At 37.6% G+C, this 130,115-nt stretch overlaps 11 protein-coding genes and 3 long non-coding RNA genes across 23 annotated transcripts; 7 read left to right on the top strand and 7 right to left on the bottom strand.

Annotated features, from left to right (window-relative positions):
* Positions 1 to 8,439: 8,439 nt before the first annotated feature.
* Positions 8,440 to 12,014, top strand: LOC120481448 (uncharacterized). 2 transcript variants are annotated; one of them, XM_039675110.2, is made up of 7 exons: positions 8,440 to 8,540; positions 8,921 to 9,124; positions 9,793 to 9,909; positions 10,021 to 10,077; positions 10,186 to 10,425; positions 11,683 to 11,802; positions 11,912 to 12,014. In XM_039675110.2, exons 2-7 carry the CDS (start codon positions 8,951 to 8,953, stop codon positions 11,975 to 11,977), a joined length of 774 nt encoding a protein of 257 aa, XP_039531044.2. In that variant the 5' UTR covers positions 8,440 to 8,540; positions 8,921 to 8,950; the 3' UTR covers positions 11,978 to 12,014. The 2 variants fall into 2 exon arrangements, with proteins under 2 accessions (XP_039531044.2, XP_039531045.2); XM_039675111.2 differs by having other exon boundaries at positions 8,443 to 8,540; positions 8,910 to 9,124.
* A 6,067-nt stretch (positions 12,015 to 18,081) lies between these two features.
* On the top strand, positions 18,082 to 21,558 carry tmem176l.3a (transmembrane protein 176l.3a). Its single transcript, XM_089118007.1, has 8 exons — positions 18,082 to 18,303; positions 18,727 to 18,822; positions 19,253 to 19,294; positions 19,400 to 19,480; positions 20,241 to 20,297; positions 20,379 to 20,549; positions 20,633 to 20,749; positions 20,871 to 21,558. Exons 1-8 carry the CDS (start codon positions 18,205 to 18,207, stop codon positions 20,931 to 20,933), a joined length of 726 nt encoding a protein of 241 aa, XP_088974133.1. The 5' UTR covers positions 18,082 to 18,204; the 3' UTR covers positions 20,934 to 21,558.
* A 1,644-nt stretch (positions 21,559 to 23,202) lies between these two features.
* LOC120481450 (transmembrane protein 176A) lies at positions 23,203 to 26,019 on the top strand. The gene is made up of 7 exons (XM_039675112.2): positions 23,203 to 23,362; positions 24,227 to 24,442; positions 24,543 to 24,656; positions 24,807 to 24,863; positions 24,973 to 25,176; positions 25,461 to 25,580; positions 25,675 to 26,019. The coding sequence occupies exons 2-7, from the start codon at positions 24,269 to 24,271 to the stop codon at positions 25,738 to 25,740; spliced, it is 735 nt and encodes a 244-aa protein (XP_039531046.2). The 5' UTR covers positions 23,203 to 23,362; positions 24,227 to 24,268; the 3' UTR covers positions 25,741 to 26,019.
* A 1,128-nt stretch (positions 26,020 to 27,147) lies between these two features.
* LOC148977059 (uncharacterized) lies at positions 27,148 to 31,172 on the top strand. Its single transcript, XR_016145803.1, has 4 exons — positions 27,148 to 27,388; positions 27,736 to 27,827; positions 28,353 to 28,411; positions 28,826 to 31,172. It is a non-coding gene; the product is annotated as an uncharacterized LOC148977059 (long non-coding RNA).
* On the bottom strand, positions 30,740 to 40,949 carry rpz4 (rapunzel 4). Of its 2 annotated transcripts, none has more exons than XM_039675100.2 (3): positions 40,868 to 40,949; positions 34,028 to 34,088; positions 30,740 to 33,527 (listed from the first exon to the last, which is right to left on the bottom strand). In XM_039675100.2, exon 3 carries the CDS (start codon positions 33,499 to 33,501, stop codon positions 32,326 to 32,328), a length of 1,176 nt encoding a protein of 391 aa, XP_039531034.2. In that variant the 5' UTR covers positions 33,502 to 33,527; positions 34,028 to 34,088; positions 40,868 to 40,949; the 3' UTR covers positions 30,740 to 32,325. The 2 variants fall into 2 exon arrangements, with proteins under 2 accessions (XP_039531034.2, XP_039531033.2); XM_039675099.2 differs by lacking the exon at positions 40,868 to 40,949 and adding an exon at positions 36,904 to 37,074.
* LOC148977057 (uncharacterized) lies at positions 35,873 to 55,669 on the top strand. The gene is made up of 3 exons (XR_016145804.1): positions 35,873 to 36,011; positions 36,343 to 36,417; positions 53,937 to 55,669. It is a non-coding gene; the product is annotated as an uncharacterized LOC148977057 (long non-coding RNA).
* On the bottom strand, positions 37,587 to 41,001 carry rpz5 (rapunzel 5). 2 transcript variants are annotated; one of them, XM_039675098.2, is made up of 3 exons: positions 40,868 to 40,919; positions 40,236 to 40,339; positions 37,587 to 39,276 (listed from the first exon to the last, which is right to left on the bottom strand). In XM_039675098.2, the coding sequence occupies exon 3, from the start codon at positions 39,230 to 39,232 to the stop codon at positions 38,051 to 38,053; it is 1,182 nt and encodes a 393-aa protein (XP_039531032.2). In that variant the 5' UTR covers positions 39,233 to 39,276; positions 40,236 to 40,339; positions 40,868 to 40,919; the 3' UTR covers positions 37,587 to 38,050. The 2 variants fall into 2 exon arrangements, with proteins under 2 accessions (XP_039531032.2, XP_039531031.2); XM_039675097.2 differs by lacking the exon at positions 40,236 to 40,339 and having other exon boundaries at positions 40,868 to 41,001.
* Positions 49,320 to 53,754, bottom strand: rpz3 (rapunzel 3). 2 transcript variants are annotated; one of them, XM_039675103.2, is made up of 2 exons: positions 53,607 to 53,754; positions 49,320 to 52,842 (listed from the first exon to the last, which is right to left on the bottom strand). In XM_039675103.2, the coding sequence occupies exon 2, from the start codon at positions 52,838 to 52,840 to the stop codon at positions 51,659 to 51,661; it is 1,182 nt and encodes a 393-aa protein (XP_039531037.2). In that variant the 5' UTR covers positions 52,841 to 52,842; positions 53,607 to 53,754; the 3' UTR covers positions 49,320 to 51,658. The 2 variants fall into 2 exon arrangements, with proteins under 2 accessions (XP_039531037.2, XP_088974132.1); XM_089118006.1 differs by lacking the exon at positions 53,607 to 53,754 and adding an exon at positions 53,480 to 53,549.
* Positions 55,670 to 56,258: 589 nt separating the features above from the next.
* Positions 56,259 to 57,288, bottom strand: LOC120481445 (protein rapunzel). The gene has a single exon (XM_039675108.2). The coding sequence runs from the start codon at positions 57,286 to 57,288 to the stop codon at positions 56,608 to 56,610; it is 681 nt and encodes a 226-aa protein (XP_039531042.1). The 3' UTR covers positions 56,259 to 56,607.
* A 36-nt stretch (positions 57,289 to 57,324) lies between these two features.
* On the top strand, positions 57,325 to 85,281 carry LOC120481446 (uncharacterized). 4 transcript variants are annotated; one of them, XR_016145798.1, is made up of 7 exons: positions 57,325 to 57,483; positions 59,215 to 59,338; positions 59,569 to 59,692; positions 66,292 to 69,279; positions 70,024 to 70,131; positions 80,344 to 80,380; positions 82,770 to 85,281. It is a non-coding gene; the product is annotated as an uncharacterized LOC120481446 (long non-coding RNA). The 4 variants fall into 4 exon arrangements; XR_016145800.1 differs by lacking the exon at positions 57,325 to 57,483 and having other exon boundaries at positions 58,898 to 59,338; positions 66,292 to 69,071; positions 69,193 to 69,279; XR_016145799.1 differs by lacking the exon at positions 57,325 to 57,483 and having other exon boundaries at positions 58,899 to 59,338; positions 66,292 to 69,071; positions 69,161 to 69,279.
* Positions 62,233 to 69,121, bottom strand: rpz6 (rapunzel 6). 2 transcript variants are annotated; one of them, XM_039675095.2, is made up of 2 exons: positions 68,857 to 69,121; positions 62,233 to 67,429 (listed from the first exon to the last, which is right to left on the bottom strand). In XM_039675095.2, the coding sequence occupies exons 1-2, from the start codon at positions 69,119 to 69,121 to the stop codon at positions 66,240 to 66,242; spliced, it is 1,455 nt and encodes a 484-aa protein (XP_039531029.2). In that variant the 3' UTR covers positions 62,233 to 66,239. The 2 variants fall into 2 exon arrangements, with proteins under 2 accessions (XP_039531029.2, XP_039531030.2); XM_039675096.2 differs by lacking the exon at positions 68,857 to 69,121 and adding an exon at positions 68,759 to 68,848.
* rpz (rapunzel) lies at positions 71,344 to 83,225 on the bottom strand. The gene is made up of 3 exons (XM_039675107.2): positions 83,163 to 83,225; positions 79,520 to 79,584; positions 71,344 to 73,023 (listed from the first exon to the last, which is right to left on the bottom strand). Exon 3 carries the CDS (start codon positions 72,981 to 72,983, stop codon positions 72,306 to 72,308), a length of 678 nt encoding a protein of 225 aa, XP_039531041.1. The 5' UTR covers positions 72,984 to 73,023; positions 79,520 to 79,584; positions 83,163 to 83,225; the 3' UTR covers positions 71,344 to 72,305.
* On the bottom strand, positions 74,663 to 83,215 carry rpz2 (rapunzel 2). Of its 2 annotated transcripts, XM_039675106.2 has the most exons (3): positions 83,163 to 83,215; positions 79,520 to 79,584; positions 74,663 to 76,901 (listed from the first exon to the last, which is right to left on the bottom strand). In XM_039675106.2, the coding sequence occupies exon 3, from the start codon at positions 76,844 to 76,846 to the stop codon at positions 76,166 to 76,168; it is 681 nt and encodes a 226-aa protein (XP_039531040.1). In that variant the 5' UTR covers positions 76,847 to 76,901; positions 79,520 to 79,584; positions 83,163 to 83,215; the 3' UTR covers positions 74,663 to 76,165. The 2 variants fall into 2 exon arrangements, with proteins under 2 accessions (XP_039531040.1, XP_039531038.1); XM_039675104.2 differs by lacking the exons at positions 79,520 to 79,584; positions 83,163 to 83,215 and adding an exon at positions 78,656 to 78,801.
* A 16,120-nt stretch (positions 85,282 to 101,401) lies between the features above and the next one.
* LOC148977055 (uncharacterized) lies at positions 101,402 to 102,477 on the top strand. Its single transcript, XM_089118183.1, is given in 2 exon segments — positions 101,402 to 101,597; positions 101,599 to 102,477. Coding segments are annotated over 2 exon segments (498 nt in total). The 5' UTR covers positions 101,402 to 101,492; the 3' UTR covers positions 101,992 to 102,477.
* The last annotated feature ends 27,638 nt before the right edge of the window (positions 102,478 to 130,115 follow it).

Here is a 130,115-nt window from a genome sequence, read left to right as displayed (position 1 = left end):
TCGTCCTGCTCCGCCCTGGCCTCTGCCTCGTCCTGCTCCGCCCTGGCCTCTGCCTCGTCCTGCTCCGCCCTGGCCTCTGCCTCGTCCTGCTCCGCTCTGGCCTCTGCCTCGTCCTGCTCCGCCCTGGCCTCCGCCTCGTCCTGCTCCGCCTTGGTCTCCGGCCCAGTCTGGTATGCCCATGCTCTGCGGCCCAGGCCCGCCTTGGCTACCTCCTGGTCCTGTTCCCCTGCACGGGCCTGGCCCTCCGTCCCTCCCCCAAGACTGTCTCCGCTTCACCGCCCTCCTGAACTTTTTTTTGTTTGTATGGGCGTCGGGAGCCGCCCATAGGGGGGAGGCTATGTCACGAAGTGATTGTGTGTGTTTTCGTTATTAGTTATTGCCCGTCCATTATTTATCCCAGGTGTTTCTCATTTCTCACGCCCCCTTGTTATCTTGTCTAGCTCGTTTGTCATTGATTATTTAAGCCCTGTGTTTCTGCCCTGTCTTTGTGGGTTGTTGAATTTATGTGTGTTGCGTTGGTGCTCTCAAGTTTCTTGCTTCTAGTGTCTTGTTTTAAGTTTCTTTAATAAAGCTACACTGCGTTTGGACCCAGCCTCAGCTCTGTTTCTCCGCACAGCGTCACAGTTATGTTATTTCAGTAACAACAATTATTTGTTGTCTTTTGGGTTTGAACAACATTAGCATGAGTTTTTGTGTTAGCATTGTAATTTGTGTTTTTTGTTGGTTTCATGTGTTTGATGTCATGATGTCATGCATTTTATTTTCAACAAATGTTTTAATATAATTACTGTAATAAAATTTAAAGTGCTAGCAAAGACAAATATAGTTTTTGAATGTTTATTTTTTTCAAATGTATTTTTCAAATATACCCCAAGTAATATGTATTATGAATAATGATAATAATAATAATAATTTCCATTTGGACTCAACATGAAGTAACTCCTGTTAGAAAGATTCAAATTATATGAGGTTTGACCTTGATAAAATCATGAGGGGTCGTCTCAGTGAAAGCTATATTTCATATGATTTGTGGTTTTCTTGTCACAACATGGTTACAGTTTTCATGATGAAGACAAAATGTTAATAACTGCATTACTGAGTTACAACTGAGAATGGTCTGGTTTTAACCTGGCTACAGTCTCACCTCAATTCGGTGACAGTTTGGCACGATCCCTCCACCCATTCTCCACTCTTCTAGTCCTAACCATGTACATGGTGGGAGTCCTCTAGGTTCGGGCCGAGCTCGGAGCCCTCCCCCTGGTCAGCTCGCAAAATATGCATTAAACTTTATTCCCTCTAATTGTATGTAAGTGTGAACTCTTTAAATGCTGATAAAAGAACATTTGTGTATGTTATCTGAACACGTTCAACGGCATTTCTGTCTAGTGATATGCTCATTTTTGCATGTCATATCTTGGAGAGCAGACGTTTGGTCAGCTAAGTTTTTATCCTGACCATACCTCAAAAAATACACAAAAAGTTAAAATGTCAAATTAAATTAATTGCATGAAAACTATTAAACGCACGTAAAATGTATTAAAATTATTTCAATTTAGTCTTTAAATCATATGATTTGTGCTGTCATTGATGGAAAATCAGTTTGCTTATAGGACTTATAACAGTAAAGGAAGAACACAAAGTAACCCTAATTATTTACTAAATGCATTTTAGTTGTCCAAAAGCATTTTTGGAGTTCAAGAAAAGATGAATGTACTTTAAAGTATTCAATATACTTGTTTCTGCTAAAGTGGAATTAGCAGAAATGCTTTGAAATGCAGAATTCACTCAGTAAAAACTTGATGGATTTTGGTGACATTACAATGTCAAATCAATTACAGTAGAGTGTTGAACATACATTAATATTATACTGCAAAACACATTGCAATGGCATTTCAAGTACACTTAAAGTGTGCTAATGGTATCATTATCGTGTGCTTCAAAAGGGCTATAATAAAGTAATCAATTTTTTTTATAAATAATGGCACTGCCATTAATAAAACCACATGCCCCGGTATACCAATAACTAGCTTATCAAGAGAACATCAGTGAGACAATGGGAACATATATACTGTATGTCCATTGAATGTACTTTAAAAAAAATATTGTTGGTTTAACTTAAAAAAGTAAGTAACCTGGGTTGCCTTAAAATTTTAAGTTGGTTGAACTGGAAAAAGTGAGTTAATACAATGAAGGAGATTGATTTAATCATCAGAAACTCAAAATAATAAGTTATCTCAACTAAATAAATTAATATAAAGTTGATTTGACAAAAGAAAATATGTTGTGATAACAAATCTTGAAAATATTTTTTTTACAGTGCATAGGAAGCACAAACCCCGGGTCACTGCAACATGAGCTCTATCTATTTCACAGTTGCGCCACCACTGACATTCATCACACAAAAACTATTTGTTCCAATTTAACAGACTTTAAAAAGACCAATTTATAGAGTACCACACATACATTTAGTCATAGTAAATAAAATACACATAAATTATGCTATACTATTTTTTCACTTTAGGGAAGAAAGTATCAAAATACTTTTTGTCTTCATTATAAATAGTATGTCTATTGTTTATAAAACCTTACAAACTTAGTTTTATGTATAATAGTTTGATTGTGAAGCCTATGCTCTTTAAAATAAATTTCTTGTTAAATGATGCAAAGACAACAATACAATTTTAAGTGTTGCTTAAATGTCCAAATGTATTGGTCATTTTACTGCATATGCAAATACCTATAAACCAGTAGCCAATCACATGATATCAATGAGTTCTTAAAGCTCACAGACAGAACTCTACCTGTAAAGGCTGCTGTGATCGGCACTGGTTTCTGGAGGTCCATCAGGAAGTGTGAGGTATTATTCTTTTTACTATCTTTTTTCATGAATCAGTAACAATTCTTTAAATAAGTTAAAAACATTTAAAGCCATGACAAATATTGAAATAACTTAAATGTAAAATGTTTTTATTTTATCTGTCAAAAAACTTTAATTTAAATTCAGTTTTTTATTTTTTTATTCTGTTTGAAACTTAGACAATGAAGAATATGGGAGTTCCTGGGAAAATTCTGTTCATCCTGATGCTGATGTGAGTATGAAATAACAATTTAATGTGTTTTATTTTATTTTTATTTGCTAAAATTGGTGGGTTATTATTGGATAATTTAAAAAGAAAACCATGATCGTCAAAGGACTGATTCATGAAATTAATATAAATCCATAGGTCTCATCTACGGAAGCGTATTGCATTCCCCTGAGTAAAAAAAAAAATCTACTCTGTTTTCTGAATCAACGAGTTAATTATTTCAGAATTACGAGATAATTTTTCATTTTCAAAAAAAAAAAATGTTTGTCAAGAAAAAAATAAATCTCATAATTCTGAGATAATTAACTCGTTAATTCAGAAAAACAGAGCAAAAACTTTTTTCCATGAAAAATGATCTTGTAATTCAAGATCAAAAAAGAGTAGATTTTTTTTCCCTCAAGGGAATGCATTATGCTTATACCTATCCTTGTTTTGTGCATTATTTTTTTCTCTTTGATATAAATCTTTTGAAAAAAAGGGAAAGTACAAAGAATTGTACGGATTTTATTTTTTGGTGGCTTGTATTGAGTTTCATCGACTAAACATGACGCACGTATAAATTCTTCTCCCCCTTCACATCGGTCACAATAATTTTCATTTATACTTTACCTTTGCAGTTTATATAAACCACAACATCTCACATATTTAAACAGGATATCTTGCTTTATTGTTATTTATTATGAATTTCTTAAATAACCAAACTTTAACAAGATTAGGGCAGATCCTTTGAGCGCAATGGTCATACCTTATGACCCTCGAGTGATCAATTATTCAAATGTATAAAAAAATAAATAAAAAAAAAATAAAAAAAAACAAGTAGGCCTATAAAAAAGCTGAAACGCAAGGAAAGGAAGCGAGGAAAGGAAACGAGGATGCACAAATAAGATTTGAGAAGCACCCTTTGTCGCATCCTGTTACAGTAAACTGGCCTGTCAATCATCTTGTCAGAAGATAAAATCCTCCACATTTCATTGTATTTAATTTCCAACCAGGAGAGAAATGCTGTTGATCTGCAGTCGCAGGTCTTTCATGCGGAGACTCTCCTCCTCATATGAATGATACATTAAAAATTAAAATGGCCAAACGGATCTTTATAAAAGTCCACATTGTTGTTGCAGATGAAATTTAACACGGATAACATTAAATATGTTAGGTAGGCCTATATATTTCAGGTTAAACCTTGATTAGTCACTCAAACCTTTATCTAAACCGCTCGCCGTCGATATCCGTCATGTTTTGTAGTTTTCTGAACGTTTTTTACTCGTGTTTGTAGTTCTATACCGGATCTTCCTCCAAAGTGCAATGGGTTGTGAGCAATATTAGCTGTTAGTGTGACCACACATCCATACTTCGAAAATCCACCGAAGACCATGCAGGCACTTCTGGCATAGGCCTGCTATTTTCGGCATACAAGGCTTTGGGACACACACTTATGGACGCAGGGTTTTTGCCATCATGGACTTTTTATTTATTTTCACCCGTTTCCTGTCTTCCTTTGTTCAGTTTTCCCCTCTATAGTTGTTGTGGCAATGTATATGATTAGTTTTCAGTTTAGCTGTGTCATTAATTACCCCTTTTAAAGGACAACTCCGGCGCAAAATGAACCTTTGGTCTAATAACACATTGGTGCCTAGCCTAGTCAACCATTCTCTGAGTTTTGTTTTCATGATAATCAAATGCAAAGTGTTTTATCTGACTTGACATTATATTCTGATTTTCTTCCCCAGACTGCACAGGAGTAGTCAACAAGTGTTTAATGATGAGAAAACACTCATTCTCCCTAAAAATTATCAAATTGGCTGGATGGCAAATTTGAATGATGAAAAGTTAGTTACTGAGCTCACTATTCCTGGTACACATGACTCCTTGGCTCTTCATGGAGGACCGGCAGCAGAATGTCAGGCATGGTCACTAGAGGACCAGCTAAAGGCCGGGATACGCTACTTCGACTTGTCTGGGGACAATCTGAAAGTTGTGCATGGACCGATTTCCCAACATATAACATTCGACCAAGTTTTAAACGGAATAAATAATTTTTTATCTTTACACCCAACTGAGACAGTGCTGGTTAGAGTTAAGCATAATAAAGTAGCCTATTTCCATATCATGTTATAACCAAACTTGAACAGAATACTAATAGTTGGGTTAAAAACACAACAGTGTTGTAGTCGAGACCACCTCACTCGAGTCCGAGTCGACACCGAGACCAGAGAGAGTCGAGTCCGAGTCAAGACCGAGTTCATGGAGAGTCGAGTCCGAGTCGAGTCCGAGACCAGAGACGGCCGAGTCCGAGTCGAGACCGAGACCAGTGAGGGTTGATTACCTAATTTACTTTTATTTACTTAGAGAAATCCTTTTTTTTTTTTTTTTTTTTTTACTGAATTTACTTAGAGTTTAAAAAATATGATCAGTTTAGGGTAAAAAGGCCACATAGTAGGTGGTGTTAAAAGTAATTTTATTACAATTTGTCATGCGCAGTTGCGCACTAGAAAATCACCAATCACTGGGCGTGTCAATCAATTTAAAGAAATATTTTATTAATATACATTAATAATCATGAAAAATATTTTTAATTGAACTCGAGTGGACTCGGGAATAAGTCCGAGTCCTAAAAAAAAAATGTTCGAGTACGAGTCAATTCCGAGTCCAAATGCACACGAGTCTATGACAAGACCAAGACCATTAAAATATGGTCTCGAGACCGAGTCCGACTCCCGAGTACTACAACACTGAAACACAATACCAAAAATTAAAGAAGTAAGAGGGAAAATTGTTTTCGTTCAGAAAAAGACCTTTACACTAGGTCTTCCTTTACATGAAACTGATAAAAAAGGGTGACTATAAAGTTAAAAATATTGAAAAAAAGGAAGAAACAATTTTTGCCCATCTGAATGAGGCTTTAGAAAAGTGTAAACATGAGACTGCTGTTTTGAACTATTCAAGCGGCACAGGCTGGCCTTTATTGAAGCTAGACAAAACCCCTAAAAATGTGGCAAAGAAAATCAACCCGTGGCTATATAACTATCTCAACGGTGCTTTTGAAAAGAATTTGAAGAGTTGTTTTGGGATTATAGCCATGGATTTCCCAGGCTTTGATTTGATACAAATGGTCATCAATTTTAATAAGTAGGTATTTAAGTCTGTCAGTTTTACATTTAGGCCTACATTTTGTACTTTAGCATACAATAGTAGTAGCATACAGCCTATTCTGTGGGACAATAGTTGGACAGCCTATTCTGTTGTCAAAGACAAAGCATTTTAATCACAGCCTTATATTTTCTGATCTTTTTTTTCTGGTTGGGGAGCTTTTTTCTTCTTGCTTTTAAACCATGTATTGACAATGCAGCTCAGCTGAATAAAATTGAAAAATGAAAAACAGAAAAATTTCTGTTCAAAACTGATTTATTGAGTTATGTGAAATACAACACTATCCATATTTCCACAGTCAGACAAAGATTTTAATATTAAGAGGCGTACTTCATTTCCAATTATGCGCAACTGCCAGCAAACTCTGACCATGCCATGCGCACAAACATTTTGGAGACGGAGCAGTTTGGCGACACCGATGTCGAGCTGAGGGATTGGCGTCAGATGAAGGAAAACCACTTTACGTGTACAAGTGATCAGTTCCATACAGCAAAATATCAATAAATATAACCAACAGTGTGAACCGAGGTCAGCAAAAGTTAGGGTTTCCCCTATCACCCCTCTCTCCTCCATCTGAAGAACAGGTGATATCCCAACTATATGTGACTAAAGATTGTGAGCACCCAAAAAAGGGGCATGCTTTACGATGCTATAAAGTACCCAAAACCATACAGTATAGAATGCAGCATCCCTAATGAACCTCCTCTTCAGGTTAAGGGCACGTTGTTCTGCAATCCTGTGATTGTTTGGCGTGTTCAGGCTTCTGTTCTTCAAAAGTAACGCATTACTGTAATGACCATCAACAAGCTTCACAGTCTTATTATTAGCCATTTCCAGAAACTTATTCTTCTCTTGACAGCTCTGTCTGTTCCTGACTGCATTCTGGAAAGTGAACAGATGTTTCCAGAGCTCTTCTAATGTAACAGAGATATTCTGTTTATGGTAACAAACTGACATTCGCGTTCATCACAATATTCTTCACCGAGTGGCACATTAACAATCTTGATGGCATATGGTCCTTCATCCATACCCCGGATGACTTCCAGTGGTTCTAATGTTCTTGGAACATTTATATATTTAGATCATTTTATGTAGTTAATCAATCACACGAAGAGTGACATTTCAGTTTTTCTCCTCCAAAAATCAGCAGGATTAAAACTACAACAGTTTAATAAACAATAATTTACAAACTACAAAATATTGCAGAATAATGTAATATATATATATATATATATATATATATATATATATATATATGAATGAATATTAGCCTATAAAGAACCTTATTTGTCATATAGAATCTTTTTAGTTTCATATATAGAACTCCAATGAACCCTTTTTTTCTAAGAGTGTGTTCAAAGGATCAGATGAAAGCAAGGTAGTGAATCGCCATCAAATATTTGGATGTCGCAGGTAATGATGAGAAGCCATAGGTTGCTTCACCAGCATTTAAGTTAGCTCATTTTGTTTCTCCATTATAGATAACAGTGGATTGTGTCATTGCTGCCATCCACAGTGATGAGATACTGTCTTGAGGGGCTACTGCTGGCGCTGTGTGTTCTCATTAGCTCTGAGGCCCCCTGGTGGAGATGGAGGAGAGAGGGGGTGATGGGGGAAAGCCTAACTTTTGCTGACAAATATAGGCGTCTATCTGAAACTAAAACCTTGAAGTAGACGCCAAGAGGCTGAACAGGGAAAAAAGCTGTCTGTCAGACTTTATCTATTAAAACATTAAAGAAAAGATGCATATAGCCTATTAATGAATATGAAAAAAGCATCTTAACCCGTAAATAGATATAATTTGTAATGTAGTAGTAATTTGTAAATTTAAGCTATTTTGACCTCCTGGAAACGTCACGTCGTGAAACCCCAGTCTCGCAATAGGCTACTACGTAATATCTCTGTTGTTACTTGAAGTTTGTCAATAAAAATAAATAAATAAAAAAATAGGTAATACCAATACATAGCAGATAGATGGCGCTGTTTGAATGTATACAATAATCAATTATTTACAGTGCATTTCAAATTCGTCATAAAACCATGAAATCTCTCTTTTATATGATTCAACATTGTGGAGTGATGGTAAGATTGGTTACTATTAGCAATAAAAACATTGCTTACATCTCCAATATTAAACAATAATTCAGCTTACCATGAACAAGAACAATCCTGTTATACATGTTTGAAGGCTATGAGGAAGTCACTTAGCCTACGGGAAAAAACAACAACTCCGCCTTAAAAACCCCAACAGAGTCGTGCCATTTTTATTCTGGACTGAGACTCGCATAGACGTGCCATTAAAGCAAGGTGAGTTTGAGTTAACACTGTGTTAATAATGTGATGTAATATAATGAGTTTAAAAACAACAAGACAATAATTGTAATATTAATTAACAAAATGTGAATGGTTAAACAGCCTGCAGCACCACAACTTTCTTATACAGAAAACATAAGTAGATGGATTAACTCCTAACTTGATTCAGGTCTAAATTTGTTTCGATAATTAAACATAGTCATCTTTTGTATTTACATAGGCTACTATCATTTTTTATAATTAAAAGGATTTTTAAAGTGTTAAATGTCTATGCTTTGTATCCTCCACACCTGATATTATGAATGTATGTACTTACAAAAATGATGACCAGTAATCATTTGTTGTCCTTATTGTTTTATGCAGTAAACAAACAGGAGGATCAGCTATTGTTACCTGTGGAAAGCATGTCTCTGACAGTGTCTCAGGGAGAGGGTTTGACGGTCATCACCGTCTCCTCAAACCCAAAGAGCAAATGGCCCGTACTGTGTCAGATCCTGAGACTTCTGTGCTGCAGTCCAGTGTGTTCTGTATCTCAGAATATGAAAGGAATGCTGACAAACATTCACACAGCTCTTGGGGTGAGTCAGCCACTTGATTTTCAGGCCTTGTCATTTTGGATAGATTTATACCTCAGTTTCACAGACATAGGCATAAATTAAGCCAGGAAGGATTAAGCCTTAGTTCATCTGGGCATTTAAGTAGCTTTTATAAACATGCCTTAGAAAAAAACAAATTTCTAGTGAAACAATGGCACTAATACTGTATATTTTAGGTCAGTGAAATTTTCTTTCAGTTAAAACAACTCAAACATGCATTGTAGTCTGGGATTTGTTTAAACATTCTCTCTGACACCGGGTAAGATACATACAAGATTTAAGATTCTTAAAAATGTTTTGCGACATTTTAAATTTGGTTACAGTTGGTTTTATCAGTACAATGTATTAGACACATTTTTAAAAACACCTAATCAAACGAAAATATAACATGCCGTTTTCGGATTAGTCAACATTATTAGTACCTAGCTGCAACTTTTAGAAAAGTTATATTTCTGCTGTATATATTTATGCAATAATTCAATTTATTCAAACAAAATACAAGAAGTCATGAAGTAATTGTCCACAGTGAAAGCAAAAATTTGATTAGTTGGCTTACAATGTCATTGTGCAAAATAAGAATACACCTAATATTCTTATTTTAAGGTTCTTGATAGCTGGTGGCATAAAAATATTGTTCTGTTTTTCCATAGATTGTACAGATGATAGTTGGTGTCCTTAATATTGTGGTGGGGATCATATTTGTGTGCGTTGGCTTATACTGGAACATGGCAATAATGGCCATGGGACCCTTTTGGCTCGGCAGTATGGTAAGACTTGGGTCTCATTTTGTAACATTCTTTTGATTTATCCAAAATATAAAGCAAATTTAAAAAAAAAAAATGCACAGATGTTTTTGTTTGTTTGCTTTTGTCTATTAGTTCTTTGTAGCTGGAATCGTGTGTATTCTTGCAGGCAAGTTTCCCAGTTCTTGTCTGGTAAGTTTCTGTCAATGGAATCTGTGTTTTTGACAGTTTCAGTTTTGCAAGTTTATATATATATATATATATATATACTATACTGTATATATTGTTTGTGTTTTACAGCTGGTCATCGGAATGATTCTGAATATAGTCTGTGCTGCACTGGCTATCACAGGTGTTGCGCTGTATTCAGTGGACTTTACGAATAATCATGCTGGATACTACTATGAGTCTTCTTGTCCCGAACTCTACAATTCTTATTCAGACTATTCTGGCTATAGTAGTTATGAGCGTTACCGAACGCCTACCCCTGAAGAGAGAAGTAGAACAGAGACCTGTCTGTACTACAAGAATCTCATTGAGGTAATGATTCTTTAGATGGCGGTAAGGCAAGTTACTGCTCATCAAATCTTCATCACTTCATACTCAGTTTACGGATTAGTTCTTTTCCAAAAACGCAAAAGGTCTCTTTCTTTCCATGTAATGCCAAGCACCAAAATGACAAAAAGCACCATAGTGGTTCATAAATGATGCACTATATTCCAGATCTCCTGAATAGGGATTTAAATTACAGGCTTTATGGATGATTTTCCTTTTAATAAGTTGACACTAAAAAGTTCAAAGTCCCTTTCAAGGAAAATACGTTTACTCAGCAGCCATTTTTGCAATGTCTCTGGGCAACTATAGAGTGCAACAACAAAGCCTGTCCACTTTTTCAGCACCAGTGGTTCCAGAAGTATTTTGATTTTTATTGATTTTTAAAAAGTATTTGTTAAAGAGCAATAAAGCCATGAACCAAGTCAAACAGCTACGAGGTGAATCATAACATAATACAAACTTTGATTTGAAGCAAAAAAGTATTTGAAAAGCAGACAAACGGTACAAGACTGTTGTTAACGTCTTTAATGAGGGAAAGAATTACAATTCTTAGAAGCATTGTGAACAGTATAATCAAATTATATTATAAATTTTAAATTGTAGTATAATCAAAAATGGAGAAAATATAAAACTACTAATTTAAGATTGTATAAAAATAATTTATTTTAAGTTTATAGCAAAATATGCAGATATACACATATTTAAGTATTTTTTAGAGCGTAGGGAGACCGACTCGGTTTAGTCATTCGAAGTGTTTCATGGGAGTGGGCGGAGCTAAAGAGCTGTTTTGGAGCATTTTGTCTGTTTCAACTCTCTGATTGGTCAAAGGTAATGTAGTTTTTCACCACGGATTCGTCCGTTAAAAATGATTACTTTCAAAATAAGATGCAATAATGTGTGGGCTGACCGCACCAACAGAAGCAAATACCATCGATTAACAACCTTGTAGCTCATAGTAGGTGTAACTTTAAAGGTTTATAATTTACCATTGAAAATCAGTTTCCCCGCATGGAAAAAATGTATGGAGTTTTTCTTTCTATTTCGGGAATCCAAGATAAAGTCTTATTTAGATAAATCTATTGAAATCTCTTAAAACCACTCGTAACACTCGCTTTTAAAAATCATTTTTCAAATTAGATGGCAATTGACTCTTAGATTAGCAACTGGCAATTTCTCCCATTCATAAATAATATGAGTGCACCGTTTTCTGTATCTAAAATCTTTATATTTACCCACGGCTAGATGGCCTTCAGAGGAGTGGATATCATGATGATAGTGTTGTCAGTCCTTCAACTCTGTGTGAACATCAGTTTCTGTGTTTTGACTGGGAAAGCTTTGCGCAAGAAGAATGAAGATGCAAAGGTACTGTATCATCATCATCATCATCAACAACACTATCAGTCAAATCCACTGTGATAATGACGGATTCTGAGAGCTGCATGTGTGTTCATGTGTGTTTGTGTTTTTGCAGTCGGTGGAGGATCCAGAACTTCACAAGCCGCTCCTGGAAGACGTCACTGTTGCTCCTGCATGTTAAAAAGAATAACACACATGCAATAAACAGTTATTAATATGATTATTTTTTGTTGTTGTAATGGAATGGCATTAGATGTCTCAATATTGTAGTGAAATGATTTAAAAACAGATTCTGTACTATCTGCAACACTACTCATTAAATTACATGTTTAGTTAGACTTATATTTTCCCCTTTAAAAAGTTGATCTCTCTCTATACATATTAATGGGTGTGACCTTTTATTGACATTTTCAATTTTGTTGCGATCTTTGGGCTGTTCTTTTTTTTTTTTAAATAAATGATTGGAACACTTTGGCATCAAACCTTTTTGTGTATTTATACAACCTCCCTATATCTTTCACTTTGTAGAACAATTAAAAAACGTATACGTATTTATTTCACAGATTGCTTTTATCTAAATCAGTAGTTTGTAAATTGTCAGGCAATTCAAAAAGTCCCTTTCGAAGTTATCTAAAGTCTGTAGTACCTCCTTTAATAAAACCAAAGAAACCAAAGGACTTGAGCACAGAATTAAAAGGATGGTTCACCCAAAAATGTCAAACTGAGCTTACGTCATACAGTAGTAAATCTTTTAGTAGCTGAGCTAAGACAAATCTGAATAACCCAATTCCTCAAAAACGTTGAAATATTTTGTCCCGTTGCTTTAATGGACTCTCTATGGGCTTCTCCCTCGACTTTATGCCTCCATGTCCCCCCAATTGCCTCATAGACAGTAAAAGATTTCCTGCGAGCTTCTCCTCCTGTCTATACGGTAATGTCTCTATTGTGCGACAGAAAGTTGCGTGCTTATGACTTTAGCCAATTTTTACAAAAACTTCTTCTACAGGCCCGTAACATAAGTGTCACGATTCCTGTCTTGTATTTTCCTTGTCTTGTGTGGACGTTAGTTATTTCCTGTTCTGTGCCATGTTTTGTAGTCCTTTGTAGTTTTTGATTAGTTCCCCCAGGTGTTTCTGATTTGCCACGCCCCCTTGTTCCCTTGTTTAGCTTGTTTGTCTGTGTATTTAGTTGTTGGGTGTCGGTCGTTGTTTAAATGTTTGCTGTTTCTAAGTTCCTGTTCTGAGTTCCTGTTCTTGTTTTTCCCTGGATTCCCTGTTAGTTTTGTAATTATTTAAAGTGCTTGCATTTGGAACTATTCTCTGCTTCATTCCTGCCTGCAGCATAACAGTAAGATACAAAGTAAATAATGGACAGATTAATTCTTTGGATGCCTCAGATGTAAAGTTATTCACTGTCAAAGTGACGCCAAAATGAATGGCAGTCAATGGGATGCTAACAGCAGGTGAAGTTCTGCTACAATGGCGGCTCCCGCAAGGCTTCAATTTCTGGTTTACCCCCTTGGAAATGACGACACTTAATGCTCATTGGATTAAAAAAAAAAACAATGATAAAAAATGTATTGTTCTCTTAAAAATGTTTCATTTTAAAACTCTGTTTTATGTGTATACATCATGTGTGAATATTGGGATGGGTTGCGATGGGTTATGCAATGTAATTTTTATGTAGATAAAAAAAATGCAAAAAAAAAACATATATATATATATATATATATATATATATACAGTATATATATAAAAGGAATATATATTTGAGTGCTTTCTCTCATAAAACTATTACATCCCCCGCCCTGATTAGCATTGAATCATCATTTTTCAAGCACCACCCAAGCCCCCGCCCCCATCTCATATTTTTTTCACCCATCATATCCCAATATATAATAATATAACAATATATATAAAAGGGGGCTCTGTAAAATCCATAGACTGTAAAGGTAAAATCCCAATCAACAGTCCAAAAATGACCCACAAAGTAGATCAATTATAATATAGTTTTTAAAAAACTTTTTGCAAATAAAAGAGTGCAAGTAGCCAGTGTTTCCCAACCCTGTTCCTGGCGGCACACCAACACTGCGTGTTTTCTTTGTCTCCCTAATCAAACACACCCGATTCAACCCATCAGCTCATTAACCCACCTGATTATGAGCTGATGGGTTGAATCAGGTGTGTTTGATAAGGGAGACAAAGAATACACGCAGTGTTGGTGTGCCGCCAGGAACAGGGTTGGGAAACACTGCTATAGTGTATGATATACCTGTACCACACACACATTCATTCATTTTACAGCATGAACTGATTTAGAAACATTAAAAAACTTACCATATTGCTGGCCCACCCAAAAGTCATATAAAAGATGAAGCCAATACATCCCAATACCAAATTCATGACTGCAACTACTCTCTGTATAATCTATGAAACAAGAGAACAATATTTGTGCTAGTTGATGGACCTCCAGCTTTTAATCTATGCCAAACCAAATACATACAGGAACATTGTTAAGCATCTTAAATCTTTTTTCTTTTTTTTTAAGATTTCAGTCAGTGCAAGTTTCTCACTCACCCCAAAAGTTCTCTGGGTGTCTGTCAGCTTTTCTTTCATATCCTCAGATACAAAACTCACTGGACTGCAGAACAGAGAAACCAGAATCTGACAAAGTCCGGGACATTTGCTCTTTGGGTTTGAGGTGATAGTGATGACCGTCATTCCCTCAACCTGAGACACTGTCAGAGACATGATGCGCAGATGAAAGCGATTCTTCCACCTGCCCACGACAAGGTAAAGACAAGAGAAACAAGTCGGTCATGCACAACCACCCAAATTAAAATTTTATTATGATAGTTATGTGAATTCATAACATTTAATTTCACATTCTCAACTGGAATATTCATAATTATTCAAAAGCTTTGTTGAATGTAGGTTTCTCGTCGACTGCATCAACGTGCTTATTTTTTTTAACAAGGAAGTGAACTTTCACCTGCGAATGTTTGCTATTAAAAAAAGTTGTTCAGATTCAAGTCACTGTTAACTATTTACATAGTACTTTTTTTAAGTAGCTAGTGTGCATTTCACAGATTTTAAGAAACACACGCACAAAAAAACAAAACAAAAAAAAAAACAAAAAAAAAACACCTTAACTCATGTTTCCCAACCCTGTTCCTGGTGGCACACCAACACTGCGTGTATTCTTTGTCTCCCTTATCAAACACACCTGATTCAACCCATCAGCTCATAATCAGGTGGGTTAATGAACTGATGGGTTGAATCGGGTGTGTTTGATTATGGGTTGAATCCAATATTATGAAGCTGCAGACTCGGAGCCTGCATCTACAGTCCCCCAACGAGAGTCCCGCATTCTCAGACCCCTCGTTTTTCGAACACAGCGCCTCCTGCTGTTCAAAAGATTGAATAACACCCGCACACAGAGTACAGCGCATTATCCAAATGCAATTAAAAACAATAGGATGCAATATTACGGTCTTCAAATAAATTATCCAATAAATATTTGTGTTCCCTGCTTAATGCATGTGTCAAAAAAAAAAACCTAATTGTTACTGATGGAAGGGATACAATTACAGATTTAACTATCTTCAGAAAAATAGTAGGCTATATTATATTGCTACAATGTTTTTTTTTTATTATATTTTTTTATTCAAATTCCAATTTTTCTTTCAGTTAAACCTATAATGGTCTAATTAACATTACCATGCTAACATTACAATATCTGTTTTTTTGATATTTTGAATGCGAAGCAAAACAAATCAAAATAGACAAAACACCAATAATAAACAATTCTGTACTTTATTTAATAATCACCTAAACATCATCTTGCTGTAAAGAAAAAAGGAAGAAAAAACAGTGTTTTTGACTTTACTTTTCGTCTTCAATTGCATTAAAAAAACTCATTTATAAGTCCCTTTGCATAATCATAAAATGATATGTTGCTGGATTCGGCAGGGGCAACTCCATGGGACCGATAGCACATGTCTTATGATGTTTCAAAAAGAAAGAAAGAAAAAAAAGAAAAAATGTTTGCAAATGTTAGTTACCATGTTTCACTGCTCTGTTGAAGTGTCCCTTGAGATGTTTTTGAACTTTGGACAACTTTGTGGGTTTGAAATATATGGGGGCACAAAATGGGCAGTGAAAATAACTGCAGCATTTAAGACATTTCTACAAAAAGTCCAAGGTTAAAGGCTAACGTAAACATAAGCTATCTAAATATTTTCAGGGGGAAGAGGGCGAAAAAACATACATTAACGGCTCAAATCTTGTTTCAAACTATCTTTACAAATATTAAATGGACTATTCATATGTTGTATCGATGAGCTAAATTAGTTTTATTAACAAAATAAATCAAACGAGTCTACTACGAATCGCTAAATAAAATTGAAGATTTTATTTATCTACTCATGTTTTGGCTTAAGTTCTTCACATGTTCTTCACATGTTTATCCGATACAATTTGATAGGAGGCGCTGTCTCGAAAAACGAGGGGTCTGAGAATGCGGGACTCTGGGTGCAGGGGGACTGTAAATGCAGGTCTCCGAGTCTGCAGCTTCATACTACTCGTTGAATCGGGTGTGTTTGACACGCAGTGTTGGTGTGCCGCCAGGAACAGGGTTGGGAAACACTGCACTATAGGAACAACAAAATGTTCCCACAAAGATGGGAATATCCGAAATCCTTGTCTTTGTGGAGACATTTTTTGTTCCCTTTGAGGAAAACAGCTTATAAATCATATTAAATTATGTATTTTGTTTGTGAAAATGTAAAAAAAAAAAATCATAAAGTTTTCTGTGATGTGTAAGTTTAGTGAGGGGACAGAATAAACAATTTAAATCGCGCCTTGTGTTTGATTCACTGATTAATTACAACGTTTAACCATCATAAAGTGAATATTTATAATTTGCATACGTGTGTTTTGTCTCGCCAGCGCAAAAAAAGAATGAAAAATAACTCGATTCAGTGTGCGCGCTCTGGTTTCTCTGCACACAGCCGCAAACTAGGGGTCGAACCACTTCAGATATTTTTAAGTCGACATTCATGATTAAAGTCGAGTCGACTAGTCGCTGTTGATGTCATTAATAAACAAATAAGCCTGAACCTCGAGCTAAGACTCTAAGGCGGGTTGTGTTGGACACAGTTATGGTATATGATTCTGGCTCAAGGCTGTTGCTCATACATAAGTTCTTTCGTCTTTGGGTTGTTATATTTCTCCATAGACATATACACTAGACCTCACCTTGGATACAGCAGTTCATTGGAACGAATGCGTCAATAGAGCCGCCATCTTGAAACAGGGGAGCCCCTCCACTTTAATGCATCAGCATATTTGCGCTAGACACAGGTCTAGCGCAAATAAAATCACCATAAATCATCATGAATGCGATTTTTCTTGTTTTTTTGGTTTGCTCCAACGGTCAGACATGTATTTATCATTGATTCCAGAAAGAATTATTATTATTATTATTATTTTTTAAACATTCTTCCTAGATCAGATTTCATCCGTGAACATCATACGCTGCACAAAAGTCCGCCACCATCAATGAATTCGAAGTAAAGGCAGAGATAGCAGCTTTACCTAGCTACCTCCTATGACAAGACCCCTGTTCCAAGATGGCGGCGGTTTTGACGCATGCTTAGAACCCCCAGGTGAGGTCTAGTGTATATGTCTATGATATTTCTCACAGATTTCTGCTCTTTCTAAATCATACACAGATAAAGTGGCACAGTAAAGATTGCATTTATATGAATGCATTAGTGAGAGAGCAAATGAGTGTGAATTAATTCTACCTGGCAGTGTCTCTGTATTAATATAGCCTAGTGAAGCTGTGGGTTTTAATTACTAAGAAATTGATGCTAAAACTTTTCAGTTTCTAAGCTATTTTATTGATAAATCACTGAACAGTGTTGACTAAGTTTCTGAATGTTTCTGTGTGCGTGCGATCTGGACGTAATATGCGAGCTACTTTATTTAACTATATTGTGTTTATCAATACTTATAATTAGTTAATTTGCTGATCTGAAAAATAATCCGTGACTCACCGTAATATGATCTGAACCGTGAGTTTTGTGATCTGTTGAACCACTTGGCGTATATTCATTACTGAATAACAACCTAATTTTTTGTCTGTTAGTAGGATTTATGATACTTTATTCTTTCTAAATTTCAGATTTTGACAGCACCCGGCCATCTCCTTTACTTTGCTTAAAACTGTATTAAATTCCACACTGAAAGAAATAGTCACAGGTGTTTGTAATGACCATGTTATTGTTTAAATTCACATTTTTGCCTTGATTAGAGCTAGTGTTCATACTGTATTTTAATTGGTTCTCTTTTAATGATTTTACACACTGATCTTTTTCTCTAGGGGTCCTTCGGAGGACTAAATATGACAGTGATGGTGTTGGCGATTCTTCAGCTCTGCGTGGCTGTCAGTTTCTTGGTTCTGACTTTAAAATCTTTGTTCAAGAGGGGTGGGAGTGCAAAGGTACAGTATCATCTCCACAATTAAAGCCTGTTCAAACCGAGCACAATAACTATGACGATAACTATAAAATGTATTGATCATTCTAAATCTATGAGAATGGGAAAGTCTAAAGTCACAGCTGGACAAATAGCAACACAGAGGAACAAACAGTGATACTGATGTAGAGTATGACTCCACTTAGAGGGACTTTGTGCTTTGTAACTTAACTTTGCAGAGCCTCATGCTCAAACTGCAACATTACACACTACAGAAAGATGAAAATGTAAAAAAGCTTGAAAATTTAAAGCAGCAGAAGACATGCCACTGCACACGCTTATGATAGTCTGTTGGTGTGGACGCTGTATGGTTATCTTTATATCATTATCATTTCTCCACAGTTTCAAAGGGCTGCTTGTGTGTTCATTTTTGTTTATGGTTTCACAGTTGGTGGAGAACAAAACTTCCGAATCCAGAAATGGAATATGCCAATATCCATTTCCATTTGTTCACAGCTGTAACATGACTCTTACAGTGTTTCAGGTGAGCGGCTGACATCATTACCCAACCCGGTCTCATCCCAAATCGTCATATAACTGACGTTTTGGGACGTCTTTTGACCATACGTCAATATTCGCCTTTTTAGGGCCCCCTTAAACGTCGGTAGATGAGGTTATGGGATCCTAACTCTACCCCATACCTAAACTTAACCCTAAACCTAACCCGTCACCTAACTGACGTTAAAGGTAAAGCGTCAGTTGTATGACGGCCCGGGATCGCCATCTACCGACGTTTAAGGGGGCCCTAAAAAGGCGGATATTGACGTATGGTCAAAATACGTCCCAAAACGTCAGTTATATGACGATTTGGGATGAGACTGTGTTACATTACCTCAAACCCAAAGAGCAAATGGCCCATACTGTGTCAGATTCTTTGTACTTTTTGCTACGGTCCAATGAATTCTGTATTTCAGGATATTACAGAGAAGCTGGCGGACACACACAAAGCGCTTGGAGTGAGTTAGATATTTTTTTTTATATGATCAGATTTACAAAACCCTTCATACTAGGTGTTTTGTCATGTGTACAACTGTTACAAACATTGTTCTCTTGTTCCATAGATGCCACAGATAATAATCGGTGTCATGAATATCACAATGGGTTGTTTTGGCTTTGTTTCTTCTTTTTGGATCGGTGGTGTGGTGAGACAGATTTTTCATTCTGACCATTTTTTTGTTTCTAAATGATTGAGCAAGTAAATTACTGTACATATAACATTGATCTTAGTTAAAGGGATACTCCACCTCTGGAAAGATGATTGTGTATTCAAAATGGGTCATTTATGTAGAAGAAATGTGACTGAGAAAAGCCAGAAAATGTATTTTTGGCTTATGTGGATGAAAGACAACAACTCCCAGAATGCACTTGCTTCGCTGCCCTAGGAGGCCACGCCTACCGGTAACAGAGCGCAGTAGTTAAACAACAAGTCTAGGCTACTAGTGAGTCTCGTGATGAGTCTGCCCGAAAATGTGTTTCGAGATCGCCCAAAATGCCCTGGATTCGGCTTTTGCGTTCTACAGCCGTCATTCGTTATGTTTACTGTGGTGAGCGGGACGAGTGAGGGCCGCGAGAGAATGGCGCGAGAACTAGTGCTTGCAGTCTTTACAGAAATCCCCCCTCTTACACTTCCACCTACAATGATGTAAAATGACGGTCAATAAGGGATCTCTCTCGTCTCGTTGCACGAATAATAGGATGACTGGATTTCTAACAATGGAAATGGGTGGAGTGTCCCTTTAAGGACATGTGGCTTTCAGAATGCCCTACATTTATTTCTTTATTTTTGCATTTATTTTTTATGATATTTACTAGAATGAAGTTTCATAATTCAAAATTGACATTTTGATCATTTCAAATCAAGCATGTTTGGATTGACCAGACATTGTTTGCTTTGCCTTTTAGTTCATTGTTGTTGGAGTCATGTGTGTTCTTGCAGTCAAGTTTCCTAGTCCTAGGCTGGTAAGTGTGAATCAAGAGTTTTTTTTTTTTTTTTTTTTTTTTTACCGAACATCAGTCATTTCTATTGTTTGTGTTTTATAGCTTGTATTTCTAATGATTCTGAACATCATCAGTGCTGCACTGGCTATCACTGTTGTTGTGCTGTATTCAATGGACCTGCCAATGGAAAACAGTTTAGACTGTCCTTATCCTCATTATTATTCTTATCGGCGTGACTTTGAGACCTGTTTGTACTACCGAGATCTCAAACAGGTAATGATTTGATTTATTTATCTTTTTCACATGGTGTAAAAATTATATATTTTTTTTAATAATACACTGTTGTTCTCCTCTAGATAATCGTCGGAGGAGTGGATATCATGATGATAGTGTTGTCGGTCCTTCAGCTCCGTGTGACCATCAGTCTCTGTGTTTTGACTGGGAAAGCTTTTTGCAATAATGATGATGCAAAGGTACTGTATCATCATCATCATCATCATCATCATCATCATCATCATCATCATCATCATCATCATCATCATCATCAACACTATCAGGCTGCATGTGTGTTTATGTGTGTTTGTGTTTTTGCAGTCGGTGGATGATCCAGAACTTCACAAGCCTCTCCTGGAAGACGTCACTGTCGCTCCTGCATGACATGAGTGATAAAGACAAACGCATCATTTTTATTTGAACACATTTTCTTTGTTTTTGAAAATGAAATGATTCATGTTGCACCATCTGCACCATAGACATGAAGATACATATTTTAGTATTTTCACAAATAAATTTGGTTATTTTTGAAAGAAAAGGGCAGCTTTTTAAAATTAAAGGATATTTTGAATACATTATTTTTTTATTTAGATCAAACCTTCCTGCTCTTTGTAGAACATTTAAAATTGTCCAAGGAGATTTGCCACATGTAAATTCATCAAGTGACCAGAAAGTATCCAAAGAATGTAATAGTGTTCTTTTAAAGTGTGCTTCTGCTCTTTAAAATAAATTTAACTAATGACACTTTTGTGTGGTGATGGTGCAGTGGATAAGACGCATGCCTTTGGTGTGAGAGACCTGGGTTCGAATCCACTGTGAGACACCAATGTGTCCCTGAGCAAGACACTTAACCCCTAGTTGCTCCAGAGGCGTGCGGCCTCTGACATATATAGCAATTGTAAGTCGCTTTGGATAAAAGCGTCAGCTAAATATGTAAATGACAGACAATTTTACAATTTATGCAAAGATTACTTTTTTAATAACTGGAAATAAACTGATTTATTAAGTATTGGAAACGTGGTTTACATATGTTGCCGGGTGATTGGTTTGTGTTCATACTGAAAATTATGATTAATTATTGTGCATTTGTTTTCATCAGCAATGTTTGTCTTTTGTGACATCAGACTATAAATTTGGTTTCTTTAAATTTCAAGAACAGCAACATTCCAATTGAACTATCGAAACTTGAGCATTATAAGAATCACTGTCAGATCCGCCTTCAACAATCCAGGAGAGAGTTAAAGGGATAGTTCACTTTGAAATGAATTGTTGATATGTTTTAGCTTACCTCAAGGGCATCCAAGATGTAGGTGTCTTTGTTTCCACAGTGTTTTCAATTTTGATATTTTTAGGTCGAACAGTTCTTGTCTGTCAGTCATGTAATGGAGGAGGTATATGGGGTCCTCCTTAAATAGCATGCACAGAGAAGTCCAAATTAAACATGATTTAATGACTCGTAAATGTAAGTACACATTGATGGCTTAAGACACAAAACGAGCGGTTTGTGTGAGAAAACGAACAGTATTTATATCGTTTTACCTCTTTTAACCACAGCCACGTCCAAGTGATCTTAAAATAAATGACAGCAAAAGACAACATATATACTTAGTTATTCTTTTTTCTGGTAAACAAATGGCATTATGTGCCTTGTTTTAATGGTGAAATACCTTCTGTAATACCATCAAGCTACATCTTTATTCATACCTTATTCGTTCTTACCTTATGCAGTCTTTACATCTTTATTTATTCATTTAAATTGTATTTAAAGAGGTTTACTAAATGTTAACTTGGGCTTTTTATACATTTTTTTTAAATAGGCTAACTGACTTGCATCATCTGCTTTTTTTAGACTCTAGTCTAGACTTTGAATAAACTAGAAAACCTTCTAATGTTTCAATTGTTGTCAAGGACATGGAAATGAAGAACCTTCTATCTTTAAATTAGATTAATATAGGGACCAATAAAAAAGTTAGAGACTAAAAACAACAAACAAAAAAACAAAATCTCTCTGAAGAGGTTTGCATGATTTCACCACCAGGTGGCTTGTATCACATATAAGTCAGTTGCTGTAATAGAAAGTGTGTGAACGCAGAACAGAGCCTGATAAATGCTTGATTAATAACGACAGGACATAGACTGCCACAGAACCTTGAGCTAAAATATCTCTAAACGTCCTTTTCAAATCATTTAGAGGTCATAAGCTCTATAATTTATTACTATGTATATTATTATTTATTTTTTTCTTCAGCATTTAGGCATAGCGTTTGTTATTACATTGGTGTCGCCATCCTCAGTTCTGTATAAGCAAGAACACTTTCAGGAAAACAGCTCCAGCCTCCCGCCCATATCGGGAAAACTAGGCTGGAGGGGAATGATAGGAAGTTGTTCCTTTCGAACAGTTCATTTGAAAGAATGATTCAGTGATTCAGTGATTAATTTATGGCATCGCAACCAGATCGCAACCTACGTAAGCACTATGACGTCCCACCATAGAGCGTCCCACACACAACCTAAATATAATTTGTATTCACATTAAACAATGCTACAATTAATGTACATCCATTGAATGAACATCTTTTTGTTCTTGTGTTAAAATAAAATGCAATAAACTACTTTCTTTATTTGGAAGGCTGTCGACTGTTCAGTCTGATTCGTGAATGAATCTTTGGCTTAAAAATATCCGACTCAAACGAACGATTCACCGACAGCGCTGTGTTTGGTCCAGCCCAGCCAGTACTGTGGAGTTTATTTGTTAAATTTTCGACATTTCCCTAAAATCTATAGTACCTGCACTTTGGACTTTTAGTCACAGGGTAAGCCTGAATTATTTCTTAAGAGCTCTCTGAAATAATATAGGAAAATAATTAATTATGCGTCACGCTGGAAGTAACGTTACTTTAGTGTTCGTCTACGCAGTTCCAATTCTGGTATAACAGGTACACACAACAGACAGCTGTGCCAATAATAATCCAAGGTATTTTAGAATTTGTCTGGGAAGGAGAATCAAAGTGGGAAAAATGTTCTTAACTATGAATTTTATTAGGGATTAGGGCAAGTTGACACATGAATTCAAAGGTCCACTTACACCAACTTACTTAAAATCTTCTCGTCTCTTGCAGGTTCTCTTTGTTTTGTACCTGAAAACAGTATTAGTTGAAAATTAAGTTGTAGAAATTGTGCTCATCCCTTCCATTTTTGGGATTTTGTTTATCATAATTGTTAACACGGATCAACTGGGGATCATGTTATTATGTGGGGACGCGCGCGTGCACGCAAATTGTTTAACGTTACCTGGATTTCCAGCAGATGTTAAACGGTGACAGATTCCTGCATTTCTTTCCTCTGTTGAACACAAAGGGAGACATTTTGAGCCATAGTTCCAAATGAACTTGAACTGTCCCTTTATTAAGTAAAACAGACGTGTTAAAAAGTGTCTCAACAATAAAGAGCACTATGACACATTATCCTAAAAAGCCCTGTTGTGACAACATCCCCGCTATGTCATTATTTGTTCACTGAACTGTATCTTTTTGTCCTTGGCAAAAACATTGTCAAGACCTAACATGCCTTTTGGGGGAGCACAATCTTTGTTTGTTTCTCCTCTAAGGCTCGGTTTGAATTGATATATTGATATATGATGTACTTGTTTGATTATTTGCTTATCTGTCTTTACACAGGAAGTTTGGCCTTTATCACCTGTGATCACCTCCGTCTGCATCATGTCTCTGACAGTGTCTCAGGGAGAGGGTTTGACGGTCATCACCGTCTCCTCAAACCCAAAGAGCAAATGGCCCGTACTGTGTCAGATCCTGAAACTTCTGTGCTGCAGTCCAGTGTGTTCTGTATCTCAGAATATGAAAGGAAAGCTGACGAACATCCACACAGCTCTCGGGGTGAATTGAACATCTTTTAGATATTTTTCATTTGAAGACTTTTGCATGTAAAGTTGTTTTGTTCTTTTTAATCTTTTCTTGTTTATTTTTTATTCCCTAGACTACACAGATAATAGTAGGAGTCATCAATATTGTGTTGGGGATTTTGCTTCAAAGCGTTCGGGTATGGAACACCATTTCTGAAAGTGGGGCTGGTTTTTGGATCGGTGGTGTGGTAAGAATTATTTTACTCATTCTTATGTTTCTAAAATCTTTTCATGTGTAGTTTAATTGTGTTGTATGTCCTTAATTCTTTTTAGGATAACATGAATATATCCGCTGGGTCACTGCAGTGGACTGTACTTTGTATTTGTGTGCTTTTTAGGTCCTTGTAGCTGGAATCGTGACTATTCTCGGAGCTAAGTTTCCCAGTCCTTGTCTGGTAAGTGTCTATCAAAGCCATATCATGTACATTTCATCCATGTTTTTGGACTGTTCTGGTGTAGAAAGATTATTTTGAGCATCACCAGTTTATTGTTTGTGTTTTATAGCTGGTTATTGCAATGCTTTTTAACATCGTCAGTGGTGCACTGGCTATCACAGCTGTTGTGCTGTATTCAGTGGACTTGGCTGAGGGAAATAATCCATACTGCGCGACCGATGATTATTATACGAATTACGGTACCTATGTAACGTCTTCCCCTGAAAAGACGAGGAGACTGGAGATCTGCATGCAGTACAAATATCTAGTTCAGGTAATAAATAAATTTGTTTTATGTTTTAAATGCTGTAAGATCAAAATTCTAATCTTGAGGATGCTTGGTAATTTGACAAGCTACTAAATTAGTTAATTCAATGATTTTTTTTTTTGTACAATAATTATCTAGAGGTCATATATTTAAAAATATATAACTGGGATTATATTTACAATTTAGGGTGAGGGTTGTTGAATGAATAAATTATATTTCAAATGGGATTAAAGCTTGTGTTGCTGCTCTATTTCTTTCTTAAAGTGACACTGATCTTTACCCACCTTTAGATGATCGTCGGAGGACTGGATATCATGATGTTGGTGTTGTCGGTCCTTCTACTCTGTGTGAACATTAGTGTCTGTGTTTTGACTGGGAAAGCTTTGTGCAAGAAGGATGAAGATGCAAAGGTACTGTATCATCAACACTATCAGTCAAATCCACTGTGATCATGACGGATTCTGAGAGTTGCATGTGTGTGTGTGTGTGTGTGTGCTTTTGCAGTCGGTGGAGGATCCAGAACTTCACAAGCCGCTCCTGGAAGACGCCATTGTCGCTTCTGCATGTTAGAGAGAGAGAACATACAAAGCCACAAATATATACAGCAAATGCACCGCCTGTCAATATAGTACTCAGATTACTTAAAGCAGATTATACATTGATGCATGATTATTCTTACAAGGTGTTCTTCTTAAACGTTTTGCTACTTCTAGAAAATAATGCATGCTTTTTGAAATAAATGACTTGAGAACTTTGGCATCATCCGTTTTTATATATACTGTTTTGTTCCTTTTGTATTAAGTTTCAAATAATTAAAATGTAAAATATAAAATAAAAAGTTTAAATCAATGCTCTCTTTTTTTCCTGATGATCTTGAAATCAAGACCCTTTTTGTTATGCATTCAAAGATGCAAAACATTCATAATAGCAATGTTTTGACCTGAGTTATCGGTATATCTTTAGCCCTATTCGCACTGGATTAATAATATCTGTGGACCTTGTGGGCTTCTAAGGGATTGAAACTTGCCGGCCCAGAAAAGTTATTAAAGACATTGTTAAAATAGTCCAAGTGACTACGGTGGCTCAATCTGGCACGTACAACACGTAAGTGCTGCACTGTTACACTATGTGAACTAACCCGAGGCCCACAGAAGTCGTTATTTTTATTGTTTTTTGCGCACAAAAAGTATTCTCGTCGCTTGATAAACTGGTTGAGCCACTGTAGTCACTTGGACTATTTTAACAATGTCTTTAATTACTTTTCTGGGCAGGCAAGTTTTAATGCCTGAGAGGAGTGATCCAGCTCTCAGTGTAGGAGCCATTTTAATGCAATTATAGATTTGTCCACTGGGGGCACTCTGACATTTGGTATATGGTATTTGCTACAGGTGTATGGTAGTGGGGAAGCACACAGTTTTTTGACCACGTTAAGCCATGTACTATGTGTAATACAATGCTGACCAATCTTACAATGTCTAAGATTGTTATGTGTTGGATTGAGTTTAATGGTGCTTAACCATGCTTCACTGATAAAGAATGATATTCAAGGATATATGGAATATGGACAAGGTGTGTACACTTTATCTGCAAGGTATGGATTTACCATTAATATGTTTGAAGAATGACAAAGAATGCAACACCACAAGAAGCCAATTGGAAGCAACATTTATCAATTAGAGCACAAAAAATAAAGACATTGGTTGCGTCTTATATCTGAGTTCATGGAGTTTATACAAGTAGTTAATTACTGTCTTACGGGCTTTGAACAACATGAGGGTGAGTAATTACTGACAGAATTTTAATTTTTGGGTAAACTATCTGTAAGATCACAGACAACCTCTGCATTTTTTACAAATGACAGAGGTCACGAGCTAATCCAGTGCTAATAGGGCTTTTGGCTATTCGCTGATCCCACCAGCAGGGGGCGTTAATATGCTCAAGTGTGTCAAGGCTAATGTTATTAATGAGTGGGATTGGGAAGAACTTTCACCATGAACACTTCTCCCATAAAATGATTGAGTACGAAATATTGAGTACTTGAATACTGAGTTGTAATATTTTTTTTTGAGAACAATGTGAAATGAAAGAAGAGGGGTAGAAATCAGTTACCAGGCTTCCTCTGGATACATTTGTTTATGTCACGTGGATGTCAGATGTCTGTCTTGACCAGGAACAAACAAAGGAATAAAGGCAAAGGTTTTTAGGTCTCCTTCCACAGGTATGTTTGCGGATTACAGTGGTGTTGAATCACTGGCTGACACTTCTGTTCCTTGCAAAAGATTCACTCATTTAAAACAGCTGAAACCGTCATCAAGAGTCAGAGCTTCAGAATATAGTGATTTCATATGCAAACAAATGCTGTGTGACATGGTTTCCATAATCCATTAATTTACAACAGTCTGGTACTTCTACAGTTTAGTAATTATGTGATGATTTACACTGTCTGTGTGCTTTGTGATCTTGTTATTTGTAGTCCAGATGGATTTTAAGATGTTGAACGCTTGAATCAAGAAACTATTTGTTTTTCTTCGCTTATTGCTTATTGTATGGCCATTTTCCTTTCAGTTAATCAGAACCAGCTTCTGTCATTGGTGCCAAACATCAGTAGCCCTACTTGGAAAGACAGCAATGACAAACACATCTGGAGTGTGTGTATGGTGAGTTTCAAAGGTACAGTAGGCCTATATAAATTTGAATTTACCAAGTTTACATATTGAATTTTTTTTTTAAATGGGTGTTTTTGTGCTCAGCGCCTTTTTATTTGTCTCTATATGTTTGATGCATGACGCATGACAACATGAGAATGTGTAAATATTAATAATGCCATCATTTTCATTTTGGGTGAACTGTGGTTTTAAAAATGTGTGTGTTGCATGGATTAGTTATTTACCGTGGGTCGACAGACTTTTTGAACTTGATTTTCCAGTGTTAATGAATTCAAAGAAATGCCAAATCTGATTGCTTATTTTCAGCTGTATCACTGAACATATATTAACAAGAGCCATTGGCTCCACTGTAGTTTTTTCTCTATGTAGACATTTATCCTTTCTATATTCCGTATATTAGACCAGGAAGAATCTCAGCATCTTGAAGGTTTTCCACATCTGCATCCAATCCTGTTGGGTGAAGTTGTGTGCTATTGGAGCCACTCACCTAATAAACATTTACTGGATCTTTTTCAGGGTGAAATTGGTCCAAAATGAAATTATTTCAATGGAGACTGCATTAAGGAAGAACTAAGGTAACATTGAGACGATAAATGACTGCACAATGTATTTTTGCATCTCACGCGAAACCGTCCTGACGCACGTGATGTTTTTCTGCGTTCCTGAGGTCACCTGATGGGGCCGGACTCAATGTGAGGCACTGTGGCCAAATCATAATCATTGAAAAGTCATTTTGTTCTGATTAAAAGAACCTCTTAAGCTATTTACTAGGAGACTAAGTTCATGCTCCTCCCGAGGTTGAGCAGACTGCTGTCAGACACTTTCTTTGTGGTTGGTTGGGCACATTTCTAAAGGGAATAACCTTTCTAGGTCATTTTTCCTTAAAAAATGACTCCTAATTACCTGACTTGCTTGATTTGAAATAATAATAATAACAAAAACCTAAACATAACTTTTTATATTGTTGCCTGCTGCCGTTCTGTTTCTAGAGGTCATATTGAGGCCCTGTGTCCATGCCAATGGAGCCAAACACTATGACTGTTAACCTGAAAACAAGCAAGTCACCTTTACTAAGCCTGCATAATGATGCAAGATTGCACAGAAATAAACCAGTGAGCCAAAAGTCCCTCTGATATAATCCCACATACCCTTCAGCTGAGTAGAAGTGAAAGGAAGTTGAAGAAAAAAAATGAAATGTGAAAAACTGAGATTATTTTTCACCATTCATTTTAAATAAACTGAGATGTACGGAATTTATTGAATTTGAAAGTGTCTTGTGGTACAAGCTGTCCAGTGTGGTGTTGCTGGGTTGTGTCTTAAATAAGGCTGTTAGCTAAGTTGCTACAGCTGCTACAGTATTATTTACTTTCTCCAGATGTGTATGGCGACGGGGAGATGTCGTGAAATGCCACTTTTGTCTTCCTCCGTGATCAATGAAGCAGCTGTGCAATAGGGAGAGGTCTTTTCAGCGAGGAGACGTCAACAATTTAGTGTGCATAATAGTACTTTAGCTAGATTATCATAATTATTGCCTTGATTGGAAGTTTTCAAGTTGAAGGTGTGAACATTTGTTCAATGTTTATATCCTTTGCCATGATTTGCTTCACAATCATTCATTTATAATATATTTTAGAATATTTTCACATCTATAAGCAGAGTTGTAGTCATGACCAAACCTCTGAGATCAAGACCAGATCCTAGACGATGACCAGACCGAGATGGCCTCAAGTGGGCGGTTGGTTTTGGTTTAGGTCTTAAAGGATCTGGTCTTGTAATAGACGTGTAAAAACTCAGTATATACATCAAATGTCATGTAGCAGTGTTTTCATGTGAATTCGTAGTTTGTTTAGTTATAATTTTGTCTTTGCTTTTAAATATAAAGCATTGGCATTTTGTTTTCTATTCTAGGTTTGTTTTTGACCACTGTCAAAGGGTGGGACAAATCCTGAGATAATAATAGATACGTTTGTGGCTCCTCTGCATAATTACAGGGTTTGATGGGTGTTTCTACATCAGTGAAACATGACATTGAAAAGAGGATGTACAACATCACAGATGTCCAGCAACACTATTAGTTGTCTGAAAAAAGATTCCCACAAAATGAAAAACTGTATTAACCATAATACAGTTTTTCCCGAAGTTCAATAACTGCTGCAACACCAGCTGAACTGAACTGGCATTTTATGAAGGAAATATCAGTGCTAAAATATAATGGAAATATAATGCTGACATCTTGCATTTCAGCCTTAGCTTTGTGTAGATGAAATGCCACATCGTTGCATCATCATTGTAAAACTATAAATAATTCAATATATGCAAGGAAGACAGTACCAATAACTTTTCAGTATGCATGCATATGCAGGTCATGATCACTCTAGTTCAATTTCAACTGGTGAACATTGCAGTCTATGGGAGGCTTTCAAACTTTTATCAAATATTTCCTTAAATATGTGAACAAAACAATAATATAGCACATTAAAGACTTAAATAATATACAACACACTTCCTGGTGTCTGGTTCAGAACAAACCCTGAGCGTAATGTTTGAGTAACATCAGCTTTCCAAAGACTGTAGAAGTGCAGAACAGATTATGTATGGAAATGTTTTCACTATCTGAGAGCTCAAGTGATCAGATTTCATCAGAAACAGAGTTACAGAATCTTTGATGTGTCCAAATCTAATAATGTGGCGGTCGGGGGGGTTCTTTATCTCTGCTATGAATGTTTGAACAGTGAAGATGTTAAACACAAAGACAAATCATTCATTGTTTAGACTGACTGTTTGTTTATTAAACAATATCAGAAGAAAATTTTTAGTGTCACATGATCCTTCTGAAATCATTCTAATAAGCTGATTTGGTGCTCAAGAAACATTTCTGATTATTATAAATGTTTTTTTTTAAAAAATCATTTTCTTTGAAATTTTAAAATAACAGCATTTGAAATAGAAACATATATTTTAACATTATAAAAGTCTTTACAATCACTTTTGATCAATTTAATACATTCTTGCTAAGTAAAGTATTCATTTCTTTAAAAAAAAAATGGTACTGATTCCATTTCAGTTTTGAGCATTTCAGTTTAAGAACAACAGAGTACTCTGTCATTTGTGTCAGGTTTACTTTTCAACTTATGGCCGAGACAGAACGAGACCTTACCCATAAGAACGTTTGTTTTTACATGTCGTTTAGAGGCCAGTAAATCTGAAATAGAATGCTTCACTGATGCTGCCTTCACGTGCTATTAGAAATGTCCTACTTCATCCAAGCTTGCTTTCATATGCTTTGTTGTCGTAAAGAAAAGGAATCATTGAGGACACCATGTTTATTCTTGCCTATTTTTTGTGAAAAGCTTATTAAAGCCAAAATGACATTTAGCATCCCATTCTTTGACAATCATATAAACATTCACCATAATATAGTCAGTTTTCGGACAATTTCACTATTTTCACTGTGTATAAAACATACAATACGCTTCAAATGACTATTCATAGCTGTATGTAATGCACTTTAACATCAAGACATGGCGGTGTCAATAAACAATAGTAGTGACAGCAGCAATCGTTCAGCAATATTTAAAGTTTATGGCACGCCAAACTTGAAAACTTGGGTATCAAAAATATCCCAGATTCCCAGTGGTAAATATGACTTGAGATGGTGTTCATGTGCAGTTTATACCTAAGAAACTAGTATTTACAATAATTCCGATAGCACTTGAAGGCAGCATAAAGCACAATAATAGATTGCATCAGATTTTTTTTAATGCACATAAAAAAGCATTCAAAATCAGCAGAACACTGCGTTCAGACTTAGCAATCATACATCCTTTCCAATAAAACAAAAAAACTGATTACTTCAGACAAACAACAAACGTGTTCCTCAAGTTCTTCCTGTGACCCTTAAAAAAAAATCTGCTTTGCTTATGTTGGCTCACCTTTTTATTTTTATTTTATTTCATTTATTTGCCTATTTATTCAATATTTTTCATTCTTGTTGTGTGCTCCTCGCTTTATAATGTGTACATTATGTTAAAAACTTACAATAAAGTATTTTAATAAAACAAAACAAAATAAATATTAAGGTTAACCTTATAAGCTCAATGTTAAGAAGTGTTTTTGTCAGATGTGAAAGCTATAAACTAGGAGATCTTTGTCAAATCTAGTAATAAGTTCTTCATAACTTTTTTTAAACACATTTGTGCAAACATTTTGCATAGTCAGGGAATGTGGACCATATACTTACCAGCCTAAACGATAGGCTACCATCACCCAGTATACACTCACAAATAAGCCCAAATTTGACGTTTAAAACAACTTTGATAGGTTAAAAGTGTCCATTTATAACTTCGATAAAGGCTAACACTAGGAAAAAGGATAATTTTGGTCATTTAAAGTCAACCTTAGAGAGTTTAAACACTCTTTATAGTGGTTTAAAGGTGTGAGCGTATCCTCCAACAGCTGTTTAGATGTTATTTCAATTTCCCTGCCTAGTTTAAGCAGAATGAAGAAAGACATAGAAGTTCTTGAACTCTTCAAAGAAGTGCAGCTCATCAGAGAAGCTGCTGGAGAAGCCCAAATCTTTGCATGAGGTCTTGACAGTGTGGACCACACAGACAGGGATTGTCTCAAAAAGCAGTTCGGCCATCGGCGTCATCGTGATCTTCTTCTGCTCCAAGACCAGGCTCTGTATCTGGGCTTTATCGACGGGTTCAGGCGAGGCGCTGTAGGAGACCACGACGTTTAGCTTGTCATCCGACGCCGGCACCTGAAAGCGACTCTTTCCCGTCAATCCCTGGAAGTCTTTCTTGTTGGTGAACAGGCCCGTGGGGGAGTTGAAGACGCGGACTGACCAGCACACCCAGTCGTACTTCTTTTTCAGGTGCTCTACCAGCATGTCGGCTAGTTGCTGGTTGCTTTTGTCGCTTTGGTCCCTCACTATGCGCTTGGCGTCCAGCTCGGCCTGCGACGGAAAGCTGTTGATGCAGTCTTCAATCACGACGTTCATTTTAGACTGGACCACATTCATCCTCTCGCTCCAATCTTGAAGCAACTTCTCCTCGTCGTCGTCGCCTTTCAACGCCGCGTGTCCCAGTAAGGCGATCAAACCGACGCAGAACAATTTCTTGAGCGTGGCGCAGAAGTCCTCCACCGACCTGCGGCTCTTCTGCTCGTAATTCAGAGTGATTTCCAGAACAGACTCTCCTGAGAAGTTATCTCCGGTTACGGCGTTATACAGAGTGTGCAAGTTTTTGTCGCCCCCCGTCCTGTTGAAGTGTTCCAGGAACGTTTTCTTTCTGACATCTCTGAATTTAGGTTTCGCATTCAGGACGTCCATGAATTTGCGGAATTGGTTGGTCAGGTTCTCCTCCACGGAGAAGTAGGTGGCGTCTATCCCGCTCTTCTTGATCTCCTGGTTTATCTGCTGGACCTCTTCGGAAACAACTTCCAGGCGCTCTCGCACCTTCTGGAACTGCTCCTTCATGTACTCGGCCTCTTTGCTTTCCACGTTATCCAGCGCCAGCTTCACAATCGGAGCTGCGATGGAGAACACGGGGAACAGATCTCCAGCAATGCTGGCCAACACTTCTGCGCCCTGCTCAAACACTTCCATCACGGTCTCGACGACATCTTTCTTCTGTGCAACAAGTTTCTGCAGCTGATCGGCCATCTTTTAGCTTTTATAGCAAGATGTCTCTGTGGAAAATAGGATCAGTGAGTACATAATTAGAAATGTACCATTTAAAGGGGTCATGAATTGAGAAATCAAATTTTGACATATAAGAGATCATTCAACTACTAAAGTTTCAGAACTCAAAACTTCCACATTAGTCGGAAAACAGCTTTTATTGAAGCCAAGCTGGTATAAGTATTGGTATATTTATACAGTAGCGCTGCAGTCAAACTGTGAATAGTTGTGATTGGCTTTTCTTTCCTTTGTCATTTATGTGATTTATTTGCCACAAGCAAGATTTTTCAACATTAGAAGTTTTAAAGACAATTCCGCACGTGTAATGGCGGGGATGTTGAAAACGATTTTAATATATTATATAAAATAGCTTCTCATTTGAAAGACTAAGCTTGGGTATTTGTGCACATGCTATCCAGGTTGCACGTTTTTATACATGGCATGCAAAACATTAGTAAATAAATAACGGTCTTTGTCTTTTGAGACTTGTAAACGGAAAGAAACTTACATGTTTCAGTCTTCGTTTCCTCTGAATCTTTAAACGGTCAGTGTAAATCAGGGTGGGCTTGCTAAAAAAAGATAAAGGAAATGAGAAATGTTTTATACAAACCATAAAAGCAGCAACACACACCAGGTGTATGTACACATGCTAAAAGAGGCTCTCTCGTTCAACCACACCTTCACTTACATAAAAGACATGGGCCAGATGCATTCATTCAATTCAAACATGCACTAAACGAACTGGCAAATAATGTAAGAACAATTAGTCACACAGTATGCATTATGCAACAATAGAGAGGACAACCATTTCAATTGGAAACAGTTCGAATGGATTTCCCCTTTTCCATAATAATGATGCAACGCTATTTTTAAGTAGCTTGTTCGGTCATATTATATAACTTCCTAAAAGTCCAACGTTGTGACATACTTGACTGACTTAATGTCTTGTGATCTAAAGCTTTGTGCTTTATATGAGTTGTTTCATAAAACAAAAGAAATGTTGATGTTTAATCTTCTTAGTGTCTTTAGCATTATGTGAAAATGTGGAAAAATGAAGTGTGTGCAAATTTGTGACTGGTTGTGTAACATTAAGAATGCTGACACACTATTCTCTTACATAAAGTTGCCAGAATACAATACAATGGTACATTAATTATTTGTGATTTGATTTGTGATAATGATTTGTATCACGACACGGTGATATATGGTAACATTTCTTGTTTTGTTTTTTGCATAAAACCTGAGTAAAAAAATTATTTGCATTTATTTTATATCACTAATCACTATCTAATAGGGATAAAGGGAAAATAGCAAAGTGCTTGCAAGATTATTTTGGTAATATCCAGCAAAACCACTGATGATTTTTCCATTAACATTTTGCCAACACAGGTGTGGGAATAATTAACAGGGTAGTTCGACTAGCTGAGCAAGAACCTTTTTCCAAAGCACCTCAGCAGTAACCATGGAAACAAGACAAGGAAAACACCAATTCAGCTTCTCTCCAGACACACACATTATGCTCTTTTTAACTGGGCAGTAGCTACAAAATTCCAGTGTTAAAAAATATCACTAATTCAAGCAATTATGTGACTTACAACCCAAAACAGAATTGTATGCATTTAAAATTGTAAAGATATGCTGGCACGCAATGGATCATAAAAAATGAATGACTAATTTAATACACTAGTGTAGGGCCATTAGCTTTTATCCTCACCTGAACTCTTAACACACATGTGAAAAGTCCTATGGGTTAAATCAAAATAGCACCATTCCAATTATCCGTTTTGTTGTTTTCATCGTTTTATATGTAAAGTTTTAGTCCAGTTGAAAATATGTTAAAAGAACATTCGCATACGTATAAGACATCCGATAAAACTAATCTGTAAACAATTACATGATCAGTAAAATATGATAACAGATGTTTTATATTGCTTTAACTCATCAAAATAGATGAAGCAATTTTTAAGCAACTTTTTTTATAAGTTATATACAAGATCCAACATATTTTTTAAGTCAGTTTAATGTAATTTAAGTTCATTTAAGTTGATTGACAGCAACAAAGTGTTGGCGAGATCTGGCCCACATGTGGGCCGTGTGGAATCCATGTGTACCAGATGTGGGCCGGCCCAGATCTGGGCCAACACTATGTTGCTGTCTGGGTTTTTATTCAGTGTAGTGAGTGTATTGATTCATGGGCTGTGTCTGAAATCGGTCCCTATACCCTTAAATAGGGCACTATTTAAGGGGTCAGGCATCGATTAGTAGTTGTGTCCGAAACCATAAGACGTTATCGAGTGAACTCATTCCATCCCACAATGCACTCCAATAACAAGTGTGCAACCGAACCGATGTATGCTCTTTGGCTAGAGCATACCCATAATGCACTGTGAGAGTCGCGTGCTGAATGAATTGGCCAGGAGAAGGCACTTACAGCTGAGTAAAATCATCCATCCATTTTCCGAACTGCGCTGATACAGAGTATTATCATACAGGTAAATTCCTTTTTAATTTGATATTACATTGTTTAGTTAAAGTTGCTAGTTTTCATGGCAGAGTTTAAGGCCTACATTGAATGATTCTGATTGGTCAAACATGGCGGCCGTCAAATATTGTTTTCACAACCGTGTTCAAGTAACGTAAGGTATCTAATTGTGTTTTTTTTGTGGCACATAATTTGATTCGAATAATATTTCACAAGTAATATTTGTATATTTGTTTATTTTTTCTGTAGGTTATGTTTGTTTGCTAAGCAGTCGTAACGTTACACTCATAATGACAGTTGGTTATTTTCGCAAAATAAACGGCTTTATGATTTTGCTGTAGCAACGACGGACTGCCCTGCAAGTTGTCCCGTAGGACCCGTAGCAACCTGCTACCTGAACCAATCTTGACAGAAAGGTAAATCTGTTCTCCTTTCCTCCCTCCGAATAGAGATTTAGTATTTCATAACCACATTTCTACCGGCACATATGCAGAAATGTCCCCTTAAGGTAAAATGTAGTTAAAATATCAGACTGGCAAAGTTAAAAATGATTGTTGACATAAGAAACACTTCCTGATTCAGACTGCAGCCTACCGATCACTGTCAAACAAACCCTCTTGAGTTCTTCAGAACGAAAACAAATGAGTTTAAATTAGTTACAGAGAAGATATTTTTTTGCCTGGATAATCGATCGGTTATGGAACTCATTCTCTCGTGTTTAAAACACACCGATGTTTCGAGCTGGTGAAAATGTTACAGGCGGACAGCAGACAGTAGAGAAACGCCCTAAAACTTTTCATGAGCAAAAACTGAAACCACGACGCACAGAGACCAATGAATCCGTCGTTGAACTGACGTCTAGACTTGAGAACAAATTAGCACTGTTATTCAAGCAAACTCACCTTCCAATCGATCACAAATGGGATAGAATTAAATAAAGCAAAAGTTCAGGCTGATCTGTCTCGCTCGACGTCTGATCATGTGCTGGTTCTTCTCTAAGCTCGTGGTGGCACACCCTTCAACTAAGTTACTACACACTGAAGGAATTTCAAGTATTGTCTTTCCCCTCACAAAATTGACCATTTTATCATAGTTTCAGCAAAATTCATGATTTTTGTTTAGAGAAATATTTAAGTAGGCTATTGTCCTTTAACCCTCTACAAGATGTACCATGGTTTACTACACCAAAATACCACAGTAAATTTTATGTTTAGTACTATTGTAAGAAAATGAATGAAGTATTGTCGTTTATTTCTTAGAATTTACCACAGTATCCCTAAAAAACCCACAGTTCAGTTTTTTATATTATTGTAAGAAGAAATTAAGTTTTGTCCTTTAATTTTTGCTACGGTTACCATAAGTTGTTTTTTTTTTAAAGGAAAATTATTTAAAATATTCAGTCTCTTGTATAAGTCTTGTATAATTACCCTTAAAATATGAACTTTATTCAGCTAAACATTTTATTTTTGAAGTGAAAACAAGGCTATGACTTATGGAAATACAGTACGTAATAAAAAATAGCCTAATATCTAGAATAAGGTGCATAACTTTAATTAAAAAAAAAATGTTGATACTTTGAAACAAATTTCTATATCATAGTTGTTTTATTTGCGATTACATAATATCATAAACATGAAATGGACATGATTCTTGGGTTACATAGAATATATAACTAGATTTTTCATTTGGAAATACATTTTTTTTTCCAGAAAAGACTACACTCTAAAGTTTAAATGAAAAGATTTTTGATTGTAAACACCACGACTAACAACAAACCCCCACAATCTGTCTATCGTTGAAGTTTTCGCCTCTCAACTTGTCTTTTAAAACCATTCTGAAGTACAAAACAATAAAATTTACAACTGAAATGAATGTATTTATCTTTATATTCCTTTTTCGCTTTGACATGCGAATATAAAGTGAAGAACCAGCGGTAATATACTTTCTCGTTGTATCCCCACAACAACAATTCAGTCATCAGTTTGCTTCACCTAATTATCCTGCTGGATAATTTGATACAGGAAAAATAGAGAAGACTGATTGCCGTATCTATTCAGAATGAATGCACAGGTATGCCCTTTTGTGCCTCGCAAAGTAGAAACATTCTGGCTGGAAGTTGTTTTTCTCTTCTACTTTCTTATAGCAGCTAATGGCATGGACCAAAGTGTCGGGAAGAGTCTTCCACAGCTCTTGAGCCACAGACTGCATGTTTCCTTTCAGCTTATGTGCCTCTATCTGATCTAGCAGATGGCTCTTGTTGAGGGGTTTCGGGTCTACACTGAACGACACCACGATTCTGATGCTGTTTGGGGTCAGAAGGTCAAAAAAGTTGCCACCTCCACCGCTTCCATGGTACTTTTTGCCAGCGAGCCAGTTCCAGAAGAAGATGCCACTGTGGTTGAACACCCGAACTGACCAAGAAACCCAGTAGTATTTCTTCTCAAGGAGATTCAGTATTAATCCTGCGAACTCTTGGTCAACGCTGGCTTGTCGCTCCAAAAGTTGATGCTCCACGTCCGTCTTGGCCTGCACAGGGAAATTCTCAATGCAGTCATCCACCGCCGCTTTCATGCGTGTCTCTACATCTTCCATGCGATCCTGCCATTTCTTCACCATGGCCTCGCCTACCGCTCCCTCTTTCAGGGCGGCGTGACCCATGACTGCTATAATTCCCATGACGAATATCTTCTTCAGCCTAGCACAGAACTCCTCCACTGGCTTTCTGCTCCTTTGCTCAGTGGTCACCACCGTGTCCAGTATGGCATCTCCGGACATATTCTCTCCAGTTACAGCATTGTACAAGGCGTCAATGTTCAGATCGCTACCCGTGTTCTCATACTGGCTTATGAACTTCTCCTTCTTCTTCTCCTTGAACTTGGGCTTAGCATTGACAAAGTCTTGAAACTTCTCATACTGACTGATTATCTTCGCCTCACGGTCAAAGTTCTGCTTGTTCATGGATGTCCTCTGCATCTCCAAAGCGATTTGGTCGATTTCATCTTGAATGCCTTCGAGTTTCTGGTTAATCTTTTCAAACTGCTCAGCAAGGAACTTGGCCTCCTTCCCATCCGGGTTGCCGAGGATCTCGGCCGAGGCCAAAAACACGGCCTCCAGGATGGGGTGGAACTGTCCCACAGTGGCTGCTAAAACCTCGCAACCTTGCCCCATGATTTCCACTCCTTTCTCGATCTTGTCCTTGTTCTCCAAAACCCATTCTTCCACCCGATTCATCCTGGATCAAAGCAGAGAGGCCTTCTTATCCTTCTCACCCTTGTCTGTAACAGATCAAGGCATATATATCATAAAGTGGAAGCCACAATATAAAAATCAATACTGAAATCAATGCAGCTATTTCTAAGGGTCATATTTGTTTGCTCAGGATGAGACCTTAACAGTAACCTGAGATGAATTGGACAGCCAGACCACAGGGGCAGAAATACCAGAGTGTTTGTACATTTAAAAATGTTTTCCATGGGCTCAAGCCATGGCCAAAAAAAAAAAAAAGAAAAAATTCTAGTCTTGTTCGGGCATGTCCTGTTCCACCTTACAATCTGCCAGCAATGTCTCAAATTATACAACAATAAAGGCAGATCATTGAGATCAGGTGACTACTATAAGAATTAAAAGCAAATATAAGTTTTTTTTGTGCTTCAAAGCATAGTTTATTATTATTATGAATAGGAGAGCTGCTCTCTCTCCTCTTCTTAGGAGAATAATTCAACATTTAAACCCCTTATGTATAACAAAGCAGATGTTTTCAGGAGGGGTTACTGGGTGGGAGAATATATTTGATGGCTTTTGCTAGCATTTCTGGACATTTCTGGGCTCTCTGATTACACAAGGGAGATGATCTCACTCTCGTATCTAATTTCCCAAGACTCAATATACAGAAAAAAAGGCACACCCAGATCTGAGAAAATCTGAAACCATTACACTTGTCCTGCGGTGAAACCATGTTCTACAGCAGGCAACAAAATGACTCAGATTTTATCTAATAAATAAGCACAAATAAATATACAAGACTAAACCTGACATTTGATATTTCAAAGATCAAAGACTTAATTTGGCTCCTGCTCAGTAATGATTTAGTGGAATGTGTGAACAATTGTGAAAATTAATTTGCTAATATTATGAATGATAAGCATGTAGAACTTATATTTGGAATTTATGACGCAACAATTCATCTTTTAAAAGAGCATTCTGATCTCAATGGAATGAGCAAAACAATACTTACTGAACAATACAATGATCCTGATTGTTTCAAATCCTCCTTTGTAAGAATAATTAAGATGGCTTTGAAATTAAAACTCCAGGATGTGTCCGATTTCAGAGAAAAGACTTCATATAAAGAAAATGAAATGTAGGAAAATAGTTTAAAAGAAATCCAGTCTAGCCATTTGTACAAGCAGACCCTGTTTTTGATAGTTCTACCCTGTGAAAAAAAAAAGGAAAGGAACCAACCAACTGATTCTGAAAAAGAGGAACTGTTTAAGTTCAAAGCCACGTCCCTTATTTCTATCCAAATGCAGCTTGGAGCTTCGTGGCAGTCAGTATATTGACTTAAGCACAACATCCAGTGTTATCTGGACATATTATGGCAGGATGTGGTACTTAAGTCAATATTGACTATCATCCACATCACAATGATTCTCATAAATTGTCATCTCCAACTGTTCATGAAAAATGATAATTAAAAGCGTAGATCACTAGGCCAGCTTTTTTATGTGTATTTTTTATTTTATCCTTGGCTCTATGAAGTTTTTGAAGTTGTGCAAATAAAACAACAAAAGATGAAAAAAAGAAAGGGAAGGATAATGAATGGAAATAGACAAAGAGCAACAAAAAAAAAGAAAAGGAGAGACTCACCGTTAGTCTGGTGAAATGTATAGATGTGTTCTCTAGTGATCCAACAGAGTCCAACTGTGCCTAAAAGCAGCAGCCTCCCAGGGTCCACATGTATATATAGACTCTGCCCTGCGGCACTCCCCCTTCAGATTAACTCCATCCCCTGCATGCATTCCTCTGAGCCCACTGAAGAGATGAGGGACAGGCACACAGACAGATTACATCCTGTAAACATTCCTTCTTTGAGAAAAATCAGCATGTAGTAGTTAGATAGTCCCAGAAATGCTTAGTAAAGTCTTTCCCTTATAAAACATGCTGCATGGTCTGCTTTTCTACACAGGTTGTCATGGGTACAGACACTCACAGTGACCAGTGCACGCACACACACACACACACACACACACACACACACACACACACACACACACACACACACACACACACACACGATTAACCGCGCAAAATAAAAGTTTGTGTTTACATAATATATGTGGGTGCACTGTGTATAATTATTTTATATATATATAAATACACCCACATGCTTGTATATATTTAAGAATAGTTTCATGTATACTGTATACTGTTGTATATAGATTTATATATAAATTATATTATATATAAATATATTATATATAAATATTTTATATATAAATTATATATTTTTTCTTAAATATACATGCATGTGTGTGTATTTATATATATATATATATATATATATACAAAATAATTATACACAGAGCACCCACATATATTATGTAAACACAAACTATTATTTTGAATGCGATTATTTCTATATATATATATATATATATATATATATAATATATAATTATATATATATATATTGTCGCATTCAAAATAATAGTTTGTGTTTACATAATATATGTGGGTGCTGTTGATGTTGATTCATCAATTTTCACTAAATGCCATGTGTCACATATTCAGGCTGTAGACTTTATTAATAAACATGAATAGAAAAACAAGAATATACAATCTTAGAGTTCAAGGAAACAGCCTAAAACCAAAAACCGCTGCTATATTTGCGCTGTCATAAATAAAAATCAGTGAGAATCATCCATAGGAATTTGCAAACTATATCACACTGGCCCAAACGGTAGTGGATACCATGCATTAGAAGGCAAAATTATTATTATTTTTTTTAAATGCAAATAAATAAGTTGTAGACTTGTAGTTGCAGACACAAATTTCCTTCTTTTTGTGGAGTAACACTTTGCCAATCTGAAATGAGTGTGAAAACAGCTCTTGGGGGCACGATGCTTCTAGGTCATTTCCGTCACACTGCTTTACATGGCAGAGAAAGACTCTACTGTTTTCAGCATGGCAGGCGGACAAACCCAGTTGCTTTGTGCTGAAGCGGTCGCTGGGACACGCTGGCATGCAATGATTCGTCTGTTGAAGGACAATAAGAGGCTGTTGTGGATTACGGCCGGTCTGGCATTAGCATTTCAAATCTTCATGTCACTGTTAGATCTCGCACTATGCAAATCAGTTGTGCTTATAAAGGATGACGTGCCCTCAGTAACACAGCAGTGGGTGTGACCGCTGATCCGCATGCCTGATAAACAGTCAACAGGGCCCTGGTGTGTTTTGTGGCAGATTTAGGAAAATGGGCTTCTCTAAGTAATTGTCACCTGTAAATGTAAAAATGTTGAGGTTAGGGAACATGTATAATTGGTCTCTTTGTCTAAAATGCACTTAACTTGCATTAAGTCTGGTTGGTTGTTTAGGTGTGACTTCCAAGTAGCCATTTGCTGTATTTGAAATCCCTGCCTTTTTTATATTTTGTTGCATGAGTCATGGATTAGTCTAAAGTTAATGGATCAAGCTTTTAATTTCATCTGAACAACAACAAATCTGTCCTCACAGTGCTTGACAGTCATGCAACGTGTGCAAAAAAGGGCAGTATAGTTCACTGCAATGTCGCCATGATGAAATTATCATCAATAATATTTAAGTGTTGAATTAAATTTAAAATTTGAGGCATGATTTATGCCCAACACAAGTTTATTGCTTACGTTTAAGGTTTGGAAAAACCGATACAAGCTGCTTGCCTTAGCAAACGCCACTAAATAGCACAACATCATTATGCCACATGATATTTTTCATCCTTATCTTAAATGCAAAATACCTTGTATAGTGTTTATCATGCTGATCCGTGATGTTTACTGGGTAGTAAAGTGCTTATGTATGTAGCCACAAGATGTCACTTTGGTTCATAGAGTCCTTGTTTTTGTGAAGCAAAATCTGTCTATTTTTTGTTTGTCTTATAAAACCATACTAGCAGACAATGACGTTTTTTTTTTATATAAACAAGTATTAGCATGCCGTGTAAGAGTAAATTGTGGGAACTATTTTTTTGTGGGAATTAGCTTCAGGCTATGTTGACTAACTGTTAATTGGACATTTTATTTCAGGTCTGTCTTAACTGAAACTGAACGATCATTCAGGTTCATCTTCCAAGAATGACATAATCATGTGGTTTGCGTTGCCTATCAAACTGAAGTGTGTGTATAATTTAATTGGAACATGTTTCATTTTAAACAACGAACAACTTATGTGAGGCAAACAAGATCAACCACTGTAAAAAATGTTGTTGGTTTAATTTAAAAAAAAAAAAGTAACCTGGTTGCCTTAATTTTAAGTTCATTGAAATGGAAAAACTGAGGTAATACAATGGAGATTAATTTAATCACCAGAAACTCAAAATATTATTTTATCTACCCAAGTCTTTTGGGTTTAATTCTTATTTTGTTGATCCTTTTCATTTTCTAGCAAGCAGTGTCAGAACATCTGCGTCCAGGTCGCAGGACATATGCGAGAGGTTTCAGTGAACTATGGAAAAACATGTCATTTTGCTTAAGGCAAAGGATGAACAACGCTTTAATGACAGACCTGAATTTCCTCTGGTCTGGACAAGTTTCAAAGGAAATGAAAATCCCACATTGAGCCTCTTTATTCCACATAAAACATAATAAATAAATAAATAAATGATATGTGGGCGTATGCATATTTTAAATAGTTCATTTCAAAACCATTCTATGATCTAGGTCAGAATATTATTTTACAATTTAATACAACTTTGTTCTTTTGCCAGTTTGCCATTTTATATATGTATATCATTTTTGGTAACCCTTTAGTTTGGGGTCCAATTATTGGCTGTTATTAGTACTAATTAAGCACACATTAATGCCTTAGTCTGCATGACCATATTCTACATCCCTTAATCCTACTCAATACCTAAACTTAACAACCACCACAAACTATTAATAAGCAGTAATCAGGAGTTTGGGGCAAAAGTCATATTTTATACTATAGTTTAACAGTGAGAACTCTGAAGTAAAGTGTGATTATAATTTGTATGTTATATTTCTTGTAAAGTAATAAGTAAAGCAGGGTGTGCTAAATCAGACATTTTTTTAGTTCCCATCTTGATGGTGTTTTGTCTGGGTTCACTTGTGTCTATTGATTTCAGGAAGGTTTTCTTAAGCATCTCTCTCTTTGCCCTTTTAAAAACCTCCACCTTTTGCAAATGGCAAATGTGATTACAGCCCAGACAGTAATGAAAAGAGAAGGTCACCGCTGTGCAGATCTTCATTAATGTGCGGCTGTATTGTCCTATGAAGGCCACTGGAGTGAATTTATGATCATTCGTCATTTAACCTTAGTTTGTCATCTGGTTGTCCTCATGCTCACCGACACTGATGATTCATAGTTGTGACATAGTTGTGAATTTAAAATGGAAGTGCACAGAAATCGTTATGTGAATTCAATGTTATTGCCTGAAGGACATCCATTTTGTTTGGGTTTTATCACAGTACAGGGTCACTTTGGTGTTCGTGTGATGCTCCACCAAGAACTCGAAGATAAAATATATCAGCATGAGCGTTCAGACTGTCACAGGCAGATGGAAGACTAGAGGAAGGCTGTGTGCTCTCAGATAGCTCTTGTGGGTTTTGTCAGAAGCTGTAAAGAGCAGCTTTGTTCATTTGTTAAAATATTATACTTTATAAGGGCTAAATATGAGAATATAATACGACTATTTAATACAGGTTTAAAATTCCCCTTCCCTGATAATGTTTAAAACATTTATTTACTATATAAATTATTTGTTTAACTTTAACATCTAAGATGTCCATGATGAATTTCAGGGAAATAACTTATCAGATAAAATAAGTGTTTAATGGACTATTCCCAGTCCAGAGATAAAGTTCACTGGAATCCACACCAGATCTGTCCTTCCGTATGACCCAGTTTGTATAGCCAGTTCCTGTTAGACTAGTTTTCACTGTGTACTTTAGCCAAAAGGGTTGTCCATTTCAAATTGCACATGTGTTTGTGAGATTTAAAGACATATGGTATATATATTTTACAGTATATGAGACATCTGTATTGTGAAATGCTGTCCAGTACATTTACATGAGCTGGGTGAAATTAGTTGTGAAATCCACGAGAAAACATCCAGCCGTTTGTACTCATGTTTAACAAAAGCAAGGTCAACTCAATATTTACAGCTGAAGCTAGCCGTCTTTGTGGACGATTTTTTTTCTATGAGCTTAAAGGATTAGTTCACTTTTGAAAAAACTTTTGCTGATAATTTCCTCACCCCCATGTCATCCAAGATGTCCATGTCTTTCTTTCCTTAGTCGAAAAGAAATTTAGGTTTTTGATGAAAACATTCCAGGATTTTTCTCCATATAATGGACTTCAATGGGAACCGGATGGTTCAGGTCCAAAAGACAGTTAATAACAGTTTCAGATGCAGCTTCAAATGTCTTTAAACGATATCAGACGATGAATAAGGGTCTTATCATGCGAAACGATCGGTTATTTCAAAGCTTATTCCAAAAATGTAACTTTTCTAAGGACAAATGCTATCGTAGCTCTATTCTGTGAGGCGCGTTTGTAACGTCACGTAATACGTAATTACGTTCAAAAGGTCACGGGCGACGTAGCCGGAAGTACAGAATCAAAATCGTCCGACATCGTTGTTTTACCTTTTAATTCCTTTTTTGTAAACGCCGTTTGAGTTAGTTTTCACGTTCAACCTATGCGTTCAACTTGTAAACACTGACTCTGTACTTCTGGCTACGTCGCCGTGACCTTTTGAACGTAATTACGTATTACGTGACGTTGCAAACGCGCCTCACAGAATGGAGAAAGGCTAGCATTTGTCCTTAGAAAAGTTACATTTTTGGAATAAGCATTGAAATAACCGATCGTTTCGCATGATAAGACCCTTATTCATCGTCTGGTGTCGTTTAAAGACATTTGAAGCTGCATCTGAAACTGTTATTAACACTATCTTTTGGACCTTGAACCATCCGGTTCCCATTGAAGTCCATTATATGGAGAAAAATCCTGGAATGTTTTCATCAAAAACCTAAATTTCTTTTCGACTGAAGAAAGAAAGACATGGACATCTTGGATGACATGGGGGTGAGTAAATTATCAGCAAAAGTTTTTTCAAAAGTGAACTAATCCTTTAAGCTCATATGTCACAAAGTATTTATTTATTGCATAAAATAACCTGTCTTGTAATGTTCTTCAGTTTTACTTCCTCTGTTCCAGATTCAGTTCATACTGATTTCTTTCTCTTCGTGTTCTTTCTCACGCTCTACCCTTCACATTCGGATAATTAAACTCGCATCCCAAAATAAATAACCACATGCTGAGAGCCCAACAAAGGGAGCAGATTGTAAACCCAGCTTAATCACTCATGACAAGTTATTGTTTTTATTTATTTATTTTTTTAAGCAGCACATTTGAGACTGCAACATGCCAAATGTTGTGCTTATTTTAAGTGTCAGATAACCAGTATGCAGAATCATACATCATATTTTTACTTTTGGAAACAGTAGAAACTAAGGCTGCATTCGAAATGGGATATAAAGGTGAAAACGTAATGTGACAAGAGTAGTATGTCTGAATTCACAGTACTGAGAAAAGAGTAGGCAAAATAACCGGATGACATACTACTTCCTGTGTGCACAATGAACATTTTACGATCTCATGAGGCCACGGGAGAGGATTTGTGAATGACAGTGAAGTAAACCAACTGACGCTGATGGGTCACATGATAATGACAACATGGCAGATGTATACGTCCAACATTCATACTATAGAACATACTTTTTTAGCCTTTTGTGAAGTAATTACTTATTCAAAATAATTACCTACTCAAGAAATATGCGATTTTAGACGCAGCCAATATTATTTAAGCATGACTAGTTGTTATGCAGTCTTAAAATTTTAGGGTTTGTTGCCTATCATTTTTTTTTAAGCAATTAATAATTTTAAGGACACATCAATCAAAAATGACAGTAAAGAAATATAATATTGTAAACAATTTATTTCAAATAAACGCTGTTCATTTTAACTCAAAGAATCCTGAAATATGTATCAAAGTTTCCACAGAAATATTAAAAATGTTTTCAACATTGATAACAATAAATGTTTTTTGAGCAGCAAATCAGCAAATTCGAATGATTTCTAAAGGATCGTGTGACATGATCTGGAGTAATGACGTTGAAAATCCACTACAGGGATAAATTACATTTTAATTACATTACAACAGAAAATTGTTCTTTTAAATTTTAACATGATTTCACAAAAGCACTGTTTTTACTATATTTTTGATCAATTAAATGCCACGGTGAGCATAAGAGACTTATTTCAGTCTTAGCGTAAAATGCAAATAAGAAATACATATTTTTGCACATAGGTTAATTGACCTTTGACCTCTGTGAAGTCTTGTAATGCCATTTTTGGGTGCTTTCCTTTAGAGACCCACTAGATGGCATCAATGTAGACCTGATTTTAAACTACCAATGACTGTGTGAATATCAGTAAAAAATCTGTAAAAACTGCTCTATATCTACACTGCATTCCAACCATCCAGATATTTATACTTTTTTTCTCACCTTGGCTTTTTAAAAATGTATTGAAAGTGCGTCTCTGTCATGGAAGAGTAGCAGTTGTTTCCTGTGAGAGCTGAAGGAGTGTTGTGGGAACAGAGGCCAGTGTATTGACAGTGTGTCTGATATACCACAGTGCTGAGGAGGAGACACACACACTGTTTAGAGTCAACAGAGTGGAGGAGTTGTGCTTATCGCACCACAAGAGAGAAACAGTGAGACGGAGAGAAATTCCTGAGTGCTGACGTGTCCTCAGAGGCAGACACGCAGCAAATGATGTGCTGGACGGCACTGAGCTTCAAATGATAAGAATGAGGAGAGGAATGCATGTAGGATAATTCATAGTTACCATAACCATTCTGTGAGGAAAACTACATATGAAGAGTTCAGATGCAAAAGCCTCTAAATGCCATTTGAAATTTTCTTCTTTAATGATGATTTTTATCAAACTTGCATATTTAAGTTCAGTAATTTCACTTAAATAACAATTAATAGGTAATTATCATTGCCATTTAAGTGAAATCACTGAACTTAAATATACAAGCTTGATAAAAATCATCATTAAAGAAGAAAATTTCAAATGGCATTTAGAGGCTTTTGCATCTGAACTCTTCATATGCAGAGGTTTATGGCACAACCAGAAGGATAAATTCAGTGTGGAGGCGGACAGTGAGCTGGTGTGTGTCACAGTACAAATGTTTTAATGCTTTTTATCAGATCAGGCCACTTAAAGGCATGAGGCCGGTCGATGCTCCACGAATAGGTAATGTCATTAGTTCAGGCTGTGATTGGCAGATGCAGCCAGAGTGAGGTATCATGGGATTGATCTGCCATCCCTGGCAGTACTATTTAGCTGGGTTTCATAAAATCACTTATCGGTTTATTAAAGGGTTAGTTCACCCAAAAAGGAAAATTCTGTCAGTATTTACTCACCCTCATGTTGTTCCAAACCTCTATGTGTTTATTTGTTCTGCTGAACACAAAGGAAGATATTTGGAAGAATGTTTTAATCAAACAGATCTCAATCCCCATTGACTACCATAGTATGTATTTTTTTTCCTACTATGGTAGTCAATGGGGATTGAGATCTGTTTGATTAAAACATTCTTCCAAATATCTTCCTTTGCGTTCAGCAGAACAAATAAACACATGGGGGTTTGGAACAACATGAGGGTGAGTAAATACTGACAGAATTTTCATTTTTGGGTGAACTAACCTATTAAATATTGATATTGACTTTCGGTTGGGCCTTTATTTTCATCATAGCTATAACAACAAAGTCATAATATGTAAAGCATCTGTTAAAGTATGTATTTTAACTGTTTTAAGGTGTTTCATTTCATTTGTTTAGTCGTCATTACGGTCTTGTGTTTGGTTATAATAAACGTCATCCATTAGTTTCAGTGTGTTTTAGCGCCATCTGCCAGCTGAATGCGCATGACAACAAACAATAATTTAGAATATAAAAGGAACAAGCTTGCTCGACACTATGTCATACTGAAATAAAATATATTTGTTTTGGTTTAATAACAGACAGGTGTGTAAGCCACTAAACCTTTATCAGAGATGGACACCACATGGATCAATAACCAACCAGGACTGAAGCCTCAACCGCTAATGAATACAGGAGTTATGTTTGCTGAGACATTTGTTTCCATTCAGATTTTGAAGGAAGAGAACGAGCTGGTTTAGAAAATACAAATACATATACATTTAGAATAATATTCAAAGCTCCCAAAATGTAAGGGTGCTGCATGTGATTCTGGCAACTGTAACAACTGTTAATGTCCATATATTTAAGAGCATCTTTTCTTGTAGCAAAAGAACATACTGTTAAGGTCCTCCTGAGTGTAAAATGATGGATTGTTCCCTCTCTCCGCACTTCAGTGATCTTAATGAGTGGATCTGGAGAGCTGAACACAGCACTCTGAGCTCGTTGTCCTTATATTACCAGTGAAAGGTTACTCACCCTCTGTGTCTGCAGCCCATGGCCACAATCTGCTGACTTATGTACAAAAGCAGTAATTTAATTAGAAGTGGCTTTGAGTGCTATATGTGTCCACTTCAGAGAGTTAATAGCAATGAATGTCAACAATCGCTTATAAGTCATATTAATGTGAAACAGGCCATACCAAACAGGACACTGAAATTAGATTTATTATGGGCTATCAGAAACAATATAGGCCTAAATTTAAGATTAATGTATATGAATTGCATATCAAATTTCCATTTGTGTGGATTACACAGTTTTAACACAAACTTAACATGATGCATATTCGTCAGTCATACATAAATGTCAGTAATATTACTAATAACCTAAATGTGTTTTAATTGCACAATAATTAGGTTTCAATCTCATATTTTAACTGTTGAATATTACTTGCTCCACAGCTGGCCATATATTAACCATGTTTATATAATTTTTAACTGAGTACATTAAATTGTTTCATAATGAACACATTTATGCTGATTCTAAGCAATTCGCATAAGTGCGATTTGAAAATATGGTTATTTAAATTCAATAAAATAGATGCAAGTAGTTAATAATAAAATGTGCCAGGAAACGTACCTGTTTCATTAGAGCTTCATTTATTATGACTGACAAATATGCATTAAGTAGTTTGTTTATGTTGTTTGTGGCGGTGTACTCCAGATGGAAATTTAATATGAAATTCAAAAACATAAATCTTACTTTTAGGTCTAAATATTGTTTTGGAGTGTAATCCTGAAAAAAAACTAAACCAGCAAACATTCAAACCCAAGTTGTTTCTTGGAAATGCAGTCTATAAATTCAACTTTGAACTAACATGAATTTTTAAAGGGCATATTTTAGTCTAGAATCCTGATGAGCTCTCTGCTGTACTGCATTAGTTTCCTGAGACGTCCTGCCATGGGCTGTGTTATGGCTGATGAGGAACAGATACTGTCAGTTCAGGTTATTATCACGCAGGCTAAATGGGGAAGCACTTTTCTTAGCCAATACCGTCCAGACCCGTTGCTTGAGTTTTTATTACCACAAAGCATTTGTTTACATAACATCACAATATTTAACATGTTTGCTGCCTATTGCGTTTAAAGAGAATGTTTTCAGATACACATTAAGTTATATTATGACATTATGAATTGTACGCATGCCAAGTAATACAGCACAAATAGCCAACCTATTTTGTTTGAAAATATGGCAGTTATTCAGTAGATCAGATAAGTCCTACATTTGTATATACTGTATATATATATATATATATATATATATATATATATATACACTCTTAGAAGAAAAGGTTCTATCAGCGCTACGTATTTGGAACCCCTAAAAGGTTCTATACACTCTTAAAAAAGGGTTCCTCTGGGTTCTATATAGAACCCTGGGGTTCCGTACTTGGCCAATAGAATCTTTTACCAAAAAAAAAAAAAATGGTTTTATATAGAACCATTTTGGAGTTCCATATATGAAGCGGGGGTTTCTTCTACGAAATTCTTTGAACTGTCAATAAAATATCTTGACCAAAAATTGACCGATCTCTTATGGAAATAACAGCACAACATTTATTTCCATCAAGAGGCGCGTCAACTTTTGGTCAAGATCTTGTATTGACAATCCAAGAGTCCAGCACTCTGTAAAGTGTCCTCCAGCACATCCCAAACACTCTCAATGAATGTAAGCTCTGGACTCTTGAAAATTATTCTTGATTCTTCATGCTTCATGCAAAAATTCTCTCACAATTTGAGCCTGATGAATCATGACATTGTCATCCTGGAATATGGCCATGATTTGTCTTCCTACATGTTTTTTTAAGAAATGAAAAGCTACTCACTCCATCAATCAGGGTTAGAAGAACTGTTGCCAAACATATAACATGCCAGTTTACGTCTAAATCTACTCTGCATGCACACAGACATTCACGTTCTTGTGTTTGTCCCAGTAGTGACATTCTTCAGGAAAACTGGACACAGCGAAGCTCTCCTTGTGACGACTGACGGCATGAACCAGAAAGCCAGCTAACTGCTTCTCCAGAAGCTCCACGACAGCTTTGGCGTCCCCCTTCCTCGCAGGACCTTCCATCATCTGTCTGATGCTCTCATTGGGCACAGGCTGAGGGGCGCTGCAGAACGAGACCACCAGGTTTATGTCGTTTCCTTCAGATACTTCGAAATAATTCTGTCCCGCCACACTCTGAAAGTTCTGTCCGGCTCTCAAGTTCCTGATTTTGCCCAAGTCACTAACGCCTCTGATGGACCAGCTCACCCAGTCGTACTTCTTCACCAGGAAGTCCAGCAGTTCCTTGGCCGTTTCCTGGAGGTTCCCATCCTCTCGTTCCTTCACGAGCCTCTTGATGTCCAGTTCAGCTTGCTCTGGAAACGAATGCACACATTTCTCGATCGCTTCCTTCATTTTCATCTCAATTTCTTGGATCTTTGCGCTCCACTCTTGAATCTTCTCCTGCTCCGCTTCTTCTCCCTGAGTAAGGAAACAATATCCCAGCAGAGCGATTATTCCCAGGCAGAGCAGCTCCTTCAGCCTGACGCAGAAATCTTCCAGGACCCTTCTGTTTCTGGCCTCGTATTGCTCCACAACATCCAGGATTGGCTCCCCAAATGTGCTGTTCCCCATCACAGCATCATAAAGCACACAGAGATTCTTCTCCCCACCTGTTATGAAAAAATGCTCCAAGAACAAGCGTTTTTTGACCTCCTTATACTCCGGTTTGGCCTCCAGAATGTCGATGTATTTTCTAAACTGGTTCCGCAAATTTTCCTCCACAGAGAAGAACTGGGTGTCCAAACGTCTCCTCCTAATCTCAGAGTCAATGTCTTGTAGCTGAGATGAGAGGACATCTAATTTGCTCCTCACAACTAGAAACTGATCTTTGACATATGTGATCTCCTTGCTTTCCACGTTGTTGAGGACGAGCTTGAGGACTGGAGCTGAAGCCTCGAAGAGCGGCGACATCTCTCCAACAGCGCTGGCCAGCACCTCGGCTCCTCTCTCAAACATCTCCATCACTGCTTCAATGGCCTCCTTCTTCTGGGCTACAACCCTCTCCAGTGGACTGGACATTTCTTTAAAAGCAAAACCACAACACACACAAAGAAACAGCACAGTTATATTGAGGTACATTTGTAAATTATTTAAGCGAACTGTTATTTGCATAATTAACTCTTTCCCCTCAATTGGCGGAATTTTACGGCAATCCATGGGTGCGTCTCATTCAGCTCCCTATTCAGTAGTCAGGGCACTGATCAAGGGGTCTGCCATTTTAAGGGATGCCTCAATCGCAAAATCCTTTCAGTGCTAATATTTACATTACACATACAAATAATATCATTTATAGTGGTTTATGTTTACATATGTGAAAAAAAATCATGTGTTTATATATATATATATATATATTTTTTTTTTTGTTAAATGGTGCATGTGCACTGCAACAGAAATTTAACAGGTATTTAAAATGTGCATCACCACTTTTGTCAGATATTGTGGATTTATATTATCATAAATTACCACAGTGACATACAGAGGAGAGTCATATTGCATTATGAGAAAAGGTTCATGGTTTGAATTAGTTGAAAATCATTGAGTTAAAAATCAACCATGCATCAGAGATAAATGTTCAACTGAAAAAAATATAGATTTGCTTGAAAATGATGTTGTTCTGGAATCATTTTTACATATGTGAATCCAGAGTTCAAGACACACCTTGCTAATCTCTCTAAAGCTCTAATGCAGTCTGCCTCGTAGATGCGTCTTAATTATGCGCATCCTTGAGATAAAATCATCATCATCATCATCATCATAGCAAAAAATATTAAAACAGGTTTCTCACGCCTCTCAGGATGAAGAGCTGCTGGAAAGACCTCCAAGTTTGCAAATTATTCCCACAGTTTCAGGTTCGATTTTAAAGCAAAATGTCGTGATCAAATGCTCACTGTGGAAAAGATGAGCGTGTGTGTGTGTGTGTGTGTGTGAGACAGAGAGAGAAAGAGAGAGAGTTGTGCGCGCGCTGATAGGTTTGGGGTCGTTTTGGAAAGCAGTTGGTAACTGTCGGATCAATGGCTCATATTTGACATCAGTGCATTTTAATAGTTTGTTTGCAGATGGATTTATGATGACCGGTTCAGACATCAATTTTTTACACGAGACTGTTTAATTGCAGATTATTTGTGCGTCGTGCGCAACATCTCACGCGCTGGCTGCTGGATTGACATGAACGTGCGCAGATTTGGGATTTTGGTATCTCAATATCCAAAAAAAGGTATTTTACAGACTATATTTAATAGCATATAATGTAAAGTATTTCTATAGTTATACTATTGTGTTATATTTTGTTATAGCCATCACGATACTCGAGTGTTTAATAGATTGTGCCTCAGTCAGTGATAATGGACAGCTCCCTATGCATGCTATTTTTATACGAATATAATTTGTGATGAAATATTTTAAATATTTACTTTAATTATTTATTTAAGTTAATAGGCTATTATATTATTTATGTATTAGTTATCACTTTTCTTTTTGGGAATTTTTTTTAGGGTAAATGTTTTTTGAAAATAATGTTTAGAGAAATACTTTGACATTTCCACTATAAAAAAAAATACAATGTATAAACATATAAGTTTGTGAGTGAGTGAGTGAGTATAAGCAATTGTGAGTGAGAGCATTGGTGGGACAACTTGCCCCAACATTATAAAATGTGACCTTGAGAAGAGATATTTAAAAATCTACCTTGGATCTTTTTCTGAATGTATTTCAGTGTGGCTTTTATGTTGGGCAGCTTGTTTATCCAACAGCTAAAATGAAATAGAATATGTTGATACTGCAATTTTTGGTTTAATAACATAATTAACCACTGCTAGAAAAGCAATTGTATATATGCAATTGATTTTTCAAATGTAGAAATTGACAAAGAAATTTAGACTTTTTGACATCTTGCCCTGTTCTCTCTCTCTCTTTAAATAGTCAAATCTGATTGGATCATCATTGCAGTGATTATTATGTTTGGCAACAGTTCTTCTAACCCTGATTGATGGAGTGTGTAGCTTTTCATTTCTTAAACAGCAATGTAGAATATCATGATTCATCAGGCTCAGATTGTGTAAGAATGGTTGGGAGGAGCATGTAGAATCATTTTCACTCATGAATTATGAATTGGCTCCTCTGAGTCCAGAGTTTACATTCTTTGAGAGTCTTTAGGATGTGCTGGAGGAGACTTTACAGAGTGCTGGACTCTTGCATTGTGAATACAAGATCTTGACCAAAAGTTGATGCACCTCTTGATGGAAATAAATGCTGTGATGACATTTCCATCAAAATGTGCACACACTCCATCAATTATAGGGTTAGAAGAACTGTTGCCAAACATTTAACATGCCAGACACATATTATCACTGCAATACTGATCCAATCATAGACTCTTAAACATTTACATATTTAAATCCAAACAGCGATTTTTTTTTTGGATTTTTTTGTTTTGTTTTTTTGTCCGGGCAGTGTATTCCGTCAATTACAAGGAATGAAATACAGATGCATAAATACCAGAGGAATTAGAGCATGAACAATAAGTGTTGTTAAAAATTGTAGTTTTAGTTTGAATTGCTCTGAACATGCCCTAAAGAGCTGACCGGACGGATATTAAGTGTAGTATCAGTTCTGGAAGTGAATCTTGAAATTTCTTAGGAATAGGACTATAGGACTTGCATGCATGTAAAAAATTAAATAAATAAATATTATTTAGTGAACATTTTATCATGTTTGACTTTCAACAATAGCTATAATTCATATTCTTGATCTTTAGCATGAAGCTGCTATTATTATTAATATTATCTCATAATGTGTAATGACTATGTTTACAGTGAAGAATAACTAGATTTGTGTCGTATATGCATGTCAGTGACACACACACATATAATATATATATATATATATATATATATATATATATATATATACAGTATAACTTTTTTCAAGACAAATAATATTTTTATAGAAGGATAACAATTGCATTTCATGATGTTTATGTAATGAAGTCAATTTAATTTATTTACATTTATTCAAACACAATTTCACTTTAAACGCCCTTCACGTTGACACTATATTGCTCACTGTGGCCGACTAAAATGAAAGGATGAGTGTGTGTATTTCTCATATCTTTATTCACAATTCTGCAAAGTACTTTAGACAATGCCAGAAGAATATAGCAATATAATGTAATTCTAGAGAGATAGATATCTACAGATTTTTTAAAGCCTATACAAGTTATTAGGATTACAGATTTGTAACATTAATTGGCATTAAAGAAAAAAAAAATATTTTACTTTAGCTTAGGCAGATTCGGTTTGAGTGTTTGTAGTAAACTGTACAGAAAGATGAAAACATCACTCTCAGAAAATAATATTGTTGTATGACAGTATCATAACTTTTGTTCCACCAGTGCAAATATTAGCAGGAAAACGTTAGGAATGGGTTAACAGGTTGATAGGGTGTTTAGATTAGATAGATAGATAGATAGATAGATGGATGGATGGATGGATGGATGGATGGATGGATGGATGGATGGATGGATGGATGGATGGATGGATGGATGGATGGATGGATGGATGGATGGATGGATGGATGGATGGATGGATGGATGGATGGATGGATAGATATTACTAAGGTTTTCTGAGTTGTTGCTTGGCCATTGCTAGGGGTTTCTGAGTGGTTCCTATGATGTTGTTAGAGGGTAACTAAGTTTGAGAGGTTGAGAGAGCATTAGTCAGTAGTTGCTATACACTGACTGATTAAATAGACAGAGAAAATAGAAAGACATGAAAGAAAAGTCACATGAATCATTCATAAGTGTTCAGCACTTCTGACATTTTTTTGGCCACATTTTTCATTTTCTCTTCCCACTCGATGCTCAGAGCTCCTTCATCATCTCCGACGATGGCAGCATAACTCATGAGAGCAATGAGGCCGATGCAGAACAGGTATGTGAGTCGCGTGCAGAGGTTTTCCATGACGCGCCGGTCCCCCTGCGAGTGCTTCATGTACACCTCCAGAATGGGCTGGCTGAAGATCTTTGATTCGCCCATCACCGCACCATAAAGCGTGTACAGGTTCTGGTCACACTGATTGATCACAAAGCTCATTTCAAACTCCTTCTTGCGCTGTTCGTGTGCTGAAGACGCCTCCACGGTGTCCATGAATTTGTAGAATTGATTACGAATGTTTTCTTCCAGACGACAGTACAGACCATCCACCGTCTCCTTTCTGATCTGAAGTAATACGTTCTGATTCTGCTGCGAGATTTCGTCCAGGGCTCGATTCACGCTGCCGAACTCCCGTCTGAGTTTCTGAATGTCTTCATCGTCCACATGGTGCAGCACCACCCGGATGAGAGAGCCGGCCACGCCGAAGATGGGATTGACCACCGCTGCTGCTGACGAGATGGTGGCCACACATTCTAGGACCTTCACAAGGCCCTTCTTCAGCTTCTCTGGGCCCTCAAAGATCTCGCTTTCAGCCATTGAGTCTGGAGGAAGAGCCCTTTACCTGAAGAAGAAACTGGTGATACAAAGACACGCAGTATTTAGTTTGAATCTTTACACTGCTCATTTCTAGAACAAGCTCATGATCCCTATAAACTTGTATAGAAAGCAGCTGAGTGAAAAGAAAAAAAACAACTGCAGAAGCCATAATGAAGATTTGGGATTGATATGAGGGTGAGTATATAACATTATATATATATTTTTTTCTGTTTTAAATGTGTGTTTAATATCACTGTTAAGTGTCTTCTGGGATGATGGCGGTTAAAGAGATAAAGCACAATGATAAACACTCATTTAAAATAATGATATAGATCATGAGGTGTTTTATATAGTCCTTATGTACAATTTTAATCTGAATCATTAAAAAACACAATTCAAAATGTGAATGATACACATGAATTATAGCCATGCTTATATACAGAAAATAGAATATATAGAAAATATAACCAAATATTTAAATATTAAACAGACTTTACATCACTTTAGAGACAAAAAAAAAGAAATTATTCTGTTTTCCAGTACAAATATCTAAGCATTCTTAAATCAAATACAGTATATACACTATTTTTATATAAACTATATATATTTATTATATATATATATATATATATATATATAATATTATATATGTTACTATATATATAGTTTTTTTTTTGCAGTGTGTCAACAATTTTAAGTGAGAATTAGGACTGAAATCATTATTTTGTCAGAATATCTCTCCTACATTTTTCTTATACAAAGCTTTTTTATTTTAGAGAGCGCTGGGTGTTTGTTGCAGCTCTGGGATCAATATAGAACATATACAACTTTTTCAAACAAAATCACATCGATTTAACATTCTTGTTTTTCTATGTGAGTATTTTAAAGGGCTTCAACTTCACTCCGCTGCTGTCTGTCCTGTTATAGCGCCCTCTAGCTGCTGCTCCATGTTTCCTTGGTCATGCTGAGGACTGTATTCCCTTTCTGCCATTTTCAAACTTTAACAAACAATACCTAAAAAAAATCTACACATTTTCATGTATTTAAATCACAACATCTATCTGCCTGTGACGAATATTGCAATTCTTACCTCTTCAGTTTGCAACCTCCCTGGTCCGTATGTCTTCCCAGCAGTCACTGCAGGATGGGCAGTTTCATATGAGCTCAGTGTGGAGGGGTGTACAGATGGACTATACCATTATCTTACAGGGTCCTGCTAAATTAAATAATATCATAATTACACAAGCTCCTCTGATGTTACGTCTAGTGAAACTGTCACAGTTTTGCTCTTTCATTGACCTTTACATTTTCTAACTGCAATCAATTAGTCTACTAATGAAATAACATAAGTATGAATATATATGTATATGAAGAGTTCAGATGCAAAAGCCTCTAAGTGCCATTTGAAATTTTCTTCTAGAATGATCATTTTTATCAAGCTTGTAAATTTAAGTTCAGTAATTTCACTTAAATGGCAATTCATAGGTAATCTTCATTGTCATTTAAGTGACATTACTGAACTTAAATATATAAACTTGACAAAAATTTCAAATGGCACTTAGAGGCTTTTGCATCTGAACTCTTCATATATATATATATATATATATATATATATATATATCTGTGGGACTGTATGACTCCAGATGTGTCATGTGACCTGTCATGCTTCCTTAAGATCATTCACACTGTGAAAGGTGTACATAAATCTGGTTGTTTCTCTAAAATGATGCAAATTGTGTGTAACTACATTGCTAGTTCCTACCACTAGTTCCTGTTTTCCATCTTGTGGAAGTCTAAAATTCACACATGAGGAAGTGGTTGGCTGCACATACCGTTTAGTCGTGCTGACAGACATATTCTTCTTCCTTTAATTTCGATGGGCAAAACTGTGTATAAGATGACTTGATTCTCTGCTCTTGTTGCTAGAGTGATTATTTTCCCATTGAGTGAGATTACTCCTAAAACTGAGGACATCAAATGTACTATAATGGACATTGGGATGTGGAGGCAGGCCCGACTATCAGAGCGAAGACAGACAATGATTAAAGAAGTAAGAGATTTTACTGACACTATCTATCTATCTATCTATCTATCTATCTATCTATCTATCTATCTATCTATCTATCTATCTATCTATCTATCTATCTATCTATCTATCTATCTATCTATCTATCTATTTATCTATCTATGACAAAGTCATTCTTATGATTAGAAACTTATGTTAGAGCATTTTAGCAAAACTGTGTATAAGATGACTCGATTCTCTGCTCTTGTTGCTAGAGTGATTATTTTCCCATTGAGTGAGATTACTCCTAAAACTGAGGACGTCAAATGTACTATAATGGACATTGGGATGTGGAGGCAGGCCTGACTATCAGAGCGAAGACAGACAATGATTAAAGAAGTAAGAAATTTTACTGACACTATCTATCTATCTATCTATCTATCTATCTATCTATCTATCTATCTATCTATCTATCTATCTATCTATCTATCTATCTATCTATCTATCTATCTATCTATCTATCTATCTATCTATCTATCTATCTATCTATCTATCTATCTATCTATCTATCTATCTATCTATCTATCTATATCTATCTATCTATCTATCTATCTATGACAAAGTCATTCTTATGATATAGAGCATTTTAGCATAATCTGGTGTATCCTATGACTTATAAGTCTTATATGCTTGTAGCCACAAGATGTCACTTTAGTGCATAATTAATGCTGTGGTGTTAATACATAAATATACTTACGATGATCAGCATGTTTTGGAATATGTGTGATTAAGCTACATGATAAGGATGGTGTCAGTAAAAAGCAGACTGGTTTGTGCAAAACGGCATACCTAGAGTTAGCAACGGTCTGGGTTAAACAACCGAGAGTTCACGGTATATGTGATGGCAAGTTAAACTTGCTTTCTGGAATACCTCCAGCTGAAGAGAGAGTTATCATTTCAATTACTTGAGTGGAAATAAGGACAAATTCCTTGTTGGTTCTGTGTTTTCTAAACCGAACATGTCAAATAATATGAACTGCAATGGGAATGCAAATTGTCTTTAGTTCAATGCATTTAAAGAGTCCACTCTTACACATCCACTGTGCTGTGATGCAGTAATTTCCAGTCTAATCTGAGTACTAAAACCAGTTTACAGGCAACCTGCCCCTCTGCACATTAAGTCCATCATTCAGACTCAAGAGATCGATACACGGCTAGGAAGTTGGAAAATGTTCAGTGGCTTGTTGGAGGCTGTATATGGATTGCAGTCCATTTCACCAACTGTAAGCGTGTCTTTTGATGCTCTTATAAACGACAGATGAAACCTCAATCCCCAAACCCACACCACAAGACTGTGATTAACTAAGAACACCCGTGCTTTCCAGTTCTTAATACAGATGTGCTTTATGTGCTGTGAGGGTGCTTGGACTTTTATTAATCATGTTTTGTGGATTTTGTCATGTCTGTTTAGTTCTTCTCGCCCTCAGAACTAGAACATTCAGCACTTACAGTGGAGAGAGAATCCAAACCAGGGATATTATAACTAAAACTGAATATCAATAACTGGATATCAATAAGTAAAACTATTAAAAACTTTTTTTATTTGAAATAAAATATTAGATGAAAAACGGATTAAAAAAATAAAACTGAAATAAAAAATATACGGACGGAGTAAAAAATTACATATGCACATAATAAATTGCTAAAAATAATATATATATATATATATATATATAATAGTATACACACAATACTACTCTGTTCTGGACTAGGATTGATTTAGAAATTATATTGTATATTTTAGAATTTTCTATTCTATATAAAAATATATTTTAAAATAGTCAGTAAGTCTGCATATAAACCTACATATAAGAAAGACATTTGTTATTCTGCAAATAAGGTCACACATTTGTCCATGCTGAACATGAATAGAACAGAAAAGAATAGAAATAGAATTACTCGCATACAAAGAAATACAACAAACACAAACAATATGACATACGAGTCCAATACAAAACTGAACAATTATGTAGTCAAATATTATAAATATTGCACTAATAAGAGAACTATTGATTGAAAACTTGAAATTGCAAGGGTAAGAATAGATAAAACATAATTTAAACTGTAATTTTGTTGAGTGGCCTGAACTCTGCTTTTAAAAGACATGTTTGTTTGCCTGTTCCAGTATGGAAACGAAGGTCGTGTGAGAATTACAGCCAAGCTTTGTGTTTTTGTAGGAATATTTATTGTTGGTGTATGTTCTGTAGTGCAGTCCCCTCATTACTGTTCCAAGTTTCCAACAAGAAATTGATCAATTATATCATCCCCAAATTATTGCTGAAACATGCTGTTATTCTTTATTGGAGATATTTGCATATGTGCACAAACAAATGCTGTTGACCTTCAGAAAGGTCAGAAGAGAGAGAGCCGCATTACACTCTGAGCGGCTCCAACACGTGGTGTGAAATGAGAGCGAGTGCAGATGCAGCCAGAACGAGATCAATATACCGATTAGAACTGTAATACGCTAATGGTTTGGCGAACGAGCGGACAGAAATAAACCCATGAGCATAATCAGTGTCATTTACCTCCTGCTCCAAAAGACTCAAATTGACACGTTCTTTTATTTTCATCTTATTGAAATGAGGTTTAAACAGTATTTAAAATGTAACTTTAATTATAATAATTATAATTGCTTTGTGAACATAATCTCAAAATACATGTACTGTTTTACTGTTTTTGAAAAGAAAATGGGGCCTTAAGAAAATGAATTCTACATCATTTTTATGATTATTTTTATTTATTTTTTCCTAAAATATTTTCTTTTGTGTTCTGCAGAAGAAAAGTTTTGGTTTGGAACAAATTGAGGGCGAGTAAATGATGACAAAAATTATGATTTTTGGGTTAACTATCTCTTTAAGGCACCATGATTCAGAGGATTTTTTTTTTTTTTAGTTTACTCAAAGTTTATTTGGAGCATCAAATATTATATTTATTAGAAGATCTTTTTGAAAACTGTATTCAGAGTTTTTTTTATGGCACGACCAGACGCATTGGAATGATAAATCCAGTCTTAGAAGAAATGGTTCTATTTAGAACCAGAAATGGTTCCATCCCCCGCTTCATATGGAACTCTAAAATGGTTCTATATAGAACCTTTTTTTTTGGTAAAAGGTTCTATTGGCCAAGTATGGAACCCCAGGGTTCTATATAGAACCCAGAGGAACCCTTTTTTTAAGAACCTTTTAGGGGTTCCAAATACCTAGCACTGATAGAACCTTTTAAGGTTCTATATAGAACCTTTTCTTCTAAGAGTGTGGAGGCGGACAGTGAGCTGGTGTGTGTCACAGTACAAATGTTTTAATGCTTTTTATCAGATCAGGCCACTTAAAGGCAGGAAGCAGGTCGATGCTCCACTCTGACAAAAAGGTAATGCTATTAGCTCTGGCTGTGATTGGCAGATGCTGCTGGAATGAGGGATCATGGGATTGATTGACCGCCTCCGCACTACTATTATGTTGAGGTTCATAAGATCACTCATTTATTTATGAAATATTGATATTGACTGATGCCCCTTCCTGGAGATGATTGTAGTTTCATATGCCTTTATGTAAAAAAGTTTCAGTAAGTGTTCCAGCACAACATCTGGCTGTGTGTTTGTTTTGGTCTAGTAACAGACAGGTTTAAGGTCTTAAGGTTTAAGGTTTCAGCTCTTTATCAGAGATGGACACCACATGAATCAATAACTCCAACCAGGACAGAAGCCTCAACCACTAATGAATACAGGCCAAGCCATGCGTTTCCATTCAGACTCTGAAGCAGGAGAAAAAAACAACTGTTTTATCTGTAAATATTCCAGGATGCAGCATGTATGTTTTCAATAAGAAAGGGAAAAAATATATTGAAAATAATGAATGAATCAGTATTCACAAATGTGGCAGAAATTATGATTCTTTTTACTTCAAAACAAGAAAAGAGTCATTCAAAATGGTGTGTTTTGAGAGAGGATTGCATTTAGGGTTGTAATGTTGATCACAATTTGTAAGCAAGAAAAGGCCCTTTATAAACCATTAGGCTAAATTGGCATCCACAACAAATAGAATTTTTATGAACTTATGAAAGAACATACCATATAGTGAATTATGGTGTATTTTCACTTATGAGGTTTCAGTTAAGTTAACAACAAATGCGCATTAATGTAAATGTGGGTAAAATCAATGAATTTTTTTTATTCATGAGTTTACTGTAATTACTGTAAAATTAATATATACATTTTGCAGTAATTACAGTAAACTCATGAATTTTATTTTCCCTTGATATATATCTCATTTTAAGTTTAAAATAAGCTTACAATAAAAGGAGGTTTAAGTTGTCATAAATAAACAACTTATTGGCATATAAAGAGGACAGTCATATTGAATTATGTGTGTAGGGGTCAAAGGTCATCACCCATGGTGGTTTGGGTGTAAGGTCAAAACTTTTATGGTTGTAAATGGTTTTTGATAATCTGGTTCCAGAGGGTCAAATGACATTGTTTTTGTTCTGTGATTTTGAGTACAGTTTGAAATAGAATGCATTTACAATCATATTTCTTAGCTTTAACTGGCAATAGAAACACACAGAATAGAATAGAATAGAAGAACAATGGAAATAGATGTTCCCTCCGAGTGTTAAGTGATGGATTGATCCTTCGCTCAGCACCTCAGTGGTTTTAATGACTGCATCCGGAGAGCTGATCACAGCACTTTGAGCTCGTCGGCTTTATATTAACAAAGTGAAACGTCACTTGCCATGTTTCTGCAGACGCTGGCCAGAAAATGCTGACTTGCGTACAAAAACAGGCATTTAATTAAAGGTGACGGGTGGTATATCATAGCAATGGATTTTAGAGATTAATTCCAAAATATTTCTATAGGAAATATTCATTTTGCAAAGGTTCTCATTTTACTTTTGCGCAGTGCTGGCTCAGTTTGCGTAGACATGACAACTGGACTTGTGTTTACTGCTCCTTTTCATGGTTGATGGGGCATTTTTATTCTGCTGACTCTAAGTAGGTCATTCTCACAAAGACCAAACTGGCACCATTTAAATTCTTGGCCCAAAAGCCATTTCCCCAACCTTTTCACACAACTGCACAACATTGTTTTAATCATGATATTGTTTAAATGCATGATTTCAGATACACACATACATTAAAATGCATGACTTAGATGCATACATATTTAAAGAATAAAATAATACAAACTTGATATAATTGCATATAAAAGTGCATACACAGATGGACTGGTTATATAGTTAGTCTGAAAAATCACTTTGGTTTTTTTATTTTAGAAGCATGAAAATGGAGTGAAGAATTACAATAAATGCAAGATTTGTTAGACACAGTGAGCTGACAATGAACAATGCCTTATAAATATGTTTCAAAGCATAGATCATAGATGTATAAATTGCAGTTAGTATATTTTTATATTTAGTGTGATTTGAAATACTGTGAAATACTGTATACCCAGCTAACAAAAATGTGTTCTGAGGACATTTTTCTAGCATTCCCATTTCTGAACACTCAGAAAAAGGGTACAAAAGCTGTCACTGGGGCTGTACCTTTTCAAAAGGTGAACTTGTGTCCATTTTAGGTGCTAATATGTACATTGTAGGTGCTAATATGTCCATTTCATGAGCTAATATGTACATTTTAGGTGTTAATAAGTACATTTTAGTTGTTAATATGTACATTTTAAGTGTTAATATACATTTAGGTGCTAATATGTACATTTTAGGTGCTAATATATCAATTTTAGGTCCTAATTTGTACATTTTAAGCATTAATATGTACATTTTAGGTGGTAATATGTACATTTTAGGTGGTAATATGTCCATTTCATGAGCTAATATGTACATTTTAGGTGTTAATAAGTACATTTTAGTTGTTAATATGTACATTTTAAGTGTTAATATACATTTAGGTGCTAATATGTACATTTTAGGTGCTAATATATCAATTTTAGGTCCTAATTTGTACATTTTAAGCATTAATATGTACATTTTAGGTGGTAATATGTACATTTTAGGTGGTAATATGTACATAGGTGTTTATGTACATTTTAAGTGTTAAAATGTACATTTTAGGTGCTAATAATTGTGTACATTGTAGGTGGTAATATGTACATTTTAGGAGCTAATATGTACATTTTAGGTGTTTATATGTACATTTTAAGTGTTAAAATGTACATTTTAGGTGGTAATATACATTTAGGTACTAAAATGTACATTTAGGTACTAAAATGTACATTTTAGGAGCTAAAATGTACAGTTTAGGTTCTAATATATACATTTTAGGTGCTAATATGTATATTTTAAGTTTTTATATGTCCATTTCATGAACTAATACTGTACTGTACTGTCCATTTTAGGTGGTAATATGTACATTTCAGGAGCTAATATGTCCATTTTAGGTCCTAATATGTACGTTTTAGGTGCTAATATGTACATTTCAGGAGCTAATATGTCCATTTCAGGTCCCAAAATGTACATTTTAGGTGCTAATATGTACATTTTAGGTGCTAATATGTATATTTTAGGTGCTAATATGTATATTTTAGGTGCTAAGATGTACCACTAAGGTACCAATATGCAGCCTTTGGGTACAAAAGTGTACCTTTTGAAGAAGTACAACCCCAGTGACAGCTTTTGTACCTTTTTTTCTGAGAGTGAATGGTTAAAAACATCCATTTTTTTCTTGGTTACGCCAATATTAAGGAAACATTCCATTTTCTTCTGCAAACTTTATGGGAATGTTACTTTTGAATGTTCTTGGAACATTCTGAAACAAGCAACACTAGACGAACATCCAACTAAAACGTTTCAGTAAAATAAACATTCCATGAATGAAGTTCCGAGAACATTCCCTGTTAGCTGGGTAAATGACTAAGGATCTCATTTAACCTTTCTAAACCTCATCTGCATGCACACAGACATTCACGTTCTTGTGTTTGTCCCAGTAGTGACATTCTTCAGGAAAACTGGACACAGCGAAGCTCTCCTTGTGACGACTGACGGCATGAACCAGAAAGCCAGCTAACTGCTTCTCCAGAAGCTCCACGACAGCTTTGGCGTCCCCCTTCCTCGCAGGACCTTCCATCATCTGTCTGATGCTCTCATTGGGCACAGGCTGAGGGGCGCTGCAGAACGACACCACCAGGTTTATGTCGTTTCCTTCAGATACTTCGAAATAACTCTGTCCCGCCACACTCTGAAAGTTCTGTCCGGCTCTCAAGTTCCTGATTTTGCCCAAGTCACTAACGCCTCTGATGGACCAGCTCACCCAGTCGTACTTCTTCACCAGGAAGTCCAGCAGTTCCTTGGCCGTTTCCTGGAGGTTCCCATCCTCTCGTTCCTTCACGAGCCTCTTGATGTCCAGTTCAGCTTGCTCTGGAAACGAATGCACACATTTCTCGATCGCTTCCTTCATTTTCATCTCAATTTCTTGGATCTTTGCGCTCCACTCTTGAATCTTCTCCTGCTCCGCTTCTTCTCCCTGAGTAAGGAAACAATATCCCAGCAGAGCGATTATTCCCAGGCAGAGCAGCTCCTTCAGCCTGACGCAGAAATCTTCCAGGACCCTTCTGTTTCTGGCCTCGTATTGCTCCACAACATCCAGGATTGGCTCCCCAAAAATGCTGTTCCCCATCACAGCGTCATAAAGCATGTAGAGGTTCTTCTCTCCTCCTGTTTTGGGAAAATGCTGCAAGAACAAGCGTTTTCTGACCTCCTTATACTCCGGTTTGGCCTCCAGAATGTCGATGTATTTTCTAAACTGGTTGCATAGATTTTCCTCCACAGCGAAGAACTCAGAATCCAAGCGTCCCTTTTTAATCTCGCAGTTGATGTCTTCTATTTGAGATGAGAGGACATCCAATTTGCTCCTCACAACTAGAAACTGATCTTTGACATATGTGATCTCCTTGCTTTCCACATTGTCCAAGACCAGCCTCAAAACTGGTGCAGAAGCTTCAAACAGAGGACACATCTCTCCAACAGCGCTGGCCAGCACCTCGGCTCCTCTCTCAAACATCTCCATCACTGCTTCAATGGCCTCCTTCTTCTGGGCTACAACCCTCTCCAGTGGACTGGACATTTCTAAAAACAATCAAAAGCAGGTGAAACTCATTGTAATATGCAAAACTGTTCTCCACTCACAGCTTTGGGCGTTTACTTCCAAGTCTTCAGTGCGAGACGCCCATAAAAACCGAGTGTTTTTGAGCTAATCTCAAAACTAGGGTATAAAATAGCCTATTACTTATTCATTTTGATGTTTTTTAATGTAAAAACCAAGCGAACGTCATAAGTTGACCTCAGACAACAATATAAAAAAAATGTAAAAAGCCACTTCATGACCCCTTTAAACGAAGTCTCTCTCATTCTCGTTTGGGAGAAGATGTTGTAAATGAATATTAGAAAAGCTTCCCTACTTTTCTCAGACAGTACAGACAAATGTGAGCGCGAGAAAGAAAACTGCGAAGGTTCAGCTATGTAATAATAATGTTTTATATAATTATACAGTGTCCTTATGTTATGCTTACACTCTAAAAATCTGGGTCAAATATGGACAAACCCTAAAAATGTCATTTAAAATTTTAACACAACTTCAAGTTTCACTTTCAACTGTACATTTACTAATTACATTTTTAACCCAACATTTGGGTTTGTGCATATTTGACCCAAATTTGGGTTGAAACAACCCAGCTTTTTTCAGAGTGAACTGTATATTATCCAATTACATGCAACTAACCCTAAACCAAACCTTAACCCTATCAAGTACATGCAATTATTAAATGTAATTAAACTGTAACAAGGACAGATCAAAGGATCCAGTGGCTTTAACTACTATGCACTTTGATAATGGACTTCTTGTGTAGATACATGTTTTTACATTGCACATATTTTTAAATACCAGCATGTAATTAATTTGTAATTACACAGTTGACCTTAAACCTATAGCCTATACCAACCACACACCTGTCCCTAACCTTGCCCGTATCACACCTCAATGTGTTTTACAATACAACATGAACACAATTAGTACATTGTACTTATTTTTCGATGTATTTACATAGACTTAAAGCCACTTGATATAAAGTGGGACCCAAATAAAATGTAACCTACTTTTGTTCTTATAAATCGTCCTTTTATATAATCTAAATTATAGTGTTTTCCATCACTGCAAAAGGCATTAATCATAGGCATGAACCCCTCATCACGTTACTAATTTTACAAGGATAGCCAATTGTGCCATCAGCATTTTTTTTTTCATTTTAAATCTGCATGCATACGCAAATCGTGTAAAATCAAGTCCAGACACATTTTAAACCTCCAAATAATCATATTCAGAGCTAAATATTACGACTTAGAATCACGTAGCAGATATGGCACCACTGAATGTGCCATCTTCTGTTCCAAAGGACACACCTCGAAAAGCGTTTTAAAGCGCAGTCTGCCTCATAAGTGTCCTACATGCGCATCGCAGCATCAACACGCGCAGAAAACATTTCAAACAGGTTTCTCACGTCTGGCAGGTTGAAGAGCTTCTGTCCGAATTACGTGTCCGAAAGTCCGGTTTCCCTCAGGTATTGGCTTGAGGAGGATATTTGTGATGATCTTAATGACTGAAATGAACGGAGAGAGAGCGCGAGGGTGCGCGCGCGCACGAGAGAGAGAGAGTTGCGCACGCTGAGGATACGTTAGGATGATTTTGGTTTGGAAAGCCCTTGGCAACAGCCGGGTAAATGTCTCATTTTTGACATGGTTGGCTGTACTTTGCGTTTTATTCATAGTTTAACAACAGATTGGAGAGTTGTGTGTTGTTTCTAGGTTGAACTAACGCGTAATGTTTGTTCATCAAGAGGAATATTGCGCGCAATGCGCAACATGGAGCAGCTCCAGTGGACAACAAGAAACATGCGCAGATATTTTCCACACAAGGATGGCAGGTATTTCACACACAGTAATGATAAATTTGAGCTTAACTCGCTTTATATTGTATGATGTTATTGGCTATAATATCAAAATTATATTTTATGGGAAAATTGAGGGGAAACTCTTGATAATAGCTCTGTGCTGAAATGTTCTCTTCTCTGAGCGTGTGCTGATGAAGGAGGGTCCATAGCCTATTCATATATTATGAATCAAACGTGGATGAAATGAACGAAAAGACGGAAATCACATCTATACAGGCAAATTAAGTGGTGGATGTGCATTTATTTTCTAACAATCCACTAATAAACGTTTGGAAATGAGACAGGTGTGACCTTGTTGTGTCTGAATGCGTCATACATTGACATGATGATGAATATGGCGATTCTGATTATATTACTGGGAGAACAGAGTGTGACATGGGGAGGTTACTAGGTTTTACATCTCTAAGCTCCCCCCCTGTTCTCTCTTTGTTTCAAAGCTTTCAACGACATTTTTGTGATTTATGTCCACTAAACAAAAATAGATGCTAAGTAAACAATTCAATAAAACAAAACATACACATTTATTTGATCTCAAAGCGGAATGTCAAACTGACAAAGGTGCACGATTCATTTATTCATTGCAGTGTCCCTTTTCTTCAAGTAAAATGCCAAATCATTGCCTCTTTCTTTCTTTCTTTCTTTCTTTCTTTCTTTCTTTCTTTCTTTCTTTCTTTCTTTCTTTCTTTCTTTCTTTCTTTCTTTCTTTCTTTCTTTCAGAATCACGTGTTCACATGATTGCCTGTCCAACTTGACGTAAGAGTCTTTGCAAGTGTTTCTGGCTGATGATGACGTGAATAAGATCTGTCTTCTGTGACGTAACATGGGGTAAAGTTATTCTTATTAACATTTGAGTATTAAAATATAAAAATAAGGAGAACGCACAAATTTCATAACCATTAGCCTATGCTCTGTAGAACAAGGGATCAAGATGTGGGAAGTTATGTGGCAAAGTCCAGTTTTTTTATTTATTTTTTTTTTTGTGTGTGTTTTTTTTAATTATGTTTTTTTAACGATCATTAAAATTAGTAATAATCTATTGATTAAAAACAAAATCGATTTTTTTTTCAGTACATTTTTTTTTTTAAATATTGAAATATTTACCATTTATACACTGATGAATGAAATAGCTCATAAATGCAAATCAGGCTGATTTATTTATAATAACGTAGTGAGAACATGTAAGTGTTCAAACGTGCTACAATCTGAAATGTTTATAATTGCAGATCGCATGCTGTTTTTATATTCATTAAAATGTGCAGATTCTAAGCACAAGCACACATTATGCAGGCTATTCATATTTCAAAGCCTAGAGCTCAGATTATGCTCTTTTACTGCCACCTAGAGGCAGAAGATCATAGCTTACACTCTTCTACTGTTTCAACATGGGTTCACTTCCGGGAACGTTTTATTGGTAACACTTTACAATAAGGTTCATTAGTTAACATTAGTAAATGCATTAACTAGCATGAACTAACGATGAGCAATGCATTAGTTACAGTGTTTATTAATCTTTTTTATTGTTAGTTAATACAAATACAGCTGTCCATGGTGCGTTCATGTTAGTTCACAGTCCATTAAGTAATGTTAACTAATACAACCTTTGATTTTAATAACGTATTAGTAAATGTTGGAATTAATATTAACTAAGATTAATACATGCTGAAGAAGTATTGTTCACATATTGTACAAATGTAGTAAACTAATGAACCTTATTGTAAAGTGTTACCGTTTTATTGTTATGAATTTGACTATTTCATCATTGCTTTATAATGAAATGCAGTTCATGGATATCTAAATAGAAGAAAACCATGTAAGAAGAAAAACAGTCCCCTATACTATAGAAATCTCCTCATCGACTATAATTTAATTTAGTTCAATAACATATGTATAAACATTTTATGTGCATTTCTCATGGATATATCTTTAAATTAAATGTAAATTATGTCATAAATTATAATATATATATATATATATATACATATACACACACAAACATATACATATATACTGTATGTACAAAATTTGAGTCAAAACAGCTTGTAATATTTCCTTGAGTCTTTATTGAAAAATTTAACAATATTGTACAGTTTTATAAGTGCAACAGCATTCCAAAGACTGAATATCAAGATAATGTGTTTTCATAATGATTGGGAAGGTAACATGTTCCAATCCTCAAGACATTCAAGTACATGACACAGAATTATAGTGGCATTTATATGCCAGTGCTTTATAGACACATGTAAAAGAAACGTGATTATCTAGATGAACTTCAGTCGTGACTGAACAGACTAAACGTGCAGCACTGTACACTTAGTTGCGGTATAGCAAGCACATCAGGTGCTTTATTTATCCTAAATAAAATAAAAGGGTCAAATGAATGCAAAAAAACAACAACAAAAAAAAACCCTTCAGTTTACGTCATTTCTACTTATATTAAAATATATGCTCTGATAATCCATTCTAATGGCAATAAAAATGACACGGTACAAATAAATGCATACTCAAATCTACTACTAAATAGATTTAAGTATGCGAAAAAATAAACATGAAAATATCCGAAATTTTGATCTTAGTATGCACAGACAGAAAATTGTATGCTCTTTATTTTGCAAAGTTTGTATAGATAGAGAGATAGCTAGATAATAGAAAGAGAGAGAGAGTTTCATTGAACATAATTTATATTTATTTATATTTATGTAGTGTTGAAGCTTTTTAAAAATAATTTTCAAGGTGAAACTGCTTTTGAACTTTACTAATATTTATATAAGCACAGTCAGCATTGTGTAGATTAGTGTGAATTATGCTCGTCATGTAGTGTTAAACTGAGGCAAGGCATGAAGAAATGTGATTAAAAAACAAAAACAAGAAGCAGATTCCAGGAAATGAGATGAAGCCGTCAGCATGAGCTGCTCATCAGGAGGATAAATGCTGCAGGTCGATGAAGTCCATTACAGGAAAAGGCAAATAAAGAGCGTTGGTTGTGCTGAAAGGCATCGGGATCACTTGCATCTCCTCAGCACCTCCTGCATTTTCACCTGCACGTTCTTCATGTTCTCTTCCCACTCCTCGTTGCGAGATTCCAAGTCATCCCCCAGGATGCCGTAGTAGCCCATGAGAGCGATGAACCCGATGCAGAACAGGTACGCGAGTCGCGTGCAGAGGTTTTCCATGACGCGCCGGTCCCCCTGCGAGTGCTTCATGTACACCTCCAGAATGGGCTGGCTGAAGAGTTTGCGCTTCCCCATCACGCCTTCATAAAGCGTGTACATGTTCTGGTCATCTTTGTCGTTGATGAAGCTCTCGACGAAGTCCTCCTTCTTGCGTTGCAGGTTCTCCGGCTTGGCCTCCACGATCTCCACGAATTTGCGGAACTGATTGCGAATGTTTTCCTCCACCTCGTGGTACTGTTTGTCCAACGTCTCCTTCCTGATTTGCAGCAGGGCTTGACGGTTCTGCTGCGAGATTTCGTCCAGGGCTCGATTCACGCTGCCGAACTCCCGTCTGAGTTTCTGGATGTCTTCGTCGTCCACATGGTGCAGCACCACCCGGATGAGAGAGCCGGCCACGCCGAAGATGGGATTGACCACCGCTGCTGCTGACGAGATGGTGGCCACACATTCTAGGACCTTCACAAGGCCCCTCTTCAGCTTCTCTGGGTCGTCGAAAATCTCAGCCATTGTGTTTGGAGGAAGACTAAGCTCTGATCTTATAGTTGACCTGAAGAAGGAAACAGATCACAATCTCAGAGTTAAACATAAATTCTATTTAAAATACGTATCTACAAGGAATCGATGGCTCAATCAGGATTTGTGGCTTAAAGGAGTAGTTCACTTTTAAAAAAAACTTTTGCTGATAATTTACTCACCCCCATGTCATCCAAGATGTTCAAAAAAGAAATTAAGGTTTTTGATGAAAACATTCCAGGATTTTTCTCCATATATAATGGACTTCAATGGGAACCAAACGGTTCAAGGTCCAAATGAGAGTTTCAGTGCAGCTTCAAAGGGCTTTAAACGACACCAGACGCTGAATAAGGGTCTTATCTAGTGAAACGATCGCTCATTTCAAAAAATAAATAAAGAAGTTTACGTTTTATAAGCACAAATGCTCGCCTTGCTCTGTTCTGTGTGACAACTCTCCTGTTCGAACTCGTTCATCAAAATGAACAAATCTTTTTTCGAGTCAAACGAAATGACTCAAAAAAAGATTCGTTCATTTTGATGAACGAGTTCGAACAGGAGAGTCACGAACGCGTCACAGAACAGAGCAAGACGAGCATTTGTGCTTATAAAACGTAAACGTTTTTATTTATTTTTTAAATGACCGATTGTTTAGCTTGATAAGACCCTTATTCATCGTCTGGTGTCGTTTAAATCCCTTTGAAGCTGCACTGAAACTCTCATTTGGACCTTGAACCGTTTGGTTCCCATTGAAGTCCATTATATGGAGAAAAATCCTGGAATGCTGTCATCAAAAACCTTAATTTCTTTTCGACTGAAGAAAGAAAGAATCTTGGATGACATGGGGGTGAAAAGTGAGCTACTCCTTTAATGCTGATTACTGTAAAAATAATTTTGTTCCTCATTTTCTTTTGTAAAAATTAGCAAAAAACAGCGAGGAACTTTTAATGGAGGTAAATTAGGTCATTTAAAAGCAGAAATGTAAAGCGTATTTTGAAAACTCTTACATTAGTTTAGTTACAATGTGCACTTTATTTGAGCTGTAAAGCTATTAATCATAATTTGTGATTTTTCTTTATGGGTTACACCGTCAAATCGATTAATCCAATCAAAGTGCTGTTAAATCAATGAATCGCGATTTATCGCACCAAACAAAAGTTTGTAAATATACGTAGTAGTGCTGTCAAAATGATTGATCGCAATTCATCGATTCTAACATAAAAGTTTGTTTGTGTATGCATGTATAATTATATACAATTTTTATATATACACACACACAAATGTTGATGTTAGATGCAATTCATTGATTCAACAGCACTAAACTACACAGAATAAGAGATTTTTCACACTAAATCATGTTAACATGCAAGTCTTGTGAGTATACTTGCAAGAGTGAGTACATAAACGTCTTTACGAGTGCCTTTTTATAACCCAGAAAGAAGAGGAAGTTGCCATAAATACTGTTGATAAACTTTACTTGACCACAGAATACTCCTTTAAACATTTATATTAGATTAGACTCCATAACCACATCAATCTGCCTTTGAAACTCTGACAACTTTGCATTTAATGCAAATCAAAGCAATTTCCATATTCACCTGCATTCTGCAGTCAGAAAAAACATAGAAATCACATTTGGTCATAGAACACGACAAATACAAAGACTAACTGCCATATGAGAGAAAACAAAATAGATCCATTTATTGTGCAAAGAATAATCAAACATAAGCAAATAATTATATAAGAATTCGTAATGTGTAACTCACATCATTAGAAATATATATTTTTACAATATATTAAATCACAATAATGACCAAAACATGCTTAATATTCTTTAAAAACATTTTTAGCCGTGATATACAGTATTTAAGGGATGGTTTTTGAAAATGATCCCATAATTGACTCACCCTCAAGCCATCCTTCTGTAGGTGTATATGACTTTTTTCAGCCAAACACAATCCGAGTTAAATTACAAACTATCCTGGCTTTGCTTCAGAAGGCCCCATGGAGTGCTATGGATTACTTTAATGATGGATGGATGGACTTTTTTTGGAGCTTCAAAAACTCAGTCTCGATTCCCTCCCATTATATAGCTCGGAAGAGCCAGGATAATAATCTTGTAATATAACTCTGATTGTGTTTGGCTGAAAAATGAAAGTCATATACACTTAAGATGGCTTCAGGGTGAGTAGATTATGTGATAACTCCCTTTAAGCAGAGATTGCATCAAAAGGTCCATTGTCAAGCAGAGAAAGAATGACCCATTTTACACCCCACAGGATTTATTGAAACTTCCTTATTAAAGATTGCTTGTGACATTAAAGGAGAACTCCGGCGAACAATGAACCTTTGGTCTAATAAAACATCGGTACCTAGTCAATCATTCTCTGAGATTTGTTTTCATGATAATCGAATGTAAAGAGTTTTATCTCTAAAAACTGTTTAGCGTATAATGCTAGTAATGGGGGCATTGACTAAGTAAAAAGAAATCGCTAGTTTATACCACTAACAAGGTTTAAAATAGCCCCACACTAACGCAGTAACATAATGAGGCTCCATACATGCAAAACGAAGCATTGAGAACTTTGTAAGTGTACAGACCGTTTAATAAGAAGATACTTTATGAAGACAGTTCACTTCGCGTATACAGACAGGAGCCATCTTAAAAAATAGTCTCGACAAGTCGATCACCGAACGCCGTTCATACAGTTCAGAAGTTCACTGAACTTCATACAGTTCAGCTCACTCAGCACGACGTTCAGGGATCGACTTATCGAGACTATTTTCTAAGATGGCTCCTGTCTGTATACACGAAGTGAACTGTCTTCATAAAGTATCTTCTTATTAACCGGTCTGTACACTTACAAAGTTCTCAATGCTTCGTTTTGCATGTAGGGACCCTCATTATGTTATTGCGTTAGTGTGGGGCTATTTTGAGCCTTGTTAGTGGTATAAACTAGCGATTTATTTTTACTTTGTCAATGCCCCCATTACTAGCATTATACGCTAAACAGTTTTTAGAGATAAAACTCTTTACATTCGATTATCATGAAAACAAATCTCAGAGAACGGTTGACTAGGTACCGATGTTTTATTAGACCAAAGGTTCATTGTTCGCCCGAGTTCTCCTTTAAAACTTGCAGCATATGATGAAACAGATTTGTCTCAGCAGTTGTTCTTCAGGCTTCCTCAGTGCATTGGTCCAGAACTTCTTGCATCTTGTCTTGAATCTCAATGACCCTCGGCCCCCATTTGTCTCTCACTTCATCCTCGTCATCCTCACTGACGGCGTAGTAGGCCATCAGCCCCATAAGACCGATGTAAAACAGGTGGGCCAGGTGAGAGCAGCGCGCCTCCATCACCTTTTTGTTCCTTTGACAGTTCTCCAGGTACACTTGTAGGATGGGTCTCCCAAACAGAGCGGTTCCCTTCACCCCACGATAAAACACATCTAAGCTCATGTCGCTGCCGTCCTTCTCGTAGGTCTTCACAAACTCCTGCATGTGACGATCTGAGTTCTCAGGGTCCAGTTTGACTCTTTCCAACATGGTGTTGAAAGCATTGTACTGATGCTTGATGACTTCCTCGTGTTTACCGAAATTCTCGTTGATCTCGTCGATGCGGATCTGTCGGAGCACCTTCTTGTTCTTCTCTGAGATGGTTTCCAGCTTTTCGTGGATCTCCTTGAAGTCCTTGCCCATCTCATGCTCTTCCTCTTCCGTGAGGCCTTTCCTGACGACCCCGACCACTGAAGTCACAATCCCAAAGAGTGGGTCTATGGAGGAGGCGAAGGAGGAGATCTTCTCCACATAGCACAGCACTTTGACCGCAGTCGCTTTGATCTCCACTTTTTCTGCCATAGATGGGTCTGAATCTTGGACTTTGGCTCTTCTAGGCTTTCAGTGTTGTCTGATCCTGAAATGAAAGGAAAGCATATTCTTAATCAACACAGAACAGACCATAATCACATTTCAACACTTCTGTCCTGAACATTCAACAACTGGCATGCTTCCGTGGCAAAAATAGTGCAATTTCCCTGCTTCCAAACCTTACATTCTAAAAATGCTGGGTTGTTTTAACCCAACTTTGGTTCAAATATGGACAAACCCAAATGTTGGGTTAAAAATGTAATAAAAAAAATTAACCCAATGGCTGGGTTTGTCCATATTTGACCCAAAGTTGGGTTAAAACAACCCAGAATTTTTAGAGTGTACACTCTAAATGATGCTGGGTTGTTTTAACCCAAATTCGGGTCAAATATGGACAAACCCAAATGTTTGGTTAAAAATTTCATTTAAAATTTGAACCCAACTTCAACTTTCACTTTCAACTGGAAATTTTTAAATTAAATTTTTAACCCAACATTTGGGTTTGTCCATATTTGACCCAAATTTGGGTTAAAACAACCCAGAGTGTAAGGCTTCGGCAATTCACAACGCATTTCTTTACTTTGAAACTGAGCCAGCAGTGTGCTTCTCTGTTTGAATATACTGTACATTTGTAAATTGAGTATAAATCTACACTTTAAATGCAAACTTTCAAGCTCATTCAACACTCAAACCTACACTCTAAACAATGCTGGGTTGTTTTAACCCAAAATTGGGTAAAATAAGGACAAACCCAAATGCTGGGTTAAAAATGTAATTTAAAACTTCAACTTTCACTTTCAACTGTGCATTTTTTAATTAGCAACATTTTCAACCCAACATTTAGGTTTGTCCATATTTGACCCACATTTGGGTTGAAATAACCCAGCATTTTGTATAAAATAGTGTGTATAAAATAGTTCAATGCAACATTTCAAAAGTTTTTACACATATTAGAGTTTGTTATATTAGCTATTAGAATAGCAACTTACTAACATTTATCTCAATTGGAATCAACTTTGAGTTGTCTTTGTGGTTTTATTTGAGTTGCTGCCTATGTAGAGTGTCCCAAATTTATCTCTTTTAAGGTGCAATGACCATTAGATTCTGCCTTAAAAGGCAGCTGTTTATGTAGGCTGTTTATGTATTAGGATAAACCTATATTTTCTCTTTCCATGGCCGTAAAAGGTTGCTGTCCAGTTCTGAATCTGCAGTGTCCAGAATAGTAATAATCAAATTGTACCCGTTTCCAAATTAGTCACTAAAAATTTAACTTTCACGTCAGGGACATACCGGTGGAAAATATTTTTACTTAAACAAAATAATATATATAACATGACATTTTATTTACACCTTTTTGTCCTTTCAGAAAGGAGGTTCACATTAAGTTGACTCTTATTCACAAATGAAGGGATTATTCAATATACAGCAGTAATCAAAAACCAGTTTGCACAGACAAACTAGTAATTCAAAACTAAAACAATATAGTTGATAAGCATGTTCCCATCAAACCACATGGCATAATCAATGATGTCATGCTCATGGCTTTACATGTTTTCCTTGTTATAAAACAAAACATTTTAAAAATGCAGTTTTTTGTACAACATGCAGTTTATCTTTGTCAGTCACTAAAATAGGTTTCTAGACTGAATGAATGGCAGTATGGGTTGTAAACAGGCTAACGCAATTAGCTTAAGGAGGAGGTTAGATGAACAGCAAAACATATTTGGTTACATGAAGCAGCAATATTGTGTCACAGTATACACGTTTAAGCAGGAGAATGTCCTAAGCTATAAATCTTACCTTTATATGTGTCTGTAGCCGTCAGTTCCTAATGGTGCTGCTGCTGTTTTTGTACAAGCAGCCACCATTTCACTGTCCGGTCTGAGAAACACAGCACCTCCCTCTTTGTCAAAAAGGGCAGGGTGTGCGAGTGACTCATACCACAGCAATGCTGATTGGTTTAGAAGGGGGAAAAAAAGCATGCAGCTTTTCCGCAACCCCCTTTCTGAAGAAAACGCACACACCCTGCATGGAAAATGGCTGCAATGCGCTCAGCCAAGTCCAGAATTGAACCTTGTCATTTGTAGACACGAATGAATAACTAGTTGGAGCAGATGAGTAAATTAGAGAACATTTAGATTGCCTATATTAAAAAAAAAGAAAGAGGAAATTCTGGCATTGACTAGACTAATACTAATGCATGAGTCAAAAAGTATGTGGAAAAATAGTTTATGGGCCGTTTATCATTAAACAATTATTCCTTTTAATTAAATGCAACAATTACTTAAGAAGGTACGCTTGTGTTTCATGAATGAGGCCGTGTGTAAAAATTCAGGAAGCAGGTACATCCTGTGGTGGCTTATCTGGTTAAGTGAGTAAAACACTAAAGCATAAACAAAGGATGAATATACGCAGAAAGGAGAGGCGGTCGAGCAACTGTGCGTGTCAGCTGTCATTTGAACAGCTGGAAGAGACTCAAGTTCATGACAGATGTGTGGTGTGAACTGGGCTTTGTGTGGGTTCATTTTGTAAACAGAGTGCCGGCAGATTAGCTAAGAAAATAACGTAAATTGTATGCTTGGAAGAAAAGGTCACTTTTTCACTTTGTTTAACTGAGAATGAGTGTCACCTCTAACCAGTTAAGACAGGAAAATGAACTCTTACGTTGCAGTGAGAAAGACCGGATGTCCCAAATGGAGATCTTGTTTTATTTTTCCCCTTCCAAGTACCTGCGGCAGAACAGGGGGGGGGAAAAGCATTGAACTTTTAGCAAATCATATTCAGAGTTTCGGGTCAGCTATCTGCTGAAATTGCAATAATGTGATAATCTTGATAGCATCATGTTATCAGATGTTCCACACAGTATGCTATTGTTTTCCAGCAAAGGTGTAGGTGGCAATTTACAGCAACGGTTGGAAACTAAAAGCCTGGTCTTTTTGTGTAATATATATATTTCATTTGACCTTTCCAGCTAACAGGAAACATTCTCAGAACTTAAGCTAACGTTCTGGCAAGTTATGAACAGTAACGATAATGGAACGTTTGTTCAAAGTCGTCTGGTCTTTAATAATGTTAATAAATAAAATTAAAAACATTATTTATACATTGGATGGATCTTTTTTCCTGTGATTTTAGATGTTCATCATTATTTTTTTAAATGTTACTACTTCTAAGAACATTTAACATTCCAATCATGTTTGCAAAATGTTAATATGGAATGCATCCTTAGTGTTCGCATAAGAAAAACGTGTGTAAAACATTCTTAGAACACATTTTGTTAATTTGGCTATTGTTGAGGCCTGTTATTAAAGCAATTAAACAGTGATACATCAACAAGCTATCAGTGTATGTCAAAGTACATAATGACTCTGACTTCACAGGAATATTATGGCATAATTCAATGAAGCCAAACAATATGGCCCTAAAAACATAAAAGTCAACTGTCTGATACCAACACTCTTAAAAATATCATATTTTGTGTTCAACAGAAGAAAGAAACTCATAAAGGCTTGGAACAACATGAGGGTGAGTAAATGCTGAAATTTGTTGAAATGAAATGAGAAAAGAGTTTCTGAGTTTCTTTAAGCAATTCTACAGTGACATTCACAAGTTCTTTGATGTCAAATTAAATAAGATGACTTTTCAAAAGAATAGTGTGGCATAATTGTAAAGTAATATCATACTTCATATTGTAGATTATCAAATATGTAGATTATAGGCTGTAGAGCTATAAAATATAAAATAGATTAGATAGGCTGTATATTAGTGAGCTATAAAATATAAAATAGATTAGATAGGCTGTAGATGAGCTATAAAATATAAAAGTTAGTTTGTGTTAAAAAAAGCACTTTTAGGAGGGCAACCGACCATCACAATAAAGGACACTGCATGCTGCTGTGAGGCTGTCAAATTCAAGTTAAACAACTATACTCAAACAGGGAACTTTAACATTTACACTTGCTGTACGGGACACAATAAGGTAGCATTTCAGTAGTCTATGAGGGCTTATGAAACTTATTATACCTTGCGATGTGATAGATGCTGTGCACATGTCTTTAGGGCTTAAAACTCATTTAGTGTCAAACTGATGTCTGTATTGGTACACTGTAAAAAAATATTTTCAAGATTTGTTATCACAACATATTTTCTTTTGTCAAATCAACTTTATAATAATTTATTTAGTTGAGATAACATATAATTTTGAGTTTCTGATGGTTAAATGAATCTCCTTCATTGTATTAACTCACTTTTTCCAGTTCAATGAACTTAAAATTAAGGCAACCAGGTTACTTACTTTTTTAAGTTAAACCATCAATATTTTTTTACAGTGTATTGTACGGAGAGCTTTAAAGGGGACCAATTAGGCAAAAAAAAAAAAAAGGGGATGCATGTAACTCTTAAATGAAAGCATATTTACTGTTCATATTTTCCCATTTGAGACACAGACCCTTGTTCCTGATCCATCCAGAGGGGGCGGTAATTTACATTTGCAGATTTCTGATAAAAAACGGCAGACAATGTCAAAGTGAAATTGACTGTGATGCCCTCAGGAGAACTACATTTTAACCCTTTAAATGCTGGATGGTTTTAGGATATGAATAACAAAGTTGCACCTACATCCTCTCTATTTTTTCAGTATTTAACCTCGGTTCATCTTTATGCTTTATCTTGTGTAAACAAAAATGATAAGGTTAATTTATATTAACTAAATAACTCACTCATTTAAATATAACAACTTCCCATGCATTTCCAACAGGATAAACACACATAAAATCAAAAGATTAATGATCATTGATTAATATGATCATCACTTTTGCGCATTTTACCTTTTCAGTTCATCTTTGTCATATCTTGTGTAAACAAATATGATTAGGTTTATTTATATGAACTAAATAACTCACTCATTTAAATATAACAACTTCCCATGCATTTCCAACAGGATAAACACACATAAAATCAAAAGATTAAAGATCATTGATTAATATGATCATCACTTTTGCGTATTTAACCCTTTCAGTTCATCTTATATCATATCTTGTGTAAACAAATATGATTAGGTTTATCTTGTTATTCAAATATAAAACTACTTCCCTCCATTTCCACCAGGAAAGATACAAATAAAATCAAAAGATGAATGATTATTGATTAATATGACCATCACTTTTGAATATTTAACCGTTTCAGTCCCTCTATGCCTTATTCTGTGTAAACAAATATGATTAGGTATTGATTAATTTTTAGGTATTAATTATTATTGATTAATATGATCTAGACTGAAAGGGTTAATAGGTCATCTGCACCAACACCAGCCCAATAGCAAAACGTTTTATATTGATTTATAAATAATAAAAAGCTGGGATCCCTTAATTAGTCCATTACAGAACTTAGACAAGGGTCCTGATGACTCTCTGGCAAGACTAATCTGAGACTAGTCCCTACTGTGTGCTTAAATATTCCCATCCTCCAGGCTTAACTAGAAAAGCAGTTCATGTGAGTGTGTTTACACTCAACGCTCATTCAGTTAAGACTGGCACATGATCTCCTAAAGGTTTCTTCAAGTCAGCAATACTAGTACCCATAACTCTGATTATTAGTTACTTAATTGTAAAAGATGATTCTTTTTCTCACAATTTAACTTGAAAACAGTTTTATATGCTTGAGCACAGAGATAAAAAATCCAGAGTGTCGAATAAGTCAGGAAGTAAGCCGTCCCAACAGCATTCACCACTCCAAGGAGCGGCCATCTTTAAAGCTCTCTATCAGTTCACTCAGAGAAGCTAATATGTCAAAATTAACTTGTAAAATCACACAAATACACAGTAATATATATGATTTATATATTTTTAGTACATTTAAGTGCGTTTTAGTCTTCAGGGACCATCCTTAACATGTTTCCTCTCTTTCTTTTGTACAGCATTGACTGTATGTCAAATTGGACACTTCCCTTGGACAAGCAGCCAAGGGATCACGACAGAACAATTGCAGACCATGTTTAACAAGCCAAAGCACAACAAATCAACATCTTCCTGTGTTTTCCCAACCAATGTGAGTATTTGAAAAAGTCTACAGCCCATTTGGAGTACATCACTTTCAGCCAGCTGTTGTCTGCCCTGTTATAGCTCCCCCTAGCAGCTCCCTCCATATTTCCTTGTTCATGCTAACCATGATATCTATTCTCACCCTATACAGACACCATGTAAGATTTGTAAAAATCTACATACAGGCATGCATTAGGGCCAATGTACATCCCAATGAGCCCATCCATCCATTAGTGGCCTGGGCCATTGGAGAACACAGCTCCTCTTACCTTTTCAGATTGCTCTCTTCAAAGTCCCAATCCCGACTGTACTTCTTCTTCCCAGCAAACACTGCAAAAGAGGCACTTCCATTTTAGCTCAATATGGAGGGGTGTTCAAATTGGACTATACCATTTAAACTTGTATATTGATGGCCCTGGTGCCTCAAAAAGGGCCCTTTGGCCACCAATATCAATGCAAGTCTCCACTTGCTCCATTGCAGAGGCATATGTTAACCCCTATTGACCAGCCCCCTCCTCAAGCCAAAGATGACCTCCCCCAATGACATTCAAATATTCCAGCCTTCCAACAGTCAGATAGTCTACACAGAGAACCGACTGTCACTTCTGGAGGCAGCTGAGGGCACACAGAGTCTCCAAACAGGCCAGCTGCCAAGCTCTGCCATTGGTGACACTGGGTGGAAGCTATTCGTGTGAGGGCTTTTTATTAAAATTAAGCTTTAAGTATTAAATAAAGAGTTAGAATATACCAAATTTAGTTAAATAGGGTACTGCAATATGAGCCATCTATTGCACAGAGTTAAAAAAGCACACCCTTCCAGTGGTGTCAGTGTGTCCAAATACACCTGGTTGTAGCATTAATAAAAGCAGCCTTAGCTTTATATTTAAAATATATATTTAAGGTACACCAAGCAACATGTATAAGTTCTGATTTGAGACCAACCAGTGTATGGTCATTGTTTTGTATCTATCTGAAATGCCTCAATATCATCATTACGCTGGCTTTATGAGGGCACCGACATTTCCAAGCTACTGTTCCTTTAAAGACAACAATCATGCTCTAAAATGAGCTCTTCAATTGTCTTGTTGTTAATAATGCTTGAATCAGAGTACAAGAACGATATTCACCCGATAAAACAAGAAATGATTAATGGGGATCAGTGCATCATTCTGTGATACTTTGCACATGTTCTGAACATACAAACAAACGGATATTTTTGTCTGCAAAATGGTGCAAACACAGGATATATGTTTAAAATGTGATCACTACCGTATTTAGATGTGTTGAAACATAATGTGTGCTAAAACTAAAAATAACTCCCATGCACAGAAGCACTCATCTATCTAAATGCACAGAGGTGTGAAGTCACAGGATGAGTGTAAGGTCACAGTTGTTAGAAACAAAGAGATATGGGTATTGAAAGGCATACAGATCTACACAAGGTTATTTATTTATTTTTTATTCTTGTCTACACCATGTTTTGTTCTGTGTCACAGTCTCAAAACATATATTATACCATTAGCATGTATGTTCTACGGATTAATTTAGTTTACAATTTGAATTAATGTAAAGTAGCCTACAAACTAAAGATTGGTGTGCTATAATCTAACCCAATACAGGTTTGTAACAGATTTGAAAGCAAAAGGAGAATTTTAAGAATTTTGTTCATATTTATTGTTCTATTCACTCTTTTGGTTTAAAATTATTATTATTCCATCATCAGTCCATTTCTTTTAAGACATTTTAGTTCAAAATGAGGTTTAAAAGAGCAAATAAAACAGCGGTGGCTATTCGTGACATCTATTTTGCATTGTCTCATTATTTTGTTTGAATCCAGTAGAAGTAGCTACATTGGTAAGCCTAATATTTTAGCATGTAAATGAAAAGACTGTGAGGCTATTCGTGAATGATGTTATAGCAGGCCTTTTATATCATTACCTCAGAACGCTGGTGGTTGGTCCATAGTGAAAAATCACCAGAAAACTTACGTTGTTACAACATTCGTCATCGGTAGCGGTGTGTACTTAAGCATGTGCTTAGATACAAAGACTGACTGAAAAAAAAAAAAAAAAAAAAAAATCACAAAAACGCTTACCGGGCGTCTTGCAAAAACTGACAATTGTGCTCCAAACCGCTGCAGGTGGGATTGGATGAAAAAATTACAACGCATTACAAACTAGCTGAATCTTAGGGCGAAAACAATCTAACATTCGAGTGCATGATTATTTTCAGACAGGCATCACTGCTCGACGCTTTGTGTTTTTATCAATGACAGGTGTAGCTAGGCTACGCCGCCCGATAAAGATCTAACGTGAAACATCGCCTGACAAATGATTAATGATTCTGAAATGATGCCAGGAAGACAACGTATAAGGTACGATATTAAAATATATATATATATATATATTGCCTATATCGAACGTATAGGCCTACTCAGGCCGTCTTTGATGTTAATGGGTACAGATTTTGATTAGACTATGCATCGCGTCCATCCGTCATTTTGATGGATGTCAGCAGTCGTATTCTATAATATGTAGCCTAACATTAGCCTATAATGAATTGGGTGTATTTGTGTACTCAGACATTAATAAATATTAGACATTAGTGAAGATTAAGGTTTCAATATTGTTTATGTCTGTGGTGTTTTTAAAACGCTTTAAGACAAACCATGTTTAAATTCACAATTCAACATGCTGAGTATTTTCTCTTTATAACTGCAGTAAACCAAATCACAAATGTGCGGTTTGAAATCGCTGGTGTTTCTGACGTCACAATCTACCTTGTAACCAATCAGGTGTGATGTGATCGTCTATGAGTGGATCTCTGAGCTGCTGTGAGTGGAGGTAGGGCTTATTTGCATATTCATAGAAAATAGTATATTAATATTCATAGTAAATAGTAAAATAAAGAGTAAATTCAAGCTATTTTTAAAGCCTGAAAAAAAATTTCAAGGAAAAAACACTTAAAAATTAAATTTTGGTGATCAAATATGAGTTTTAAGGGATAAAATTATTGACTACAGGGGGACTTTAATTTAATAAAACCTCTGAGCCCAAGTCCAGACAAGTCTGTTGATTTTAAAGAGTCATCCATGAAAGATTATTCTACTATTTTATTATAGGGCTACATTTGAAATTGGGAGTAAAAAAGTTTTTCTTTTCTGACTTTTGTTTTGTGTTTTTATTTAATGGAACTCATGAAGGTTCTTCAAGGTATTTTTTTTTTTCGTAACACAGCTTCTCTTTTTTAACAACTTCAAAACTTTACACAAACATTCCTTTGACTCGTCTTTATTCTGCCAGATATGAAGTTTACCAGATAAACAAGATAACAGTCCCAGTGCCTGAGATTTATGTTTCTTCTGTGAAGTTTAAGTCCAACATTTTATTAAGGCTTTATCTTGGTTTTGAAAACATTCTAAATTCAAAGCTTTGAATTGTCTTGATTGACAAGATGATGTGGGGGAAATGTGTCAAATGGAACTTAAATTCAACAACATATTATAATAAACATAGAGATGTGTAAAATGTATTTTTTGCTTAATACTGTCAACATAATTCTGAGTTTAAAAAAATTATAATAAAGATTATAGAAATGAAATGATGTAGGCTATACTGTTCTGGGAAATGCCCAATAAAGTTTTGTCCATTGTATGTGTCTTTGTTATTCTAGGTTGTGATTGCAATGTTGATAGCTAAATTAAATAAAATTGCCACATGGCTGGTTATGTAAGTTGGTTATGTTTCACTGGTGTTTTAAAAACATATATAGTTCTTCTTCATTAAATAAATGAGATTTTTCATGATATCACCCATTCAGTGATTTGTGGCTGAATGTGAAGATTATTATTTATGGCTGAATGTGAAGATTATTCAAACTGTGTAATAACCATTTTAAGCCATCTTTAGCACTAACTCGTACAGTATAAATACATTTCAGGCATGTGACAGAAAGGGAAATGTCAGACGGATCATGGAGTTGTGGGCACTGTCCATGGTGCTGTAGGATTTCTATGACTTCTTTTTCATCTTGGATTTGGATAGGGAGGAAAAGATCACGTTAGTTTTCCTTTTTTGGTAGACTGCTTTAAGATCAGCTGTTTGATTATTTTTTACTTTTTCATATAAAAGTACTTTTATATAGATAAGATACTTTTTCAAATACATCCCGAGACAAGTGCAGAGCTCATGTATAGGCTATCTACAGTTTTTACTTTATTTCCCAGCGTCAAATTTTGGCTTAAGTGGACAGGAAAGATACCATTATCATGCTATGTAACAAAGGAAAAGTGAAGAACAAAACTTTCATTCTTGAGGTTACACTTTAACGAACCCCGAAATAACGGAACGGAAATCATATTGTAGCAGAATAATTTTTTTATTGACTAACGTTATTTTTATGACGCTGTTCCAGGTAGTTCACCTTACGTTTCTTCATGTTCATGTAAATCTTAAACTTTTTCTTTAAGTTTCGTAATTTGTTTTTCCGGGACCTGAAGAAAAAAAAAGCACGTGAACACATTGAATGCTATCTGTATAGCAGAACATTAGGGATTCCAACACAATCATAGAGGTGGCTTAGGCTATGCCGCATATTTCTAACGCAACACCAAGTGTTGTAATGGGTAAAGACGACAACTTTACAGTATACACGATAAGTCCTAGGCTAGCCTAGCCTGTGCGGTTTAGTCTAGTCACGTGCTCTTTGTTTATGTCCAACGGCTCTGTTTTTGTTCCGTACCTGTCGCTTCTTGAACAGCAGTATTCAAACAAATGAACGGACTCTTATATTTCTACGACTTTATATTTCTACGACTTAACTATGGCGTATTATGCAAGTCATTTTAACTATTATTTATTAAAAAAAAAGTGTTTAACTATAGCCTAGCAATTCGATTGTTGATATCAAGAACATACATTTGTAGCCTACTAGTAACCACGTAATTGACATAAAAAATATGATAAAAATTTACTAGGCCTGTATTTCTTATTTGTGAAAATGGAACTAAGAAATCAATTATTGGTATCAACTGAATTTGGATAGCAGCTTTTTAGAATTCTTTAACTAGTGAAAATACAGATATCAAGAAGTATAGTTTTTTGTTTATTAAATTATTACAGAATCAAGATTTTCGTATTATATTTGAATGATGGCGTCATTGTCAATTTTAAGAATTAACATTTTACTCGTGGAAATGTAATTCCTGATATCAAAAAGTGCCATTGTTAGAAATCGAGTTTTTTTTTACTAGTGAAAATTGAATAACTGTGTATAACTGATCTCTTCTTCCATTGGTCAGAGGCATTGATAAGTGTTTGTCGTCATCATCCCAGCGCCTTCCAGTCCCAACGGCAGCCCGTTAAAGTTCTGCTTTAAATGAAAATAATTGCATAAAGGCGAAAGTTAAAAATGGATTTTATTTACGTCATAAATCTTCAAATACAGTAAAAACCCTTCTAGATGTTCCCGCGTTTCGTGAGGAGAAGACTAGAGTTTATAAACACAGAACAATCAATGACGACTGTAGCCACGAAAGTACAGTGAGTTTATAACGGTTAAGATGCGAATCAGAGCACATAAACCTAGCCTACAATGGTACCCTGGTGTTCTTCTACACAATCTTTAAGCAAATTTCCTGAAAATGATTGAAACCTCAAAGCTACAGACATTCTTCTACTCAAAGTTTTGCAAGTTGAGATTGTAGTATCAGCAATCCACCACAAGAGGGAAGTATACATCTGACTAAACATCAGTGCCTGGACACAAAGTTGGCCAGCTCGTGGACATGCAACTCAACTGTTTAAGGTTTGTTCCCTCTTCATTCCTCCACCGTCGCAAAAATGTATTATGCCGTGTGTGTGTGTCTGTGTGTCTTTGTGTGTCTCTGTGGACAAAATGTCCCCACAAAGATGGCAATATCCAAAATCCTTGTTGTTCTTGCGGACATTTGTTTTTAGTCCCCTTGAGGAAAACAGCTTATAAATCATACCAAGACTTAACTACGTGGTTTTTTGAAAATATAAAAATGCAGAAAAATGTCTGTGATGGGTAGGTTTAGGGGTAGAGTTAGTGTAAGGGGACATAATATACCGTATTTGCAGTATAAAAATCATTGTCAAATGGAAAGTTCCCATAAAACATGAAAAAATGGGGGGAAAACACTGTGTGTGTGTGTGTGTGTGTGTGTGTGTGTGTGTGTGTGCGTGCGTGCGTGCGTGCGTGCGTGCGTGTGTGTGTGTGTGTGAATAATACGTCCAACATAGCTGTCAAAGCAGATTAGTTTCAGAATGTTTACCAGACACACACTCACTCAGACAAAATATGCAAATTCTTTACAAAGGCATTGCAAGTGCGTTCTATACCAACATACATTGTTGTGATACTGTGGCAGTTTCTAAGGAAATCTAATGTACCTGAAGAACATACTATATATATATATATATATATATATATATATATATATATATATACACACAGTATCCATCAATATGGCATGACTTGAACACTAACGCCCATTTTGGAAGATGTCGTGGACAAAGTACTAATGCTAAATAGGAAGTTCACCCTCATGTCATTTCAAAATACTAATTTCTTTTTTTCTGGACAAAAGTTAAGCAGAATTTCTGACATGATCCTTTCCATATGCTTGACTACAAAGGAAATAAGATAGGGCTGTCAAGCTCCAATTTTTTTTATTTATTTAATTTATTTTAATTATATTTATTATTTTAAAATTCTTCATTAAGAATGCTTTCATCATTTTTGGAGCGCAGCAGCATCATTTTACTTTTATTGTATTTATTAGAAATTCTTTTCTCATTTTGTGTTCAAAATGAGCCTCATATACATTTGGAGCAACATGAGAGTGAGTAAATAATGTTAGATAGTTTCAAAACACAGATGCCTCATTATTTACAATTGTTTGGCCAAACATTGGGCTGAAACGTCACACTTTCACCAGTGTTAGTGCTAGTGACACTTGTGTATTGTAGTAGGTGAAAGTGTTAGTTTTATCAGAGGATGCAATAGCATTTGGGAAGGTTTTATCACTCTCGAGGCCTCGCGTGGTTGTTCAGTGAAGTGACCCGGATTCTGAAGCAAAGTGGTGGAGGTGTTGTCGAGTGGGAAAGGGTGGGGGTCTTGTATGATGAGAGTGGATTAGAGATAGGGGGGTGGGGGGTATGGGTGATGCAGTTTTGCAGCTGTGCGTGTGCTTCTGTGTCTGTGTGTGATTACAGGGGGGCAGGAAAGGTTCAGAAGTGTTGGAGCAGAAAATCTCTCTTCTCTCTCCTCCTCCTCTTTCTCTTTCTGTCACCGGGCCAGACGTAAAGCAACAGCAATTTGTGCGATTTCACAGCTCGCTGGATCCCAAAAAACTCTGACAACCTTATACTGAGAAAAGAAGAGAAGCGAGGAGAAACGGAAGAGTGGAACTATGTTATGAACTGAACAAGGGGAATTTGAAGGTCCAGGGAAAATATATAAATACGTCGAATGATGAGGAAATCTAACTATTACAGTGTCTTGTCGACTCGTTTTGCTTTAGAACCAAAGTGGCGAACTTAAACGGCGCTGATATTTTTCAAAAGTAAACAAGATATTCTTAAAATTAAACATTGAAATGTGTTAAACAGGGATAGTTCATCCAAAAACAGCCAGAGTGTTGATGGCACCCTTTGACTTCCATAGTAGGAAAAGAAAATACTATGGAAGTCGATGGCTACCGTCAGCTGTCTAGTTACCAACATTCTTCAAAATATGTTCAAACTCGTACTTTTGAAACAAATTGAGGGTGAGTAAATGATGACAGAACTACAACATTTAAATATTAAAATAAAGTAAAATATTTACATGTCAAACTGAGCAGTAAAACAGACAGTTTTGGTTTCACAAATCTTTTGAAAAAGAAAACTTGTGGTCAGCATCAATTACGTTTATCCTCACTGCAATTGGACCCTTATTTAATGTAGTCTGGGTTGTGTTCTCTTTTCCCTTGAGCAGTTTTTTTTTTATGGTTTTCAAGGACAAGGGCACATCACACAACCCTTCAATGTTAAAGGGGCACTTAGTTGGCAACTCTAGTCATTTCTTCGTTTGTTGTCGCATGTGTCCTCATCAGCGCCCCCTACAGCTGTGCAGTGTATATTTTCACAACACTGTCATAAAAAATTCATAAAAAAGTCATAAAAAAGATGCTTGCGGCATCTTCCTCCCGCTTTCTACTCATGTGCATTTGTTATTATCAGAGCCGGACAACTTTATTGTGTGGAGCTGTGTCTAACGAGTGGGGAATACATCATACACACACAGTATCATAGAATTATGTCAAATTGCCATAAAGCAGTCACTCGTTCTCATTCTCACTTCTCTCGAGACTTCTATTTCCAACTTGTTGCTAGGTTGTTTTTCCGCCTGGGAACACCATTCTCTCCAGAACAGGTTATTGAACCATTCAAATGATTTCTAAATGGTTTTATTAAGTTGAAATAGTTGCCTTGTGCCCCTTTAATACTATGAAACATATTGCATTTGATGGTTCCAACAAATATAGGGTTAAATGCATTTCATTGTTTTTTTTTAGCATGATTAGTCAGTTAAGAACCACTGATCTAGGTAATAACCTCAATATATATATATGTATATATATATTTTTTTTTTGTAGATTTCTCACATGATTTAGGTTTGGGGATTTAGGTTCATGATTTAGGTTCAAAAGTTTGGGGTCAGTGAGATTTTAGTTTTAAAATGAATTAATACTTTTGTTCTGTAATCAAAAGTGACAGTAAATACTTTTATTTTGTTAAACTTCTATTTCAAATAAATCCTTGAAACTTTCTATTCACCAAAGTATCCTAAAATAATGCATCCCAAGCAGCACAACAGTTTTCAACATTGATAAATAAGAAATGTTTCTTGAGCAGCAAATCATCATATTAGAAAGATTTCTGAAGGATCATATGACACTTTAGATTGGAGTAATGATGCTAAAAATTCAGCTTTGATCACAGGAATAAATTATTTTAAATTGTAATGATATTTCACAATATTACAGTTTTCACTGTATTTTTGATCAAACAAATGCAGCATAAGAGACCTCAAAAACATTTTAAAAAAATTGTCAAATTTTGAATGGTTGTTTTTATCAGATGTCTAAAAGGATTCTGCAGATTTGTCCCTACATACTGGTCTTTTGTGCCCTCCATTTTTGAGTCTTCTGCTGGCTTAAGAACTATACTATGAGCTCAGCACAAAATCTGGCCCTGAGGACCACCTAATCCTCCAATCTCTTCATGAGCATTAACCGCTCTTTGAGGTTCCATTTGTGTGGCCTTTCCCTTTATCTAATATTCAGAGACTTGTCACTTTTAACCCCAGAAAAACCTCTGAAGCTGTCCTGAATGCATAATGCTCTCTCCTGAACAATTACCGTGTTTGCAGACAAGCGAGGGAGAAACTCGTGCAATAATTGAAAAGGCATTTGCCAGGATGACGGAGCACTTAAAAGAACCGCCTGTTCAGAAGAGGAGCTTCAAGTGCCCTCAAGATAAGATATGTCACCTGAGTTCTTTATCTTGAGGGCTGTAGGACATCTGGATTGGCTTTTAAGGTCAGTCATGGGACAGGAAGACCCTTTAATCCCACCAGCTGTAAAAGGAGGAGGATATTCCTTGGGTTGCGGAACGGTAGCTGCCTACGGGTCCGTCTAATCGCAACACATCACCTTAAAGACTTGGAAGAGTTCACTCAAAATTAAGATTATTTACTCTCTCTCTCGTGTCGATCCAGAGCAGCGGGAATTGGATCACCATAACGACAGGGGTGTCAAGCTTCAAAAGTGACTCAAAAATAGCCATAAAATAATGTATATCAGTTCATGTGCTATGTAACTAATTTTTTTAAACCTTTAGATGGCTAAGTCAACAGACAAACAGAAATGTATTTAAGAATTTGATAGCTAAAGATATGACCTCTAAACACAAGTGCTTTAAGCATTGCTGTAAATAATGCTCTGAGAAATAAAAAAATGCAAATGAACTGGAGATAAAGGGCATATACTGTAAAAAATTATAACTATTTTAATGGTTAAAGACTGTAAAAATGCTATAGTAAAATTGGTTAATGGTTTGTTCCCTTATTAAGGTGCAAAACAATATCTTAATAGGATATTTCATGTAATTTTACTAGATTACTTTTACATGTACAGTTTTAGGAAGTCATCTTATAATTTGCGGTCAAAAAAACAAGTTTACATCTCACAGTTCTGAGAAAAGAAGGCAGAATTGTGAAGATGGAAACTGAATTGTACAAAGTCGCAATCACCTTTTAAAAAAAAATGTTTTAATCTAAATTTGAGTTAAATCTGTAAACCCTAAAATGCGGTTACTATATTTTTAAAGGTAAAGTTCTGGCAACCACAGCTACCGTATTTGTACCATAAATTTCACTGATTTTTTTACAGTGAATGTATTTAAGTGTCCATTTTATGCTATTTTTTTTTTTAGGTCTCCTACAACAGGTTTACGTGCATGCAAGATAAAAAAAAAAACTTTAATTTTATCACAATACACCATCACGTCATTTCTCAAAGAGCCTGAAAAAATGGTTCGTTTGAAGATTCAGTCTCTCTAAACCCCTCCTTCCTAAGAGCCTACTGTGCTCTGATTGGTCAGATGGGCTAGTCTATTGTAATTGGTCTACTGCATGTACAATTACAGTGTTTGAGGATGGGTCAAAAAGCAGACGTCGTTCATGGGCATTAAGCACGTTTGTTTTAAACCTACATAGGTTCATTCAGGAAGTGAGACTGGTATTGCTGACGGCTCATTTTGGGAGTTCAGAAACAATTCTTTCTTTTAGGACAATAACTTTTTGTCGTAGACTTTGATATTTCAAATTTTGAACAAATTGTTCAAAAACTGCTATATTAAACACTGACTGAAAGGTAATTATCTAAATAAAAATAAATACTTTAAAGAATAGAAGCAGCTATAACACGGACTCTTTTAGACATGCTGTGTGGGCCCTGTTTTCTCACATGATCAAGGAATGACTGTGTAGGGTGAGGGGTCAAGTGAAGGTGACATCCCCAAGCAGCCTACTAGAAAGCTTTGAGTTCAAAGGTCATTGAAAATATGCTTGATTGGTTGTCTTGTCATACAAATCAGATCAGCTGTTAGCTGTACTAAAATGACCTGGCCTATTGAGACTGAAGGCAGCAAACCGCTGCTTGGAGAATATCTGTTTCTTCATTTTTTTTTTACTATTCTAGACTGATTCTAGCTTAATTTTATATTCCCTTTGTGACTTTGACCTTGTCTTCCTCTCCACAAGCGTTTGTAAGAGTGTGATTTATCTGTCAGATTAATTTTGTTGGCTGCATTGAAATGTTTTTAAGATAGGGGTCACTCTTCAGGTCAAAGATGGCAGCCAATAAATTGAAGGGGAAGGGAGAGGGTGTTTAAAGCAAATTGTCAGAGGACGGAATAATTGAAAGTATTGCATTTGCACAACATAATAGGCTAGCATCTCTGAATTATTCAAAAGTTTATGGGATTATAGGGTCTATAATAGAGTTTACAATTAAATGTGTGTTAAACACAACAATCAATAATTTTGTTTCATAGTAAACATGCATTGCAGATATGCATTAACTTAGGACTGCTGTCGCAGAGGGAATGTGTCTATAGAATAGTGTGAATTTCAATAAAATCAATAACATGTTTTCTTAAAGCTCTTAGCTGGCATTCAGTTTTGCATGCCTTGCAACAGCTAGATGAGAGAGCTATCAACACATATTTATACTCAAAGTAAGCACATCTTTCATCAGAAGCATCATGCTTGCACACTAAAATTTCCAACATTTTTACTGTTTAATGCAAACTAAAATATGTAAAAATAATCTAAATAATCAAGGCATTGTTTCCATTGGCTGTTTTCCATTTAATAGTAACTATAAGTAACTAGAACTAGAAGTTATATATATATATATATGTGTGTGTGTGTGTGTGTGTGTGTGTGACATTGGAAAATAATGTTGTTATGCATTATGTAATTTAATGTTGAGACAAAAATGCTGGAAATCATAGAAAATTTAAAATTGACTTAAAATTCACAAAAAAAATCTTTTTATCAAACTTTTATTTTTAGATGATATTTTATTAATATTTGTATTATGCTTTTGTTAATTGATCAAACTGACAATTATTAAAGGCCAAAAATAGGCTGTTTAATTATTAATCATAGTGATAAAATACATAATCATAAAAAAACAGTATTAACTTAGCTATATGTATTGTGTGTATTGTTATGATGCATAAAAGTTGTTGAAAAAACATTATTAAAACCTTTGTAAGCAGGAATTCATGGAGACGAATCAGACTTTTGCTAATGAGATTTAAAGCAGAGATCACAAAAAAAAATCAAAAACACTTAAATCACATTAAGATTGCACAATTAAAAATTGCATTTTTTATTTCCAACAAAATCATTATGAAATTATAATTAAAAATGTTCTATATATTGCCTAGTAAATAACAGTAACAATTTTAAAACAAAGGATCATAGAAAAAAGGATTACAATACGAAGAATTGTGGGTTTTTTTTTTCCTTTAGTAAAACTATATAGCTTATCCAAGAGACTGTAAGAGGTCGATGGACAAAAGAAAAACTCTAGATGGAGGCCCACGTGGACGGACGATCTTATAAGGCAGATGTTTATGACTGGTTATTTACAAGCTCTTTAATCTGGCCAATTTCCTTGCCCTTGGCAGTGGACGGGTCTATGGGTCGCTCCAGCTGAACCCGTGGGCCGCTGGTCATTCATCTCCTCGCGGGCAGCTAATATGGGGCAGTTGCTGGAGCGAAAAGCTGTCAGGGCTGTTTTTCATTCATCGCCCATTTTCCCGCATACATTTCAATTAGAGGAGCTTCGGGATGCTACCGGTCCGTCAAAGGAAGGTCTGGCAAAGCCCTCGTTTAATACTCCCATCTGTAAGATAAATATTAGCCCCGTCGCTACGCGTATCGATTTGCGCTAAGGTTAAAAGCTTTGAGGACCTTGGCTTGAATATGGGCTGCTCGACAGCTTCCCTTCACCCCCGCGGTCAGATCGCACGGAGGTCTGACCCAGACAGTTGGATCCTGGTCCTTGATTTCTTCCCCCATTTGTGATTAAATGCTGCCTCTCTCCCCGTCACCCCAACCTTAACCCTGGACCTCTCCGCTCCCAGGTCACTTAACCTTGAACCCAATTACAAGATAAGGTTACTTAAAGGTGACCCCCGCTTTGCTTTACTCAGCTAATAGGACGGTCGAGAAAAAGGCCGGCGCAGCTGATACGCTTCTAGCTAATTCACAGGGGTTGACAAAGGTCGCAGTCAAGCCATAAAGAAGAGCTTCGATCTCACACGCAAAATAAAACTCAGCAATACATGAAGACGGTCAGGCAGAGAGCCAGCAGCACAGTCTTGATGCGTTAACATTCATATACTGCCACAGTATTTACACTGTCAACCAATTTTGGTTTTCTGGTAACGACTAGATATTTTTTGCCAGCACAAAAACCAAACAAACAAAAAAACACTTCTGAGATTTTTTTGCATCCAAATTTGGTGCTCATTTAAAATAAGACAAAAAAATTTCTTATTTTATTAGCGTATAAATATCTTACTAATAGTGCTGTTAAATCAATGAATCCCATCTAACAGTTTATGTTTACATAATATATGTGGGTGTATGTATTATAACACACACACATATATATATATATATATATATATATATATATATATATATATTTATATACAGTATATATATATATATATATATATATATATATATATATACAGTATGTCTGTCTGTGTGTATACTGTGTGTATGCTGTACACATATTACTAACTTTTAAAATGCTAAAGTTTTTTGTGCCCCTGATCAGCAAGGTGCACATCCTAAATAAATGAAAGTTAATCAAATCAAATTCAGTGTACAGGGATGTGTAAAAAGTTCCTCAAATGTAGAAAAAGGAGCATCTTATATTGGGTAATTCCAATATAGCAATTACTACAGTAATTACATCTATAGACCTACTGTAGAAAGACATTGGTAGAAGTACACATCTGTTAAAAGGGTAGACATTGTAAACACAATTATGTAAGTCACAATTATGAATGTGGGACTATACTGATATAAACTTCTTGTATTTTATATGTACAACAACCAGCATACTTGATTTACAGTTAGAAAGCATAAAGCTCACTGTGTCAGAATGCTAGTCTGTCAGTCAAGTCCGAAGCAAGACATAACCCATGCGTTATGGCAAAGACATCACAGATAGTCTGACGGCAGATAAAGAGTTAATAAATTGCTGTGTAAGAAATCGAATACTTCCATGCTATAAATGATTTTAGAGTTATTCCTTACTGAATCGGCCCCGATCCCGGTGAGATTGGACCAGGACATCCCTAAAAATAACTGTTTTCTAAATAAATATATTTTAAAATGTAATGTATTCCTGTGACGCTTCATGCGTCACATGATCCATCAGAAATTGTTTTAATATGCTGATTTGCTTCTTAAGAAATATTTATTATGTCATGCAGTTTTCTGGCACAGACTAGATCTTGTTTTTTGTGAGTGAAAACAAAAAAACATTACTGAAATTTCCTTGCATCTGATTTGTGCACTTTTTACAACATTCATGTCTCTTTATTTGGGATTATTCATCATTGTTACACCACTGATTTGTTCAGGTAAAGTTACTGAATGCAAAGGAAAGTGTGTATGGGGTTGGGGTGCCTAGACTTGCACGTTCGTGACTCTCCTGTTCATCAAAATGAACAAATCTTTTTCCGAGTCAATTCGTTCATTTCGTTCGTTGAATGAACCAAATGACATGAAACAAGATTTGTTCATTTTGATGAACGAGTTCGAACAGGAGAGTCACGAACGCGCATCACAGAACAGAGCAAGGCGAGCATTTGAGCTTATAAAACTTAAAATTTGTTATTTTATTTTTTTTAATGAGCGATCGTTTCGCTTGATAAGACCCTTATTCATCGTCTGGAATCGTTTAAAGCCCTTTGAACAGTTTGCAGTTTGTACTGAAACTGTCTTTTGGACCTTGAACCGTTTGGTTCCCATTGAAGTCCATTATATGGAGAAAATCCTGGAATATTTTCATCAAAAACCTTAATTTCTTTTCGACTGAAGAAAGAAAGACATGGACATCTTGGATAAGTAAATTATCAGCAAACGTTTTTTAAAAGTGAACTACTCCTTTAAGGACTCAAGATGTGAAGAGACTTTCAACCAGCATTACAAAAAATGTTTCTAGAACAAATCACCTACCCTGCCTTTATCTTCATGCCGTTTAATACACCAGTTAAAAGTACTTAAGCTTTGAAAAGCACATCTCAAGAGTTGGAAAAACATTTGAATTATATATGAATGTAATAATATATATGTACTTGTTGTCACTTGACATCTAGCAGATACTCTACATTCAAAGCAATCCGCAGTGCACTAATTGCAGAGACACTCCCCTCGAGCAGCCTGAGGTTAAGTGCTGTGTTAAAGGCCAGTGCTGTGATCGTGATAAGCCTCTGGTTGCTGGCTCACACTTGTTTGAGACAGAACCTTCAGCCTTTGTGTCAGCAGTTCAGATCAATTAACATTTCATCAGCACCAACTCACACCCAACTCACAAATTTTCAGAGATTATATCTTTGCTTAGCCATAAGGGATTATTTGCATTGAATAGTCATCTGAATAGTAAGAAATCTGAATGAAACCACCTCTGCACATGTGTTATGATAGGATAGGGTTTTATGGTACGTCAGTGTATATTCACTATTAAATGTATAGTTTATGAAAGTTCTATCATTATCTACACTACAGTACTCGTCCTCATGTCTTTCCATACCTGTAAGAACACAAATGAAGATATTTAGAAGAATGTTAGTCCAAACAATGTTAATATGTATATAAATAGTAAAATACTATACATTTTTTAATATTAACAGCAATAATATTAATAATTTGTATAATATTTCTTAGCCAATACATTTTCTCAGTTGTGTGTGTCCTAGTTTCAGTTCCAAGTTTGAAATAAGGGCTTATGTCGTTTTTTAATTTGTTGTTCATTGCATCAAGAGTTTCAAAAAATGAAGAAAGGGGCTGCAGCTGACGTGCTAGCGTATCAGTTCATTGTTTGTAAGTCAAGCCTTTGAAATAGGTCATTCATTTTGTCAGCAACAAAGGGACTGTAAAAATTGCACAGCAATGCCAGACCAATATGTTCAAAATAATACATTTAAATATCCGTGAAGCAAACATTCAGCTCAAGCAGAACAAAGCACCTGAAACAAGCTGTGTTATTGGTATTTTGACAATGAAGGTAAAAAAAAAACACCCAAAGCAGATTCATTTAATACGCACAGTATTTATTTAGTGTTGCCTGATTGCTTACTGCTCGAAAATAGAGATAAAAGGGCCAGAGAGGGAGGGAGAGATGGAGTGAGAAAGAGCGAGAGTGCCCTGCTATACAGAATAGCCTGTTGACCGCTGGGTGAACCTTCCTGTGAACTGAGGATGAACCTTCAACTTGAGGAGCGTCGGTCACAGATCTCCCTGGGAGCTACAAAGAGGGGTAGCCAACCCTGAGACCGACACACCAGCACTTAATACACACATCTTGCACTATTCACCCCTGTGTACACACATTTTCTGTGCTAACACCTTCGACAGCCATACGCAAAACGGCAGAGCTGAAAATCAACAGTAGCCGCTTATTTTAGGTGTGTAAGCGTGCGCCATCCAGATAGATGCATCGCTTCGAATTTCCTTGACACTATACAATAGTGTATGCGCACACCAGCAACTAGCGCTGTAACAAGCTCATACGCAACACGCTGTAAGTATCATAACACGACACGCCCAGCGGGGCGACTGCAAAATACGGCGCAGGGGTCATGGACGGGTCAGTGTCGAACATACCATTCCTGTCTCTGTTTGGCATTCAGTTGCAAATGTCACAAGGGGATACAGCGACGCTAGGCAGTGCAAACTCGACTTTCCTAGATGAAAGCTGAATTACTTTTAAGAGTCCCATTAACAACAGTATTGTGTTGTGAAGTGGGGCAAATGTGAGGCGGAGGGTGTCAAACTGGGGTGAATGGAGATCTGAACCTATAGGAAATGTATATGTACTAGATGTAGAAAGCACATAACCTGACCTTTGCCTCATTCAAAAAATGACATTTAAAAAAATGTCATTGGTTATTTATTTTTCAATTATTTTCATAGTACTGTTTAAATAATATCAACAAAACAAAGCAACTTTAAAAAGCAACTTTTTTCTCTTATGCTTACAAGGCTGCATTAATTTGATAAAAATAATTAAAATAAGATTGTAACAAATAAAAACAGTAATATTTTTGGATCTTATTACAAATTAAAATAACTTGTAGTTTATTCCTATGATATCGAAACTGAATTTTCTAGTCTTCACTCGTCAGTGTCACGTGATCCTTCAGAAACCATAGAAACATTTCTTATTATTATCAAAATAAAATTGATAAAAAAAAATTGAATTTTGAAAAATTTCAAAAATTGAAATATCAAAAAATTGAAATAGGAATCTTTTGTAACTTTATAAAAGTCTTTACTCTCACTTTTGATCAATTTAATGCATCCTTGCTGAATAAAAGTATTAATTACTTACAAAAAAACTTCTATGCCCCAAACTTTCAAATTGTAGTGTGTTTTGTTTTTAATAATCATTATTTAATAATATAATGAATTATCATCAAACACAAATTATTGATTTGACAAATTATTCCATTTTATACGTAGAAGTTAGGACAAAATATACAAAATCTAGAAAAATAACTTCTTTAGATTTGTTTTTCTTCTAAAAATTACTATAGCTATTTCAGAAGCACTTTATTTCACAGTTTTGCATGTTAGTATGTATGTAATAATTAAACTAACTGGGTGATAACTTGGTACTATAACCTATCCATAAACTTCATTAAAAGTGCATGTACTGCACGAGATTTTAAGATTACCTTTCCAGGCTTGGAATTTACACTTTCGAAATTCCCTGATATTTACATGTTTTTGTTGTTTTATTTTTACCATGCATCGATTACCATGCATCGATGTTAATATCCATACGATGCATAACTGCACAGTTCAAATTATATTACTGTAAAATGGCTGGTGAAGTTCCAGTAGTGACATAAATAGTGATAATAAAATTGTGGAAAAAAAAATCAGCCGGGTGTGTTTACTTCACTACAAAATCACTACAATGGTGTGCCTGTGGTTGCCAGGGCATTGCTATGCAATTTCATTTCCATATGCAGATGTTGAATTTCCTGTAAATAGAAATATATGACATTATATAGAAATAAAATGGGTTAGGAATCCCATTAAGTGTTGAATAAGGTAAATATCTGAAGAGTTTCCATGGCATGGCATGTGCATATGAGAAAACACATTACGCAGATCATATTGGCCATAAAAATCATTATGTTCTTACTGTATTGCAGAGCAGCTACGAGCCAAGGACACCTTGCCAGAGCAAAGAAACAAAACAAATGGAGAGACAACTGTCCTTGAGGTCAGAACAGGTGCTGCGGGACCGGTCAGAGTCCGCCGGGACAGCTGTTCTATTCCTGTCCGGAACAGAGCCGGCAGACTGCAGATTCACTGAGAGTAATGACAGATGGACAGGTGGGGGAGCCCTCGAACGGCCTGAATGTCTGCGTTTTACACTCCAAGAGGATGATGGAGAAACCTTTCACTCAACATAGATGCCGCTATCAAAAAGTAATTGCTCATAAATATTTTTTAAATGTGTTAAATCAGCATGTGTTTGTATCTTATAGTGTTTTGCTGTCCTTTGGAAACAGATTTATTCACTCCGATGAGCAATTTCCACACACACAGACTCATGGAAAAACACGGAGAATCATGCAGCTGCAACACCCCGCACCAATTAACATGACTGCGACCTCACACATCCGGGTCAGTGCATCCGACGAGAGGAACAAAGGCAGAGCTGGTCCCAGAATGCGAGGTCCCAATTACCCTTGAGTGAGATCCACAGAGCATAATGCTGCAGGTGAGAAGTTGGATGGGGCTTCTGTGAGAGGCTGGCAGAGACACAATGACCCTCTGTGGCACCGGCTTGGAATCGCTGCGTGTCTGTGATGAAAAATGCTCAGGGGCACAAGACAAAACAGTACACAGAGTAATGAATTCAGTGCATGTGTAATTTATGATGAGCAGACGGGCCCCTCGATTCTCTCTGGTGTTAAACTGCATGCTACAAATGTGCAAAACACATCAAATTAATAACGTATTTGAGAGCGAGTTATCAAGACCGAGCGCTGTGGGATGTGAGGTCAGTCTATGTGAAATTTTACAACAAGTTATATACGCATAATAGTATCTTAATAGAAATGTTCACATAAAAAAGTACTTCTTTAGTCATTTACAAGTCACCCTAATGAAATTTTAAACACATGCAATAGGTTCGCATGCCTCCAAGGTCAAAAAGAGCTCACGGCCCTCTATCAGAATCCAGAGTTTTGAGAAGATTGGAGAAACTTAATTTTTTCGCCTGAAAAAAAACAAAACGAAAGGGGTAACACTGTCGTTTTTTTTTCTGGTCGAAATTTTGAGTTTCGATATCTCAGCTCTGGAAGGGTCTAGAGCCTCCATTGTTGCACTCAGGTCTAAGTCTCATGGCCCTCTATCAGAATCCAAAGTTTTGAGAAGATTGGAGAAACTTAATTTTTCGCCACCCCCCAAAAAAACGAAAGGGGTACCACTGTGGGGTTTTTTTTCGGGTCGAATTTTTGAGTTTCGATATCTCAGCACTGGAAGGGTCTAGAGCCTCCATTGTTGCACTCAGGTCTAAGTCTCACGGCCCTCTATCAGAATCCAGAGTTTTGAGAAGATTGGAGAAACTTAATTTTTCGCCCGAAAAAAAAAAACGAAAGGGGTACCACTGTCGTTTTTTTTTTGCGGGTCGAATTTTTGAGTTTCGATATCTCAGCTCTGGAAGGGTCTAGAGCCTCCATTTTTGCAATCAGGTCTAAGTTTCACGGCCCTCTATCAGAATCCAGAGTTTTGAGAAGATTGGAGAAACTTAATTTTTCGCCCGAAAAAAAAACAAAAACGAAAGGGGTAACACTGTCGTTTTTTTTTCTGGTCGAAATTTTGAGTTTCGATATCTCAGCTCTGGAAGGGTCTAGAGCCTCCATTGTTGCACTCAGGTCTAAGTCTCATGGCCCTCTATCAGAATCCAAAGTTTTGAGAAGATTGGAGAAACTTAATTTTTCGCCACCCCCCAAAAAAACGAAAGGGGTACCACTGTGGGGTTTTTTTTCGGGTCGAATTTTTGAGTTTCGATATCTCAGCACTGGAAGGGTCTAGAGCCTCCATTGTTGCACTCAGGTCTAAGTCTCACGGCCCTCTATCAGAATCCAGAGTTTTGAGAAGATTGGAGAAACTTAATTTTTCGCCCGAAAAAAAAAAACGAAAGGGGTACCACTGTCGTTTTTTTTTTGCGGGTCGAATTTTTGAGTTTCGATATCTCAGCTCTGGAAGGGTCTAGAGCCTCCATTTTTGCAATCAGGTCTAAGTTTCACGGCCCTCTATCAGAATCCAGAGTTTTGAGAAGATTGGAGAAACTTAATTTTTCGCCCGAAAAAAAAACAAAAACGAAAGGGGTACCACTGTCGTTTTTTTTCGGGTCAAATTTTTGAGTTTCGATATCTCAGCTCTGGAAGGGTCTAGAGCCTCAATTTTTGCACTTAGGTTTAAGTCTCGTGGCCCTCTATAAGAATCCAGAGTTTTGAGAAGATTGGAGAAATTAAATTTTTCGCCCCAAAAAAAAAAAAAAAACGAAAGGGGTACCACTGTCGTTTTTTTTTCGGGTCGAATTTTTGAGTTTCGATATCTCAGCTCTGGAAGGGTCTAGAGCCTCCATTTTTGCACTCAGGTCTAAGTCTCACGGCCCTCTATCAGAATCCACAGTTTTGAGAAGATTGGAGAAACTTAATTTTTCGCACGAAAAAAAACCCGAAAAGGGGTACCACTGTCGTTTTTTTTTTCGGGTCGAATATTTGAGTTTTGATATCTAAGCTCTGGAAGGGTCTAGAGCCTCCATTTTTGCACTCAGGTCTAAGTCTCATGGCCCTCTATCAGAATCCAAAGTTTTGAGAAGATTGGAGAAACTTAATTTTTCGCCCGAAAAAAACAACAGTGGTACCCCTTTCGTTTTTTTTTTCGGGCGAAAAATCTAGTTTCTCCAATCTTTTCAAAACTCTGGATTCTGATAGAGGGCCATGAGACTTAGACCTGAGTGCAACAATGGAGGCTCTAGACCCTTCCAGAGCGGAGATATCGAAACTCAAAATTTCGACCAGAAAAAAAAACGACAGTGTTGCCCCTTACGTTTTTTTTTTTTGGGCGAAAAATAAAGTTTCCCCAATCTTCTTGAAACTCTGGATTCTGATAGAGGGCCATGAGACTTAGACCTGAGTGCAAAAATGGAGGCTTTAGACCCTTCCAGAGCTGAGATATCGAATCTCAAAATTTCGACCCGAAAAAAACCCGACAGTGTTACCCCTTACGTTTTTTTTTTTTGGGCGAAAAATTAAGTATCCCCAATCTTCTCAAAACTCTGGATTCTGATAGAGGGCCATGAGACTTAGACCTGATTGCAAAAATGGAGGCTTTAGACCCTTCCAGAGCTGAGATATCGAAACTCAAAATTTCGACCCGAAAAAAACCCTTACGTTTTTTTTTTTGGGCGAAAAATTAAGTATCCCCAATCTTCTTGAAACTCTGGATTCTGATAGAGGGCCATGAGACTTAGACCTGAGTGCAAAAATGGAGGCTTTAGACCCTTCCAGAGCTGAGATATCGAAACTCAAAATTTCGACCCGAAAAAAAAAACGACAGTGTTACCCCTTACGTTTTTTTTTGGGGGGGGGGGGGGCGAAAAATTAAGTATCCCCAATCTTCTTGAAACTCTGGATTCTGATAGAGGGCCATGAGACTTACACCTGAGTGCAAAAATGGAGGCTTTAGACCCTTCCAGAGTTGAGATATCAAAACTCAAAATTTCGACCCGAAAAAAAACCGACAGTGTTACCCCTTACGTTTTTTTTTTGGGGCGAAAAATTAAGTTTCCCCAATCTTCTTGAAACTCTGGATTCTGATAGAGGGCCATGAGACTTAGACCTGAGTGCAAAAATGGAGGCTTTAGACCCTTCCAGAGCTGAGATATCGAAACTCAAAATTTCGACCCGAAAAAAAAACGACAGTGTTACCCCTTACGTTTTTTTGGGGGGGGGGGGGCGAAAAATTAAGTATCCCCAATCTTCTTGAAACTCTGGATTCTGATGGAGGGCCATAAGACTTAGACCTGAGTGCAAAAATGGAGGCTTTAGACCCTTCCAGAGCTGAGATATCGAAACTCAAAATTTCGACCCGAAAAAAAAACGACAGTGTTACCCCTTACGGTTTTTTTTTTGGGCGAAAAATTAAGTTTCACCAATCTTCTTGAAACTCTGGATTCTGATAGAGGGCCATGAGACTTAGAACTGAGTGCAACAATGGAGGCTCTAGACCCTTCCAGAGCTGAGATATCGAAACTCAAATTTTCGACCCGAAAAAAAAACGACAGTGTTACCCCTTACGTTTTTTTTTTTCGGGCGAAAAATTAAGTATCCCCAATCTTCTCAAAACTCTGGATTCTGATAGAGGGCCATGAGACTTAGACCTGAGTGCAAAAATGGAGGCTTTAGACCCTTCCAGAGTTGAGATATCGAAACTCAAAATTTCGACCCGAAAAAAAAACGACAGTGTTACCCCTTACATTTTTTTTTTGGGGCGAAAAATTAAGTTTCCCCAATCTTCTTGAAACTCTGGATTCTGATAGAGGGCCATGAGACTTAGACCTGAGTGCAAAAATGGAGGCTTTAGACCCTTCCAGAGCTGAGATATCGAAACTCAAAATTTCGACCCGAAAAAAAAACGACAGTGTTACCCCTTACGTTTTTTTTGGGGGGGCGAAAAATTAAGTATCCCCAATCTTCTTGAAACTCTGGATTCTGATAGAGGGCCATGAGACTTAGACCTGAGTGCAACAATGGAGGCTTTAGACCCTTCCAGAGCTGAGATATCGAAACTCAAAATTTCGACCCGAAAAAAAAACGACAGTGTTACCCCTTACGTTTTTTTTTTTTGGGCGAAAAATTAAGTATCCCCAATCTTCTCGAAACTCTGGATTCTGATAGAGGGCCATGAGACTTAGACCTGAGTGCAACAATGGAGGCTTTAGACCCTTCCAGAGCTGAGATATCGAAACTCAAAATTTCGACCCGAAAAAAAAAACGACAGTGTTACCCCTTACGTTTTTTTTTTTGGGGGCGAAAAATTAAGTATCCCCAATCTTCTTGAAACTCTGGATTCTGATAGAGGGCCATGAGACTTAGACCTGAGTGCAAAAATGGAGGCTTTAGACCCTTCCAGAGCTGAGATATCGAAACTCAAAATTTCGACCCGAAAAAAAAAACGACAGTGTTACCCCTTACATTTTTTTGGGGGGGGCGAAAAATTAAGTATCCCAAATCTTCTTGAAACTCTGGATTCTGATAGAGGGCCATGAGACTTAGACCTGAGTGCAAAAATGGAGGCTTTAGACCCTTCCAGAGCTGAGATATCGAAACTCAAAATTTCGACCCGGAAAAAAAAAACGACAGTGTTACCCCTTACGTTTTTTTTGGGGGGGCGAAAAATTAAGTATCCCCAATCTTCTTGAAACTCTGGATTCTGATAGAGGGCCATGAGACTTAGACCTGAGTGCAACAATGGAGGCTTTAGACCCTTCCAGAGCTGAGATATCGAAACTCAAAATTTCGACCCGAAAAAAAAACGACAGTGTTACCCCTTACGTTTTTTTTTTTTGGGCGAAAAATTAGGTATCCCCAATCTTCTCGAAACTCTGGATTCTGATAGAGGGCCATGAGACTTAGACCTGAGTGCAACAATGGAGGCTTTAGACCCTTCCAGAGCTGAGATATCGAAACTCAAAATTTCGACCCGAAAAAAAAACGACAGTGTTACCCCTTACGTTTTTTTTTTGGGGCGAAACATTAAGTATCCCCAATCTTCTTGAAACTCTGGATTCTGATAGAGGGCCATGAGACTTAGACCTGAGTGCAACAATGGAGGCTCTAGACCCTTCCAGAGCTGAGATATCGAAACTCAAAATTTCGACCTGAAAAAAAACCCGACAGTGTTACCCCTTACGTTTTTTTTGGGGGGGCGAAACATTAAGTATCCCCAATCTTCTTGAAACTCTGGATTCTGATAGAGGGCCATGAGACTTAGACCTGAGTGCAACAATGGAGGCTCTAGACCCTTCCAGAGCTGAGATATCGAAACTCAAAATTTCGACCTGAAAAAAAACCCGACAGTGTTACCCCTTACGTTTTTTTTTTGGGCGAAAAATTAAGTTTCACCAATCTTCTTGAAACTCTGGATTCTGATAGAGGGCCATGAGACTTAGAACTGAGTGCCACAATGGAGGCTCTAGACCCTTCCAGAGCTGAGATATCGAAACTCAAATTTTCGACCCGAAAAAAAAAACGACAGTGTTACCCCTTACGTTTTTTTTTCCTGGCGAAAAATTAAGTATCCCCAATCTTCTCAAAACTCTGGATTCTGATAGAGGGCCATGAGACTTACACCTGAGTGCAAAAATGGAGGCTTTAGACCCTTCCAGAGTTGAGATATCAAAACTCAAAATTTCGACCCGAAAAAAAACCGACAGTGTTACCCCTTACGTTTTTTTTTTGGGGCGAAAAATTAAGTTTCCCCAATCTTCTTGAAACTCTGGATTCTGATAGAGGGCCATGAGACTTAGACCTGAGTGCAAAAATGGAGGCTTTAGACCCTTCCAGAGCTGAGATATCGAAACTCAAAATTTCGACCCGAAAAAAAAACGACAGTGTTACCCCTTACGTTTTTTTGGGGGGGGGCGAAAAATTAAGTATCCCCAATCTTCTTGAAACTCTGGATTCTGATGGAGGGCCATAAGACTTAGACCTGAGTGCAAAAATGGAGGCTTTAGACCCTTCCAGAGCTGAGATATCGAAACTCAAAATTTCGACCCGAAAAAAAAACGACAGTGTTACCCCTTACGGTTTTTTTTTTGGGCGAAAAATTAAGTTTCACCAATCTTCTTGAAACTCTGGATTCTGATAGAGGGCCATGAGACTTAGAACTGAGTGCAACAATGGAGGCTCTAGACCCTTCCAGAGCTGAGATATCGAAACTCAAATTTTCGACCCGAAAAAAAAACGACAGTGTTACCCCTTACGTTTTTTTTTTTCGGGCGAAAAATTAAGTATCCCCAATCTTCTCAAAACTCTGGATTCTGATAGAGGGCCATGAGACTTAGACCTGAGTGCAAAAATGGAGGCTTTAGACCCTTCCAGAGCTGAGATATCGAAACTCAAAATTTCGACCCGAAAAAAAAATGACAGTGTTACCTCTTACGTTTTTTTTGGGGGGGCGAAAAATTAAGTATCCCCAATCTTCTTGAAACTCTGGATTCTGATAGAGGGCCATGAGACTTAGACCTGAGTGCAACAATGGAGGCTTTAGACCCTTCCAGAGCTGAGATATCGAAACTCAAAATTTCGACCCGAAAAAAAAACGACAGTGTTACCCCTTACGTTTTTTTTTTTGGGCGAAAAATTAAGTATCCCCAATCTTCTCGAAACTCTGGATTCTGATAGAGGGCCATGAGACTTAGACCTGAGTGCAAAAATGGAGGCTTTAGACCCTTCCAGAGTTGAGATATCAAAACTCAAAATTTCGACCCGAAAAAAAACCGACAGTGTTACCCCTTACGTTTTTTTTTTGGGGCGAAAAATTAAGTTTCCCCAATCTTCTTGAAACTCTGGATTCTGATAGAGGGCCATGAGACTTAGACCTGAGTGCAAAAATGGAGGCTTTAGACCCTTCCAGAGCTGAGATATCGAAACTCAAAATTTCGACCCGAAAAAAAAACGACAGTGTTACCCCTTACGTTTTTTTGGGGGGGGGCGAAAAATTAAGTATCCCCAATCTTCTTGAAACTCTGGATTCTGATGGAGGGCCATAAGACTTAGACCTGAGTGCAAAAATGGAGGCTTTAGACCCTTCCAGAGCTGAGATATCGAAACTCAAAATTTCGACCCGAAAAAAAAACGACAGTGTTACCCCTTACGGTTTTTTTTTTGGGCGAAAAATTAAGTTTCACCAATCTTCTTGAAACTCTGGATTCTGATAGAGGGCCATGAGACTTAGAACTGAGTGCAACAATGGAGGCTCTAGACCCTTCCAGAGCTGAGATATCGAAACTCAAATTTTCGACCCGAAAAAAAAACGACAGTGTTACCCCTTACGTTTTTTTTTTTCGGGCGAAAAATTAAGTATCCCCAATCTTCTCAAAACTCTGGATTCTGATAGAGGGCCATGAGACTTAGACCTGAGTGCAAAAATGGAGGCTTTAGACCCTTCCAGAGTTGAGATATCGAAACTCAAAATTTCGACCCGAAAAAAAAACGACAGTGTTACCCCTTACATTTTTTTTTGGGGCGAAAAATTAAGTTTCCCCAATCTTCTTGAAACTCTGGATTCTGATAGAGGGCCATGAGACTTAGACCTGAGTGCAAAAATGGAGGCTTTAGACCCTTCCAGAGCTGAGATATCGAAACTCAAAATTTCGACCCGAAAAAAAAATGACAGTGTTACCTCTTACGTTTTTTTTGGGGGGGCGAAAAATTAAGTATCCCCAATCTTCTTGAAACTCTGGATTCTGATAGAGGGCCATGAGACTTAGACCTGAGTGCAACAATGGAGGCTTTAGACCCTTCCAGAGCTGAGATATCGAAACTCAAAATTTCGACCCGAAAAAAAAACGACAGTGTTACCCCTTACGTTTTTTTTTTTGGGCGAAAAATTAAGTATCCCCAATCTTCTCGAAACTCTGGATTCTGATAGAGGGCCATGAGACTTAGACCTGAGTGCAACAATGGAGGCTTTAGACCCTTCCAGAGCTGAGATATCGAAACTCAAAATTTCGACCCGAAAAAAAAAAACGACAGTGTTACCCCTTACGTTTTTTTTTTTGGGGGCGAAAAATTAAGTATCCCCAATCTTCTTGAAACTCTGGATTCTGATAGAGGGCCATGAGACTTAGACCTGAGTGCAAAAATGGAGGCTTTAGACCCTTCCAGAGCTGAGATATCGAAACTCAAAATTTCGACCCGAAAAAAAAAACGACAGTGTTACCCCTTACATTTTTTTGGGGGGGGCGAAAAATTAAGTATCCCCAATCTTCTTGAAACTCTGGATTCTGATAGAGGGCCATGAGACTTAGACCTGAGTGCAAAAATGGAGGCTTTAGACCCTTCCAGAGCTGAGATATCGAAACTCAAAATTTCGACCCGGAAAAAAAAAAACGACAGTGTTACCCCTTACGTTTTTTTTGGGGGGGCGAAAAATTAAGTATCCCCAATCTTCTTGAAACTCTGGATTCTGATAGAGGGCCATGAGACTTAGACCTGAGTGCAACAATGGAGGCTTTAGACCCTTCCAGAGCTGAGATATCGAAACTCAAAATTTCGACCCGAAAAAAAAACGACAGTGTTACCCCTTACGTTTTTTTTTTTGGGCGAAAAATTAGGTATCCCCAATCTTCTCGAAACTCTGGATTCTGATAGAGGGCCATGAGACTTAGACCTGAGTGCAACAATGGAGGCTTTAGACCCTTCCAGAGCTGAGATATCGAAACTCAAAATTTCGACCCGAAAAAAAAACGACAGTGTTACCCCTTACGTTTTTTTTTTTGGGGCGAAACATTAAGTATCCCCAATCTTCTTGAAACTCTGGATTCTGATAGAGGGCCATGAGACTTAGACCTGAGTGCAACAATGGAGGCTCTAGACCCTTCCAGAGCTGAGATATCGAAACTCAAAATTTCGACCTGAAAAAAAACCCGACAGTGTTACCCCTTACGTTTTTTTTGGGGGGGCGAAAAATTAAGTTTCCCCAATCTTCTTGAAACTCTGGATTCTGATAGAGGGCCATGAGACTTAGACCTGAGTGCAAAAATGGAGGCTTTAGACCCTTCCAGAGCTGAGATATCGAAACTCAAAATTTCGACCCGAAAAAAAAAACCGACAGTGTTACCCCTTACGTTTTTTTGGGGGGGGCGAAAAATTAAGTATCCCCAATCTTCTTGAAACTCTGGATTCTGATGGAGGGCCATAAGACTTAGACCTGAGTGCAAAAATGGAGGCTTTAGACCCTTCCAGAGCTGAGATATCGAAACTCAAAATTTCGACCCGAAAAAAAAAACGACAGTGTTACCCCTTACGTTTTTTTTTTTTTGGGCGAAAAATTAAGTTTCACCAATCTTCTTGAAACTCTGGATTCTGATAGAGGGCCATGAGACTTAGAACTGAGTGCAACAATGGAGGCTCTAGACCCTTCCAGAGCTGAGATATTGAAACTCAAATTTTCGACCCGAAAAAAAAACGACAGTGTTACCCCTTACGTTTTTTTTTTCGGGCGAAAAATTAAGTATCCCCAATCTTCTCAAAACTCTGGATTCTGATAGAGGGCCATGAGACTTAGACCTGAGTGCAAAAATGGAGGCTTTAGACCCTTCCAGAGCTGAGATATCGAAACTCAAAATTTCGACCCGAAAAAAAAACGACAGTGTTACCCCTTACATTTTTTTTTTTGGGCGAAAAATTAAGTTTCCCCAATCTTCTTGAAACTCTGGATTCTGATAGAGGGCCATGAGACTTAGACCTGAGTGCAACAATGGAGGCTCTAGACCCTTCCAGAGCTGAGATATCGAAACTCAAAATTTCGACCTGAAAAAAAAACCGACAGTGTTACCCCTTACGTTTTTTTTTGGGGGGGGGCGAAAAATTAAGTTTCCCCAATCTTCTTGAAACTCTGGATTCTGATAGAGGGCCATGAGACTTAGACCTGAGTGCAAAAATGGAGGCTTTAGACCCTTCCAGAGCTGAGATATCGAAACTCAAAATTTCGACCCGAAAAAAAAAATGACAGTGTTACCCCTTACGTTTTTTTTGGGGGGGCGAAAAATTAAGTATCCCCAATCTTCTTGAAACTCTGGATTCTGATAGAGGGCCATGAGACTTAGACCTGAGTGCAAAAATGGAGGCTTTAGACCCTTCCAGAGCTGAGATATCGAAACTCAAAATTTCGACCCGAAAAAAAAACGACAGTGTTACCCCTTACGTTTTTTTTTTTTGCGCGAAAAATTAAGTTTCCCCTATCTTCTTGAAACTCTGGATTCTGATAGAGGGCCATGAGACTTAGACCTGAGTGCAAAAATGGAGGCTTTAGACTAGGGCTGAACGATTAATTGCATTTGCGATAAAATCGCGATATCATGAAACGCGATTTTGTAATCGCAAGAGCTGCGATCATACTGGTCACGTGACACGCGAGAGAAAAGCAGTCTGCAAGATAAAGCATCAACTTGCCACTCTACGCGGTCTGGCGTTCAGAAAAGAACAGTTTATTGTGTTATTTATTCTCTCCTCTCCTCAACAATCCTGGATCGATTCAGAGAATTTCAGAATCGAGTCTGAGCTTAGTTTTTAAACACAGATGCGTGATGACGCTGCGCGTGCTTTAGAAACGAACCGCGTTCTGAATCTGCTTGCTTCTATTTTCTCGCTCTCTCTCTTCCTCACTCACACACATGACACCGCTCGAACCTTCCAAAACATAGTAACGTTATTTCATAAAGTTCGGGATTGAACCGAATTACAAGGACATTCGCGGGCTTCATTGAACAGTTTTTGCCGCTTTGCTTGATGTTATAACGTTACTCTTGCAGTGCGCGTTCTCTCCCGCGGGAATTTTCTTTACAAATGCTTCAGTTCACAGAGGCATTATTTATGTGTTTTGGAATGCAGTTGGCTTATATATTAAAACCATGAAAATCACTGAGAAGGCTGCTTTCATTTTAAAATACTAACGCGTGCTTTGTGAAGAGCGCTCGTGCATGCGGCCGTGAGCGACTCATTGGTAAATGTACTTGCATGTCAAAATGCTTTTATGACGCGAACTTAATGTAAACACGGTCAGTTATATCTTAAACCAACAGGACAAACCACATTTACAATTTCAAAAGAGATATATGCATTAGTGTGAATGCAGCGTATCGTATCTAAACTGAGGGGAAATCACTCCAGCTCTTGAATGAAAAACATTCAGACAGCCTACTTTTAAATACAGAGACCACTCTTTCTTTATTGCTTGTAATGTTTTTTTTTGTTTCTCTTTATTTACTAGCTTTCATATTTTGAAGCTATATTATTTTATATAGCCTATTTAAAATTCTTAACATGTAATTGCTTTAATTAAATGTTTTTTTTATATTTATTTTTTAAAGTATGTGTTTTTACACATGCAATTAAATACATATTTTAAGAGTTATTAAGATTAATTAATAAGAAAAAAAGTAGATCGAATCATGAGCTATCTAAAGATTCCCATCCATACTATACAATTATTTATTGCTTGTCTTTGTCGACTAATACAGAAGGTAAATAACTTTTTTTTAAATCGCATATTAAATCGCAATCGCAATATTGGCTAAAAAAAATCGCAATTAGATTATTTTCCAAAATCGTTCAGCCCTACTTTAGACCCTTCCAGAGCTGAGATATCGAAACTCAAAATTTCGACCCGAAAAAAAAACGACAGTGTTACCCCTTACGGTTTTTTTTTTTGGGCCGAAAAATTAAGTATCCCCAATCTTCTCAAAACTCTGGATTCTGATAGAGGGCCATGAGACTTAGACCTGAGTGCAAAAATTGAGGCTGTAGACCCTTCCAGAGCTGAGATATCGAAACTCAAAATTTCGACCTGAAAAAAAAACCGACAGTGTTAGCCCATACGTTTTTTTTTTGGGGGCGAAAAATTAAGTTTCCCCAATCTTCTTGAAACTCTGGATTCTGATAGAGGGCCATGAGACTTAGACCTGAGTGCAAAAATGGAGGCTTTAGACCCTTCCAGAGCTGAGATATCGAAACTCAAAATTTCGACGCAAAAAAAAAACGACAGTGTTACCCCTTACGTTTTTTTTTTTGGGCGAAAAATTAAGTTTCCCCAATCTTCTTGAAACTCTGGATTCTGATAGAGGGCCATGAGACTTAGACCTGAGTGCAACAATGGAGGCTCTAGACCCTTCCAGAGCTGAGATATCGAAACTCAAATTTTCGACCCGAAAAAAAAAACGACAGTGTTACCCCTTACGGTTTTTTTTTTTGGGCGAAAAATTAAGTTTCCCCAATCTTCTCAAAACTCTGGATTATGATAGAGGGCCGCGAGACTTTGACCTGAGCGCAAAAATGTAGGCTCTAGACCCTTCCAGAGCTGAGATATCGAAACTCAAAATTTCGACCCGGAAAAAAAACGACAGTGTTACGCCTTACGTTTTTTTGCGTTTTCGGGCGAAAAATCAAGTTTCTCCAATCTTCTCAAAACTCTGGATTATGATAGAGGGCCGCGAGACTTTGACCTGAGCGCAAAAATGGAGGCTCTAGACCCTTCCAGAGCTGAGATATCGAAACTCAAAATTTCGACCTGAAAAAAAACGACAGTGTTACCCCTTACGTTTTTTTGCATTTTCGGGCGAAAAATCAAGTTTCTCCAATCTTCTCAAAACTCTGGATTATGATAGAGGGCCGCGAGACTTTGACCTGAGCGCAAAAATGGAGGCTCTAGACCCTTCTGGAGCTGAGATATCGAAACTCAAAATTTCGACCCGAAAAAAAAACGACAGTGTTACCCCTTACGTTTTTTTGCGTTTTCGGGCGAAAAATCAAGTTTCTCCAATCTTCTCAAAACTCTGGATTATGATAGAGGGCCGCGAGACTTTGACCTGAGCGCAAAAATGGAGGCTCTAGACCCTTCCAGAGCGGAGATATCGAAACTCAAAATTTCGACCCGAAAAAAAAACGACAGTGTTACCCCTTACGTTTTTTTGCGTTTTCGGGCGAAAAATCAAGTTTCTCCAATCTTCTCAAAACTCTGGATTATGATAGAGGGCCGCGAGACTTTGGCCTGAGCGCAAAAATGGAGGCTCTAGACCCTTCCAGAGCTGAGATATCGAAACTCAAAATTTCGACCCCCCAAAAAAACGACAGTGTTACCCCTTACGTTTTTTTGCGTTTTCGGGCGAAAAATCAAGTTTCTCCAATCTTCTCAAAACTCTGGATTATGATAGAGGGCCGTGAGAATTTGACCTGAGCGCAAAAATGGAGGCTCTAGACCCTTCCAGAGCTGAGATATCGAAACTGAAAATTTCGACCCGAAAAAAAAACGACAGTGTTACCCCTTACGTTTTTTTGCGTTTTCGGGCGAAAAATCAAGTTTCTCCAATCTTCTCAAAACTCTGGATTATGATAGAGGACCGCGAGACTTTGGCCTGAGCGCAAAAATGGAGGCTCTAGACCCTTCCAGAGCTGAGATATCGAAACTCAAAATTTCGACCCGAAAAAAAAACGACAGTGTTACCCCTTACGTGTTTTTGCGTTTTCGGGCGAAAAATCAAGTTTCTCCAATCTTCTCAAAACTCTGGATTATGATAGAGGGCCGCGAGACTTTGCCCTGAGCGAAAAAATGGAGGCTCTAGACCCTTCTAGAGCTGAGATATCGAAACTCAAAATTTCGACCCGAAAAAAAAAGCGACAGTGTTACCCCTTACGTTTTTTTGCGTTTTCGGGCTAAAAATCAAGTTTCTCCAATCTTCTCAAAACTCTGGATTATGATAGAGGGCCGCGAGACTTTGACCTGAGCGCAAAAATGGAGGCTCTAGACCCTTCCAGAGCTGAGATATCGAAACTCAAAATTTCGACCTGAAAAAAAAACGACAGTGTTACCCCTTACGTTTTTTTGCGTTTTCGGGCGAAAAATCAAGTTTCTCCAATCTTCTCAAAACTCTGGGTTATGATAGAGGGCCGCGAGACTTTGACCTGAGCGCAAAAATGGAGGCTCTAGACCCTTCCAGAGCTGAGATATCGAAACTCAAAATTTCGACCCGAAAAAAAAACGACAGTGTTACCCCTTACGTTTTTTTGCGTTTTCGGGTGAAAAATCAAGTTTCTCCAATCTTCTCAAAACTCTGGATTATGATAGAGGGCCGCGAGACTTTGACCTGAGCGCAAAAATGGAGGCTCTAGACCCTTCCAGAGCTGAGATATCGAAACTCAAAATTTCGACCCGAAAAAAAAACGACAGTGTTACCCCTTACGTTTTTTTGTGTTTTCGGGCGAAAAATCAACTTTCTCCAATCTTCTCAAAACTCTGGATTATGATAGAGGGCCGCGAGACTTTGACCTGAGCGCAAAAATGGAGGCTCTAGACCCTTCCAGAGCTGAGATATCGAAACTCAAAATTTCGACCCGAAAAAAAACCGACAGTTTTACCCCTTACGTTTTTTTGCGTTTTCGGGCGAAAAATCAAGTTTCTCCAATCTTCTCAAAACTCTGGATTATGATAGAGGGCCGAGAGACTTTGACCTGAGCGCAAAAATGGAGGCTCTAGACCCTTCCAGAGCTGAGATATCGAAACTCAAAATTTCGACCCGAAAAAAAAACGACAGTGTTACCCCTTACGTTTTTTTGCGTTTTCGGCTGAAAAATCAAGTTTCTCCAATCTTCTCAAAACTCTGGATTATGATAGAGGGCCGCGAGACTTTGGCCTGAGCGCAAAAATGGAGGCTCTAGACCCTTCCAGAGCTGAGATATCGAAACTCAAAATTTCGACCCGAAAAAAAAACGACAGTGTTACCCCTTACGTTTTTTTGCGTTTTCGGGCGAAAAATCAACTTTCTCCAATCTTCTCAAAACTCTGGATTATGATAGAGGGCAGCGAGACTTTGACCTGAGCGCAAAAATGGAGGCTCTAGACCCTTCCAGAGCTGAGATATCGAAACTCAAAATTTCGACCCCCAAAAAAAACGACAGTGTTACCCCTTACGTTTTTTTGCGTTTTCGGGCGAAAAATCAAGTTTCTCCAATCTTCTCAAAACTCTGGATTATGATAGAGGGCCATGAGAATTTGACCTGAGCGCAAAAATGGAGGCTCTAGACCCTTCCAGAGCTGAGATATCGAAACTCAAAATTTCGACCCGAAAAAAAAACGACAGTGTTACCCCTTACGTTTTTTTGCGTTTTCGGGCGAAAAATCAAGTTTCTCCAATCTTCTCAAAACTCCGGATTATGATAGAGGGCCGCGAGACTTTGACCTGAGCGCAAAAATGGAGGCTCTAGACCCTTCCAGAGCTGAGATATCGAAACTCAAAATTTCGACCCGAAAAAAAAACGACAGTGTTACCCCTTACGTTTTTTTGCGTTTTCGGGCGAAAAATCAAGTTTCTCCAATCTTCTCAAAACTCTGGATTATGATAGAGGGCCGCGAGACTTTGACCTGAGCGCAAAAATGGAGGCTCTAGACCCTTCCAGAGCTGAGATATCGAAACTCAAAATTTCGACCCGAAAAAAAAACGACAGTGTTACCCCTTACGTTTTTTTGCGTTTTCGGGCGAAAAATCAAGTTTCTCCAATCTTCTCAAAACTCCGGATTATGATAGAGGGCCGCGAGACTTTGACCTGAGCGCAAAAATGGAGGCTCTAGACCCTTCCAGAGCTGAGATATCGAAACTCAAAATTTCGACCCGAAAAAAAAAACGACAGTGTTACCCCTTACGTTTTTTTGCGTTTTCGGGCGAAAAATCAACTTTCTCCAATCTTCTCAAAACTCTGGATTATGATAGAGGGCCGCAAGACTTTGACCTGAGCGCAAAAATGGAGGCTCTAGACCCTTCCAGAGCTGAGATATCGAAACTCAAAATTTCGACCCGAAAAAAAAAACGACAGTGTTACCCCTTACGTTTTTTTGCGTTTTCGGGCTAAAAATCAAGTTTCTCCAATCTTCTCAAAACTCTGGATTATGATAGAGGGCCGCGAGACTTTGACCTGAGCGCAAAAATGGAGGCTCTAGACCCTTCCAGAGCTGAGATATCGAAACTCAAAATTTCGACCCGAAAAAAAAAAACGACAGTGTTACCCCTTACGTTTTTTTGCATTTTCGGGCGAAAAATCAAGTTTCTCCAATCTTCTCAAAACTCTGGATTGTGATAGAGGACCGCGAGACTTTGACCTGAGCGCAAAAATTGAGGCTCTAGACCCTTCCAGAGCTGAGATATCGAAACTCAAAATTTCGACCCGAAAAAAAAACGACAGTGTTACCCCTTACGTTTTTTTGCGTTTTCGGGCGAAAAATCAAGTTTCTCCAATCTTCTCAAAACTCTGGATTATGATAGAGGGCCGTGAGACTTTGACCTGAGCGCAAAAATGGAGGCTCTAGACCCTTCCAGAGCTGAGATATCGAAACTCAAAATTTCGACCCGAAAAAAAAACGACAGTGTTACCCCTTACGTTTTTTTGCGTTTTCGGGCAAAAAATCAAGTTTCTCCAATCTTCTCAAAACTCTGGATTATGATAGAGGGCCGCGAGACTTTGCCCTGAGCGCAAAAATGGAGGCTCTAGACCCTTCCAGAGCTGAGATATCGAAACTCAAAATTTCGACCCGAAAAAAAAACGACAGTGTTACCCCTTACGTTTTTTTACGTTTTCGGGCGAAAAATCAAGTTTCTCCAATCTTCTCAAAACTCTGGATTATGATAGAGGACCGCGAGACTTTGGCCTGAGCGCAAAAATGGAGGCTCTAGACCCTTCCAGAGCTGAGATATCGAAACTCAAAATTTCGACCCGAAAAAAAAAGCGACAGTGTTACCCCTTACGTTTTTTTGCGTTTTCGGGCTAAAAATCAAGTTTCTCCAATCTTCTCAAAACTCTGGATTATGATAGAGGGCCGCGAGACTTTGACCTGAGCGCAAAAATGGAGGCTCTAGACCCTTCAAGAGCTGAGATATCGAAACTCAAAATTTCGACCTGAAAAAAAAACGACAGTGTTACCCCTTACGTTTTTTTGCGTTTTCGGGCGAAAAATCAAGTTTCTCCAATCTTCTCAAAACTCTGGGTTATGATAGAGGGCCGCGAGACTTTGACCTGAGCGCAAAAATGGAGGCTCTAGACCCTTCCAGAGCTGAGATATCGAAACTCAAAATTTCGACCCGAAAAAAAAACGACAGTGTTACCCCTTACGTTTTTTTGCGTTTTCGGGTGAAAAATCAAGTTTCTCCAATCTTCTCAAAACTCTGGATTATGATAGAGGGCCGCGAGACTTTGACCTGAGCGCAAAAATGGAGGCTCTAGACCCTTCCAGAGCTGAGATATCGAAACTCAAAATTTCGACCCGAAAAAAAAACGACAGTGTTACCCCTTACGTTTTTTTGCGTTTTCGGGCGAAAAATCAAGTTTCTCCAATCTTCTCAAAACTCTGGATTATGATAGAGGGCCGCGAGACTTTGACCTGAGCGCAAAAATGGAGGCTCTAGACCCTTCCAGAGCTGAGATATCGAAACTCAAAATTTCGACCCGAAAAAAAAACGACAGTGTTACCCCTTACGTTTTTTTGTGTTTTCGGGCGAAAAATCAACTTTCTCCAATCTTCTCAAAACTCTGGATTATGATAGAGGGCCGCGAGACTTTGACCTGAGCGCAAAAATGGAGGCTCTAGACCCTTCCAGAGCTGAGATATCGAAACTCAAAATTTCGACCCGAAAAAAACCCGACAGTTTTACCCCTTACGTTTTTTTGCGTTTTCGGGCGAAAAATCAAGTTTCTCCAATCTTCTCAAAACTCTGGATTATGATAGAGGGCCGAGAGACTTTGACCTGAGCGCAAAAATGGAGGCTCTAGACCCTTCCAGAGCTGAGATATCGAAACTCAAAATTTCGACCCGAAAAAAAAACGACAGTGTTACCCCTTACGTTTTTTTGCGTTTTCGGGCGAAAAATCAAGTTTCTCCAATCTTCTCAAAACTCTGGATTATGATAGAGGGCCGCGAGACTTTGACCTGAGCGCAAAAATTGAGGCTCTAGACCCTTCCAGAGCTGAGATATCGAAACTCAAAATTTCGACCCGAAAAAAAAAACGACAGTGTTACCCCTTACGTTTTTTTGCGTTTTCGGGTGAAAAATCAAGTTTCTCCAATCTTCTCAAAACTCTGGATTATGATAGAGGGCCGCGAGACTTTGGCCTGAGCGCAAAAATGGAGGCTCTAGACCCTTCCAGAGCTGAGATATCGAAACTCAAAATTTCGACCCGAAAAAAAAACGACAGTGTTACCCCTTACGTTTTTTTGCGTTTTCGGGCGAAAAATCAACTTTCTCCAATCTTCTCAAAACTCTGGATTATGATAGAGGGCAGCGAGACTTTGACCTGAGCGCAAAAATGGAGGCTCTAGACCCTTCCAGAGCTGAGATATCGAAACTCAAAATTTCGACCCCCAAAAAAAACGACAGTGTTACCCCTTACGTTTTTTTGCGTTTTCGGGCGAAAAATCAAGTTTCTCCAATCTTCTCAAAACTCTGGATTATGATAGAGGGCCATGAGAATTTGACCTGAGCGCAAAAATGGAGGCTCTAGACCCTTCCAGAGCTGAGATATCGAAACTCAAAATTTCGACCCGAAAAAAAAACGACAGTGTTACCCCTTACGTTTTTTTGCGTTTTCGGGCGAAAAATCAAGTTTCTCCAATCTTCTCAAAACTCCGGATTATGATAGAGGGCCGCGAGACTTTGACCTGAGCGCAAAAATGGAGGCTCTAGACCCTTCCAGAGCTGAGATATCGAAACTCAAAATTTCGACCCGAAAAAAAAACGACAGTGTTACCCCTTACGTTTTTTTGCGTTTTCGGGCGAAAAATCAAGTTTCTCCAATCTTCTCAAAACTCTGGATTATGATAGAGGGCCGCGAGACTTTGACCTGAGCGCAAAAATGGAGGCTCTAGACCCTTCCAGAGCTGAGATATCGAAACTCAAAATTTCGACCCGAAAAAAAAACGACAGTGTTACCCCTTACGTTTTTTTGCGTTTTCGGGCGAAAAATCAAGTTTCTCCAATCTTCTCAAAACTCCGGATTATGATAGAGGGCCGCGAGACTTTGACCTGAGCGCAAAAATGGAGGCTCTAGACCCTTCCAGAGCTGAGATATCGAAACTCAAAATTTCGACCCGAAAAAAAAAACGACAGTGTTACCCCTTACGTTTTTTTGCGTTTTCGGGCGAAAAATCAACTTTCTCCAATCTTCTCAAAACTCTGGATTATGATAGAGGGCCGCAAGACTTTGACCTGAGCGCAAAAATGGAGGCTCTAGACCCTTCCAGAGCTGAGATATCGAAACTCAAAATTTCGACCCGAAAAAAAAAACGACAGTGTTACCCCTTACGTTTTTTTGCGTTTTCGGGCTAAAAATCAAGTTTCTCCAATCTTCTCAAAACTCTGGATTATGATAGAGGGCCGCGAGACTTTGACCTGAGCGCAAAAATGGAGGCTCTAGACCCTTCCAGAGCTGAGATATCGAAACTCAAAATTTCGACCCGAAAAAAAAAAACGACAGTGTTACCCCTTACGTTTTTTTGCATTTTCGGGCGAAAAATCAAGTTTCTCCAATCTTCTCAAAACTCTGGATTGTGATAGAGGACCGCGAGACTTTGACCTGAGCGCAAAAATGGAGGCTCTAGACCCTTCCAGAGCTGAGATATCGAAACTCAAAATTTCGACCCGAAAAAAAAACGACAGTGTTACCCCTTACGTTTTTTTGCGTTTTCGGGCGAAAAATCAAGTTTCTCCAATCTTCTCAAAACTCTGGATTATGATAGAGGGCCGTGAGACTTTGACCTGAGCGCAAAAATGGAGGCTCTAGACCCTTCCAGAGCTGAGATATCGAAACTCAAAATTTCGACCCGAAAAAAAAACGACAGTGTTACCCCTTACGTTTTTTTGCGTTTTCGGGCAAAAAATCAAGTTTCTCCAATCTTCTCAAAACTCTGGATTATGATAGAGGGCCGCGAGACTTTGCCCTGAGCGCAAAAATGGAGGCTCTAGACCCTTCCAGAGCTGAGATATCGAAACTCAAAATTTCGACCCGAAAAAAAAACGACAGTGTTACCCCTTACGTTTTTTTGCGTTTTCGGGCGAAAAATCAAGTTTCTCCAATCTTCTCAAAACTCTGGATTATGATAGAGGACCGCGAGACTTTGGCCTGAGCGCAAAAATGGAGGCTCTAGACCCTTCCAGAGCTGAGATATCGAAACTCAAAATTTCGACCCGAAAAAAAAAACGACAGTGTTACCCCTTACGTTTTTTTGCGTTTTCGGGCGAAAAATCAAGTTTCTCCAATCTTCTCAAAACTCTGGATTATGATAGAGGGCCGCGAGACTTTGACCTGAGCGCAAAAATGGAGGCTCTAGACCCTTCCAGAGCTGAGATATCGAAACTCAAAATTTCGACCCGAAAAAAAAACGACAGTGTTACCCCTTACGTTTTTTTGCGTTTTCGGGCAAAAAATCAAGTTTCTCCAATCTTCTCAAAACTCTGGATTATGATAGAGGGCCGCGAGACTTTGCCCTGAGCGCAAAAATGGAGGCTCTAGACCCTTCCAGAGCTGAGATATCGAAACTCAAAATTTCGACCCGAAAAAAAAACGACAGTGTTACCCCTTACGTTTTTTTGCGTTTTCGGGCGAAAAATCAAGTTTCTCCAATCTTCTCAAAACTCTGGATTATGATAGAGGACCGCGAGACTTTGGCCTGAGCGCAAAAATGGAGGCTCTAGACCCTTCCAGAGCTGAGATATCGAAACTCAAAATTTCGACCCGAAAAAAAAAAACGACAGTGTTACCCCTTACGTTTTTTTGCGTTTTCGGGCGAAAAATCAAGTTTCTCCAATCTTCTCAAAACTCTGGATTATGATAGAGGGCCGCGAGACTTTTACCTGAGCGCAAAAATGGAGGCTCTAGACCCTTCCAGAGCTGAGATATCGAAACTCAAAATTTCGACCCGAAAAAAAAAATGACAGTGTTACCCCTTACGTTTTTTTGCGTTTTCGGGCGAAAAATCAAGTTTCTCCAATCTTCTCAAAATGAAGTTTTGTTAATAACTAAGTTCGGGAGGAGCACGTTCAGATAATTAACACGAGTGGACGGCAATCAGCAATCAGCAACCAATGATAAGAGGGTATATATAGACTCAGCAGTCTTACCTCGATCCATTGGCAGTTTGCAGCATTTGGCCATGTCCGAATCTAGCTCTTCCTGTTTTCGATAGAGAATCTTTCGTCCAGAATTAGGACTCTTTTCCGCAACCCGGTATCATCCCATGGGCGTCAGGCCAAACAAACGGGTCATCGCCACCCCGGGCGAAACATCCGCAATCTACTTCCGCGGTATCTTTAAACCGGACCATTCAATAATTCCTGCCATAGAGATATGGACAAGGCAATGCTGCCATCTTAACGCAAAGGAATGGACATTCCTCCAGCGTCGGCCGTCGCAACAGGCAGTAAGTAAGTTAAGCCACGCTGCAGATCCAGTCCCGGCTGATCCACACTCTCAAACATCTGCCGGGTCAACTCTGTGAGTGCTTAGCTGAAAACTTTCGCGTCCCTGATTGAACTTCGCATCGCTTCAATCGTTGAATGTCGAGCATTTACGCTATCCGGATACTAATGGTGATCGATATAAATAGTTTCTGTACAATGATTTGCGTTCCTTAAACGCGATGCTTCTTTATGGCGTAAAACTCACACGTAAACAGTAGGGCTGGGAATCGATTCTAAAAGAATTGATTCCTCGATCCCAAAAAGAATCGATTCCTCGATCCGAGGCGTTAGGAATATAGAGTCGATTCCAAAGCTAGGAATCGATTCCATTAACAGGAATCGACTCCTCTTTTAAGATTTCAGAAGTTCAGACCAATTCTAACCCGCAGCTTCACCATTTGGTTTACTAATCCAGAACGAACAAATCGGCAGGGAACCACCCTTAGAAATGACAAATAAATAAATGAGAAACAACGGAGCTTTTACACTAGGCTTGTTACGGTGAAATGCCATATATGGTTTGTATCCTGTGTTTGCAGCGGTCCGAGCGCATTTGTCCCCGACGCCCCCCGCAGCGTGGGTCCGGTTCCACACCCAATTTAATTCTATCGAACCTTGGTGCGTTCGCGTGCATTTATGTCATTGCAAACGTGCACGGCGCTCGATGGAAAGCAGAACGTGGGTAAATATTGTGTATTTACTTATTTATTTTTAGTAAAATTGCTTCTATTATGCGCAGTTAAGTGAACAATACAGGTTTATTGTACGTGCGTCGCATAAGGTAGTTTTCTGCTGCTTGCAAACGGACCCTTAAGAATACAGTGGATTTACAAATATGTTGCTCTGATTCCACGTACAATGCTCGAATACACTGCAGGCTCACTCTCGCTCGTATCCAGGGTAATTCCTCAACACTATCACCCCTTACTTATTTAACTGAATACATCACAATAAGCTAAAACGCATGCACAGGATACCTTATTTCCTGAACAAGGGCGCACCCGAGTCCGTGCTGGGTAGTCAGTACTACCACCACCTCCTCCAGGTAGTCTCGGGTCCGGTACCCCAGTGCGCACCCGGTTCCCATAATGGCGTTCACATTAGCGATTTTTCATGCGAACCATTCCCCGTTACGGACTTAACTGCCAGGGTGAAAGTTCCCTAAGCCATTTTGAAACGTTAATAAAGATGTGCATAATCCTGCAAAGATTAAATCTCCCCTCTTTTTCGCACCTTTGTTTGCGCTCAAGAAGATGATAATCGGCCAGCCAGGCCCCAATCTACTTCCCGCTTTTGCTCGGCTTCACACCACAGCTCATTTGCACAGGTACGTTTCTCCACTGCCCAGCAGTGACGTCTACTCTGCTCCCACTGAAGCTCTGTTTCTCCGGCTAATTTTCTATACTGCCCCAGCAGTGACGTCTCCTCTGCTCCCACTGGAGCTCTGTTTCTCTGGCTAATTTTCTCCACCGCCCCAGCAGTGACGTCTCCTCTGCTCCCAAAGGAGCTCCGTTTCTCTGACTAATTTTTCTACTCTGCCCCAGCAGTGGTGTCTCATCTGCTCCCACAGGAGCTCTGTTTCTCTGACTAATTTTTCTACTTTGCCCCAGCAGTGGTGTCTCATCTGCTCCCAAAGGAGCTCCGTTTCTCTGACTAATTTTTCTACTTTGCCCCAGCAGTGGTGTCTCATCTGCTCCCACAGGAGCTCTGTTTCTCTGACTAATTTTTCTACTTTGCCCCAACAGTGATGTCTCATCTGCTCCCACAGAAGCTCTGTTTCTCTGACTAATTTTTCTACTTTGCCCCAACAGTGATTTCTCATCTGCTCCCACAGGAGCTCTGTTTCTCTGACTAATTTTTCTACTCTGCCCCAGCAGTGATGTCTACTCTGCTCCCACAGGAGCTCCGTTTCTCTGACTAATTTTTCTACTCTGCCCCAGCAGTGATGTCTACTCTGCTCCCACAGGAGCTCTGTTTCTCTGACTAATTTTTCTACTCTGCCCCAGCAGTGATGTCTACTCTGCTCCCACAGGAGCTCCGTTTCTCTGGCTAATCTTTTCTACTCTGCCCCAGCAGTGATGTCTACTCTGCTCCCACAGGAGCCGTGTTTCTTTCGGCTAATTTTTCTACTCTGCCCCAGCAGTGATGTCTCATCTGCTCCCACTGAAGCTCTGTTTCTCCGGCTAATTTTCTATACTGCCCCAGCAGTGACGTCTCCTCTGCTCCCACTGGAGCTCTGTTTCTCTGGCTAATTTTCTCCACCGCCCCAGCAGTGATGTCTCCTCTGCCCCCACAGGAGCTCTGTTTCTCTGGCCAATCTTTTATACTCTGCCCCAGCAGTGATGTCTCATCTGCTCCCACAAGAGCCGTGTTTCTTTCGGCTAATTTTCTACTCTGCCCCAGCAGTGATGTCTCATCTGCTCCCACAGGAGCTCTGTTTCTCTGGCTAATCTTTTCTACTCTGCCCCAGCAGTGATGTCTACTCTGCTCCCACAGGAGCTCCGTTTCTCTGGCCAATCTTTTATACTCTGCCCCAGCAGTGATGTCTCATCTGCTCCCACAAGAGCCGTGTTTTTTTCGGCTAATTTTCTACTCTGCCCCAGCAGTGATGTCTCATCTGCTCCCACAGGAGCTCTGTTTCTCTGGCTAATCTTTTCTACTCTGCCCCAGCAGTGATGTCTACTCTGCTCCCACAGGAGCCGTGTTTCTTTCGGCTAATTTTTCTACTCTACCCCAGCAGTGACGTCTCATCTGCTCCCACTGAAGCTCTGTTTCTCTGGCTAATTTTTCTACTCTGCCCCAGCAGTGATGTCTCATCTGCTCCCACAGGAGCTCTGTTTCTCTGGCTAATTTTTCTACTCTGCCCCAGCAGTGATGTCTCATCTGCTCCTACAGGAGCTCTGTTTCTCTGAATAATTCTCATATGAGCTCTGTTTCTCTGGCTATTTTTTTCTACACTGACACAGCAGTGATGTCTACTCTGCTCCCACTGGAGCTCTCTTTCTCTGACTAATTTTTACTCGGCCCCAGCAGTGATGTCTACTCTGCTCCCACTGGAGCTCTCTTACCCTGGCTTATTTTCTACACTGCTATAACAGTGACGTCCCCTCTGCTCCCACTGGAGCCCTGTTTCTCTGGCTAACTTTCTACACTGCCACAGCAGTGTCGTCTCCTCTGCTCCATCTGAAACTCTTTTCTCTGGCTAATTTTCTTCACCGTCACAGCAATGATGTCTACTCTGCTCCCACAGGAGCTCCGTTTCTCTGGCTAATTTACTACACCGCCACAGCAGTGACGTTCTCCTCTGCTCCCACAGATGCTCTGTTTCTCTGGATAATTTTCTACACTGCTCAAGCAGTGACCTCTTCTCTGCTCCCGCAGGAGCTCTGTTCCTATGGCTTATTTTCTACACTGCTATAACAATGATGTTTTCTCTCCAGTACATCACCATTTAGAATTATTATTCCTGCTAAAACCCTTAATTGATTATTTCCTCTGTCCAGCAAGCTTGGTCTCCAAGCTAACGTCGAACGCATCAAAATTTATCCTCCAAGCGGTATCTCCCAGGACCCTTCAATCCTATATTACCGCTTGGAGGTAACATAAAGAAAGGAAACGATAAATATAACGTCTCTTATAACTTGCCTTCCCCCGATTTTTCTCTTTCCAATCAAATCTTTTATCTCCTATTAAAGGTTATTTGAGCGGCAATCCAGTTTTTCCCATAAACTGTCGTACGGCACTACTTCTGTGGAGTTAAACAATTCACAAACCCTGATTAAAGGGATCCAAAGATCCCAGCCCACCCGCCCCCGACTCCGGACACCCCATAACACTGGAAATTCTCATTAAATGTATTCGGCTTTCCGCATAAGCTACCAGCCCTTCAGTTCCACTCACACACTCAATGCCACGTTTAAATTACCCTTTTTCGTTTTTCTTAGACACTCAAAAAACCGCCATCACTTTATGAGCAGAGTGAGTGCTTTCCCAGAGGAGCCCTTACATTTTTCTCCTTCATCCAGCGAGCAGTTGGTCTCACAGCGGATGCAGTGTGAGAAAAATCTCCTGGGCAAGCACTCAATTTTTCCACTTTTCAGTTTTCCTTCTTCCATCCAGCGAGCATCGGTCTCACAGCGGATGGAGTGAGAGCTTTCCCAGTAGAGCACTTAAAAGTTTCTCTTCCATCCAGCGAGCAGTTGGTCTCACAGCGGACGGACATGAGAAAATTTCCTGGGCAAACACTCATTTTTCCCTCTTGTCAGGTTTCCTCTTTCCGTCCAGCGAGCATTAGTCTCACAGCGGACGGAGTGAGAGCTTTCCCAGTAGAGCACTTAAAATTTTCTCTTTCATCCAGCGAGCAGCTGGTCTCACAGCGGATGGAATACGAGAAATCTCCTGGGCAAACACTCATTTTCCCCTCTTGTCAGGTTTCCTCTTTCCGTCCAGCGAGCATTGGTCTCACAGCGGACGGAGTGAGAGCTTTCCCAGTAGAGCACTTAAATTTTCTCTCTTTCATCCGGTGAGCATTCGGTCTCACCGTGGACGAGAGTACGAGAAAATCTCCTGGATAAGCACTCATTTTCCTCTTTTCAGGTTTCCTCTTTCCGTCCAGCGAGCATTGGTCTCACATCGGACGGAGCGAGAAAGTTCCAGGTAGAGCACTCATGTTTTCTCTTTCATTTCAGCGAATATTTGGTCTTACAGTGGATGCAGCGCGAAAACCTCCTGGACAAGTATACAACAACCACACCTTGTTCGCAGTCAACAAGGGCCATCAGTCCAGGCAGTGAGCCAACATCACGGGCCTCCCTGACCAAGCATCCAGGCCCCTTCTCGAGATGCCAGCCCGTCATTTCTTGGCACTCTTTGGGGGGTCTTTAGTCCGGCGGCTGTCCTCTGCTCTTTAGCCTTTTGGGGGGAGTACTCTGGGTTCGGGCAGAATTCCGAGCACGGAGCCCTCCCTCCGGACAGCACGCCAAATACGCATTGAATCTTACTCACTCAAAATTATATGTAAGTGTGAACTCGTGAAATGAAGTTTTGTTAATAACTAAGTTCGGGAGGAGCACGTTCAGATAATTAACACGAGTGGACGGCAATCAGCAATCAGCAACCAATGATAAGAGGGTATATATAGACTCAGCAGTCTTACCTCGATCCATTGGCAGTTTGCAGCATCCCTCCTCCACCCCTTCTCCACACTCCTAGTCCTGCACACTCCTCTTTCTAAAAAATCACTTGCATACGGGGGGAGTACTCTGGGTTCGGGCAGAATTCCGAGCACGGAGCCCTCCCTCCGGACAGCACGCCAAATACGCATTGAATCTTACTCACTCAAAATTATATGTAAGTGTGAACTCGTGAAACTCTGGATTATGATAGAGGGCCGTGAGAATTTGACCTGAGCGCAAAAATGGAGGCTCTAGACCCTTCCAGAGCTGAGATATCGAAACTCAAAATTTCGACCTGAAAAAAAAACGACAGTGTTACCCCTTACGTTTTTTTGCGTTTTCGGGCGAAAAATCAAGTTTCTCCAATCTTCTCAAAACTCTGGATTATGATAGAGGACCGCGAGACTTTGGCCTGAGCGCAAAAATGGAGGCTCTAGACCCTTCCAGAGCTGAGATATCGAAACTCAAAATTTCGACCCGAAAAAAAAAACGACAGTGTTACCCCTTACGTTTTTTTGCGTTTTCGGGCGAAAAATCAAGTTTCTCCAATCTTCTCAAAACTCTGGATTATGATAGAGGGCCGCGAGACTTTGACCTGAGCGCAAAAATGGAGGCTCTAGACCCTTCCAGAGCTGAGATATCGAAACTCAAAATTTCGACCTGAAAAAAAAACGACAGTGTTACCCCTTACGTTTTTTTGCGTTTTCGGGCGAAAAATCAAGTTTCTCCAATCTTCTCAAAACTCTGGATTATGATAGAGGGCCGCGAGACTTTGGCCTGAGCGCAAAAATGGAGGCTCTAGACCCTTCCAGAGCTGAGATATCGAAACTCAAAATTTCGACCCGAAAAAAAAACGACAGTGTTACCCCTTACGTTTTTTTGCGTTTTCGGGCTAAAAATCAAGTTTCTCCAATCTTCTCAAAACTCCGGATTATGATAGAGGGCCGCGAGACTTTGACCTGAGCGCAAAAATGGAGGCTCTAGACCCTTCCAGAGCTGAGATATCGAAACTCAAAATTTCGACCCGAAAAAAAAACGACAGTGTTACCCCTTACGTTTTTTTGCGTTTTCGGGCGAAAAATCAAGTTTCTCCAATCTTCTCAAAACTCCGGATTATGATAGAGGGCCGCGAGACTTTGACCTGAGCGCAAAAATGGAGGCTCTAGACCCTTCCAGAGCTGAGATATCGAAACTCAAAATTTCGACCCGAAAAAAAAAACGACAGTGTTACCCCTTACGTTTTTTTGCGTTTTCGGGCGAAAAATCAAGTTTCTCCAATCTTCTCAAAACTCTGGATTATGATAGAGGGCCGCGAGACTTTGACCTGAGCGCAAAAATGGAGGCTCTAGACCCTTCCAGAGCTGAGATATCGAAACTCAAAATTTCGACCCGAAAAAAAAACGACAGTG

Source organism: Pimephales promelas, chromosome 12, assembly GCF_988280905.1.
Source record: "Pimephales promelas chromosome 12, fPimPro1.hap1.1, whole genome shotgun sequence".
Taxonomy (NCBI): domain Eukaryota; kingdom Metazoa; phylum Chordata; class Actinopteri; order Cypriniformes; family Leuciscidae; genus Pimephales; species Pimephales promelas.
This window is presented reverse-complemented; position numbering and strand designations above follow the sequence as displayed.

Bases quoted from the DNA above. Each gene is read 5' to 3' on its own strand.
- LOC120481448 (XM_039675110.2), top strand. From the start codon at position 8,951: ATGTCTCTGACAGTGTCTCAGGGAGAGGGTTTGACGGTCATCACCGTC. The intron at 9,125-9,792 runs GTGAGTCAGCCA...GTTTTTCCATAG, and splicing joins ACATTCACACAGCTCTTGGG to ATTGTACAGATGATAGTTGG. The intron at 9,910-10,020 runs GTAAGACTTGGG...TTTGTCTATTAG, and splicing joins CCTTTTGGCTCGGCAGTATG to TTCTTTGTAGCTGGAATCGT.
- tmem176l.3a (XM_089118007.1), top strand. From the start codon at position 18,205: ATGACAGTGATGGTGTTGGCGATTCTTCAGCTCTGCGTGGCTGTCAGT. The intron at 19,295-19,399 runs GTGAGTTAGATA...CTTGTTCCATAG, and splicing joins ACACACACAAAGCGCTTGGA to ATGCCACAGATAATAATCGG. The intron at 20,750-20,870 runs GTACTGTATCAT...GTGTTTTTGCAG, and splicing joins GCAATAATGATGATGCAAAG to TCGGTGGATGATCCAGAACT.
- LOC120481450 (XM_039675112.2), top strand. From the start codon at position 24,269: ATGTCTCTGACAGTGTCTCAGGGAGAGGGTTTGACGGTCATCACCGTC. The intron at 24,657-24,806 runs GTAAGAATTATT...TGTGCTTTTTAG, and splicing joins GTTTTTGGATCGGTGGTGTG to GTCCTTGTAGCTGGAATCGT. The intron at 25,177-25,460 runs GTAATAAATAAA...ACCCACCTTTAG, and splicing joins AGTACAAATATCTAGTTCAG to ATGATCGTCGGAGGACTGGA.
- rpz4 (XM_039675100.2), bottom strand. From the start codon at position 33,501: ATGGCCGATCAGCTGCAGAAACTTGTTGCACAGAAGAAAGATGTCGTC.
- rpz5 (XM_039675097.2), bottom strand. From the start codon at position 39,232: ATGAATCGGGTGGAAGAATGGGTTTTGGAGAACAAGGACAAGATCGAG.
- rpz3 (XM_039675103.2), bottom strand. From the start codon at position 52,840: ATGTCCAGTCCACTGGAGAGGGTTGTAGCCCAGAAGAAGGAGGCCATT.
- LOC120481445 (XM_039675108.2), bottom strand. From the start codon at position 57,288: ATGGCTGAAAGCGAGATCTTTGAGGGCCCAGAGAAGCTGAAGAAGGGC.
- rpz6 (XM_039675095.2), bottom strand. From the start codon at position 69,121: ATGAATAAAACGCAAAGTACAGCCAACCATGTCAAAAATGAGACATTT. The intron at 67,430-68,856 runs GTGAGAAACCTG...GATTGTTTTTAG, and splicing joins AGCTCTTCAACCTGCCAGAC to AAATGTCCAGTCCACTGGAG.
- rpz (XM_039675107.2), bottom strand. From the start codon at position 72,983: ATGGCTGAGATTTTCGACGACCCAGAGAAGCTGAAGAGGGGCCTTGTG.
- rpz2 (XM_039675106.2), bottom strand. From the start codon at position 76,846: ATGGCAGAAAAAGTGGAGATCAAAGCGACTGCGGTCAAAGTGCTGTGC.